At 54.8% G+C, this 140,040-nt stretch overlaps 5 protein-coding genes and 1 pseudogene across 7 annotated transcripts; 4 read left to right on the forward strand and 2 right to left on the reverse strand.

Annotated features, from left to right (window-relative positions):
* Window positions 1-19,375: 19,375 nt before the first annotated feature.
* ZNF185 (zinc finger protein 185 with LIM domain) lies at window positions 19,376-64,578 on the forward strand. Of its 2 annotated transcripts, XM_082680628.1 has the most exons (21): window positions 19,376-19,495; window positions 19,736-19,801; window positions 21,963-22,001; window positions 22,105-22,182; window positions 22,700-22,765; window positions 23,518-23,604; window positions 24,323-24,406; window positions 24,660-24,701; window positions 26,029-26,112; window positions 30,483-30,569; window positions 33,654-33,758; window positions 34,606-34,692; window positions 36,744-36,839; window positions 37,570-37,659; window positions 42,206-42,403; window positions 44,372-44,482; window positions 45,598-45,678; window positions 47,574-47,645; window positions 48,706-48,808; window positions 61,355-61,453; window positions 62,359-64,578. In XM_082680628.1, exons 1-20 carry the CDS (start codon window positions 19,422-19,424, stop codon window positions 61,451-61,453), a joined length of 1,749 nt encoding a protein of 582 aa, XP_082536754.1. In that variant the 5' UTR covers window positions 19,376-19,421; the 3' UTR covers window positions 62,359-64,578. The 2 variants fall into 2 exon arrangements, with proteins under 2 accessions (XP_082536754.1, XP_082536753.1); XM_082680627.1 differs by lacking the exons at window positions 19,376-19,495; window positions 19,736-19,801; window positions 21,963-22,001 and having other exon boundaries at window positions 22,165-22,182; window positions 24,663-24,701.
* On the forward strand, window positions 54,206-54,740 carry LOC309839445 (protein LTO1 homolog; the record flags this gene model as incomplete). The annotated part of the gene is made up of 2 exons (XM_082681194.1): window positions 54,206-54,256; window positions 54,378-54,740. 2 exons carry the CDS (start codon window positions 54,206-54,208, stop codon window positions 54,738-54,740), a joined length of 414 nt encoding a protein of 137 aa, XP_082537320.1.
* Window positions 64,579-76,403: 11,825 nt separating the features above from the next.
* PNMA5 (PNMA family member 5) lies at window positions 76,404-80,857 on the forward strand (the record flags this gene model as incomplete). The annotated part of the gene is made up of 5 exons (XM_082646927.1): window positions 76,404-76,523; window positions 76,624-77,586; window positions 77,856-78,042; window positions 78,138-78,321; window positions 80,737-80,857. The coding sequence occupies 5 exons, from the start codon at window positions 76,404-76,406 to the stop codon at window positions 80,855-80,857; spliced, it is 1,575 nt and encodes a 524-aa protein (XP_082503053.1).
* Window positions 80,858-84,277: 3,420 nt separating this feature from the next.
* LOC309839446 (ADP/ATP translocase 3-like) lies at window positions 84,278-85,740 on the reverse strand (annotated as a pseudogene). Its single transcript has 2 exons — window positions 85,638-85,740; window positions 84,278-85,133 (listed from the first exon to the last, which is right to left on the reverse strand). The product of its transcript is annotated as an ADP/ATP translocase 3-like (transcript).
* An 11,527-nt stretch (window positions 85,741-97,267) lies between these two features.
* On the reverse strand, window positions 97,268-98,041 carry LOC309817665 (melanoma-associated antigen 8-like; the record flags this gene model as incomplete). The annotated part of the gene is made up of 1 exon (XM_082646929.1): window positions 97,268-98,041. One exon carries the CDS (start codon window positions 98,039-98,041, stop codon window positions 97,268-97,270), a length of 774 nt encoding a protein of 257 aa, XP_082503055.1.
* Window positions 98,042-103,441: 5,400 nt separating this feature from the next.
* On the forward strand, window positions 103,442-104,215 carry LOC309817666 (melanoma-associated antigen 8-like; the record flags this gene model as incomplete). Its single annotated transcript, XM_082646930.1, has 1 exon — window positions 103,442-104,215. The coding sequence occupies one exon, from the start codon at window positions 103,442-103,444 to the stop codon at window positions 104,213-104,215; it is 774 nt and encodes a 257-aa protein (XP_082503056.1).
* Window positions 104,216-140,040: the final 35,825 nt, after the last annotated feature.

Consider the following 140,040-nt stretch of genomic DNA (forward strand, 5'->3'; position numbering starts at 1 on the left):
TATTAATTGGCACAGCCAGGATTTGCACCCAGACAGCCCCGTTCCAGAGTTTGTGCTCCTAACCTTCAATACCTTGGGGGAAGTGGAGTGTCAGGGAAGCCAAGAGAAGCATGTTTTTCCAGAACAAAGGAGTGATCAACTGTGGTTTAGAGGTTAAGCGAAGACAGAGGTGTGAGCACCAGGTTTGGCAACATGGAGATCACTGGTAACCTTGACAAGAACGATTTTAAGGGAGCAGTAGAGTTGAAATCCTGATGGGAATGGGTTTATGAGAGAATGAGAAGAAGCAGGGACAGAGAGAAATGGGACACTGGCTGGAGGTGGGAGTGGGGTCAAGTGAGACTCTTCTTTTTTTAACTTTGAAGGGAATGCTCCAAATAAAATGGACCTTCTTATGATGCAGAAGAGAAAGGGATAATTACAAAGACAAAGTCATTGCGGAGGTGAGAAGGGGTGGGATCCAGGAATTTACATTGGCACCACTCTGCATGATTGTGTGAACTTTGCCAGCGCCTTCGTCACCTTGGGACAGGCAGGAGGAAAGCAGATGGTTAGATTTGTCCAGATGTGATGCAGTGTCAGGTGGAGGTGACAGAGGGACAGCAAAGCAAGGGAAATTCAGATGTTAGCAAAAGAGGTGTTGAAGTGATGGGCCATTGACTCTATGCTGGATAGGGAGAGAAAGGAAGGGAAGTAAGGGCTAATGGTGGGAAGAAAGCAGACCAGCGGACAGGAGGTCCCCACAAGCTGGAAAGATAGTTGGTGGTGTCTTTCATCAGGAGGTAGCTGAACAAGCCCAGTAGAAAGAGAGAGCCCCGCATAGAGTGTCCAGAGGTGGCAACAAGATGTAGGCTGCCCCTGTGGGAAGAGGCAGCTGCAGTGGACTCGACAGGGTCTTCAGAGATGTCAGGTTCGAAGAACTGGGAGGCCTGAGGGTTGAGGATCGATGGTCCACAGGCAGGCATGCTGAAGTCTCACACTCACTACTCCTCGTCGCTACTGTCCTGTCCCATTCTCGCAATCCCTTTCTCACATGCAGTGACGTCTGGGTGGAAAAGAAGAATGAGCCCACTGCAAAGACTTGACTGAACGTTGGAGAGTGCGTTAGCCAGTTGGCCTGAGCCTCGAAGGAGGAGAGGTTTTCATCCAAGGACAGACTAGTCTACCCCAAGGTAGGTGGGGTGTGGGAGAAGGAAACGCCTCCTTTGGGTCAGGTTACGGGGGCACCTCGCTTAGTGGAGGGACCCCGGCTTCAGTTAAGGAGGAAGTTGAGAGCTTCCCTCTAAGGAGAAGTGAAGCAGCTAGAGTGGCGATGTCCATGGGGCTAGATGTGGCTATTGTGACTGAAGAACTGAAGGTTCAATTTTATGCCATTGTAATTCATTTAAATTTAAATAGCCACGTGTGGCCAGTGGAGCTCTACAGAGGTGTGCTGGGGAGGGAGTTGCAGTCTTCAAGGTCACAAAGGGGGCAAGCGGGGGAGAAAGGGGAGCGGTAGAGGGCACAATGCCAGGGAGCCTAGAGCCATGTGGTCAAGTTCCTAGTCCCCAAGTACAGGATACTGTCTACGCACACAGGGAGGTTTCTGGAAAAACTAAGGTGAGTCTCAGTAACCTGGCGCTCCCGTGTGAAGGAGTTTCAAGGATCCACTGCATTTCCCCTTCCCAGGTGGGCATTGCCCAAGTGCGAGGTCAATGCTTGACCCAAAGGAACAAATCAGCAACCCTTGGAGCTGGACAGACCTTCAGGTGGCTGTAGCCTCGGCTCCTCCCACGAGTGTTAGCCAGCCCAGGCTTAGCAGGGCCCCTGAGCGAGAGAGTCCTCCCTCTCCAGACAGATCTAGCTGTTCAGAAGTCAGTTTCCCCGTGCACCCTGCATCCTCGGCTAGGTCTCCCAGCCCAGGGCCCCAGTCAGGTCTGGGGGCACCTTCCTGTTTCTTGAGCAGGTGGTTGCTTCCACACCTTTCCTCTTTCTGGCCCGTGATCACAATGCCCAGGGGGCATCGGTCCTGCCAGAGGGGCCTGGGGGCCTGGGCGGCTTCTGGGGCAACAGTGGGGTCCCTGGGGGACAGGGCTCGGGCCCGGCTCGGGGGAGGGCCTCCCAGCAGGACCAGACAGCCTCCAGATTCCCCAGGCCGCTGAGCTCAGGGGACGAGGGGGCGCTGGGCAGCCAGCCCACTTTCTCCTCCTCATGATTTCCCTTCCTCTTCATCCCAGGAGCCTCCTTGCCGGCCAACTGTACTAAAACTCCGGAAAACCATGGCGGGGAGGTTTTCCAATTAGAACATTCTTTTTCCGATCTGTGGATGATTCTTAAAGCAGCAAAAAGCCATTCTTCAGGGCATGTGGGGATTATCCGCCAGCGAGGCCTTGGCTCGGCTCGCGCACTCGTGCTCCGGAGGCCTGGCCTGGGGCTGCTTCAGAGCCAGAGACAAAAGGCAGTCTGCGTTCCGGGGGCATCAGGTCACACAGGCCAAGACTGACGGCTGAGCGTTTCCTGGGCTTCTCCAAAGTAGTAGATTCAAAAGGGAGTGGGGAGTCCAGGCTGCAGGGGTGGGAGATGTCCATGTGGCTGGGGAGGCCTGCCTGTACAGTCTTCCTGCTCCTGGTGGGGCCACTGTCCACAGAGCAAGAGATCCTCGGGTGTGCATTCTGCCCCTTGGAGCTGAACTGGTCTGCCTTCCCTACCAGACTGGGAGCTACTCCAAGCCAAGACTGGGTCTGACTGGTCTCTGGGTGCAGTGGGGCTTGCAGTGCGGTGGGGGACAGGAGGTCCTAAACGGGGCATTTGGTGAGCGAGAGTATGTATGTTTGCCAGGGAGGGGCGGTGCAGGTTGAGGGTAGGGCTGGGGCCCCAAAGGCAAGACTGGGCAGGCGGGGTCTCAGGCCACGCACTGCAGGGTTGGACCACCTCCCAGCAACACAGAGAGCTGCTTACAGACTCAGAGGTCTGGCCTGCAGGTTCGGGGCTCCGCAGGGGCCCCTGTGGTTTACAACCATGCCTGGGGACCCCTGCCCCGAGGGGACCCACCCTGCTTGGAGCCAATGGAGTCACCCAGCAAGTGGAGACTGGTTGAAGAGCTTAGCAGGATGAGGTGTCAGGGCGGGCCCTAGCAGAAGGGAAGGAAGGAGGCGATTAGGGTGCAAACAGAAGCCCGGCCCTCCCTACACGTGAACCTGAGCACCCTAGCTGGGTGAGGGATCCATCCGCAGCAAATGGAGCCCTGGTTTTAGTCCCGGCTCTGCCTCAGACTGGCTGTGTGGCCGCTGCTGCATGCCGTCCCTCTCTGGACCTGTTACCCCCTTTGCACCATGGCAGGGTTTGGGTCAGCTGTTGGTCTCCAGTGCCCTCCAATGTGGGGACACTCTGCCTGTGTTGGCTTTGGGGCCTGACAGTCTTCAGGGCCCCACCCACGGTCCTCCTCCCTAACCTGGGAACTCTTCGGCTAGACTGGCTTGCCTACATTCTGTTCCCAGCCCTGGAGATCTGAATGGGGCCATCCTGGGGCTGAGGAGCACTGGTGGCCGCTTCTTTCCAGACAGTCACCTGTCCCCATGTCATCTGCTTGCTTCCCGAAGAATCTGCCTCCATTGCCGGCTCAAGGCTCGTGGCTCCCCTCAGCATATAGGGGGTCAACACCTGCCCGTTCCTGCCTCTACCTTCCAGGCAGCCCAGCCTGACCCTACCCTCCAGCCCACCCTACTTAGAGGCAGCACTTGTAGCCTCAGAGCAGGGCCTTGCTGAGGGCCTGCCTGTCGTGGGGAGACTGCTCGAGCTGGGGGCCTTCGGGAGGACTCCACCAGAGCCTGGGCGGCTGGCCAGCCTTGGAGCTAGAGATGGGTGTCGAGGCACAAGAGGAGCTGAGAGTAGAAAAGGACAGGGCCAAGCTCAAGCCAGTCAGGGGTAGAGCCCAGTCTGGGGGCAGCCAGCAGCCACAAGGGTCTTGGCCCTCGAGCTCTGGGAGAAGGGGAAGTTCATGGCGGAGCCAGTGTTATGGGTGGGAGGTCATCACCAAGGGGACATCTCGTGCAGGGGCCTGCTAGGACGAGAGCACTTGCTGTGTCTGGGTCCACGTGCCCGAGGGCAAGGAGTCAAAGAGGAGGCTGACGGACTCTGGCTGACGTGACTTCGGGTGGCCCTGGCAGGGGCGGTGGGGGCTGTGTTGGGGCAGTGAACAGGTGCGCAGGGCAGGGCAGGGCAGGGCAAGGCGCTTACCATTCGAGTCAAACCCGTTTGCAGGCAAGATCAGATGCAGGGCCTGGAAGCCTGGCAGGGAGGGAAGAGTTAAGGAAAGGCTGACTGGCACTGTCATGGCAGATCTGACCTGGCAGGGGCTGAATCACCCGGTATATGGGAAGAGCTTGAGACCCCAGAGCAGCCCAGCCCAGGGCAGCCCTCGCTCACTGGCCGTTGGCGGCTTTGAACAGCACACTTGCTTGTAGTCTCCAGCTGGCGAACCCAGACTCAGGGCTCGGGGGTGAGCTTGCCATTTCCTACTGGTGGCCTTAGAGAGAAGGGCCACCCTCTGTCTCGTCCTTCCCTTTACCCCTTCACCTCTTGTCCTCTCCATTCTACCTCTCTAAGCTAGGGGCTCTGGAAGGGTAAGGGGGCCCAGAGAGGGGGAAACACCCGCTAGGTCATATGGTGAGTATGTTTCGGAGCGAGGATGGCAAGCCAAGTCCATGGCCACCAGCAGCCTGGGGTCGGGGGCTGGAAGGCGTTAGACACTGGCCGCCAGACTGGAAGCAGAGAAACGTTTGCTGGCAAGAGACACAGATGAACTGAGGTGACGTTATACTTTATATACGATCCCCACCCTCACACCGCACACACGTATTCACACAGACCCAGGGCAGTCTCCTCCCTACGTGATAAAGCCCGAGAATAACAAGGACAGCTTCCTGAGTTTCAATCGCCTCTCAATCCCCTCCAACCTGCCATGTTGGTTTCCACGTCCCAGTGATGACTCAGACAGGGCCCTACCCTCCCCAAGCTCATCATCTAGAACAATAAAAGGTGACAGCCGCTATGCTAGATTGATGTAATCAGAGGGAACTGGGGGAGCACACAGAAGGAAGTGATCTTCCCCCCCACCCCGAAACCCGGGTGGCCTGTAGAGTCAGGAGAGGATTTACAGACACTTGAGTAAAGTTTTGAAGAATGACTATGAGTTCACTAACCAGACAAGGGGACAAAGGACATTCTAGGGAGTCTGCCTCAGGGAGACAGGATGTATTCGGAAGGCGGAAGGAGCTGAGTGCGGCTGGAGTGCACTGAACCGAGGGAGAGCGTGGCTGGGTCTGCAGAGAGAGGTCGGCACAGCTGAATCCTTGAGCCCCTTAGAGAGTTTCGTTTCATCTCGAGAGCAGTGGGCATCAAAGAGCTGCAGGCAGTGGAGCCACGTGTAAAGTCTTCAAGTGACTTCCGTGTGGAGACTGGACGGGGACAAGGCAAGACCGGAGGCAGGGAAACCACCGAGGAAGCTGATCCTGGAGCCCAGGCCTGGACCAGGGTGATGGCAGTGGGCATGGAGGGAAGTGGATGGATTGGAGGGCCCTCTAGGACATCGATTTGGCAGGGATCGATGAAGAACCTGTTGCTCCATCGTTTTGATCCTGTCATCCCCATAGGCCAACTCTGTGCGGTCTCTTGGACAAGCCCCACGGGTAGGATTAGGGGCTTCTTCTGACGCTCCCTCCATCCTAGCCCCCAGCCCAGTGCCTTAACCATCACAAGTACTCCGCAAGCATGACACTGACACAAGTACTCCAAAAGCAGGACTGAATGACACTTATCAAACTGCACTGGCCCTCGGGGTCTGCCTGTGTCTCCCCACCCGGCTTGTGGGGGTGGCCTGGCTGGCTGACAGGGTGTTCACTGCAGTGTCTTGGGAACCCCAAGTCCCCCCAGGATGGTTTTCCAGGGTGAGAGCTTCTCAGGCGCGGCCGGGGAGCAGGCTTTTCCACTTTTTTCTCCTTCCCGGCCTCCGGGACTTCCTGCATGATCTCAGCCGACAGCCCCCAGCCCCCCCTCCCCGCCCCTGTCTGGGATCTCCATCTGTAAAATGGATCTAGGAACAGTAGTTCTCGACAGAATTAACCCGCAGCATCTGTGCAAGTCATCGCCCCGAGCGGGGGCCAGATCGCGTCGGGCGCGGGCAGGGGCGCAACTGGGCAGCCCGGGCTCTTCACGTGGCGGAGGCCTCCCAGCCCGGGGCCGCGAGCCCGGAGGAATTTGCCTGGAAGTTTTCCACCGCGGCAGAGCCTTCCGGAGCTCGCTTTGGGCTCGGTGCGGGGAACTCGGGCCTTGATTTCTCCAGCAGCCCCGCGGGGCGGGGCCGGGAAGGGGCGGGCGGGCCGAGGACACTGGCGGGAGAATGCGCGGAATGTGCCAGGCGCATCTACCTACCCCGGGAGAGGGCAGAGGAAGGGGGCCGGCCGAGGGGAGGGGCGAGGGGCGAGGCTCGGGCGCAGGAGAAAACCTGTTTGTTCTCCTGCGGGCGGAGTCCAGTCCGCTCCTCCTCGCCGCCCTGCGCGCTCCACGCCGCGCCTCGCACCCCGCGTCCGCTGCCCGGCCCGGCCGGCGCTGCCCACCTGAGGGAGCCCGCGCCCCGCGCCCGCCCGACCCTCCGCCCGCCCCGCGAGCTGGGCACCTGTGCCAGGTAGGACTGTCGAGTCGCCGTTGGCGCGGCCGGCGGAGTCAGCGCGGGGAACCCGGCCAGTGTTGAGCCGGGTGACAGGGACAACTCAGGACCTCAGTTTCCCCATCCATAACCTTCACCCTCTCTAAGCATCCCTCCCGGGCTTCCGCCGGCTGAGGCAGGGTACTTAGTTTTCTGGTTTTCACTTTGAGCAAAGAGACTAAGGAGAGAGGCACCTAAGGCTGGCCTGGTCCCGGCGTCCTCACTCTTTCTGGAAGAGAGGGTTTGATGGTTAGTAAATGGCCTGGACCCAGGGTGCTGTCTCACATCAGCTAGTTCTCCCTGTGTCCATTTTGTAGATGAGAAAACTGAGACCCAGAGTCCAGCTCACCCTGGAGCCCAGAGCAGGAGGCTCACCGGTTGCTTGTGATGAGCATGTGCTGGGCACAGGGCAGTCCCTGAAGGGCCACTGGGAAGGTAGCTTCTCAGACAGAAGGCGCCGAATCAAGCGCCGCTGGGTGTTATCGACGGGATCTGCAGTGAGCAGGCTCTGTGGCTGGATTGTTTCATGGGGGCAGGGGAGCCAAGAGCCTTGTCCTCTTTGGAAAGGCAGAGTGATACCTCTGCCTTGGAAAGAGACTGAAAGCTCAGCTGCTCTGTCCACTCTGCTGCTTCTGAGCCGGGGGCACCCAGGCAGCAGCTCCACGGTCCAAGGGGGTAAGACACTAGGTCGCTTCCCACCGGGGGCTGCTGGGGTCTCAGATGAGGTCGGTGGTGGTTGTGCCTGGGGTTTGGGACATCTGAGGCGCGATAGGAATTGTGTTCGCACTGAGCCGTTTGCACTTAGTCTTGACATCGTGGAAGGCCGCATCTCAGGACCACTCAGCGAACCCTGAGAGAGAGCCCCTCACAACCCACCTAGCGGTGGTTCAGGCCTCTGGCACCTGGACCCAGTCGTGCCTGGGCCTCATGGCCTTTTGGACTTCTGATCGTGGTACCTGGCTGGGGACAGGGGGCAGGGCCCCACGGGCCAATAGGCCTGGACAGTGGGGAGGGGCTCTGGGTTCCCACTCCCTCCTCACCAGGTCACTTAGAGCTGTGGTGGAAGGCGGCAGGGGGCGGCGGAGGAGTGTCCTACCTTCCCAGGGCCTCCACTACCTCACCCATAAAACCAGGGGCAGCTCAGAGGCCCTGCTCAGCACTTAGAAGCAAGTGGCCGGGAGGTGGATGCACAGACCAGGAGCCAGCTTGCGGGTAGGCCTGGGTACTTGGCCTGTTCACCTCATCACCCCGGGCCACCCCAGGATGAGAAGGAGAGGATCCACCTCACCTGCCCTCCCCCCACTTTCCATCAATGCCCAGCCCCAGCCCGTGTGCCTTCCCGGCCTGGCCTTGAGAAGCCGGGGCCGGGCTGGGGGCTCTGTGCTCAAGTGTGGGGATCTGATGAGAGGCACCCAGCACAGGGCCAGGCACACAGTAGGCGCTCTGGATCTGTTCATCTCCACCCTCTGGACACGCACAAGTCAGCGACAGAGGAGGCATAAGCACGAGGGGCTGTGGGAGTCTGGGGTAGGGGAGGATCACCCGGAGCTAGGCAGCGGGGCGCTGGAGAGAAAGCAGGGGCAAGCCTTGCCCCAAGGAGACAGGCCGCTCAGTAAAGAAATTGTCCAACCTCCTTTCCTCGCCAACTCGAGTCCAGATTCCAGACGGAGTGCAGTGACCCCAGGAGCAGCCAGTGCTTCACCTCAGCCTCCTTCAGCCTGCCTTGCGTTTCTGCTTAGCGCCCCTGTGGCCTTCTAAGACCAAGCAGGACAGAGACTCTGGGCCCCCAGCAGCGGGCCTGGGACCTGGCTACATAGACATTGGCACCCGGTCCCCAAACTGCCCTCAGCTGCATGCCCAAAAAAGTTTCAGATCTGGCCCAGTGCACTCTGGGAGCCTGCCGTCTCCCGTCCCCGCTCAGCCTCCACGGCTGACTGATCCCTTTGGTCTGGATCTTGCTTCAAGCCACAGCTCATAAGGTGCCAGCTCATGCGTAACACCAGCTTGCTTTCTGCTTGCTGAAAGCCAGGCCCCCTGGCATTGGACAGGACCGTGAGCAGCAACCCGGGTGTTCGGGCCCCTAAGGTTGGGGTCCATCAGGCCTTCTGCGTCCATTCCTGCTGCGCCCACAGAGAGCTGGCCGATGCCAGGACAAGAGCAGCCATGCAGGGACCCATGCGCCTGAAGTGACACTCAGGAGAGGCTGGCATCTTTGCTGCTGAGGGTTGTGAAGTGGCGACGGGAGATGGCTGGTCGTAGGGTGTGTGATGGGACACAGAGGCGCCTTTACAGCCTAGCGGTAAGAACGTGGCTCGGAGGTCAGACCGCGTTAAGACACCAGCTCGGCCACTGTCTAGTTGTGCAAACCTGAGTGCGTCACAAAAGCTCTGGAGGCCCCAGGTTGTCACCCGTATGCTGTCAGAGCTGTCCTCCTGCAGGAGCCGTGGTCGCCAGGAGTGGGGTTGAGGCCGGATTGGGAGGGTTGTGGCCTCCCCACCTGAGGAGAAACTGTTTTAAAATCCCTGCTAGTCTATGCCGACGATGCATATTGTGTCTACCCACAGTTCAGTGATTTGCTACAGAACACTTAATTCTTGGGTCATTTCTGGATGCCTACTAACATCTGTTTTGCTTTCTTTGACAATTTTCAATGTTTTTCTTTTTAACTTTTATCTTGGATTAATCAAAAGCTCACAGAAAAGTGGTAAAAATGGTACCAAGAACTCCCTTATCTGCATCCCCCAGTGTGAACATTTCTGATCGTTTTCTTCAGGAAGGGGGAAGTTGACGTGGGAGTACTTGTGTGACTGTCACCTTCCAGTGGTCATGGCAGGGTCAGGAGGTGGGCAGGGCTGGTGTCAGTTCATTTTTCCAAAGGGAAACTGAGGCACAGGGAGGAACTCAATACTCATTTGAGGATTAGGAACAGAGCCAGGCTACCTTAGCTCACAGATACGCATGTCCGTATTTGGCGCTGGGGCCCAGGGCGGACTGAGGGCTGAGGAGGACAGGGGTAGGGAAGCAGGAGGGGCAGGGCTGCGTGGAGAAGGGACTGGAAAATGAAAGGACGAGAGGCCCTGTGGGTGTCATTCTCAAAGTCTAATGGGGGTTGGGAGAACAGGAATTTGCAACTTAAGCCCACGTCCCCGGTGACCTGGATGCCAGAGGGACCCAGAGGCCACTTTCAGAAACACTGCCTAAGCTTTTCCTGTGGGGAGGGTGCTCACTTCCCATTTCAAGAGGGAGCCGGGCACTGGGGCTGCTGGTGGTGGCAGCCGAGGTGGCTGTGGGGCTGTGTGGCACACCCTGGGTCCAAGAGGAGGCCTGGCCTCCAGGGCCACCGGTGCGCAGGCCCCACGCTGCTGCTGTTGTCTCTGGCAGCCCCTGGCCCTGGCCACATCTGTGGGCACACCTCGGGTGCTCGGTCCAGCAGCCTTGATCTGGTCCCCGTGATCACTGGCTCAGCTCGCCACTTTCTGATGACTAGGTCAGTTTCCCACGGAGCTTGATGGTGCAGAGAGCAGGCCCGAGGATTCCCAGCAGCAGAACGGGTATCCCTGGTGTAAATGCTTACCTCAGGCAGCGCCCGCTTTAAGACTGAAAGAAGCAAAACAAAACAAAACAAAAAACCAGGACTTGCCTTATCGCTTCTGCCCAGTGAGCTCCTACTCATTCTTTCATTCCTTCAGATGGCCCGAGCCAAGGGCACCTTCCTGGGAAACGCGGTGCCGCTCTAGGCTCCTGTCTACCTGTCTGCCCAGCATGTAGCCTGGCTTCCACTTTCTCTAAAGGCTTATGGAATCAATGAATATGTGGCCTTGGGCAAACACTTTCTCCTCCCCGGGTCTCCATATTCTCACCCAGAAGTGCGGACAGTGATAAGAGGTCGGGGTGGAGCTCAGGGGACTCTGGGTCTGGGCTGGACAGGAAGGTGGGAAGGGAGAGGGCAGCGCCACTCGTGATCACCTGTGACTAGGACAGAAGGCATCAGCCTTGGCCAGTGTCAGTCAGGGGAAAATGGAAGGGACTTCCCTGTCACCAGGCCTGCTCTGGCAAAGGCTGAATGGGTGGCAGTAGAGAGGGTGCAGGGGTATTCCGGGGGTGGGAAGAGTTGTGTGGGGTGGAAGTGGGCTCCAATGACCCCTGGGTCCCTTTCAACCCCCTTGACTGTCTGTGTGCAGATGTGGATAGCATCTCTGCCCCACTGGGATGAGCTTAAGACCACCTTGGTTCCGGGCTGCAGAGACAACTGGGGTGTGTGGTGGGAGGGACAGAGCTGGCCCAGGCCCCACAAGACGGCTCCTGGGCTTTGTCTGGGCCCCTTCTCCTGGCACGGCAGGGGAGGTCGCGGCCCCGGGAATAGCTCATGTGCGTGGCTCCGGCAAAGGGTCCTGCGCGGGGTGAGGCCCATGCATGGGCCCTGCTGTCCCCAGCACGTCGGCCCCGCCCAGCCCCCTGGCCTCCACAGAGACATCTCAGAGGGTCCTGCCGGAAACCCTTGCTGGCCCTCGTATCTGGCCGGCTGAGCGCTAGCAAATGGGCGCAGGAGTGGCGTGTGGCTGGGTGGCCGTGGCTCCTTTTGTCCTCTTGGGGCTCCAGCTCCCCACCGCCCGGAGGGAGCTGACCAGCCTCAGGTGCCTGCCTCCCAGGGCCCCTCTGGTGCTGACGCCGAGAAGTCTAGATTCTGGGGTGTTGGGGGTGGGATGAGGGGAGGTGAAATTCCAGACTTTCATTTACCTGTAAAGCACATTTACAAATACTCCCCCCCGGTCAACGCATTTTTTTTCCATATTACATTTTCCCTCTCTGGAACCCAAGTCTCCTCCAGCTCTTTTTTCCATGCGGTACGCCTCCTTCCTGCCACCCCTTGGCTTCCGGGCAGGAGGCCTGGGACTGGAGCATCACAGGCCGGCGAGATGCTCCACTCTGTCGCTCGCACAGGCCAGAGAGGCCAGCCAGGGCTCCCGGGAGCTGTGTGCTGTGCAGCCAGCTGAGGGGCTTGGACATAACCCAGCTGCTCAGCCATCGATCTGGAAGGCCTCTGAAGGGCCCCTTCCCCCTGGACCGCTGCTGAGCATCTCCGGATCCCAGGAACCCCTGGAGGAAAGCAGCCCGTCTGCTGGCTGTCCTCTTGCCGGCTGCTGCGACTGGGAACCAGGATGTCCTCATTCATGAGACGTGCTCTCAGGAGACTCCTCATAAAATGGGACGTTTGATCGTTCCAGCCCTTTTGGCCTGGGGAATCAGGTCAGCTGACCCAGTGCTGGCGTAAGTCAGCCTGGGTCCAGACTTTGACACCCAGCCAAGTGTGTGCCTTGAGAAAGGACTGGACGAGGACACCCAAACAGGGGTCCCCAGCCCCCTCATACGTCCTGCCTGGGGCCTCAGCGTCGCTCATCTGGGTCCAGGCCTTCCTTAGCCCAGCGCAACCTGGGCCCTCCCTACAGCGCTAGACCTTTGACCTCCGGGGATGTTGCAGAGGAAGGACAGGAGGCTGTGGCCCTGGTGATGAGCCGCACTGAAGCCTGTGCCTTACCCCCACGGCCAGGGGCAGGGGTCAGGGAGCGCTTTGAAGCTGGGGCTTCATCTTCAGCCAGAGGGGGTAAGTGACATGTCCGGTGACCTTTTCTGACAGAACAGGACTGGGACTCCGTGTCTCTTGCTCTTTCCTTTGCACCTGAGTTGGAAGAAACACCATGTGTGCCCCTCCTGTGAAGGGACAGATGATGGGCCTGGCCAGCTCATCTCTGAGCAGGCAGTGTCCCCACTGCCCCGTCAGCTTTTGTTTCTGCTGCCCCCTTCAGGCTCAAGGGGCTGCCAGGCCAACTGTAGAGGGAAGCTCTCTAAGGACGGACAGGGTGGGTGAAGGCACCTGCTGCCCGTTGGGTAGAGCCAGGGCTCTCCAGCGGGTGGGCTTTGACTACCTTGGTGTCACCCGTCCCCTGGTGATGCAGACTGCCCCAATTCTGGGACACCTCATTACCCTGAAGGACCGTGAGAGGGGCCTCTCACGGGCACTTACACACTAGGGGGACCCTTATGTTGAAGCTTCAAGGCATTTGCTTGAAACACACCCAAAGAGGGCCCAGGTGTCTCTTCCGGGAGGTAGCCACCGTCAGCGGGGCAAGTCTTCCGGTGGGTAGAGCTGTTGGACAGGTGAGGAGGGGCACGGCCTGGGAGGTCATGCACAGGTGTCCTCACTCCCTCCCTCCCACCCCCTTCTCGCTGCCGGTGGCAGCCCCCAGGTTGAATCGGGCCAGGAGGGAGGCGTGGAGGGACTCTGGCCAGGCTGTTTGTCATAGAGGGCCAGAGGGGACAGGTGTGACAGCTGAGGTCCCCCTGGCAGGTTTTGTTTCTTCATGGTTTAGTCATGACACCCCATCCGGAGCCAAGGCCCCATGGAAGGAAGGAGTCTCCTTCCTCCCAGGCCAGCTGTCTTCTCTGAGACCCCCCAACAGCACCCAGCTGAAGGCATCAGAACTGCCTGGAACAAGCTGCTGGGAAACAAGGGACTTTTCGCCACTTTACCTCTTCCCTCCCGCCCCAGATAGGAGCGCTGTGTCTCTGCTGAAGTGACGGGGGAGGCCATATTCGGGGCCCTGCGGCTGTTAGCAGTCCCTGCCCCCGAGCCGCATAAAAATGCTCGCAGACAGAGCTTCACTGAAATACGGCCTAAAGTTGGCCCAGCAACCAGCCCCCGGGGGGCCCGAAGCCTCAATGACATCTTCCAGATGTCCTCGTCACATCTGTATTTGGTCACTGGCTTGGCTGCGTGGGTCACACTGTGACCACACCTAACGAGTCTGCCCGGAGCTGAGCCGTGGGCTCTGGTGCCAAGAAACAGAATCGCGTCTGATCCCTGGCAGCCAGAGATGGGGTCCCGCAGAAGGTCGATACATGTGAGGAAACACAGCCGGGCTTCCTGTCAGCTCCCTGGGTGCAGAGCGTCACAGCTCACCTCTGGGGAAGAAGCCCTGCCCCTCGCTCTTCTGCCAGTGGCGCACCCACACCTGCCTGTTCACAGTGGCCAGCGCCCAGCATACGCACCTGCAGACAAGCCCCAACAGCCGCGCCCTCTGGCTGCAGCTCCTGTGTGTGAAACGGTGTCCTGTGCTCCTGGAAAGCAGGACTAAAGGTGTTTTGTTCCTCTTCCGTCGCAGTTTACCTAGGAGGTCCCTGCCTGGCATCCAGCGCTGCCCCCCACTCATCTCACTGCCATCCAGGGTGGGGCAAGAGCAGTCACTCAGCCGCCATCTCCTTTCACACAAGGATCCTGGGCAGGGACCGGGGGGCGGGGCTGCCTGCGATCTCAGGCCCGTCCTTGGTGTCCTTCCTGTTGTCCGGAAGAAGCCAGCCCGTCCCAGCTGTGCCGCGGGGAGCCGGGAAAGGTGTGGGGAGAGCAGCCCCAGGGGAACTTGAGGGCGCCTCTGGGAGATGCCTCCTGGGCTGAAGCTCGGGGCCATTTGTCAAGTTGGTAGCTGCGAGGGGAGACGCACAGAGGCCTGCTTGGGAAAGTGGATGTGCACGACATGGGGTGTCAGGCAGGCCGGCGATTCTAGAAAACTTTCTCTGAGTTAGTTTTCTCATTTTGGAGGCACAGCACGTCCTTGTGGGGTGACAGGGTGACCCCTCCTCGCTGTCTCTCTCTCCATCTCTGTCTCCTCACACATCAGCCAAGCTAGTCTGCCTGCATCAGCTCTGTTGGCCTCTGATGCCACCAGGCTCGCTGTGACCGGGACCACAGGCTCCGTGCACGCCCCTCATCGGCTCCTTGCTTCTGTCTATCCAATCAGGGCTGGAAGCCCTTTCCCTGGGAGTTAGCACGGGAAGGGGTCCTGCCGAGTGAGGCTACATCTAGTGAGGATCCAGGGCTGTGCCATGAGGGATAGCTGTGGTAGAAGGTGGCACATAAGCCACCCGTTCCTTTGGTGGCCCAGGCCGGGCCCTTGGGCAAGGCGACGTGAGAGTTCCTAAAGAGTCAGAAGACTTCTCCCTCTCAAGGTAGACGTGGGGCCATCGTCCTGAAACGGCGCACAGAGTGGCTGCCCTGACTAGACCGGTGCTCACATGGGCCGTTTGGGAGGTTAGGACACCCACCAGCATCCAGACACCAAGCCATGGCATGGGGCAGAACTGGCACCAAATTCCAGCGAGTGGCACATGCTCTGGCTTGGAGGCGTCCTGCCAAGAGGAGAGCCGGCGAGTAGGTTCACGGGCTTGGCGGCTCCGCACCACTTCACAGATGGGGCTCAGAGAGTGGGACAACATTGCAGCCCTGTGAGGCCCCTTAGGGACGAGGAACAGAGCCGTGAGCCTGCTGGGCGGGGCTTGCTGTCAGGCTGGGGGGCCCTTCCTGATGAGGCCTCGTGCGCCAGGAGGGCTTAGGACGGTTTGGGAGAAGCCCAAGTGTCCAGACGAAGAGGAAGACTGGAAGGCCTGGGCAGCTGGGAGGACTCCTGCCCCACTTTATTTTTTTTTTTTTTGCGGTACGCGGGCCTCTCACTGCTGTGGCCTCTCCCGTTGCGGAGCACAGGCTCCGGACGCGCAGGCTCAGCGGCCATGGCTCACGGGCCCAGCTGCTCCGCGGCATGTGGGATCTTCCCAGACCGGGGCATGAACCCGCGTCCCCTGCATCAGCAGGCGGACCCTCAACCACTGCGCCACCAGGGAAGCCCTCCTGCCCCACTTTTGAAGGCAGCTGGAGATGGAACATTCCAGTGATGTAGCGTCCATCTTGCCTCTTTCTCCACCTTCTGCGTGGGGTGAGTGGGGAGGTGCAGCACAGTTTCTCTCTTCCCATGTCTTCTTGAATTTTGCATCCTGCGTCTCAGGTGCAAGCCCTGGGCATAAGAGACCTTGGCACGTTGGACGTGGAGAGGGTAGAGTCTGGGGCTGCAGGGCAAGGGCTGCCCAGCTCAGAGAGGATGCTGGAGTCAGGAGCTCGGAGTTGGTAGTGAGGCTGAGAGTCCAGGCAGGCACCGTGTGCATGGCTGGCCTGAGTCCAAGAGTCTCCTCCCTGCCGCAGGTGTGAGCCAGCTGCTGGGGCCATGTGCCGTGCTTTGCAGGAATCATACTGGTGGTGAGCTGCCTGGACCCCAGGATTTTGCTCCAAGGAGCACTCCGTGATGTCGTGTGTGGGGTCAGCAGGGCTACTGTGCAGCCACAGCTGGGGCCCAGATTCTAGCTGGGCCCACCACCCTCTGAAAGTGTTGGAAGTGTGGCCTGGGGCCACTTGCCCAACCTCCCCGATCCCAGTTTGCTCACAGTGAAGCAGGACGATGGTATGCTTACTGCTGGCGGGTTGCCCTGATGCCTGGACTAGATGCTGGGACCCCACATCCCAAGGCCCCATGGACGGGCAGGACCAAGGCTCCAGTCAGCCAGGCTGGAGGGGGTGGTGTGGGTCCTCGATGCTTGGTCAGTTCTCCCCAAGTGAGGGAGGGAGCAGAGAGCCTCTGCACGTGCAAAGTGCCTTCATTCTCTGCTACTGTGTCTCTTGTGTTTTTGAGCCTGCTCCCAAGGGTGCTTCTGCAAACTATTTTTGTGTATGTCCTTTCAGTTGTTTCTTTTCCTGGGCATTTTTATGTAACTGTATTTTTAAGGAAATGGAAGCATCCCAGTAGTGGGATTGCCGGGTCGTGCGGTAGTTCTATCTGTAGGATATCGCATATATCAATATCATTTGTGATGGGCACGTATCATCTGCTTGAACAGTAGATCATAATATGTTTAAATACAACTATTGGGAATTTAGATTATTGCCAAATTTTCACCATCATATCCTACACTGGAATGACACCCTCCTGTATACTGTGTTGTACTTATGCACTTGAATCCTTAGGAGACATTACTGTGAGGGGAACTGTTGGATCAATGGGCTTGCCCTCTCCAAAGCTTTTGACACACGCGGAGACCTGTCCTCCAAAAAGATGCCCTGACTGACCTGCCCGCCAGCAGTGTTTGAGAGCCGCCCAGAAAATGCCCTCCTGAGTGGTCCACCCCCCATCCTCCAAAGCTGCTCGTGTCTGCAGTGAGGGTTTTCTGGTTGCCCGTGGTTTGGGCGGCTACTTTGCCCTGCTTTCTGAGAAGGGTCAGAGGAGGGGAGTGGATGGTGGGTCTGAGAGGAGACCTGGCTCAAAGGAGCGGTGGCGCTATCGGATAAGTTAGGAGCACGGCCCCCGCCAGCCTCCAGCCCAGCGGCATAAGCAAAGGCGCGGGGATTGACTGGCAGGGCCACGTTCCAGGGATGCTGAGGCATGTGGTCCGCTTGGAGCGCACTGTTGACATTGAGGTGTGAGAAGTGGCTGGGTCAGAGGACTGGGGAGTTTGCCCCCAGTCTTGGAGACAGTGGGGGACCAGCAGGAGGGATCAGGGGCCGATGAGTGCTGCCAGAAGGAGGCACAGATGGAAACCAGTGGACCAAGGAGGAAGGCAGAAGTCACTGCAGCCTGAACCAGCGCTGTTGTGGGGAGGGAAGGCAGGCAGTGAGGTGGAGGGAGAAGCCAGCTGTCCAGCCGGGACATAGGTTCAAATGTCATGTGTGCGTCCGTCTGGCTGGGACTCATCACCTTAAAGTCTCCTTGTCCTGAAGCGCTGCGTTCTTCTTCAGTCCCATGAGGACACTCTACTTCCTGACTCAGATTTCTTGTTCCATGAAAAAAGACACTTGACTTCTGAGATGAGGCGTCGGTCCTGGTCTTTGTCTGGTGAGGTGGGACAGGAAGCTGTAAAGCCAGCCCTTGCTGTGGGCTCTCGGGCGCGTCCCTGCCCCTTTGGCTTGGGAGTCCCCAGTGGCCCCTCTGCCTCTGTCATTCTGCATGTTCATGCATCTGCCCTGATTTTGGAAGTAAGTGGCTTATTTGCTTCTGATTTGACAGAAAATTTCTAGGCAACGTGGCCAACAGGCTTGTTGAGGGGAAACTGATGAGCTAAGGTCCAGAGGAGGTGAGGGACTCCCCCAAGGCCACGCGGTCAGTCAGCAGCCCCAGGAGACGGAGGGGCCGAGATCTCAGGCGGCCCAGTGGGGCCATTCCAGGGGCTGCTGGGATGGGGCAGCTGGGCAGCGTGGTCTGGCGGTCACCTATGGAGTGAGCTCTGCTCAACAGAACTCTGACGTGGCAGCCTTGGTGCAGGGCTAGGCACGCGGGGCTCCCGTTCGCGGTGATGAGGTGCCGTTCCTGGCACTCAGAGGGCTCGGGCCTGCTGGGCTGCTCGTTCGGTGCAGTTTATGAGAAATCCAGCTCTTGCTGACGGGGCAAATTTGGTTTCCTCTTGGCCCTCTGCCCTGCCCGTTTTAGTATGCCCGTGACCTCCGTGAAAACATTCCCGGGACTCTGCCAGCTGGCAGCATGGCCCGGCTGCTCAGGGCCTGGCCCTGGAGGGGCCCAGAGGGCGGCAGGCCCCTAAGAGGGAGGTCGCTGTGCCTTAGGACTGTGTGGGCAGAGCCAGGGCCCCTGCTTCCTGTCACGCCCACTCGCTTAAGCCTCCAGCCCCTCTCCTGAGGCCCAAGGGTCACTGCCTTGACTAAACCCGTGCTGGGCCAGTCCCATTCTGGAGAGCCAACTTCCTCACCCCAGCGCCTCCTGGAGCTGGAAGGTGTCGGGGACCATGACGGCCCCCCCTTCACGGGCCACAGAAGGGCAGCGCCTGGCTCAAGGGCAGAGAGGAGACAATGGGGGAGGGCAGGGCGAAAAGACAGAGAGAGGAAGGGAAAGCAGAGCACAGGACGTTCCCTTCTTCCCCAACATGACCTCGTGCCCGAGGGTCACTAGGAGTTGGCAGTGGGGCCCCAGGCTTTCCCCACCGGAGATGGACCCAACCCCCGAACCACACGGGGTTGACACCTCCAGGCTGTGCTTGTGCTGATTAAGGACCCGCGAGGGTCTCTCCCAACAAGGATAGGTTGAGAGTCACGGCGATCTTTGCTGTCCTGGGGAGTGTTGGGCAGTTGCAAGAACAGTGGTGCCTTCTGTCCTCCCAGCAGTCCTGAAGGGTAGACACTGGGTCAGGCTGGAGAGGTTAGATGGCCCGTTCAAGGTCTGTCAGATGACGACTAAGGAGTGAGAGAGACGGTCCCCCAAAGCGACCGTCCCCCAGCCTGTACCCTTCCTTCCCCCATCCCTCCTCCTGGGTCCACCAGTGTCGGCCACTGCTTCCACCCCTCCCCTACACTCGCTGGGCGGGAGTCTGGCCATCAGAGGTCTCTAAGAGAGTTGGTGGTCTGCCTGTCTCAGCCATCTCTTCAACAGAGAGCCCCTGGCAGGCCATGCCATGCTTCCCAGTGTGCAGCCCAGCGGCGGCCTCTGGCCAGACTCCACCCAAAGGACAGTCTGCGTGGTCTCAATTTGCCAAGGACCGTACGGTGACCCATGAGCCATTATAAATGCATGAAGTGACAAGCCATGTGCTTGCCTTTGCCCCCAGGAGCCCTGTTGAATCCACCGAGAAGGGACGTTCAGAGCAAACACCATGAGTATCTCAGCTCTCGGAGGAGGCAGCAAAGGTGAGGCCTGGGTGCCCTCTTGTCCGGGGCTTGGTACGTGGCTGCCTCCTTCCAGGCCTGCCCTGCAGGGCCACAGCACTGCCTGGGCAGCCGAGTGACAGCAACGTGTTGGGAGGGCTGGAAAGGAGGCCTCGGGGTCCTGGGGCTGGGCTCCACTTCTGATGCTGGCTGGCCTTGCCGCCACCAGGGAAGCCTCTCCCACCAGGCGAGGAGGAACGCAATAATGTCCTCAAGCAGATGAAGGTTCGGACCACGCTGAAGGGGGACAAGAGCTGGATCACCAAGCAGGATGAATCGGAGAGCCACACCCTGTAAGTCCAGGAGGGCAGGAGGGCCGGCAGCGACAGGCTGGGCGTGGGGTGGCACTCCATGGGCCACACTCAGTCTAAGTCACAGGGTGAGAAAGGCGCGGCTGCCAGGGCGTGCGTGGACACACACGCCTCCGCAGTGTGGACGCAGGCCAGGGAAGGAGAAGGTGAGACGGGAACGGTGGGCCAAGTTCCTGGGGTACATGTAGTGGCCGCCCTCTTTTGTGTCCCCTCTTTCCTCAGCGAGCTGCCCTCGGGCCGGAGTCGTGCCATATCTTTTTCTTCAGCTGGGGAGGTCCCGAAGGCCAGGTAAGAAGTGGTGCCCAGGTGGCCGGTGGGTGGGCCCTGCGCTGCAGCCTTTGGCGGACGCTGAGTCATTTGAACTCCACAGGAAGGATGGCTTTTCCACTCTGCTCCTTCCTGGGAAAAGGAGTGCAGGAGTCACTGGGTCCAGGTCCACGGCTTCAGCTGTCAACTGGGATCAAAACTGTCACTGAGCATAATAATAAAGTCTTAGCTCCAAAATGCGAAGTTCTGCCAGAGCGTATGGGATTATAAAAGCAAATGCGCATTCTGCATAATACACGTTATCAGGCGCAGGGCCTCTCACTGCTGTGGCCTCTCCCGTTGCGGAGCACAGGCTCCGGACGCGCAGGCTCAGCGGCCATGGCTCACGGGCCCAGCCGCTCCGCGGCACGTGGGATCCTCCCGGACCGGGGCACAAACCCGCGTCCCCCGCATCGGCAGGCAGACCCCCCAACCACTGCGCCACCAGGGAAGCCCAGGCACATTTTTAAAAAGGCAATACCCACAGGTCTGGACAACTTCAGTTTTATGCAAATTCTGCAAGCTCTAAGACGTGCTTACTTGTCACTTTTTTGTTGTATCAGCACAGCGTCCCAAGTGCCAGGGGAGACTCACACACTTGCCCCAACTGTCTCCCAAGTTCAAGATGACATATCTTGACAGCTGGCCGAGGGGAACCAGCTCTTCTCTCTGTTTCAAGGACTTTTGCATAATGGCATCCAGGGAGGCTCTGAAGGGTGGGCACATCCTGCCCGTATGGGGAGGAACTACTCCTGAGAAGTGCGGGGTTAGGGTTAGGGGGACCCCTCAATTCAGGCTTGATCCTTGCTTCAAAGAGCCAGCAGTTAGCAGTTGAGTGCAGGGCCAGTGCCTTCCTGGGGTGGTGGTACAGGCAGTGGCAGCAGCTGGAAGGCAGGCGTCCAAGTTCACTGCTAGCCACAGGGGCTCCCTCCAGCAACTATGCGCTTGCCCGTAATCTCTCAATGACTCAGCACCTGTTACCTGCCAGGTCCTGTGTTGGGCACAGAGTACACAACCCTCTCCTCAGGGAACTGACATCCTCACCAGGAACACGGGCACGTCCTGAGTAGAGAGATGAGCGGGAAAGAGAGAATTGCGGACTGTGATAGCGGCAGTTGGCCAGAGCCTGAGCACAGTTCAAAGATAATCCATTCGTTGGAGAGTATGTTTACTTTGGGGGTGCAGTTCTCAGCCTGGGCTTTGGTTTGGGAGTATATTTGGAAAACACGTGGGATGAGTGACCTTTCTTTCTCGGGTTCCACTCCAAGCGTTCCTGTAACTTGGTCACCTCCAGGAGGCCATGCCCTGTTAAGGACAGGGTCCATGGGGATGGAGAACACTGGGGCTCTGCACTGCCCTCCCAGCTGCTCCAGCCCCAAGCTCCCCTATTCCTGGACAGAAGAGCCATCTGCCTCTGATCCCAGAACTCACAGCCCTGCTTCCCCAGCACCACCAGCTCTTGCCTGCCCACACCCCTCACCCGAGTCCTCTGAGCCCCCGCCCAGGCGGAAGGTGCCCAGCACATGGAGGCTAATGTTTTCCAGGCACTGACCAAGCCCTGGCCGTGCCTTCCGGTCCCAAACTTCCATCAAGACTTGTGACGTGGGCATCGCACGGGCTGGGGGAGGGGGGCTCAAGCAGAGCGGGAAGGAAAGGGCGGCTGGCTCCTGCCTGGCTCTGCCCCTTGGGCCCTCATGAGTCTTCCTGGAGGGGGCTGGGCAGAGTAGGGGGTCAGATCAGGTTGGGGGCTCTGCCTGACGTCGCCTCAGCCCCGGACCTCTGAGCACAGAGCCTCCAGCCTGAGCTGGGTCAGCTCTGAGAGGGGAGGGGAGGAGGGCTGTCAGAACAGGGAGAAACTGGACTTTGGAGGGGACACCTCTGTATAAATGCCCTTCCTGGGCACGTGCTGTGAGCCAGGGCCCCGAAGAATCGGCCTGGGGTACCTTTCTTGGGGGGCATGAGGGAGACAGGCAGAGCAGGACAGGTAGCCCAGCTAGGGGTGCAGGCGTGGCTGGATTTCTTGGGAAGCAGCTGGCCACTGTCGCTCCCCTCGTTCTGCCTGCACTGGGACACCCAGCAGCCAACCCACTTTGCCGTCACTGGGCAGCCTGGCTTCACACCATCCCTTCTTCTCCCTTGGCAGGCCGCCGAGCGCGAGGGCTCCCACCGGCTATATCATCCGGTAGGTGACCACAGGACCCTGCCCACCTCCCCATGCCCGCCCGCACTGCCCCCAGCTTCTCCAGGGGGGCTCACGGTGCTGCTTCTCCCGGGCTCTCTTTCAGGGGAGTGTTCACCAAGCCTGTAGACAGCTCGTCTCAGCCCCAGCAGCACTTACCCAAGGCCAACGGAGCTCCAAAACGGTGTGTTCACAGGGTGCTGGCCAGTTGGCCCGTGAGAGGTGTGAGGGCCCAGGCCACGCTCAGGCCAGAGAGAGTCCTCTGCCTGTCACTGAGGGGGTGGGGGGGTGGGTGGCAGGTGTCTTCCTGTGTAAGGCAAGGCCCTGGACCACTACCAGTGCCCTTGTCCTTGAGACAAGGTCACTGAGACAGAGGCACCGGGAGGAGGCTGGGTGGGAGCCCTGACTCGCTGATACCTGCACTGAGCTGTGTGCTTTAGGCCACCTTCTTCCCGACGGGCTGAGCTGGCACCGGGCTGAACCTGGGCTTCATCAGAAAAGCAGGACCAAGGTGGCTGAGGGGTCTGTGGCAAGAGGGCTGCTCTGCACAGCTGTTCTGGGTATCTGGCAGGGCTGAGAGCAGAGAGGAAAGGGCGCCAGCACCCCCTGTCCACCTGCCACATGCCCGCTGGGCCACGTAGGCAAATCTGGAAGCAAGAGGGCCCTGCGGGTGGACTCACAGAAATTCCTTGCCTCTGCAGCGCTGCCGGGCCTCCCCGCCCCTCCTCCTCTGGCTACAGGATGACCACAGAGGATTACAAGAAGCTGTGAGTATGCAATCACAGACTCAGCTTGGTTCCCTCCTCCAAGGACGAGCCCGAACCCTGGGCCCGCTGAGGGCAGCTGGCTGCTTGCCTCTGGGCACAGCCAGGTCTGAGCACAGCCCAGGAGCGCAAGTCCTGTCGGCCTGACATCCCTGCCAGCTGCCACTGTGGCCTGGAACCCACCAGAGGTTGACAAGCTCCAGAAAATTGGACAGTGTGCACATTGTACTTCTGATCTGAAGCAAAGCAGGGGCTGTAGGAAGCTTGTAGAAGGAGCTAGTGGGTCTGGAGAAAGTGTCATGGGTCATGGCCCTAGCTGTTTCCTGGGCTGGGCCGAACTGGGCGGGCACCTGGTGAGCCCAAGCATTCTGCTGGCCCTGGCAGCCAGTCACCTATGGGCACTTGGTGCCTAACTCTGGCCTGCTTCTTGGATATAAATCTTTGGGATTCCCTCTGGAGCTCCCCTTGTGGCCCCCGTCCAAGCCCCTCTCCTGTGTGCCCAGGGCCCGCATTCCCAGGGCCCCACGTCTTTATACTGTTTGTCCCTTGTCACCATCATCCAGTGACACAGAGCAGCTAGGGAATCTTTCTGGAGAACAGATGAGGCTTGAACTGGGTCCTGGGGTACAGCAAGGGTTGGAACAGGGACAGATAGCAAGTGTAGCTTTCGAAGAGGGTGGCGGCCTGTGACAGGGAGCAGGGGCAGACGTAGAGGGAGGAGCGGCCATAACTGCCAGCTTCTTCACCCCCCCCAGGGCACCCTACAACGTCAGGCGCAGCTCAGCGTCAGGGGCTGCTGAAGACGAGGAGGTGCCCTTCTCTTCTGATGAGCAGAAACGGAGGTAACGGTGCCTGCTGGGCGTCCCGTGGGCCGGGCGGGGCTCAAGTCTCTGAAGCCTGGTGCACCACATGCGGAGCATCGGTGCTGGTCTGTTGGCTGGAGGGTCGCTGCCAGCACAGGTGGCACTCCTGGAACCCCAGAACTACCCACTCAGTGCTGGGCCAGCCCAGGGGACCCTCTTATGAACCTTCTAAGAGGGCAGAACCTAGGTAATGAGGAATTTCTATAGTTTGTTAAAAAGGTTCCTAAGCAAATTGGACCAAAATAGGCAGTGCGTGGTGCCCTGGTAGAAGTCTCCTGTATGTGCCTGGGGGCAGGGCCAGGCTCCAGAGGTGCCCACGCCCCTTGTCCCAAAGTGAGGGTTGGATGCTTGGGCAGCAGCTCGGCTCCGAGCTCAGCCTGCCCTCACTCCCAACATCTGCTGGCCCCTCCGTGACTTAGGAAACACACCAAAGCCCCCCACGCTGAAGGCCCAGCAGACAGGCGTCCTAAGGGCAGAGTCAACAGTAGCAGGTCCCAGGCCTCGGAGGTACCGGGGAAGAGCCGAGAGCTCCAGAGCCAGGCTGCCGGGCATCGACGGCCCACTCTGCCGCCCTCTAGGTGTGGGGTCTCGGGCAGCTCCCTAAAGCTCCCCCTGCCTCCCGAGTAGCTGCCTGGCTAGGCTGGCAGAGCAAGCCCCTCCTCATGCCATCAGATGCCCCCTCCCCGTGCCACCCCAGGTCAGAGGCTGCCAGCAGTGTGGTGAGGAAGACAGCTCCCCGGGAGCATTCCTACGTCCTGTCGGCGGCCAAGAAGAGTGCCAGGTGAGCTGTGGCTCAGCTACCAACCCGCTCCCTGCTCCGGGCCACTTCCCTTCCCTTCAGGGCTCTGGTCTTCCTCTGGCTGGTGACGGGCGGGTTGAGAGGGCCCTCCTAACCAGACCTTCTGGGACTCTCAGATCTACTTTCTGGAAACCTGAGAGGTCTGGCTGCCGCCATCAGGGTAGGCAAGGTGCTGGGAGTGATGTCACCTGGCTGTGGGTTCTGCCCAACTTGTCACCTCTCTGCCTTCTTCCAGCAGCCTCGCCCAGGAGACACAGGCCCCGTTCATCGCAAAGAGGTAAGTGTCGGCAAAGGGAAGGTCTTCCATTGGCGGGGGTGGAGTGTGGGGAGAGCAGGCGCAGGGTGGGATGCGGTCACTGTCCCTGAGTAGAGGGAGCTGTGAGGGGCTGGTGGCTTCTGTTTGGAAGCCAAGGAAGCACGTGGGTGGCAGCCAACGCTGCGCAGGCAGGAGCTTGGCTGAGAGAACCCGGCCCCCGACCCAAGATGGAGCTTTAGGTGTTTCCAAGGCCTCTGGGGTTCTGCAGCAAAAGTAGCTACTGGGCTACAGAAAAGTCGTCCCTTTGCCCTGTTGCCCACCCTACCAGGGGTGGGCCGGACAGTGCCTTGGTGGGACGGATCATTGGGCTGGAGTCCAGAGGCTTGTCATTGGGGGCGCCTGCCTGACCAGGCCCTCGGAAGTGACCATGACACTGGAGATGGACCCTAAAGGGTGAACAGGGTTCAATGGGCCATGATTGGGATATCAAGACACTCCAGCTGAATGAGGGAGGGATGGTACCATCCGTTGACAGGACATCTTCTGGGAAAGGGGAGTATTTGGGGAGGAGAGGGAAGAAACTTCTGGCCAGTTGAAATTTAGGGGTATTCTACTGGGTAGAGAGGGAAGATATCCATGACGAGCTGAGGACTGAAAAACAAGGAGGACTCGGCATACCAGGTGTTCCAGGCAGAGAGTGGTGGCAGCATGACGGGAGTGACAGATAATGCTGTCCTCCTCCTGGCTGCATGAGGTTCCTGGGACTGTGATATCAGAGTACCACAAACCAGCACTTTGCGGGAACTGGCACAAGGTCCAGGAACAGATTGTCTCCCAGTTCTGGAGGCTACAAGTCCGAGATCAATGTGTGGGCAGGCTTGGTTCCTTCTGGGAGCTGTGAGGGAGAAGCCATCTCAGGCCTCTCTCTCGGCATCTGCTGTTGCCGGCAGTCCTTGACTTGTAGACACATCACTCCTATCTCTGCCCCCATCATCACATGACCTTCTTTTCTCTGTGTGTCTGTGTCCAAATTTCCCTCTTATAAGGACAACAGTCATGGATTTAGGGCTCACCCTACCCCAGTGTGACCTCATTGTAACTTGATGACAAATTGATTGCAAAGACTCTATTTCCAAATAAGATCACATTCCCAGGTTCCAGAAAGACATGAATTCTGGTGGGATGCTATTCAACCCAGTGTTCTGCCCTTATCCCAAGCTGGAGTTGCTAAGCCATAAACACCACTGAAAGAAAGCATGTCCTTCTGGGTCTGCAAGCTCCGGGGCAGCTTCGCAGGCCAAGAGTGCCCTGAGGATAGCAGCGCATCTGTTTCTCTTCTTGCCCAAAGGATTGAGGTGGTGGATGAGGACGGGCCTTCCAAGAAAAGCCAGGACCCACCTGCTCTGGCGCGATCCCCTCCCGGCTCGAGCAGGTAATCAATTGCTCATCTCCGCCCAGGGCTGGTGACTGCCAGGTCATCTCCCTACAGGACCTCAGGGTCAGTGTCCCTGTATGCCCAGTGACAGGATGGGGCCCAGAAACCAGTAAGGGCCTCTCTGGCTGGATGTCCTGGGGTTGAAAGGCGCAAAACAGCCTGGTCTCCTGGGAGACAGTGCTTCGGTCTTGTCTGTTTCGTGCTTATCTGTGTCAACTTAACCCTTCCACCACTGAGTCCAGTGGCATCCCGAGGAAAAGTACCAGCTGTGGGATGTGAGGGGGTCTGTGGCCAGGGCACTAGCCCTGCTATTCTCAGGTGGGTGCCAAGAACTGGCTCTGGCCTCTGAGGCCATCAGGTGGGAGGGTCTGGCAACAGGGTGACAGGGCAGGGACAGGCTGAGCGTGGGTAATCTCACTCCACGTGGGGCTCTGATTTGCCCTGATTTCTGAGCCCCAGAGTCTCCGGGCAGATAATGGCTCTCTCTTGTCTGCAGGCCAAAGGCAATCAATACCTCCTTGTACTTTGAGCTGAATCATGCTAAGTCCTGCCGACAGTGCCACTGCCTCTGGGGCTGTTACAGGTCTTGGAATTGCCACTGCATGTCCCACACGCCCCTCCCCGACTCAAGCCCCACAACCATTTGTATGTGACCTCGGTCCTCGGGGCCGCCTCTTCTGTGCCGGGAGGGAGACAGGACACCCTAAGAACTTTTGAACAAGTAGGAAAATTTGAGAGCTCTTTGCGAGGTAGCATTGATGGGACATGGTGATTGATGGAACATGGGGGCTTAGTTTGCCAGAGCTTTTGTAACAAAGTACCACAAACTGGGTGACTCAAATAACCCAGTTATTGTCTCCCAGTTATGGAGGCTGCAAGTCCAAGGTCAAGGTGTTGTCAGGGTTTCTCCTTAAGACCTCTCTCCTTGGCGTGTAGACGCCTGTCTTCTCCCTGCGTCTCTTATAAGGTCTTCCTCTGTGTGTCTGTGTTCTGACCTCCTCTTCTTATGAGGATATTAGTCGTATTAGATTAGGGGCCACCCTACTCAAGTATGACGTCATCTTTATTATATCTGCAACGACCTTATTCCAAATAAGCTCACGTTCTGAGGCACTGGGGATTAGGACTTAAATATACAAATTTTGGAGGGGACACAGTTCAGCAAAAACAATGCACATCTCTGAATTCTCCTTAATTTCTCTTTTGAATAAAAGAAAGCGATTAATGTTGGTTTCAGATGCCTTCTGAAAGAACATAGGAGGAGGAAGTAGGTTGTGCTATATTCTCATTTGAGAGGCATTTTAACATTTATTCCAGAATATTCCTTTGGATGTTCACTACCCGTCACCTGCTGTCATAGCAAGATGGCTGTCTGTCATGCTCAGGCTGCCATAACGAAGTCCCCCAAACTGGTGGCTCAGACGATGGAAATGTATTGTCTCACAGTTCTGGAGGGTGGTTTATGGCAAAGTAGGAAAGGAGAGTTTCACAGCCTGGTCCCCAGGCCCCTCCGCAAGCGTGTCCCTGCCCCATCCCCCTTGGCTTGGGTCTGAAGGTCAGCTTCTCAGCCACCTAGGAGGGGCTCCCCTGTCTAGGCACCAAACCCTTCAGGGACTTCAGAGGGGAGCAGAAGGAGTGCCGCACAAGGATGCCCTGTCTTCCTCCGGACCCCTGACCTGCCTGGGTGCCTCAAAGGCTTCTCAGCACCAAGTGTACAAATCTGAGCTCCTGTCTCCACCATCAGCCCCCTCCCCTCCCCCCTCCACCACTCACCTGTGGCAATGGCCCTCCCTCCAGGCACCATGGGGCTGGTTTCTTGGGTTCAGCTCATTTCCCCACCTTCCAAACTGAGCTCACTCAGATACCTTCTGTCAGCGAAACTGGCCTGTGTGAGAGCCCCAGGCCTGGCTGCTGCCCCATCACAGCGCCGCTCAGGCTTTCTTGGCTCTCTGCCCCACCTGATCAAGGTGGGGCCTGGAGGCTGGGCCCCAACATGCTGCCTGGCAGAGGGGCTGGGGAGCAGTGAGTAAGAGCACAGCTTCTGGCACAAGGCAAAACCCTGGCATTGCCCTGTACTGGCTGTGTGACCTTGAGTAAGTCACTTTACCTCTCTGTGCCCCAGTGTCCTCATGTGTGAAATAGGGAGCAGTGATACGTACCTCCAGAGGCCGTCCCAAATCCCATATGAGATAGTACACATAAAGCCCTTTGCACATTGCCTGGGTGCTGGTGTGGTTGGGCGCTTCCTGATTTGCTGGGCCCTTCAACAAATGGAGAGACCAACATCGGCACCTGCTGGTCTCAGAGGGAAATGCCGCTGTGGGTGCCTGAGAAGGAGCTACTGCCTCTGTATGAATTTGCTGGGGCTTCCGTGACAAGGTACCAGAAACCGGGTGGATTAAGCAACAGAAAGTTGTCCTTCCACAGCTCTAGAGGCCAGAAGTTAAATGAAGGAAGGTGTCAGCAGGGCTGTGTGCTCCTCCGAAGGCTCTGGGGTAGAATCTGTTCCAGGCCTTTCTCTCAGCTTCTGGTAGTGCAGTCAACCCTTGGCGCCTCTTAGCTTGTAGGTGCATCCCTCCACCCTCTGCTTCTATCATCACGTGGCTGTCTTCCCTCTGTGTGTCTGTGTTCAAATGTCCCCTTTCTGTAAGGACGCCAGTCATATTGGATTAGGATGCATCCTACTGCAGTACAACCTTATCTTAACTAATTACCTCCGCAGAGACCCTATTTCCAAATAGGGTCACGTTCACGCAGATACCTGGGTTAGGACTTCAGTATACCTTTTAGCGGGGACACAATGCAACCTGTAACAGGACCCCTGGAAGAGGTACCATTTGAGCTGGGCCTTTGAGAAGAAATCGCTCAGGAGCAGGGTGCTGAGGGACAGGCGCCAGCCGGGGTCCCCATTTCCCCTCTGACATAGCTAGAAACGCCAGGGAGAAGGTATGCTTTACTTGCCTGTGACGTCCCCAAGTGGGACGTGTCCTTGTTCCCTGGCACCATGTGCTTTAAATGGGACAGAGTAGCGACAGCAGCCCGGGGCTTTACGCTGTCTTCGTGGCTATCATGGAGACAGGCGCAGGTCAGAGCTACCTGCGTGCACCAGGCCCTCGCTGGTCTTTCATGTGCAGAGAGGCCCTGTCTCTGGCAGCCCTTCCATTTCCTCTGGTCATCTGCAGTGTCCAGGAGGGGCAGAGATGAGCATCCCACCGACCTGGCCTCCACGAGCTCCTAGTCTAGGTTGGAGCCAGATGCCACGGTCAACTCCAGGGGGACTACTCGGACGACTCAAGTCCCTGTCTCCACCCTGTACCCCCCACCCCTCCTCCTCTTGGGACCCCGGAGTGTCCTTTCTAACGTGCCAGGTTGATCATCTCAAGACCCACCCCGAATCCCCACTTCAAGCCCATCTTGTGGCTTCCCTTCGCCGCACTCAATCTGGTCTCTGCTTTTAAGTCCCCCACCAGCCTCCACCTCCTACCCGTATATGCCCACAGTTGGCCTGGGCTGGCCTACTCCTCCGTGGAGCTTTTCGGGTGCACAGCCCATGCCACTCAGCCCTCATCTTGCCCCCTGCTGGGCTGGGGCTTCACCAAGGCAGACCTGGGGCTCACCCCCATCTGTAGCCCAGTGGCCAGGTGCAACCAAAGGAAAGAGCGAGTGTCTGTGATGTGGACCTGGGTAGGTGTGGTTTGGAGTGAGGGGGAACCCCAGAAAGCCAGGGAGTTCTAGATTCTCTCCAGCCCTAGCCATCACCACGGCCCGGTCCTGCTGGGCGTCAGGAGCTGCAGTGGGGGCCCAAAAACACTGGAACTGGAGGGCTGTGTGCAGTCACCCTCGGACCAGCCTCTGAGGGCTGAGACTGTCTGATCCTCCCTGGTCTCAAGCTCACCGGCACCTTCTCTCTGACCTTCATCCCCTGAGTCTCCCACATGCCCCTTCCACCGGCTCTCACTCCAAATTCGGTCTGTAGGTTTCCTGGGTATTTTGTTCATCACCCGTTCCCGTCAGCCCCTGAACTCACAGATAGCCACTTTGGATGCTGCAGTGCGGCCACGGGCAGGGCGCACCTCTGCAACTGATCAGCAGCACGGTCTGAAGGGGGCTGGGGTCGAGGATGGGAGACTGGTGAAGGGGTCCTCCAATGCCTTTCCTCTGGGACCTGGAGGTCAGTGGCCCGAGCTCAGCCCAAAGAGGAGACGAGAGAGAAAAAACAAGGGGGAGGGGCGAAGGCAATGGGTCTGGGTGTCCCACTGCACTAGCCAGGAGGCTCCTCAGAGAGGACACCCTTGGATCCCCAGCACAGATGGAGAAGCGGAGGCCTTTCTTACCACCGACTCTCTGACGCTCTCCTTTGGTCACAGCGCAAGAGGTGAGGAGACTGTCCGCCTGCAGATCACAACACCCGGGGCGGGACTCCGCCTGGTGGCCCCAGACCTGGAAGAAATGAGGTACAGGGGCCCTGCTGCTGCCTGGGCTCCTTACACACGATTCTAGAGTTGGGGGCAGCAGGGTCAGGGTGCAAGCGATGAGGCCTGGGGGCTGGTTGGTGAGAGACATGAGCCACCTGGGTTCTCTGCCCCCATCCCATTTCACTCCACAAGTCCTGGGGAGCGAGCACTTGGTCCATGGGAGACCAGACCCGGCCCTGGGGACCCGCTGAAGTTGCTGACTGTCTGCCTGTTGGGGGGGGGGCAGATGCAGACACAAGTGAGATGCTGAGCGTGTGCCAGGAGCCCCTGGAAGTGATGGTTCACCCTCTGGGCCCTGTGGATGGGAGCAGCCAGCCGTGCTGGGTGGGGATCTGGGCTTTGCAGAGCCCCATGAAGCCACTGAAGCAGCTGTGGCGGGGGGAGGCACCAGGAACAGGGCAGGGTCACTAGGTCAGCCTTGACAGTTCAAGGGACAGGGGAGGGGGTCGGGGGGGCACAACCAGCAGGGAGCACGGCAGGCCCAGCCGCTGCCCCAAGGTAGGGGGCAGACAGTCAGGTAACATGCAGGCAGGGTTCGGGGGGCTGGGAGCTGGGCCCCAGGGAAGCTTGGGTGGGGGCAAAGGGAGATGCGAGCAGGGAGGGGCCGCTTGTTCCCGGAGGGGCTCTGACTCCTGATCATTTAGCTACTCACCCAGCTCACAGCAGTGAAGCCGACAGACTGGGACCCCACCTTGTGAAGCCAGCGTCTGGGGAAGGAGGCCAGAGCATAAGCCCAGGCTAATCCTTGGGGCGGTGGGAGCTCCGATCTCTGGGGCCGTTGACTGTCTTCACTGGCCCCTCCCTCTCTACACCCTCGCCGCAGTCGGACACTGAGTCCTGTCCATTCTATTTTAGAGATATTTCTGTCCCTAGTGCCTTTCCCCTGGGGCCAGGCCTCCTTCATCACTCGCTCCATCCCAGAATCTCCTTCCTATTTCTACCTGGGTGCCATTTCTAAAGGGCACCAGTAGTCCTATGCCAGCCCCTGGGGAAAAACCCTGCAATGCCCCCTCCCCTTTAGGCTCCGCAGCCTGAACTCTCTACCTTGCCCGGCGGGGCTCATCCACCCGCTCCCCAGGTTCCCCTCGTACACCCTTCCTCCCTGGGCCCTCCCCACCAGCCTCCCCCAGCGCCATTCGTCTGCGCAGGCTGTAGGATGCCCTTTCCCGTCTGCACTTTTCAGTCTCAGCTCAGATGTCTCCCCTTGTAGCACCTCCTTTGCTTGTGTTTCTTTCTGAGGCAGCGCCTGTGAGGGGCTTTCCGCGCTGAGCTCACACAGCGCTGTGTTCATCCCTCCACCAGAGAGTGTTCCACACGGAGTCACAGTTGTCCACTCACAGATGGCTCTGCCCCAAGGACTCCAAGCTCCTGGAGAGCTCAAGGCCTGGCTGGCCCAGAACAGGACTGCAGGAGCATTTATTGCTGGAATGATTGAGAATCACCCAGTGTGACAACGTCTTTAATAAGGCAACACTGGAAGCTGCTTCACTGGTTTCCCTAAGGTGACCAGTCCCTGAGAAACAGGGGCAAAGTGACCCTGAGAGATGCAGCAGGAAGCCAGGCTGTCTCTCAGGAAGGTCTGTGCTGTGCGCCCCATAAGGCCTCCACAACCCATAAGGCCTCTGGCATTTTGTCTGGGAGTGACAAAGCTATAACAGCCCTTGGAGATCCTCTGAGCACCCCTCCCCCACTTTCCAACAGGAAAGTCATGTTGGAGAAAAGGAAGAAAGAGGGAAAGCTAGAATTCACTAAGCCCTGCCCTGTCCCAAACAGCCTAACACGTGTCCCCATGCAGGATGTAGATGCAATCACTATGCCCATTTTACAGATGAGGAAACTGAGACCATGAATGCTTAAGTAACTTCCTCAAAGCCACACGGCCAAGAGTAGGCAGATCCATGACTCCCACCCCACTGCCTGACTCCCTCCCTGCGCTTTTTGCTCCATAAGTCACTACAGTAGTGGGAACTAAGGGGAGGGGGCAGGAAGGGGTGCTATAAATACTTAGTGCTTTCAAATGACTATACGATGAGTTTATTTGTAGGCATCCAAATGCAAATTACCAGGAGGCTTTTGAGGGTTTCTGGTGGAGCTTTGGCAGAGAGATCAGGGCTCAGGAGATTTCCATGTTCTGTGCAGAGGGATGAGAGCAGAAATAATGGGGTTCAACGTCGATATTTACATGGGGTACAAAGTCAAGGGACTCGAGGAGAGAGGAGCCGGCAAACTGAGCACAGATAGTATCGTGGAGGTGGCAGCTGCCTGGTCATTCCCCTGAGGGCAGCTGGTGAGGGTGGTCAGTTCTGGCCATGTTGAGGGTGAGGTGCCTGAGGGCCAGTCCCGGAAGCAGTGAGGGTACGGGTCGGAGCACAGAGGAGAGGTGGGAACAGGCAGACGTCATTGGCTGAAGAATGACAGTTGACGCCATGGGAGCAGAGGAGGTGACCAAGGTAGGTGGCAGAGCATGCAGATGGAGAGGGGTGCCAGGAACACCATTTAAGCCAGTGACACAGAGTCATGATGGACGGATGGGGGACAGAAGGCGGGAGTGGCCCACTGGGTCAGTGGTCCTGAATGGTGAGAATGATGGGAGTGTCTCTGTTGGGTTTGACGCCATGAGGCTCCCTGATGACCTCAGAGAGAATAGAGGGAGGTTGAATCAGGAGTTAGGATCAGTCTTACACCATAGAAGATTATAGTCTGGAACTCTGAAGTCAGACTGCTTGGGTTCAAATCTCAGCTTTTCCCCTTGTTACTTGTGGAACTCGGGGCAAGTCACTCCAGGCTCTCTGTGCCTCAGTTTGCTCATCTGGAAAGTGGGCATGGATAAGAACAGTGACCATGTTGTGGGGTTGATGCGGAGAGCTAATGCATTCAGAGTCATGAGAATGGGGTCTGACCCTCAGTCAACAGCAGCTGTTGGTAGATTTTGATAATTAGCCAATCCTGCAATGTCAGGCTTTGCGCTCTTTGGAGAAAGCTGGCATTTGGGGATGAGGTAACTGCCCCCACCTAAGTATGGTTGGCTGATGGGTAGTTAACTTATGTTTCTTTCCACCATAGGTCTTCCCCAGGCTCCAAGGACAACGAAGCCTCCAACCCCAGAGAGCCCAAGAGAGACTTGACTGGTGAAAGGGCCTTCAAGGGCCTTGGTGCAGACTCTGAAAGGTAACTCAGTGCAGGGACACGGAGCCCATGTGGCCCCCCCATCCAAGGTCAGTGGATGGAGCTGGGACCAGGACTGTCCCATTCTTCACTGTGTCCCCAGTGTCGGGGGCAGTGCAGGTCCTCAATGAATATCTGCTGAAAGAATGAATGAAGGAATGCATGAGGCCTGGAGAAGGGCAGGCCCCTGCCAAGATTCCTCAGGGAGCCAGCTGCAGAGGAGGACAAAACTCTAGGCCAGCAAGGCCGCCAAGCTGGAGGTTTCAGGAAGTCAGTGACCAAAGGATTCGTGGACCCCAGCAGAGCATCTAACAGGGCCTTCCAGGGTGGCCTGTAGGCGAAGGGAGACGCGGAGGGGGTGCAGGGATAGGAGGCAGAATGATAGCAGGGGATGCTGAGTCCAGAGGGGCTGCTTGTGCGCCAGCCACCCCACAGCCATCCCACTGACCTGTCCTTCAAGCCAGACCAGGGGAGCCTGGGGATGGTGACCAGTCGCTCACAGTTGGGCACTTCCTGAACAGGAAGTAATGGATAAGAGCCTACAGCCTTGTCTGCTGGCCACTGTCTTCTTAGTGCGCAGCCCTGGGCCCCGTGGAGCCCCAGCACTGGAATGGGGGAAGGGGACCCAGGATTGTTCGGGGAGCCTGTCTCAGCCCTGGGCTCTGTTTCTTGGCTCCACTTTTGCTCCCAGCCCATCAAGTTAGGAAAAAAGGCAGAAATATTGCTGATATCAGCTTGGCTTCAGTTGGAGCGGTGCAGGGTGGCCGCTGAAGGCGCCCACTCTCAGGACATATGAGTTACATCCAATGGAAACCCAATCAGCCAGCAAATGTTTCTCTTCCCATAACAGATCAAGTGATGGCAACGTGGGATCCGGAGCCACGGGCTCCACACCTGAAGGCTTGGCTGGAGCAGACATCAGCTCTGGGAGAGGAGGGTGAGCTACCTGAGGGAGGCCCGTGGCCCCAAGTTGTTGATTCTCTCCTGTTCCTGGTCAAGTCGCCACAGCTGCTTGGGCTGCTGGGGGCGGGGCACTGGTCATTTCCCATAGTCCCGTCTACTGCTTCTCCCATCTCCGGCACTCCCGCCGCCAGCACATCCTTTGTCCCCAGACTTTCCACTTCTGAGATTTACCTCTGCTTCAATCTCGCTCCTTCTCCTACCCTCTTCCACTGGCTCTCAAGCTCCTCCCAGGTAGGCACGAGGGCGGGCCTGGGCGGGCAGGATGCACACGTGGGGAAGGAGGGAATGATGGATGAATCGCTGCCTTCCTGCTTCTTGGCTGAGCTGTGAGGGCAAGCTGGAAGGCGGTCCGTCATCCCTTCCAGAAGCCCCAGAGCCTCCTCCACCTTCCTCCTCTGGCCAGCTCTGCTCTCAAGTTCAGTGAGCGGAAAAGCAGTGGCCCCAGTGAGACAAAGTAGGAGGCAAGCGTGTCTAGCTGGGCTCTGACTTCTTGGACCTGGGTAGAGTCAGGGGCCATTTTCTCAGGTGATATGCGGAGTGGCAAGGTCCCACTTGTCCCCAAGTGGTTCCAAACCAAGCATGACTTATCCCTGGGGACAAAGGTTAGGTGTACAGATGTTGGCACAGATAGTTCAGCTGCAAGCTGTGCTAGAGCCCTTATGGTTCAGAACAGATGGCCAGGGAGGAATGGTGAAGCCGGTGTCTACAGAGAGCCACCAAGGCACGCTGCCAGCCGGCACGCCTGCCCTACAGCAGTCTGGCCGAGGAGAGAATCTCCGCTTTCCCAACTGGCCCTCTCAGCTGCCCCTACTCGCCCAAGCCCACCGGGAGCCCCTTGCCCTGACTAACTTTACTAGTTTGCAACTGATGCCTGGACCCCCAAGGCCCTACTTCCAAATCGGTAGCACAAGCCAACACGGGAAGAGGATGACAGGCCCCAGCGTCTGCCCACTGTGCCTCAGCCAGTGCCGGGAAACGCCACGGGGCCGGGGCCTCGGTTCTCTGAGCTCCCGCTAGTGGGGAGGACTGTGGAAGAGCCCAACACCCGCGGCCTGCATCACGGTGCCGGCCAGCACGGTCCTGCAGGTTGACTCCATTCTCCGGTCCAACATGACTGGGCCAGAACATCCTTCTTGCCTCTACCCCCTCGCAAAAATGAAGTCTTTGCTTTCTGCATTGTTTCCTTAAAATGAAGCCAAAGCTCATATTAACTTGCAAAATTATCTTAATATCTTCTAGACTTTTATGACTTTTAACAGTCTTTTACATTGTCTCTTCTGTAGACAATGATTTTCAAGAGACTTGCTTTTATGGTCTTTGCAAAAAAAAGGTTGTTTGTCATGAAAAAAAATACCCACTCTCCTTTTCCATTCATTTTTATGAGTTTCCTTAATAATTGAACTCAGTGATTATGGTTGCAAGTGCAACTGGTGTAAGTGGGTGTGGAAACAAACACGAGGAACTCTTAGTACGCATGCTATTCAAGTGGAGGGTGCAGGCTCGCACAGGTAACTGCTCGGCATGCTGTGAGTCACAGAGAGACATGGAGCTCAGCCGATACCTGGGAAGGCTGCATAACACAGCACCCACCGAATCTGTGTCAAGTTGACGGGCACAGACGGACTGCAAAGGGTTGCTGCTTCTACAAATGGCCACAGGGCCCAGTGATAATCTTCTCAGAAAATGTGTGAGGCAGACACAGTTGTCACCCCATTTCACTGATGATCCAACTGAGGCCCAGAGAGGTCACTTGATGTGCCCAAGGTCACATAGCCAGAAGCTTAATAAAGCTGTGATTTGAATCAGAGGAATGTGCCCCCCCAGGGAGTGTGCACTTCACCACGAGGCCACGCTGTCCTGGTGTCAGTCAGCTGTAGGATGTGAGTGAGTACCGTACTCCAAGCAACCACTTGAGGAACTCCTTAGTGCCCAGCATGTGTTGGGAACAGAAGCCACCCTCTCGGGGGGTGTAGACATAAGGACACAAAGTCCTGAACCAAGACCGGGCTTGGCCTCCTTCCACAGGCTGTGCTCACCTGCTGTCTTTACCCCTCTGCTGGATGATCAGGAGGTGCCCAGTGCCAACTCGCAGCCTCATAAGCCTGGACCAGCAGCCACCAGGTAAGAGTGGGGCAACTGCTCAATGACCAATCCCATTGCCAGACAGCCTTAGGCTTCATCCTCACGTCCAGCACCCCAGGGTCCCCCTTGAACCTCTCAGCTCCATGGCATCTTCACATCAGGTGATCACTGCAGGACAGAGAAGGCTGGGAGGCGAACCCACCCACCAGGGGCAGTGGAGGAGTGGGTACAGGTGATAAGTCAGGGGACCCAGACAACTCAGCACCTACCCAGAGGGACCCAAGCTGAGGAGGCAGAGAAGAGGGCATTGAGAAGTGTAGCTTGGGAAGAGACCCTGCTAGGAGAAGTCGGTGGGAAGAATCCCACGGACAGCCAGCCGGCAGCAGAGGGGCCAGCCCCAGGGAGCATGTGGAGGTGGCTGGGGAGGTGCAAAGGTGCAATGGGAGGAGGTTGTGCATTCCCGGGCTGCAGGCTTCTGCCCTATTTCCTCTACCAATCCACCAGTGGGAAGTGGCCATTTTGCTGTGGGTGTGTGCAACATTTAGTAAGGAACGATCGTTCTAGATTCCCACAGAGCCCCGGGAGGTGTAGGTCATGCAAGGACACTGGAACCGCAAACTAGGAGGACACTTCCCCAGGAATTCCAAGCTGGTCACGGCCAGATGTAGGTCCGCCTTTCCTGTGAGAATGCAGCTGGGAAGGGGAAGACCTGGGCTCCAAGTCTCCTTTGGTCTGAGGCTTCAGAAGGTCTGTGTGCTTCCTCCTTCAGCTCTGGTGCCACTTCTCCCTCTGCTGTCCTGGCTGGCAGGAAGAGCAACAGCCCGGCACACCTGGAGGACATGGAGACGGACCCAAAGGGGTAAGGCATCAGCTAACAGTGCTGAGCTCGTGCGGTGGAGAGAGGCGGCTCAAGTGCACATTAGCCTTTGGCTGGGAAGGTGAGGCCAGTGAGGCCCAAGGAACGTGGCGAGGGCTGAAGCCCCAGCTGGAAACCTCTGGCCTCTGCCAGGAAGTCCTCCATAGTCAGGAAGTCAACCACTCTGTCAGTCAGCAACTACTTGGAAGGCACCTGCTCTGTGCTGGAGACGAGTACACAGACAAATCGGACAGGGCTAATGGGGGCAAAACCTGGTCCAGACTGGAACAGGGGAAGGGGGCCCCAGGACAGCCTCATGGGAGAGGTGACTTTTGAGCTGAATCTTGAAAGGTGAATAGGAGTTCTCCAAGCAAAGGGTACGGGATGTACAAAGGACTCCAAATAACCTGGTGTTTACTGGGCACTGTAAGTAGCTAAGCGTGGAACATGAGGTTTCTCAAGGTAGGCGGGGGCTATGCCAAAGCATAAAGTAGCCTACCCGGTGAGGGGGACCATAGATGGAACCGTGCCCTGGTAAAAGCCATGAGAGGGAGATTGGATCTTCTTTCAAGTTTTAAGCCAGAGAGGAACACAGTCTGATTTAGGTGTTTAAGAAGTGAGTGAATGTTTGCAATTTCACACCACATTACAGCTACGTTTTTACATTTGTCACCCCTACATAAACCGTGATGCTGGGGGTGGGGTGGGTAATGGATCTCTAAGGTATGAGGCCCTATTATGTGACTTTTTTGTTTCAAATTGCCCTGACAATTAACAGAGTGAAAACAAAAACTGACACCTATAGTGCACTCTGCCAGGTGCTTTACTCTTGCCAGCAACACTGTGAAATTGATAAGATGGGGAAACTGAGGCATAGAAATGTTAACTGACTTGTCAAGGGATTCCAAATGGCAGAGCTGAGTCGCAACTGAAGAGGTTCTAAGAAAAACCCCAGGAAAAACTTTGAAAAGCTAGTTTATGAACTCTGTTCTTTGGAGCCTATTCTCAAGACCCAGAACCAGTAACTGTCAGATGGTTAATGTGTACAGCATGCCATCTGCACAATCGCGTGTAACATTCCCCAAACCTGGGGAAGGATCTGGCTTCTTATTACGCAGTTTGACAGTGGAGGAAACGGTGGGCTCCTATGAAGAGCAAAGCTAGGAATAGAGCTCAGATCTGGCTAACTGTAGAGCCCAGGCTTAGAACTAATTTTCTCTGATTAAAAGTTCACAAAATCAAAACAAACTTTCTTGATCAGTGTTTCACAACTCTGGCTGCACTTGATAATCACCTGAGAAGTGGTTTGTTCTTTTTTTAAGTATCCTGTGACCCACACGGAGAGATTTAGATTCAATTGTTCTAGGGTAGTGGTTCTGAAACAGGGGCATCTCCCCCACCTCCAACCCCCCAGGAGTCACTTGGCAATGTCTGAAGACACTGTTGATTGCCACAACTGGGAAGAGGGTACTACTGGCAAATAGTGGGTGGAGACCAGGGATGCTGCCCAGCGTCCTACAGTGCAGAGGACAGCTCCCACCAGTTATCGAGTCCAAAATGTCAATAATGGTGAGGCTGACAAACTCTGTCCTAGAGCTGTCACGATGTCATGGGACGCCAGGAGATTCTGAAATGGGAAGAAAAAAAGGTGGACAGAGTCCCCACCTGCTCTGCATGGAACTGCGCAGGCGGCACAGAACGTGTGCGCTTGCGCACGAGCGCCTGCACGAACTTGTACGCCTGAGCACGCGCGCCGGCACGCAATGTGAGCGCCTGCGCACGAGCGCCGGCACGCACCGCACGCGCGCCAGCACGCAATGTGATTGTCCACGCGCGCCGGCACACACTGTACGCCTGTGCACGCGCACCGGCACAGAAGTGTGCGCCTGCGCACGCGCGCCGTCACAGAACGTGTGCGTCTGTGCGTGCGTCCCCGACTCGCGCATGCCTGCACGCTTTTGGGTCTAGACCAGCGTGAGATCGTCCTGTGTGCGCCTGCGCGTGCGTGCTCCGGGAGGGTGCGCGTTTGCGTTCAGCGAGTGTGCGCCTGCGCTCGCCGCCATTTCCTGCAGCCGCGAGCTTGGTCCGGTGTGCGTCGGGAAACGGGACCGTCAACACAGCGAAATGGCTACCATGGGCGTGAGCGGCCTCGGCGGCGCTTCTCCCGCGGTCGTGCCCGCGCCTGCCGCTAGATGGCGCGCGAGGATCACAATTGGGCCGGGCCGCCCGTCTCGCGCACCCTGGGCTCTCCCTGCCCTTCCCCCGTTGGCCTGGAGGACGTGGGTGGTCTCGCCGGCCTTGCGGCTGAAGCAGTCCCCCCCCCCGACCACGTGTGCACCCTCGCCGCAGTGCCGGCAGAGGCGGGAGAGAGGAAGGGAGCTGGGTGCCCGGAAGGAGCCAAGGGGGCTGTTTGGCGGGGTGCCCTGGTGTCGGTGGTCTCTGGGCGCTGGCCTTCAGAGCTGGCCGGGGCCAGGAGCTGTGGACACGCGGGGAGGGCGGCTCGACCCTCCAACCACGAGGGAGCTCGGGCGGAGATGCTGCTCTGGGCGCTGGGGCTCCGTGGGGAAGGGGCTTGTTCCTAAGAGGTGGGGGAAGGAGGGGAATGGGGTGGGCAGGGACCTCCTGCAGAGCAGTGGCGCTGTCCCAAAGTTGAGGAAGTCTACCCTAGTCTAACTTGGTTTGCTTCATCACGGTACAGGTACAGGAAGAGGTGGTATAGTATAGTGAGCACGGACTCCTGTGCCTGGGCTCAAACCTAAGCTCTGTCAGTTACTTGCTACGTGGTTTTGGGTGTCGTACTCAGCTATGTGCTTCAGTTTCCTTACTTGTAGAATAGTGGCCGTAATGGATCCTACCACGCAGGGTTGTTGTGAGGGTTAAATGCGTTTGCATGTAGGACATTTCCTGGCACAAAGTACTACATAAATGTTGGATTCTCCTTTTATAAGAAGTTACAGCCAAATAAAGCAGTCCCAGAGGACTGTCTCTTTCCGCCAGAACTATTTAAGGACACTCAGAAAGCTGGCCTCTGGTCCCCTTTACCAGCCGTATTGGCCTGACTTCATTTAATAAGATAGATTAGCTCACCTTCTTCCCACTAAATTTGTGTTATTAGACTTTACATCTAAAGCATCTGCTGTTTTCCTCTGTGTTGCAAGTCTGGGATTTTCAGGTTTCTATTCTCTCTGCATCAGGAACAGGTGAACTTTAACCACATTTGTTTACCGCGGACAACTGTCAACCATTGGAGGAGTGTGATGGAGGTAGCACAAGAGTCAGAGAGTGTGATTGTGTCCAGAATTGTCAGTGGCTGTGTTAGGTTTCTGGATCTTTGGTCTGGTCACAGCCACAAGTATTACCTTCCCTATCTCTAATTGACTTCCAGGCAATTCATTAGGGGCCTGGAAGACCTCTGGGTTGCTACACTGCTCAGCAAGACTTCCTGTGACTGTTCTACTAAGATTTCCTTGTTATGGGTTAGGTGGGTTATACCGCCTAGAATTGTAGTGAGTCTGCTCTGAGGCCTAGGGTGAAGGAGCCTTATTCATCCACTTGTCCATGTGTCGCAGTGGACATCCAAATTGCTCTTTGCTGAGAATCTTGGCTTTATTCACAGACTTGGTGAGGATAACTTCTGTTACCGTAATTCTGTAGGGGATATGGGTTGATACAGGACTCCGATTAAGTCCATGGTAAAGCTAGCTCAGGGCTTCCAGAATTGGGAAGCAAACTCTTAAGGCCTTCTTGGTTTGCCTTTAGCTCCAGCCTGTATGTCCCAGGCAGGGTGGGGTGGGTGTGTCCGGGCACTCTGGGGTAAGGGGCTGGCACTATCTGAGGAGAGCGTACCCTCCGAAAGGTGTGAGCTCCACTCCCCTTGTTATTCCAGCTTGAAGGCAGCGAGCCTGCCTGCCTACTAGGGGATTCACTTCCATGAATAGAGCCCCGGGGCTGGAGGTGGCTGGTGGTGTGATCTTGTCCTAAGATGCTGTTAGGAGGGTTGAGTTCGGGATGGGCCAGGATCGAGGTGATGGTGAACTAGATCCTCATCATGTTCTCGATAATCTCAGTCTTGGCCCCGGCCAGTGGGCATATGACATCTAGGGTGCTTGAGGCCACCAGGCAGCAGCGCCGTCCCACGGGACGTGGAGAAGGCGGCAGCACTGAGAACAAGGCCCTCCAAAGCACCTCAGGGTGGGGATGGTGATGGCAGGTATGTGCAGGGGTAGCTGTGATGTGAGGCCAGGAAGGAAGGAAGAGCTCCCAAAGAGCTTGATGCCAAGGACAGCAGGGAAGGCGCTCCCCGCTTGCTGGACTGAGGGGGTGACAAATGCATCTGGGCTCAGGCTTCGTGTAATACACGTGGGGACAGCCGTTGTTGGTGGGAGGGGAGCAGCGGCGCTGGGGTCCCCCTGAGGAAGACACGAGCTCTCCCCGAGGTGGGGGCCATGCCGGGCTCCTGTCTGCCCCACCTCCTGGGAGAGGAGCCTGCTATGGCCATGGGAGGGGATATCGGTGTGTAGTCGGTAACCAAAGGCTTATTCTCCCTCAGTACCTCGGCTGATTTTGAGGAGGAGAATGTGGTCACCCAGGTGGGAGACGCCTGGCAGGGGAGGCCTGGAGCCCAGCAAGATGACCGGGGAGACCCAGCTGCACCCACCCATAAGCCGGCAGACCCCAGCAGCCCCGAGCAGCAGAGCAGCCCCAGGAATCCTGACCAGCACCTGGAAGTGGACAACCAGGCCAGCAGGTAAGGGCCACTCTGTGCTGGACTCCTAGCTGCCTGAACCTGACTTTTGTCAGGGCCCGTAGGCTAGACCAAACCCTAACACGCCAGGCATGCCAGCTACCTTCTGCAGGTGTGATGGGCTAGGAGCCCGTGGGAGGCTGACAGCACCAAATCTGTTACACCAAACCTGCCAGAGAGAAGGCGCCCAGAGAACCCTGCTATCTGGTAGCCACAAGGAGCGTGAAGACTTGGCTTGGCAGAAGGATACGGGGTGCTTTGCCGTTCGTGGGGCTGGAGGATTTCTAAGCTGTGCCTTGTATGGTACCATTTCAGTGTTCTCTTAGCTCTACAGAGATCTTTGCCCAAAGTGGTCATGAGTTTGGGAATAACCCAGAGACGATATACAAGTACTTCGTATGAACCAGTTGTAGGTAGCGGCCATACACACACTGAACACGATGGCCAGGCCCCCAAGCACGCCCTCAGGAAGCAGACAAATACCACAGCAGTAACACCACGGAAGGAACCATTAGTATTTGCTGCGTGCTGAGAACGTGCAGGCCTCCTTCTCATGCCTTATGTGTCCTCACTCATTTAGTTCTCACACCAACCCTATGAGAGAGGTGCTGTTATTATATCTGTTCTATGGTTGGGAGGCTGAGGCGGAGGGACGTTGAATAACTGGCCAGTAGTCACCCAGCCAGGCAGTGGCCTAACAGGGATTAGAACCCCGGCAGTCAGCCTAGAGCCTGTATTGCTAATCACTGTGCTATATCCGCTGCCTCTCCATTTTTTTTTCTTTTTATTTTATTTTTTTGCGGTACGCGGGCCTCTCACTGTTGTGGCCTCTCCCGTTGCGGAGCACAGGCTCCGGACGCTCAGGCTCAGTGGCCATGGCTCACGGGCCCAGCCGCTCCTCGGCATGTGGGATCTTCCTGGACCGGGGCACGAACCCGCGCCCCCTGCATCGGCAGGCGGCCTCTCAACCACTGCGCCACCAGGGAAGCCCATCCGCTGCCCCTCCAGTTTTGATAAGCCGGCTTCTCCTTGTGCTTCAGGCCTCCTTGGCCCCTCAGCTCTTCTGTCCCCTCGACCATCATGCTGTGTATGGGTCAGAGGATGCCAGACACTTGCTATAGCTGTTCAGTCAGAAGTGGATGCTGTTTCCTTCCCCTTGTACTCAGTCGTCTTCTGACTCTCTGGTCCTGTACTTTATCCCCCGTCTGTCTCTCCACGTTCCCATTGGGCCTCCCCTCCCAGCCCGTCCACCTCCTTCAGTCTGCATGGTGCATTCCTGTGTCCTAGAGTGACATAGGACTAGGCACAGGGTGACTGGGCACATTGAGGCAGGGCACCTCACCCAGCCTGGGGTGACAGGGCAGGCACTCTGGGAATGGCTTCCCCGAGGAGAAAGTAGTGTCACGTGCAAAGGTCCGAGAGCGATCAGGTCCGCGTGACGTGGTCTGGGAAGATGAGGCTGGGAAGCTGGGCAGGTGCTGTCATGATTGTTCTCTACCCTCCCTCAGCCTGTGCTCTCCAGAAACTTCACTGGAGGTTGGGGGCAGGGAGCTCATTCCAGGAAGGGGCTGCCCCACCCACTGAGGAGGTGAGCGGGGCTGTGTCTGTCAAGCCCTTGCTAGCCCCATAGCTCTGCTGTAACCAAGTGAGTCATGGGCCAAGGCCCTTGGCTGCAGGGATAGTTCTGGGCACACACTGGAAGGCTGGGGTTTTGCCACCAACTTACAATGTAACCTGGGTCACATAGCCTGGATTTTCTCATCTATAAAATGAGTACTTCTACCCATTGATCTCAGGAGCCTCAAGGAACAAACAGCTGAGTGATTTTCAAGGGTTGTTTAAAAAGCGTCAGTGTTCTTTTAAACTCTTTGAAGTGGCAGTCTCGGCATTAGCCCCTGATAACCCTGCTGGACCCTGGAAGGCACCAGCTCTCAGTGTCGACACCCTTGCTGCTCCCTCCACTTCTTTCAGGGCGAGGAACCCCTCAAGCTGTATGGTCACTGTTACTGTCACTGCCACCTCTGAGCAGCCTCAGGTTTACGTGCCAGGCTCCCCAAGTGAATTGGAGTCTAACTCAACCAGGTAAGAAGGGACAATCTGGGAGATGTTCTGTGGGCTATTTCCTCCCTGGAGCTAAAGGACTCGGCTTTTGTCCCACGTTACTTCCCTGATATTAGCTCTAGTACCTACTCCGATTCTCAGCAGCCCATTGGTCGAGGGGCCACAGAGCGTAGCCCAAGTTCCCCTAATATAAACTCCTGTGTGTGGGCCTGAACAGTCTCCCAATGAGAAGCTGAGGTAGCACTTCCTAGGGCTCTGCCATCCTTTGGACCTTGCTAATGTTTCTTGGGGAACATGCTTGTGAAGTCCAAAGAAATCCCTTTGAGGTCAGGGCCTATGTCTGTCTCTCTCACGTTATCTGTTGTGAGAAGAGGCGCATAACCACTGCCTCACCTGAGCTTCTGTCCTCACCTGCCATCTTAGAGTGCAGGAAGGGAGCCATTACAAGGAGGCTGAGTGAACTCTGTGTGTGTGTGTGTGTGTGTGTGTGTGTGTAGGAGAGATCAGAGGAGCGCCTACTGCCATCAAGCCAGCAGGCTGGAGTGCAGAGCATGAAAATGGGGCCAAATTTGGTGTCATGGTGAGGCCATCGAGAGGTAGACCTTGTTCCCAAAGTTGCCAAGGGCTTGTCCAGGGTGAGGCAACTTCCTGAGCTCACCCTGGAGCTCCAAGAGTGGGAAGGGAGAGGTTGGACTGCTGCTGGAGATTTGACAGTGTAAGATGAGGCTTAGAGGTGATCTCGGTCCCAGGCAGAAGGGAAACAAAATGAGGTCAGAGAGGAGAATGGAAAGTCCACTGGACTGAGGTCTCAGGAGGGTAGCGTCCCACCACTGGCTGCGGGGAGCGTCTTTCTAGCGCTCTCACATCCACACACAGCAGGCTGTAGTCATGGGCTTTGAGTTCAGCCCGAGTCCACAGTGGGCTCAGCAGCCTAGCAGCTCCTGTTCCCTGCTTCTGCTGCCCGCCGGGGGCTACAGCACCAGCGCCTCTGCGCCCAGGCATTCCCATGAGCTCCTGCACTTCCTTCAAACAAAATGGGGGTCCTTCCTGTCCTGGACCCCTGCTTTGGGTCAGGCCCAGTCCCCTGGAATCTTCCAGTATACCTCTTTCAGTTCTGCTGTGGTTTTTTTCTACAGCAAAGGGATTCTCTTTATGAAGGAGTACGTGAATGCTGGTGAGGTATCTTCCGGGAAGCCACTGTCTTCATTCTACAGCAGGTGAGAAGTCCCAGATCTTTCCATGTCACGGCCTTCTCCTGCCAGGCCCTGTGCTGTCCTCATTCCTGCATCCCCAGTACCTCATTAAGTACTTCACCCAGAGTACCTTCTGTGTAATCATTTATTGAATAGGTAGATGATTTAATTGCTCACGGACAAGATTTATGCGTTTCCAGACGTTCTGCCTGACTCGGTGCCTTTGCACTCCCCTTTTGTCATTAACTCATCCTACACTCCACCTCCAGCAGCAGCCGTTTCTGCCTGTATTTGTTTCTCGGTAGACTACAGGCTTTCTTTTGTGAAATCCTGAGAGCATCACTCATGACAGAGCTGGTGAGGCCCCTAAGAACCATCTAGTTAATTCCATCCTGTTCCAGAACTCAGGGCTCCTCTCTTCAGCTCGCACGCTCCTTCCAGCATGCCAGGTTGCCTCATCTGAACACACATTGCTTGCTTCCGGATGCCACCTCAGCTGAAAACTAACCCACACTGAGACAGTGTATTCCTGGGATTTTTTTTTTATGACACGTCCATCACCCCACTGCTAGGGCGAGGATTTTAGTAACAGAGAGGTGCATCCTGGCCTTATTTCAGGATTGGGCCTCTGGGGACTCCAGACCAGCTTTCACTGCTGCTGCGGAATGATGATCATGGGCATAGGGGTCAAATTCAAGTGTCTGCTCAGCCCCCATTTGTTGGGTCATTTTGGAGAAGACACTCAACCTTTATAATTAATATATCATAAAATTCACTCTTTAAAGTGTACAGTCCAGTGGTTTTTGGTATATTTACAATGTTGTGCAATCATCACCACCATCCAATTCCAGGACGTTTTTATCACACAAAAAGGGAACCCCAGACCCATTAGCAGCGCCCCCAGCACCACAAGCCACAGCCCCTGGCCACCACTATTTTCTGTCTCTGTAGCTTTTTTCAGGGAGGTGGTTTTTTGGTTTTGTTTGTTTGTTTGGGGTTTTTTTTTGACATGCCACGCAGCATGTGGGATCTTATTAGTTCCCTAGCCAAGGATCGAACCTGTGCCCCCTGCAGTGGAAGCTCGGAGTCTTAACCACTGGACCGCCAGGGAAGTCCCCTTGCTGTGGCGCCATCTAGCGTTTGCCCCTATGAACTCTGTCCATCTCCTGGTTTTTCTTCTTCCAGTCCCACCAGTATTTTGTTTAATGGGGCACTTAGAGTTGTGTAGTCCAGCGTGTTTTCGCCTTTTGCTTTACCTTCCAGGAGGCTTAGAGGTAAGCTTAAATCTCAAAAGAAATCAGAAGCTGGGCTGAAATTCTGGCTCACCCCTTACTCCAAGCATGACCTTAGGCAGGTCACTTAACCTCAGAAGGTCATCACACAGCTCCTGTTAGCATGACAGCTTCACTAAGCCATATCCCAGAGCTTGTAGCTAGTTGCCCTTCCCTGGAAATAGTTTTTTTGATCATTATTTTTTATTATAAAAAGTCGTATTATTGAAAAATGAAGATGCGAAAAGGAAAAAAACAAATTAAAAATCACCCCTAATTCCACTGTGTAACCCAGCACAGTATTGTGTTGGAATGTTTCCTTGTTTTTTTTGTTCCCATTCTTAGTTGATTCCTGCAGTGAGTGGGCCCCTGGCGATTGTCACATTATAACCGAGGGCCGTATGTGGGGAGAAAAGCCATGGTCCTTTCCCACTGGTCCGTGAAACTGACAGTTCTCCAGAACCCTAGCCACCCCCTTCTCATCTCCTCACCACAGCAGGTCTTCTTTGCCCCCAGAGAATTATGCCTCGTTGGCACCAAGTTCATTTGGCATAACAGATGATGGCTGGTCATGCAGAGTCATGTGTTAATCAGAAAAGCATTCTCCACTCATGACTGCTCTCCTCTCTCCCATCACACTCCCTGCAGCGTCAGCAGCATTGAGGACTCACACAACATGGAGAAGAAACTCCCACATGACAGTACTCCATACTCTGAGAGGTAAGTCTGCTGTGTTACCAGGGAGCTCACAGGTCTCCAGAAGGAGAAGCAGGTGAGGGAGATTTACACGCTGAAAGTCCATTTGCTTTTGTCTGCCGCTTTGCTACTTCTGGTCCATTTCCAGATGGGATGTGTCACACCACAGCATAGGGCACTGCTTCCCTCATCAGGCTGTCACACTTGTGGCAATGAAAGCCTTTGAATCCAGCTAAGACCAAAGGGCAAAAACAGTGAGTTAGTGGCAGAGCTAGGGCTAAACCCCAGGGCCCTGAGTACTCCCAGGTAAGGGGTGTTTCCACTCTGCCATCTGACTAACTGTGGGCTGGGACTGGTGGTCGCAAAATAGGAGGGAGGAACAGGGCTGTGACGAGGGCAACACTGTCAAGAGCCCGAGCCCTGGACCAGCAGCAAGGCAGGCAGGGACTTTTGACAGGTTCTGTCTGAGGAGGAAAACCAGGGGGTGACTTGAGGAACAAAGGCAGGGATCCTGGAACTGGGGAGATACTCAATCTACAAGTCGGTGTCTAGGACTTCAGTATGAGGTCCCAGCAGGCTCTACAGCCACACTGATTTTGTGATAGTCCTTGGACCCATGCTGCCTCTGTGGTACTCCAGGTAGGACTCAGTGCTCCCAGGCATGAAGAGAAGGGCCATCAAGACAAGGGGCCAGGTGGAGCATACAGAGACGTGTCTCCTGTAGGAGAAGACGTATGTCTTCCTATTCTAGGTGGGAACAGCCCCCCAAGCAGATATGCTAGGCAGAGGGACAGAGGCAAGCAAGCTGCCTGGAATAAGCATCAGATCGTGGTGTCCAAACATACGATAGAGAGTAGCGTGAAGACACAGGACTGGTTTCTGGAAACAGTGTGACGGTCTACAGTGGGCTGCGGTCCAGTCTGGCCCAAGGCTATGTGGCCAGTTCACAGCACAGGAAAAGATGGCAGGCTGGGAATTCTGGCAGCAGCCTAAGCCTGACTACGTCAGACCACAGGACCTGGCTGCGTCACAGCAATAGTCTGCGTACCAGCCTGACCGCGGATTCTTGTTTTTCATTTCCCAGAACAAGTGGAGGGGTCTGTACTTACTGCAACCAGGAGATCGGAGACTGTCCAAAGATTACCTTGGAACATCTCGGCCTTTGCTGCCATGACTATTGCTTTAAGGTAAGGAAGACAGGTGGTGTTGCTGAGAACGTCATCCAGAGCTGGGGAGCCTTTATGGGTGCAGAGAGTGTGGAGAAGGCTTTATCTCTGTATGAATGTGCTCCATCTCAAAGGCTGTGCAGAACTGGGAGCTGAATGGACTCCCAAGTCAAAAGGAGTACTATGTGCTTAATACTTTGAGGGAAACAAAAGCATTCTTCTGGGGAAAGACTATTCCCAGCAGACAGCCAACAAGTGCATAGGCCCTGGGGCAGCAGCATGGAATAGTTTAGCTCACGTGACTGGAATGACATGAGTGAGGGGTGAGTGGTAGGAGATAAAGTCTAAAGGATGGCTAAGAACTGGATCATGCAGGCCTTTCAGGACACAGAGAGACTTTAGGTTTTATTCTGAACGCAGTTGGAACCTACTGGATGGTTTGGGTCGTGGAGAGACAGGGTCTGACTCATGCTTTTCAAAGGATCCCTCTGACTGCTAGGTGAAGGAGCGAATGTAGAGGGGCAGGAATGGGAAAAGGGAGATCAGTTAGGAAACTGCTGCAGTAGATCAAGCTAGAGAAAGCAGTCACTTGATTAGGGAGTTGGCAGGGGACATGTCAAGATGGTGCCTGGATCGGGGATACTGTTTGAAAATAGAGCTGGTAGGTTGTGGCTATGAGAAAATGAGAGGAGTCAAAGGAGATTACAAAGTTTGGGGCCCAGGCCATTAGCTGAAAGGATGGTGGCACCTTTTACCGAGAAGGGAAGGACTAGAGGGGAGCAGGTTTGAGCCAGAGGGAAGGCAGAGATGAGTGAAATTGAAGATGCCTCAGTGAGAGCTATGTGAGGAGCTCACATGGTCGTTTGGATATGTGAGTTTGTGTTCCAGGGTAAGGCTGGAGCTGGGAGTCCGCAGGGCATGCTTTTTCCCTGAGCCGTCCCTGACCTGATGAAATCACCTAAGGTGTGAGTGGGTGGAGAGGGGGGCTGACGCTGAGCCTTGTGGCTTTCTAGCATTTAGAGGTTGGGAAGAGGAGGGGGTCCACAGAGGAGGGTGAGAAGTAACACAGAGTGCAATGCCCCAAGTGACACAGTTTCTCCGAAGACTGCATTGGTCACCCTGTCAGTGGTTGCTGAGAGATCAAATGGGATGAAGCCTGAGAACTGACCTTGAATTTTGCAGCATGGTGGTCATCTGTGACCTCAGTTGGAGCAGTTTTGCTGGAGTGAGGGGGATAGAAGGTTGACTGGAGTGGGCTCATGTGGAAATGGACAGAGTGAGCCTGGAAGACTCTCCTGATGGGTTGGCTTTGTAAGGGAGCAGTGCAAGCAGACAGTGGGGCAGAGGTGCCAGGCATGGGTTGGTGCAGATGGGAGCGATACAGTAGTGAGCAGACACTGATGACACAGGAGAAAGAGATGTTGATGGTGATCATGATGCACGTCTGTAGGAGAGAAAGATGGGTACCAGTTGACACATGGCAGGAATAGGAAAGGCCAAATCTCTGCGTCACATACAGAGAGGTTCCCAAGTTGGCTGGTGGAAGAATGAAGAACTTCAGTACTTGCTTCTGTTTTCTCAGTCGATTAGAAAACATGATCATCTATGAGTGAGGGTGGGCAAGGGGTGTTGGACACTCGAGAAGAAAGGGGAGTCTGTGAAATGTTGTCTCAGAGACAGGGAGGGTGGATGGGCTGTGCAGAGCCCGCTTGAAGGGAGGGCTCGTTCGTTCCTATGGAGACCGGTCAGCATGTACTGTGTTGTTCCCTAGCCAGGCTCAGCCACAAGGGTGAAGCAGGGGCAGTTGCATTTACTGGGGCGGAGATTATGCCAGGTGAGTTGGCAGGGTTTGGTCTGTGTGCAACGGAACAGTAACAGTGAGGCGGCGAGCTGGTCCAGTAATGGAGGTTCCAGCGGTGGCAGAGGCCAGCCAAATAAGCTGGAGGACATGGAAGTCAAGCAGTGGCGTGTATGACTTGTTGGTTGTAACGAGATCTAGAGCAGCAGTTCTCACTCTGGAGTGTGCATCTCACACTTGACCAGCCCCTGAAGGGCTTGTTGAGACACAGAGTGCTGGGCCCCAGCCCAGTATCTAACTCAGTACGTCTGGGTGGGACCTGAGAATTGGCCTCTCTAACAAGTTTCCAGGCAATGCTGAGGCTGCTTGTCCACATAGAGTCTGGCCAGAGCAGTGGCCGAGGTAGAGAGGGGCCCAGAACATTGGAGGAAGGGAACAAGAGGCCACGTGGTGGGAAGCTCTTCCATCTGCGTGGATCCAGAATTGACTCAGGAGTGCTGCAGGGAGAGACTGTGACATGTCATTTGGCAAAGGACATTCTGTTTCCCCGATTCCTGGACTTACATGAAAACTTATTAGAAACTATTATGAACAATTACATACCAATAAATTGGACACCCTAGAAGAGGTGGATAAATCCTTAGAAACATACAACCTACCAAGACAGAACCAAGAAGAAATTGGAAGCTTGAACAGACGAATAATAAATAAGAAGATTGACTCAGTAACCAAACACCTCTCAACAAAGAAGAACTCAAGGCTGGGTCTTCACAGGCAAGTCTACCAAACATTTAAAGAAAAATTAATACCAATCCTTTTTATACCCTTCCAGAAATGGAAGAAAGAACACTTCCAAACTCATTTTATGAAGTTAGCATTATCCTGACACCAAAGCCAGGCAAAAAATTAGAAATAGAGCTACCAGATGATCCAGCAATCCCACTTCTGTGTATATACACAAAGGAATTGAAATCAGGATCTCAAAGAGGTGTCTGTATTCTCTGTTCATTGCAGCATTGTTAACAATAGCCAAAACATGGAAGCAACCTGATTGTGCGTTCCCTGATGAATGGCTGAAGAAGATGTGGTATATAGGGACTTCCCTGGTGGCACAGTGGTTAAGAATCCGCCTGCCAATGCAGGGGACACGGGTTTGAGCCCTGGTGCGGGAAGGTCCCACATGCCACGGAACCACTAAGCCCGTGCACCACAACTACTGAGCCTGTGCCCTAGAGCCCCACGAGCCACAACTACTGAGCCCACGTGCCACAACTACTGAAGCCCGTGCACCTAGAGCCTGTGCTCCGCGACAAGATAAGCCACCGCAGTGAGAAGCCCATGCACTGCAATGAAGAGCAGCCCCCACCTACACAACTAGAGAAAAGCCCGCGTGCAGCAACGAAGACCCGACACAGCCAAAAATACATTAAAAAAATAAAATGTGGTATATACACAAAATGGGATATTATTCAGCCTTTAAAAAAAGAAGGAAATCCTGCCATTTGCAACAACATGGATGAACACGTAGGACGTTGTGCTAAGTGAAGTAAGCCAGACACAGAAGGACAAATACTACCTAGTACCACTTATGTGAGGAATCTAAAACAGCCAAACCCATAGAAGAGAGTAGAAGGGTGGTTGCCAGGGGCTGGGGAGGGGGAAATGGGGAGGTGATGGTCAAAGGGTACAACGTGTCAGGTACCCAAGATAAGTAAGTTCTAGAGATCTAGAATATTTTGTCAATTTTTGGTTATATACTTTAATTACAGGGCACCCCGTTAAACAGAGAGCAAAATTACGGGAGTCTCAGACCTAAGCAACTCTGGGCACATTTGGTCTCACAGAGCCAAGTGTTGGGTTAAGGGTGCAGTTGGAGTGGGTTGGGGTCCCAGGAAGGCTTTGTGAGGGAGGTGGGTCCAGAGTCAGAGGTGAAGAGGTGTCCAAGGGTATTTTCCAGGTGGCTAAACAGGTCTCCATCGTGCGTACAGAGGGAATAGGGATGAAGAGGCAGGCAGGAGGCTGGCAGGCCTGGGAGGAGGAGGCACAGAACGGCAGGGATTTTAAACTTGCCTGATTGGAGCTCACACAGGGCTGGGGAACTTGGAGTTGTGGCAAAATAGGCCTGATATTCTTGGGGAATTCTTGGAATGTGGGCAGGGTGCCTGAGAGCCACCCCTGGGGTCCATGAGCACAGAGGTGAAGAGGATATTATTTTCGTAAGATCACACAGCTGCTCAGAACCGAGGGTGGAAATCCCGGTTCCGATACCAGAGCCAGTGTTGTCTCAGCTACGCCCTGCAGCCTCCCAGGATATGCCGTTCCATTGCTCAAGTTCATTTGTACAAACTAATCTGTCACTATCCTCAACTGTAGGTTTATCTTACCTTTGTTAGATTGACATAACATTTTAAAATACTAGTTTGTAGGGGACTTCCCTGCTGGTCCAGTGGGTAAGCCTCCGCGCTCCCAATGCAGGGGGCCCAGGTTCAATCCCTGGTCAGGGAACTAGATCCCTCATGCATGCCTTAGCTAAGAGTCCGCATGCCACAACTAAGAGTCCGCATGCCGCAACTAAAGATCCTGCGTGCCGCAACTAAGACCTGGTGCAGCCGAAATAAATAAATAAATGAACATTAAAATAAATAAATACTAAAATAAATAAATAAAATGGAATACTAGTTTGTTTTGTTATATTTAGGAAGAAAGAGCAGACATTTATGGCCACAGCATCACAACAACCTTTTAGGGTCCCTGTTCTCCGCAGTGTGAGGAATGTTGCAAGCCCAGATTGTTGATTTTTTTCCTGTGTTCCCAGAGGTGACCCCCTAAATGGATCAGCACCATTAGCTGGCTAAGTTGAGGTTCAAGTCCTGGTCTACAGTAACTAGAATCACAGAGGGCTGATAAATTTACAGTGAAAAAATGGCCAGGAGGATAGCCTCATCCACCAGAGGGCAGACAGCAGAAGCAAGAAGAACTACAGTCCTGCAGCCTGTGGGACAGAAACCACATTCACAGAAAGACAGACAAGATGAAAAGGCTGAGGGCTATGTACCAGATGAAGGAACAAGATAAAACCCCAGAAAAGCAACTGAATGAAGTGGAGATAGGCAACCTTCCAGAAAAAGAATTCAGAATAATGATAGGGAAGATGATCCAGGACCTCGGAAAAAGAATGGAGGCAAAGATCAAGAAGATGCAAGAAATGTTTAACAAAGACCTAGAAGAATTAAAGGACAAACAAACAGAGATGAACATTACAGTAACGGAAATGAAAACTACACTAGAAGGAATCAATAGCAGAATAACTGAGGCAGAAGAATGGATAAGTGACCTGGAAGACAGAATGGTGGAATTCACTGCCACGGAAGAAAATAAAGAAAAAAGAATGAAAAGAAATGAAGACAGCCTAAGAGACCTCTGGGACATTAAACGCAACAACATTCGCATTATAGGGGTCCCAAAAGGACAAGAGAGAGAGAAAGGACCGGAGAAAATACTTGAAGAAATTATAGTCAAAAACTTCCCGGCGTCCGTGCCCGAGGCTCGTGGGTCTGCGGCCGCAGTGCGTGGCGCCGGAGCTTGAGGGGGTGGGGGTTGGGGGTGGGCTGGCTGCCACCATGGCCGGGAGTCAGGACATGTTCGACGCCATCGTGATGGCGGATGAGAGGTTATGATGGTGCCAATTACACAGCTGGGCCTTCAAAGTTAGAGCCACAATCACGGTACATTTTGTGATCATCTGATGACGTTTCTCCTTGCTAGTCTCCTGAGATGTGATGGAAAGCCCAGTTTCATGGGGAAGGTTATCAGGAAGGCTATGAAGAAGGAAGTATTTTGGGTATGATTGAAGGAAGACAGTATGGCATGTTACATGGAGCTAAAATCGGATCTGAGATCGGGTGCTACCAAGGTTTTGCTTTTGCGTGGAGATGTCTCCTAAACGGCTGGGCCACTGAGAAAGACAGCAAAGAGATGAAGGTCTTAGAATCGTTGATTGGAATGATTCAGAAATTCCCTTATGATGACCCTACTTATGATAAACTTCATGAAGACTTAGACAGAATTAGAGGGAAATTTAAGCAGCTTTGTTCATTACTAAACATCCAGCCCGACTTTAAAATTAGTGCAGAAGGTTCCAGACTTTCATCTTGAGGATGACAGACGCACAAAGATGAAACGTCAGGGAACAGATGTTCATATGTTAAGTGTTTAAAAATGTGATTAAGGGCAAAACAATGATGGAGGATTCATTGTTTTGCAGGGAGGGTTCCAGCTTGGCCGCTGAAAGGGCTTCCTTCCCCCGAGGTCTGCCGGGTGGCCTCGATGCCCCCCACGGGGCCCCTCCGCATAGGCCCGTCCTTTGTGGGGCCCTGTCTGCTCTGCAGCATGAACGTGGCCCTGGCAGAGTCCTCACCGGGCTGCTCTTCTCTGGTCCAGGGTCCAGGCCCCAGGCTCACGGGTTCTCGTCATCTGGCAGGCCTGGCTGGATCTAGACTTGGGTTGGCTCTGGATATGATAAACCTCGCCTTTACCCCCCCGGGCTTTGGTCAGCGCTCAGAGGGACGGTTTTTTAAAAAATGAGAGCCACAGGATTGACACAAAGCAGGTTAATGGGAAGGAGTGATGGGTACTGGACATTTATTGACCCTTGAGATGTACCAGTGCTGTGACCTGCTTCTCATGTTTTATTTAGTCCCTTCAGGAGCCCATGAGGTAGGCGTTATTCCCATTTTATAGACAAGGAAACTGAGGCCCAAGAGACTGCCTGGTCCAAGGGCAGTGGGCGGCAGAACTGGGACTCCAGCCCTGTCTCCTGGTGCCCGCTCTGGAATGCACAGTCGCACCCACAGTCTCGGGGTCCCTACCCGCAGGTCCTCCCTATGCCCCGTGGAGCCCTGGGGCATCTCATGTCACCATGGACATGGGCGTCTGGCTGAGAGGAGCAGAGGCCAGCCTTGTCCCCAGGAAGCCGGGACGAGCTCTTCCTGTGTCCCCAGGTGGGTGGGGCTCTGCAGCATCAAAAATGGTCAAGGGGAGGAGACTTTAAGGCCACCATTCTACGTGCAGAAACTTTGGAGCCTTACTGCATGCAGCTTCCTTCTAGTGTGAGTTCTTCTGTCTTCTGCCCGGACTTAAAAGGCATCATCTGTACACGGTGCACGGCCTCAGGTGCGCCTTCGTCACAGACACCAGCAGCGCTTATCTCGGGCTGGTGGGATGGAGGGGCTTTTGTTGTCGTTTACCTGGGTGGATTTTTGTGCTTCCTAAGCTATCTGTTTAGATAATGTATTATTTTTATAATTGAAAAAAAAGAGTATAAAGAGTATATATTAAAGCAGAGAAAAAGAGTATATTTTAAAGAGTATATTTTAAAGAGTATATTTTAAAGCAGAAAAAAAAAATTCCCTAACATGGGAAAGGAAATAGCCACCCAAGTCCAGGAAATGCAGAGAGTCCCATACAGGATAAACCCAATGAGAAACATGCCGAGAAAAAGACAAAGAAGAATTATTGAAAGCAGCAAGGGAAAAACGACAAATAACATACAGAGGAACTCCCATAAGGTTAACACCTGATTTCTCAGCAGAAACTCTACAAGCCAGAAGGGAGTGGCATGATATACTTAAAGTGATGAAAGGGAAGAATCTACAACCAAGATTACTCTGCCCGGCAAGGATATCATCAGATTCGATGGAGAAATCAAAAGCTTTACAGACAAGCAAAAGCTAAGAGAATTCAGCACCACCAAACCAGCTCTACAACAAAGGCTAAAGGAACTTCTCTAAGTGGGAAACACAAGAGAAGAAAGGGACCTATAAAAACACACCCAAAACAATTAAGAAAATGGTAATAGGAACATACATATCGATAATTACCTTAAATGTGAATGGATTAAATGTTCCAGCCAAAAGACACAGGCTTGCTGAATGGATACAAAAACAAGACCCAGATATATGCTGTCTACAAGAGACCCACTTCAGACCTAGGGACACATTCAGACTGAAAGTGAGGGGATGGAAAAAGATATTCTATGCAAATGGAAATCAAAAGAAAGCTGGAGTAGCAATACTCATATCAGATAAAATAGACTTTAAAATAAAGAATGTTACAAGAGACAAGGAAGGACACGGCATAATGATCAAGGGATCAATCCAAGAAGAAGATATAACAATTATAAATATATATGCACCCAACATAGCACCTCCGTACATAAGGCAACTGCTAACAGCTCTAAAAGAGGAAATCGACAGTAACACCATAATAGTGGGGGCTTTAACACCTCACTTAACATCAGTGGACAGATCATCCAAACAGAAAATTAATAAGGAAACACAAGCTTTAAATGACACAACAGACCAGATAGATTTAATTGATATTTATAGGACATTCCATCCAAAAACCGCAGATTACACTTTCTTCTCAAGTGCACATGGAACATTCTCCAGGGTAGATCACATGTTGGGTCACAAATCAAGCCTCAGTAAATTTAAGAAAACTGAAATCATATCAAGCATGTTTTCTGACCACAACGCTATGTGATTAGAAATCAGTTACAGGGAAAACAACGTAAAAAGCACAAACACATGGAGGCTAAACAATACATTACTAAATAACCAAGAGATCACTAAAGAAGTCAAAGAGGAAATCAAAAAATACCTAGAGACAAATGACAATGAAAACACGATGGTCCAAAACCTATGGGATGCAGCAAAAGCAGTTCTAAGAGGGAAGTTTATAGCTATACAAGCCTCCCTCAAGAAACAAGAAAAATCTCAAATAAACAATCTAATGTTACACCTAAAGGAACTAGGGAAAGGAGAACAAACAAAACCCAAAGTTGGTAGAAAGAGAGAAATCATAAAGATCAGAGCAGAAATAAATGAAATAGAAACAAAGAAAACATTAGCAAAGATTGATAAAAGTAAAAGCTGGTTCTTTGAGAAGATAAAATTATTAAACCATTAGCCAGACTCATCAAGAAAAAGAGGGAGAGGACTCAAATCAATAAAATTAGAAATGAAGAAGGAGAAATCACAACCAACACTGCAGAAATACAAAGGATTATAAGAGATTACTACAGACAACTATATGCCAATAAAATGGACAACCTGGAAGAAATGGACAAATTCTTAGAAAGGTATAACCTTCCAAGGCTGAACCAGGAAGAAATAGGAAATATGAACAGACCACTCACAAGTAACGAAACTGTGATTAAAAATCTTCCAACAAACAAAAGCCCAGGACCAGATGGCTTCACAGGTGAATTCTATCAAACAATTAGAGAAGAGCTGACACCCATCTTTCTCAAACTCTTCCAAAAAATTGCAGGTGAAAGAAAACTCCCAAACTCATTCTATGAGGCCACCATCACCCTGATACCAAAACAAGACAAAGATACTCCAAAAAAAAATTACAGACCAATATCACTGATGAATATAGATGCAAAAATCCTCAACAAAATACTAGCAAACAGAATCCAACAACAGACTAAAAGGATCATACACCATGATCAAGTGGGATTTATCCCAGGGATGCAAGGATTGTTCAGTATACACAAATCAACCAAAGTGATACACCATATCAACAAATTGAAGAAGAAAAACCATATGATCATCTCAATAGATGCAGAAAAAGCTTTTGACAAAATTCAACACCCATTTATGATAAGAAACTCTCCAGAAAGTGAGCATAGAGGGGGAACCTACCTCAACATAATAAAGGCCGTATATGACAAACCCACAGCAAACATTTTTCTCAATGGTGAAAAACTGAAAGCATTTCCTCTTGAGATCAGGAACAAGACAAGGATGTCCACTCTCGCCACTATTATTCAACATAGTTTTGGAAGTCCTAGCCATGGCAGTCAGAGAAGAAAAAGAAATAAAAGGAATCCAAATTGGAAAAGAAGAAGTAAAACTGTCACTGTTCACAGATGACATGATACTATACATAGAGAATCCTAAAGATGCCACCAGAAAACTGCTAGAGCTAATCAATGAATTTGGTAAAGTTGCAGGAGCCAAAATTAATGCACAGAAATCTCTTGCATTCCTATATACTAATGATGAAAAATCTGAAAGAGAAATGAAGGAAACACTCCCATTTACCATTGCAACAAAAAGAATAAAATACCTAGGAATATACCTTCCTAGGGAGACAAAAGACCTGTATGCAGAAAACTGTAAGACACTGATGAAAGAAACCAAAGATGACACAAACAAATGGAGAAATATACCGTGTCCTTGGATTGGAAGAATTAATATTGTGAAGATGACTCTACTACCCAAAGCAATCTACAGATTCAATGCAATCCCTATCAAATTACCAATGGCATTTTTCACAGAACTAGAACAAAAAATCTTAAAATTTGTATGGAGACACAAAAGACCCCGAATAGCCAAAGCAGTCTTGAGGGAAAAAAACGGAGCTGGAGGAATCAGACTCCCTGACTTCCTACTGTACTACAAAGCTACAGTAATCAAGACAATATGGTGCTGGCACAGAAACAGAAATATAGATCAATGGAACAGGATAGAAAGCCCAGAGATAAACCTATGCACCTATGGTCAGCTAATCTATGACAAAGGAGGCAAGGATATACAATGGAGAAAAGACAGTCTCTTAAGTAAGTGGTGCTGGGAAAACTGGACAGCTACATGTAAAAGAATGAAATTAGAACACTCCCTAACACCATACACAAAAATAGACTCAAAATGGATTAGAGACCTAAATGTAAGACCAGACACTATAAAACTCTTAGAGGAAAACATAGGAAGAACACTCTTTGACATAAATCACAGCAAGATCTTTTTTGAGCCGCCTCCTAGAGAAATGGAAGTAAAAACAAAAATAAACAAATGGGACCTAATGAAACTTAAAAGCTTTTGCAAAGCAAAGGAAACTACAAACAAGACGAAAAGACAACCCTCAGAATGGGAGAAAATATTTGCAAACGAATCAACGGACGAAGGATTAATCTCCAAAATATATAAACAGCTCATGCAGCTCAATATTGAGAAAAACAAACAACCCAATACAAAAATGGGCAGAAGACCTAAATAGACATTTCTCCAAAGAAGACATACAGATGGCCAAGAAGCCCATGAAAAGCTGCTCAACATCACTAATTATTACAGAAATGCAAATCAAAACTACAATGAGGTATCATCTCACACCAGTCAGAATGGCCATCATAAAAAATCTATAAACAGGGCTTCCCTGGTGGCGCAGTGGTTGAGAGTCCGCCTGCCAGTGCAGGGGACACGGGTTCGTGCCCCAGTCCGGGAAGATCCCACATGCCGCGGAGCGGCTGGGCCCGTGAGCCATGGCCGCTGAGCCTGCACGTCCGGAGCCTGTGCTCTGCAGCGGGAGAGGCCACAGCAGTGAGAGGCCCGCGTACCGAGAAAAAAAAAATCTATAAACAATAAATGCTGGAGAGGGTGTGGAGAAAAGGGAACCCTCTTCCACTATTGGTGACGATGTAAATTGATAGAGCCACTATGGAGACCAGTATGGAGGTTCCTTAAAAAACTAAAAATAGAATTACCATATGACCCAGCAATCCCACTACTGGGCATATACCCAGAGAAAACCATAATTCAAAAAGACACATGCACCCCTGTGTTCATTGCAGCTCTATTTAGAATAGCCAGGTCATGGAAGCAACCTAAATGCCCATTGACAGACGAATGGATAAAGAAAAAGTGGTACATAGATACAATGGAATATTACTCAGCCGTCAAAAGGAACGAAATTGGGTCATTTGTAGAGATGTGGATGGATCTAGAGACTGTCATACAGAGTGAAGGAAGTCAGAAAGAGAAAAACAAATATCGTGTATTAACGCATATATGTGGAACCTAGAAAAATGGTACAGATGAACCGGCGTGCAGGGCAGAAATCCAGACACAGACGTAGAGCACAAACATATGGATCCCAAGCGGGGAAAGCAGTGGGGGGTGGTCGTGTGATGAATTGGGAGATGGGGATTGACATGTATACACCGAAGTGTATAAAATGGATGACTAATAAGAGCCTGTTGTATAAAAATGTACATAAAATAAAATTCAAAAAATAAATGGCCAGGAGACAGGAACTGAAAAACGGAAGAGCGAGCCACTAGAGAGGTGCTTGGTGAGAACCCGCAGAGGGACTTGGGGACCCTTGCGGCCGCCCTCCGCTGCTCTCAGCTGGAAGCCAGCAGCCTTAGCCAGGCTGGGCCTGGAGACAGCTGGAGTCTCAGAAACATGGGGACTCTTGGTCTCCTCTTAGTTGAGACTGTCTGCAGGCCACCCTGCTCTGACTCCTCGTACCAGGAGGGTCTGCTGCAGATGACTGACTGTTCTCATCCTTTAGACGTTCGCTGGAGAGACGCCGGAGCGGCTGGACTGCTGAAATAGCTTTACCTTTCAGTGGGCCTTCATGTCACCTTCTTTTGGACTTTCAATGTCACAATTAAAGCCCTCCTGTAGCTGAGGAAATGGAGGCTCAGGGAGCCTCCGTAACTTACCCAAGCCCACCTGGCTAATAAGTAGTGGATTTAGGGCTCAAACCCAGGCCCAATTCTGAAACGTGGGCTCCTAACCGCTGTGTGATCATTCTGCCTGTTAGGTTCTTTTTGTTTGGGTTTGGGTTTTGTCTCTGTTAGCCATTTTTAAATCGTCTGCTTCGAAGTCCAGGATGTGCGATCAGCTTGGAGCCTGCCCGCTCCACTCGCTTACGTTGCTTCGCTTGTGTGCCGACCTCTAGCTTGTTCTCTCTTCCAGTGTGGGATCTGCAGTAAACCGATGGGTGAGCTTCTGGATCAGATCTTCATTCACCGCGACACCATCCACTGTGGGAAATGCTATGAGAAGCTCTTCTAGGTGGGTGCTGGGAACTTACTAGAGGGCAGAGATGGGCTCTGGTCTCTCCCTGAGTCTTGACCTGGGACAATGCTATCTCTCTTAGCCTTTATGTTCAGGGGACCCCGAGTCCTTGTGTCCCTATGCCTTGTGATACTTTGAAGTCTTAGGTGGCGCAGATAAAGACCCTCCCCGTGGACATTTCCAAGTTGCAGGAGTCATTGTCTCTTCCTGTCAAGAAGCACCTTCCATGCAGCACCTCAGCTAAGCCCCCTAGCTGCCCTGAAATGCTGGCCAGGCCTATGTTGTTAGCCTCATTTGGGAACAAGGAAGTAAAGACCTAGAAAGGAAAAGGACACGGGGAAACGCCTGGCTTGTAGATGGCAGAGTCAGGACCTCAACCCAGGACTTCAGATTCAGGTCCGGGGCTCTCTACCACATTCCCTCGAGTCGCCTCCAGCATTGCTCATATAGCATCAGATCAGGCCTCAGCCGAGGTATTCAGTGAAACAGATGCACAGCTGGGTAGCAGCAGCAGGTAAAGGCCAGGATACGCAGGCGTGTGTGGGAGATGATGGTGCTGTCCCGGCGCCTGGGCGGCCTCTGGGCCACATTGTGAACTCTGCCTGAAGTCAGGTTTGCATGCTGAAAGCCCGTGGGATCGACCCCGGTGTCTGAGCTTCACGGGGCCCAGTGACCCTCCTCAGCCAGAAGCACAGAGCAGAATATCTCCCTTGAAGGCAGTGGGGATCGGTACCAACCGGGCCCTCCACCAGCCACAAGCTGTTCCGCCTTTTCTCCAGAAGACATTGACCTGGCCTGTCCCTCCCGGTGCCTGGAGCAGTCCCCCTCGCCAGGGGCTTCTGACTGCTCACTGGATCGGCTGTGTGTTTTCCAGTCTCATGGATACTTCTATTTCCTTTTAGCTCCTCCAGGCTAAGAAGAAGCTGATAACTCCTGGACAAGTTTGACTGTCCCCACGAGCCCCAAGTTGCTGACTCCTCTTCCCTCACTTCCTCTCTCCTCCATGTGATTGCTTCACGTTTTTGCTCTTCTTAAGTTGAACTTGCTTACATCCAGTAGCATATCTTAATGATGTTATGATAATTACTTGTGTGTGTAGCTTTTTAGAGCTTAGAAAGCACTTCCCATCCATTATGTTACTTCCGGCTCAAGCAAAGAGGATTGAACAGTAATTCCATTTTGGCTTCCCTCAGACTGATCGGCTTCCTGATGCGTTTAGGTGGCCTGGTACGATAGTCACGGACAAGAGCGTGGGGTGCGGTGCATCCTGACTCTTGGGACAGAGAGCAAATCACATTCTGGTTCACAGCTCTGAGTGTACCTTTGGAACTTGACAGAAGAAGCAGACCTCCTGAAGCTTCTGAGGGGTTAAAGACTGTTGACGATCCCTGGTGGGTAAATTGCAGACGCTGAATGCTAGGGATTGACATAGGCTAAAGTTCAGCTTGTCTATTTGCCATATATATTTTTTAAACTTTCCGTATACTTTTACAACTAGTTAGTTGCTTTTGATTGAGTTATATAGCAGATTTTAATGACCTCCTACCTACCTACCTTTCAGTGTAGTTGCGGTTTGTGCTGCAGGCATGTGGACGTGTATTAGAAAGTTTACACGTTAGGTTTAAATTCTATAGGATGTGATTCTTAAGAGGCTACTGACCAAAGGGGCATCTGTGTCTGAACCTTGCTGATTAATACCTTTGCCCTCAGTGTCCGATCCCTAAACTTTACACAGAAATCCCCTAAGGCAAGTTCTAGGGTCTATAGACTGCAGCAGGATTATGAAGGGAGAAAATCAGCTAACATCTCTTGAGGCCTTACTGCGTACCAGGCATTATCACAAGGTGGTGGCATTAATCCCCATGCTAATCGTGTACAGAGGGTGTTCTTCTCCGCAGTTCGCAAGTGAGGACGTTGAGGCTCGGGGAGGCGGTCATTGCGTTGTGCACAGCGCACCCATGTAACGCTCTCTAGCACCCATGCCCTCTCCAGTAACAGTAATGCTGAGTATATGTGAAGCACTGTGTGGAGGTGACACCCGGACGCACACTTTTACAAAGAGGGGAAGGTGGGGAATTGCACCCCTCCTCTGGGCATCCTGGGTCCCCATAAAATACCAGAAGGGCCAAACTGGCCCTCTCACCTCCCTTTTCCATGAAAACACTTCTGAACTGAAATACTCTCAGCTGGGAACAGATCTGACTCACAGACCTTCCCAAAGACGAGCTTGTCAACCCAGGGGAAGCTCCAGTAGGCTAGCGGATCTGGGCACAGGGCCCTCAGTGACCTCCCATTTTCCAGTCCAGACTCTGTCCCATGCTAGTGGCAACTACTGAGACCCCAGGTACTTGGAACAGGGATACCTGTCGGCCAGCTGGACAGATGCAGGCCCATTCATGCAGTCAGCTGATGCTCTGCTCAGGTTCGACTGGGCCCCTCTGCCTTTGGGACCAGCATCGCTGTGTAAGTTCCTCGAAAGGACAACCTGACAGTTTTTATGATGAAAAATGAGGGCGTTTTCTCTTGGTTTAATTAGAAAGTGCCTCTCCATCTCTCTCCAGTTTCTGAGCCCTGTGCACGTTGGCTGGTGGACTTCTTCTTCCTGCCAAATGAGCAGAGAGGAATGTTGCATTTATTTCCATAGATGTGCGTCAGATTTGCTGTGGAGTGGAAAACTGGCCATGTACTCGCACAAAACATGAGCTGGTTTTCCTCAGGACGGTAGGGACTGACACGTAGGTGCTGAATGAATGAGTGAAAGGGAAAGAAAGGTCGTGCCTTTGGGTGGGAGGCAGCACCCCTGAGTCTTGGCAGGATCAAGAGGTGCAAGATAGGCTGGCTTCCCTGCCTTCTAGATACACTCTGCCTTTAAGAGAGTTTTAGAACCAACATGCAAGATATTGACTCCAATCTGAAAAAGTCTCTTTCATGTTTAAATGGCACAGAATTCTTTCGCTTCTTTTTATTTGCCTAGAATTTTTAATCATACTTGCTTAACTCATTAATGTACACAATTATAATAAATGGTAAGATATTTCATGTGTAAATGTTAAGGTTTCCTTTTATAGGTGTAATAGCTTGGTGTATTTGGCTGTGTGATTTATTTTCTCCTATTACCTGAAGCCACTCTCTTTACAAAAGCAAATAAATACTTTAAGGAGTATCAAAGTTTTCTCTACAGAAGCAAATACTTTTAAGAAGTATCAAATCTAAAGAGAAAACAACAGCATTATCTAGAAACTATGCCTGCACAGCGAGTGTGCAATTCTAGGCCTGTCAGATCGAATGAAGGAGATTTTATTCTTTCGGGCCCATCCTTCCTTTCATTGTCGACAGTCCTTATTGAACTCTTGCAGTGACCAAGAGCTCAGTCCCTTAAAAGCCCATTCTGTCTGGGGAAATGCATTCCTCAGCTGACTTACAACCTGTTCCCTTTAACTATCACCCACTGGTAATCTGTAATCCCTCTTTTATATGCCAGCCCCTAAAATCAGTAAATACACTTGTTGGGTTCTTCCTCTGTCAACTCTTCTCCCATTTAAACACCCCTGATCCCATCAACTCTGACAGGAATTCTGCGTATGCATCTCTTAACCCTCAGAGGTGCCCCCAACCGCACGTCCGAACCCATTCCTCCAGATGTGTACCGACAGGCAGGACTTTCACCTTGCTCATTAAGGCTGGTGCCCGAGCGGTCAGAATCCTGACCCACATTCTGCCTATCACGTGATCCATGCTTCCAGGTTTTGTTTCCGAAAATATAATTTGCATGTCATCGATGTCTTGATCCAGCCTGGGGCCAAAAAGGGTGGTCAGGAAGTCAGTCCAAAGATAGAAGACATGGCAGAGAAATCCCTCTACAACGGAGCAGGGGCGTTGGGACCCAGTATTCAGTAGGTATTGAACTAGTGTCCCTCTAGCTACTTTCTCACCCCAACCTCAGCCACCATCTTGGCTACGAGTACATTTGGGAAAGGAAGAAGAGGTTTTACCACTTCAAAGGCAAGAACTATAACAGTAGCTCCTAACCAGGACCTGGAGTCTCTGTTGGTGACAGCATGTGACACAAAGACCTAGAAAAAAAATAGGGTAGAGTTATTTTGAAAAATGGCTTAGCAGACCAGGTTCCCACCAAGCCGGTCGATCCCCAGTACCCAGCCTCCCCTATTCCTCCTTCCCCTTTATAGGTCCACACCTGTGAGGGCCCCCAACCCATACACCCCCACGTGGGGTCCTCTGGGGGACTCTGCTTATGAATGTATTCCGCCTGTGAATTTCCACACGCTCCATTTCTCTTGTGATGTTTCTCTGCACAATATCCTTTTCCCATGAACTTCCCAAGGGAGGAAAGCTTCCACCAGGGGACCCAACACTGGTTACATTGAATTCAAAGTTGAGATCACTACGTGGCCATTTGGGGCCCCTCTTGCCACTGAATCAACAAGAAGGGTGTTATTTACCTGCCGGCTGAGCGCTCCTGACAATCGAGGGGAAAAGGGTCGCTGCAAGGACCACATAGCAAACCCCAGAGGAGAGTCTTCTGGGGGTGTCTCTTAGTGTTCCCACGTCCAATAACGTAAGATAACGGATGACTGTGATGACTCATGCAGGCAGGACCACTAAGGGATCAGATTGGTTAGGAATAAAGGTTTGTATCTTACTGCCTGGTAGACGACCACAGCCAGCTAGACGAGGTCATAGGGAACTGAAATGCTAGTGGGAAAGGAAGTTACAAATACTATGACCTCATGGCCAGTTGCAAAAATAACAGCTACAGAAGCTATGCATACTTCGTCTTGCTTTGCTATTATACATTTAAATCTGCCCCATTACTTTTCTTTCTCCCGTTTCCAAATCTCGCGTTTAAATTGTGTGGGTGGTGCTTAATCATATAATTTAACCTGTAGATCACAGTATGTCAAAGTGGAATTATGACAGAACTAGAGAAGGAACAGACATCCCCCAGAGAATGAGAGTGTATCTACTGGGACTTTTGACGTCCCCCCTTCTTGAAGAAGGCAAAGGCATATTCGTGTATATGAGGTATGGTTGCATCATGCTAAGCAGAAGCATAGTGTCACTGTTGTTATCATTTGTAAGAAAAATATGGGGTGTCAAAAAGAGGGTACACCTGGCTTTTTTCCCGGCGCCTTCTGGGAAACCTCCTGTGAATTATCCATGACAGTCCTGCGGGTGGAATTGCTGGGGGCTTTTTCCTCGCGTACCAGCAGCAGAGTTTCCCTGACCTTCACTGCTCCAGCCTTCTACCGCTTGTGTAAGCCACTGATTCCTTGTTCTCAACCCTTCCTGCTAGGGAAGGAGTGGCACTGCTTTCCTGATGGGCTTCCCTGTTAATGCTGTCTCCACCCAACCTTCTTCTGTACCGCATGTCCTGCCTGTGAATGGCTTCCGGAGCATGCACTCTACCTGTGTTTGCCACCATGCCATCTGTCCCATGAAGAATCCCTGCTCCAGCCCTTCCTCACTGTACACTCTGTCTCTGAACACCTTCTGCACAGTGCTGTCGCCCAAGGAGCACTTTGTGTGCCAGGCCCGTTATCTAATGCCATCTGCAGGATTCCTTTCCTTTTGAACATCCTCTGAACACTGAGCCCTGCTCATGAATGCTGCCCGTGTTCCCTCCCCATCCCACCCCCCACTGCCCAGGAACTCCTGTCTGCTGCACTCTTCATAATGTAATCAGCGTGACCTCCTCCTCTGGGTGCTTTCTGCGTCTAACTCTCTGCTTGGGAATGTGTGGGTCTCTTCCTAAAGTCCTCTGGCTGTGAGACATTGCTACAGGCCATTCTAGTGAAGATTGTCTGCACACTCATATTTTTAACAGCTTTATTGAGATATATTTAACACATAAGAAACTGCACACATTAAAATTGTTCACTGGGCTTCCCTGGTGGTGCAGTGACTGAGAGTCCGCCTGCCGATGCAGGGGACACGGGTTCGTGCCCCAGTCCGGGAGGATCCCACATGCCACGGAGCGGCTGGGCCTGTGAGCCATGGCCACTGAGCCCGCGCGTCCAGAGCCTGTGCTCCACAGCGGGAGAGGCCACAGCAGTGAGAGGCCCGCGTACCACAAAAAAAAAAAAAAGTGTTCACTTTTTTAAATTAGTTTTGACACATGTATGTATCTGTGGACTCATCACCCCATTAAAATAGTGAATATATACATCACTCTCAAGACTTTCCTCCTGCTTCTTTGTAATCCTTCTATCCTGCAGCCACCTATCTGCTTTCTGCTACTGTGCATTACTTTGTATTTTAAAGCATTTTACGTAAAAAGTTTTATATAAAGAGTTTTACATAAATGGAATCATACAGTGTGCACCCTTCGATGGAGGGATGGAAACATTCTAAACCTTGATTGGGATGGTGAGTATATACGAATGTATACATTTGTCAAAACTCATCATATGTACACTTAAAATGGATGTGTTTTATTGTCTGTTAAGTATTGTCAAATAAAAAACAAATACAGACTCATTAAGGAGAGACTTTTATTCAGAAGAATCGTTGAAAGAGGGGAAAGGGACTTTTGCAACAGAGGGAGGGGGACTTTTGCAATAGGGAGAATGCTGTGCTAGTAAATTCTGCGAGCATCTGAAAAGTTAGGAAAAAAGTTTTTCTTTTTTAAAGAGTAAGCAAGGTTAGAAAGAATTGGATGTGGGGAAGTGGGATGAAATGGTGGCCAGTCTATTCTCAGGAGGGGCTGTCTGCTGACTCAGGCTGGGGGTGGGCCAAAGTTCAGGGGCCTGGAGGAAGGAGAGGAGCTGAACCAAACTTTGATTAACAAGCATTTTTTTTTCAATTCATCTATGCTTAAAGACAACTTAGAGTCTTCATAAGGATCTAGGCAGTCAGCTTTTAGGTCTGTGGGGCCAAATCAGGAGGGAGAGAGGAAAATGAGAAATGTTAGTTTGGAGGGTTGTAGGCAGATATTGAAAGAAATTGGAATAACTGAAAATTTCTTAAGTGTGGACAGTGTGCGCAAGATTGCAGGATTCAGTCCAATTTACAAATTCTTACATGGTAACAAAACCATGACGTTCTACAAAGAGGGGCAAAATAGCTCAGAGACAATGAACAGGACCAGAATGTCACAACCCACATCTCATAGTATTTTCTAATGAAATGCAAAATTTCTCTCAATGGTCGCCCTCCTTTTGATCAAAGATCATCTCAAATAAGGTTATTCTCGATTGCAAACTAACTCTGGTCTTACTAGATTTGACCTGATTATTTGCACAGGTGCAGCAAGGATGGTCATTGGCCATACAGGCCTTTTAAAGTTCGCTTTGCTGAAGTTTTTATAAAGAATTTCAGATTGGACTGTTAAAGCCTCTCGAGGCTAGTAGGCCAAGCCAAGAACTCACCACCAGATATCACCCGTGCTTCCTATATATACATATTGGTGAATTCCTCTCTTCTCAAGGTACCCAAAGCCACCTGAGTTTCCTGGACTTGCCAAGGAGAGACGTTCCTTACTCACCTATAAGGCTGGGAACTCTGTAAGCCAGGTACCAGGTTCCCAAGGGAGTTTTATGAGACTTGGCTTCATAAACTCAACCCGAGTTCCTTAAAATTGTCAGGTCACATGTGATTCTATGAACATCATTTACAAATATGACATTCCAGTCAAAGCCTTGGTTATATAACCAGTGTTTCCAATTATGTCCTGTTAATAAGAAAGGCAGGTTCTTATTGAACCTATAGGCATATAACTGTATGACCATGAAAATAAGAGTGCTCAAAAATAATTTCCAAATTCTAGAGGGATTGGGCAGGGAGGAAAAAATAAATGGTTTGTGTCCATTTATGAAAGTATAGTCTACTAAATTGTTATCAGTTATGGATAGCTTAAGAGAAATGAGAAAGGGTTCCTTATATCCAGAATATAGAGCATGAAAGCATTGGCAACATTCCAAACAAAACCCGTAATCATCTTTCATGAGTTCATTAAGTCCTATGTCATCAATTCTTGTTCCGCTCAGTCTCATGAACCCATCAGCTTCTTCACTAGAGTTCTGGGAATTCTGGCTTAGTCCAGTGACAGGATTTCAAAGTTATTTAAGTAATGGCATCAGAAGCTTGTGCCTCAGAGCATGTGGCGTAGTCCTTTCCATGGGGGTCTGAGACAGTCCCTTTTTCTTGAAGGTGAAGCATTCTGGCCTGCAGCTGATTGCAAGCTCTTTCAGCGAAGCCTTAGTGCATGACAAAAGATTTTAAATGCTCATGGTTAAAGATCTGATGAGGGTTCATCGCAAAAATAATGCAATTGACAAGGAAATTTTGTTGTTTCTGTGGCATGCAACATTTTAAAAGATAACTACAATTATGATTGATAACACTACACTCTTTAATATCAGGCAAAGCAATACCAGGACGTATCATGAACACTGAGGGCATTAACAAACCGCCAGGAAATTAATACGGTTTCTGAAACATTTATATTAATGACATTTCGCTCACACAAACGTAACCTAGAGAAGGTTAGGCATCTCTTATGATATGACAAAGCCTCCCATGAAACTCAATATATCAAATAAACCTAATTATTTCTGGCACCTCTGTTTTTACAAGGGAAGAGATACTTTGTGATTTTCCAGGCTCTATCTGGGAAAACTCAAATAAGCTTTGAGATCAGGAATATACCACTCAGGGGAATTCGCTGCCGTTCCAGTGGTTAGGACTCAGCACTTTCCCTGCCGAGGGCCAGGGTTCAATCCCTGGTCAGGGAAATAAGATCTCACAAGCCACCGGGTGCAGCGAAAAATAAAGAAGAGGAAAAAAAAAGAATATATCGCTTAGGATTTGAGCGTGGGGAAAGTAAGATAAAAAAGTTGTCAGAAGGTTTGAACACTTGGTTAAATAAGATCATGTGTCAGTAAGAAACACTACTTGTCTATTTAACCAAAGTGACAAAATATTTTAAAAGTAAATCTTTGGCAGTAATGCAATTATAAAGAACCTTAGTTCTTTCAAAAGTGACAAGACTTGGTTGAAGGCCATGATAAAGTCAACATAAAGCAAAGAAAATTATTCTGATAAGAAAGACTCTTTGGCCAGAGGTGCGCCCCGGGGCCGCGGGACAAGCGGGCGCAGAGGTCGCCTGTGTTGGGGGGCGGGGCTGCGGCGAGGTTCCAGCGGTTCTGCCGGAGCATCGGAGCATCGTGGGTCCGGGGCTGGGGGCGTCCGGGCTTGCGATGCTCTCTGCACTCTCCCGGCTCTGCAGCCTCGAGAACACGGCTAGGCAGCGGCAGTTTAGTGGGGAGTTGGCCTGCTGGGAACTAGGGGCCTGCTGGGGTCTCAGTTCTTGGCTGGCCCCGGAACATGAGGTTGCCAGGCGTGTGACGGCAGCAGGTAGGAGTGAGCCGCTGGTGCGGTGATGAGCAGGAAAAAAAGGACACTGGCTGTTGGCCTGTGAACCTAGGCAAGAACGAGCAGCCAACACAATCCAGACCCGGGTCCGAGGGCCCAGCTCGGTCCTGTGCGGCTGGTCGGTGGAATAGACCTGCAGGTGTGGCTCTTGTCACTCTAGGACTGGCTTCTGGACAGATCCTGCCGATGAGCCCAGGGCACTGTCCTCAGCTCTCCAGGAGAGTGCGCCGGAGTGGAGCCAAGGGGGGGGTGCCTGACTCAGCACCGGCGACCACGCACGTCCAGTCTGCTGGCAAGGGCAGTGGGGAGCCGGGGGAAGTCATGGCCTTGGGAGTGTCCTCTGATGAAAAAGAACCTGCAGGCTTATCAAATAACTTTTGTGTGGAACGTTGGTGTGCTGAAAGCAGTTCTGTGTGCTTTTCCCCCTTGGTGTGGATCAGCAGTGCTGAGGCAGCAGGCGTGATGCAGAAGTGTGAGCAGAGACTGTCTGGAACCCCCAGACTCCAGGGAAACTAAAGGTCACAGCCAGCCTAGTGAAGAGGACGGGGGGCGGGGGCGGGGGCGGCGGGGCAAGAAGGCGCCCAACGGCAGCAGGGCCCATCTGTGGTGGCAGCAGCCCAGCAGGCGCCCCTCGTCTCAGGGCCCTAATCCTGGCTCCAGCTGGGTGGTCAGGGGAGCTGCAAGGTCTTCTGGGCGAGCAGAGCCCGCGGTCCTGAGCTGTTCTTCTCTGTGTTTGGGTCATCTCCCCCCATCCAAGGGGAGAAATCTAGATGAGGTTTAAGAATCAGTGCTTTAAGAATGGGGATCTCGTAGTTGAAACCTTGGAACACGTGTTTTCAGCACAAGGTGTTAAAGTGAATGGAAGGATTTAGCGCCTTTTCAAGGAGGCTGTCTCCATGTGGGCAGAACTAGAGAATAAATGGGTCTTGAATAAAAAAAAAAAGAAGAAAGAAAGAATCTTTGCTTTCTAGGCAGATTACTCAAAAAGTAAAGAAAAATCTTCTACTACCTCTTATGAAGAGCAGACCAATAATCTAAGGAAATGTTTCCATTTTAACAGAGAACATCAAATTCTAGTTTTGCATCAGTGTACTATTTGATATTATAGTTCATTTTTTTAAATCTTATAAACAAACCCACTGAACCTTAGCCAGCTTTGACCACAAGAGATAAAATCTCCTCTGAGAACCATATCCATTCAGGTTTTGTCCTACACTTCCATCTTTTTCATTCTGGAACAACTAGTCATTTTACTTTAGTCTTTTATTTAACAAAAACACATCCTGCATAGTTAATTTAGTATAAGTGTAAGGTTTTAAGTGAGCAAAAGATCTTGGAAACTATCTTTAAGACTGACATACTACATATGAAACAATTACTGCTAAAATAAAGTTTTGTGAGAACAAATTCACTGTCACTAATTCCTGAGAATTTTGAGGATTCAATTTATAAAAGCACTTAAGTATCTCTAAACCAATAATAATGGAGCTCCTTGAAAGACTTTTATAATCTAATTTGGTAATACCATCAGGGTAGGAAACACTATATACACATACATACACACAAAAACATAAAATAGATAAGCCCTGGGGATGTAATGCACGGCCTGGAGACTGTAGTTAATACTGTGCTGTATATTTGAAATTGGCTGAGAGAGTAGATGTTTAAAATTCTCCTGATAAGAAAAAAAAAACTATGTGTGGTGATAAATGTTTGCTAGACTTATCATGGTGATCATTTTGCAACATATACAAACACACCTGAAACTAATATAATGTTATATGTTTTCAAACATATTTCTTAACCTCCACTGTTTTCCAGCATGATGGTCAGAACCCCGCTTCCCATGGTATCACCCTTTATGACACCTTCTCATACCTGTAATGCTACGTGTCTGAGTGGGGGATTCATGGAGCCACAGTGGGCTAGTGTTATGAGATCCCTCAAGTAAAATGTCCCACTTGGAGTCCATTACTTTCTGACACCAGCAGGCAACCCCTTTTTCTTGGCATGGAAGGAGAATGATTTAACAGCCTCTCAATAGTACGTTCTAATTAAGTAAGGCATGTTCAGGTCTGTGTTCTCCTTCTCTGATATAGGAAATATCTGGACTTAAAGGTAATCTTTAATTTAACGTTTTTGTCTGCTTTTAATATTTTATTAAAACGTTATCGAAAAGCCTCTTCTTCTGTGTCCCGAATAAAGCAAAAGAAATCTATTCTGTCACCAGACGACCACAACTTCTGGTCCGAAAAGTGACTACAGGCTTCAGAGCCTTGGTACTCCAAGCGTAGTCAGGGATCTACAGCATGGAGTCACCTAGCTTTCGAGAAACGCAGAACCTCAGTCCCACCCCAGTCCTCCTGAATCAGAACTTTCATTTTTACCAAGATCTACCAGATTTGCAGACTTCCAGTGCGATAACCTGAGCTCCCCCCACGCCGTTCTCTGGAACAGCGAGTTAAGAGTCCCGCGGGCCCCAGGGAAAATGTTCCAGTCTTCCTTCTGTGGAAGAAATTTTCTTTGGAAAAGGGCGGGAAGCAGTTTGGGTACTAGGTGGGCAGTACTAGGTGGGTAGTACTAGGCTGTGAAGTCACGGGAATAATGGGAGAATGTAATAATCCTTTCAAAGTTTTCGGTCTCTTGGTGAATACGAAAATTTTTCCTGCCCTTGCATTTTTCCCGGAAGCAGCTGTATTTCTGCTGTCCGCCTCTAGAAAACAACAATTAAAAAAAAAAAACGATCAGGATTTCATTTAGTAAGCACCCACCGGGCTTTTACTTTTGCACCCGGCCCTGCGCTGACCTCTTGGAATATTCAAATAGGGAGAGCGACTGGTGACTGTCACGCCACAGCTCCCGTTCAATGGGGAACAGACATGCTAAACAAGAGCCAAGATGGCTGCTGGGCCTGGCGTGGCACGTGGTGGGTCTGGCGGTCTCCTTCCAGGGACCAGCCTAGGAATTGCAGGGGACCCTATTGCACACCTAACCCCGCTCACAGTCCAAGGCTGGATTCTGTCCAGCTCTGCAGTTTAAGGTGCCCCGATTTAATTCGAACTCCGTCCGCCTAGTTGCGCACACTGACGCAGGGCGGGGCGAAGTCTCCCCCTTCCGAGGGGAAATGGTGGGCGCCACGCTGCTAGGGCGCAGCCGCGAGTGGGCCGTGTGCAGCTCTGCGGGGCGGGAAGCGGGGGGAGCGGGGGCGGGGGCGGGGGGGGCGGGGAGCAGGGGCGGGGGGGCGGGGAGTTTGTAGCCCGACAGCCCCTTTCCAGGGCTCCCGGCCCAGTGTGCACCGCGCGAGCCGTGGTTCCGGACGCGTGGTGGTCGTGGTGTACAGGCGCTTCGGCCTGTAGGCACCTCCAGCAGGTACAGAGAGCCATCCAAACCGCGTGGGGTTCTGCACAATGACCCTTGCCATCTCCCTTGGCGTCCCAGGGGTTGGTGGCTACAGGTTTCCCCTGGAAATGGGATCCCACTACACCAGGCACTGGCACCGCATCCATTCCGTGCCATTTCCAGGCACCGCGACCAGCCTAGGAATTGCAGGGGAACCTATTCCACACCTAACCCTGCTCACAGCCATTGCGGTCAGGACTAGTGGCTCTGGGCCTTATCCTAGAGGGAAAGTGGCTTCAGCCCTTCCTCCCCTGGCCTCCACCAACTTCCACTGACCACGTGTATTCCTGCTCTGGAATGAGGGACGTTTGAGGTAGCGGGTGTGTGAGGGGTCGTGGGGACTTAGGGAGGAGGGCTTAGGTGTGGGTGGGGGCAACAGGGGAATGAGGGCGGGAGGCTTGGGGACAGTAGTTGGACTTGAGTGAGGCCAGGGCTTGGGACGGGGATGATGCTTGGGAAGGGGGGGGACATGCCTTGAGTGGGGGCAGGGATTTGGCTTGGGTGGGGGCAGGGCTTTGTTAGGGATCGAACTTGAGTGGGGGATGGGACATGGGAAGGGGTGGGGCTCGGTGGGGACAGGGATCGGACTTCCGTGAGGGGAGGCTTGGCGTCAGGGGTGGGGCTTAAGTCCTCCGTCGTGCGTCAGTGGGGGCAGAGTTTGAGGGAGGGGGTGGATTGGAGGGCGGGGCAATAATCATACTGTAGGAACCCTCCCGTACTAGCACTGTATACCAGTTGAGAAGTTTCTTTTCTTTTTTTTTTGAATTTTTGAATTTTATTTATTTTTTTTACAGCAGGTTCTTATTAGTCATCCATTTTACACACATCAGTGTATACATGTCAATCCCAATGGCCCAGTTCATCACACCACCACCCCCCGCCCCCTGAGCAGTTTCCTGTATCCCTGTACCAGAGTGCCTCTGTAGGCTCAGAATGGGCACAACCTGAGCAGGGCCGTGTGGGGTGGAACCGTAGCACAGCACCTCTGCCTCGCCTTGGACAGATGCAGTGAGGCAGTACCACCTCCCAGCACCGCGAGCTGCCTCTGGGCAGAGCTAGAGGGCAGGCCTAGTGTTGCGTGTGGGTGGAATCCCCGTATCTGCACTGCCGGTGGGTCCCTAGTCAGCATGGTGAACAGCTGTGACGTAGACCTATGTTGGGAGAGGCTTCTGTAACTTCCTGGCAAAAAGCCGGAGGGGTGGGGTTGCCTGCCAGGGTTTCCAGGGTCTACAGGGTGGGGTCACACCTAGGGTGAGGGTTGTCTGTTTCAGCAGTGTGGCACTGTAGACCCTTTTTGGGTCCCTTTTCTGTCCCTGATTCTAGCTTCCACACAGTTTGAAACGGTAGGCTACTGTTTTTCAGCACGTGATCCTTGCCGCCCACCCCCCATGTCCCCTCCCCTCCAGCAACAACAGGACACTTCTTTGGTTGGAGGCCAGTGACATCCCCTATTGCTCCTTAACCTTTACCACATAGCACCCCTCTGCGATGGAAACCCATGGTCCCCGCCCTTCTCAGTATCCACGGCAACACTGCAGCTTGTCACACGTTCTCCACACCCACCAGTTTCATTGCCTTGTGCAGAGAGAGCTCCAACCATCTTTCTCATTTGTCAGACATTCTCTGAGAAAGGAGGGAACTCACATCTCCGTCCTCCAACCTTTGCCCCAGAGAAGTGGGTACCGGGTGCCCTGGGCCTGAACAGCCCTGAGGCAGGGAGTGGGACAGCCTGCTGTCCTCTCCCGTTTGGCGGGCTTTGTCAGGCCCCTCCTCCTGACGCTGACCTTTTCACCACAGGCACCTGCAGTACACACAGAGGAGTCCTTGGACTTTGAGGAGGAGTGCACGGCAAGCCGAGGTCAGCAGGGAGGGGAGCTTGGCCTAAAGACACCTCTCCAGCAAATGACTGGGGAAGCCCTGAAAAGCAGGGCCTGAATCTCTGTGACCAGAAGTGGGGGTAGTGCGTGGACTTTTAGTCGGGGTGGGAGGGTGCACGTGAATGATGCTCTCACCCCATTTGCATTATAGGCTGTGCAAACCCGGAACGATTCTGCCTCCATACTTGGCGTTGACTCCGGATTCCCTGAGTCCCGGTCCAACTCTGTGAGCTGACTACTGCCCCTAGTGTTAGATCAGTCCATAGATAGTGGGAGCAATGCCTGTGAATCTGTTGGAGGATTGGTGCAAGGGCATGGACCTGGACCCCAGGAAGGCCCTGCTGATCGTGGGCATCCCTGTGGAGTGTAGTGAAGAGGAAATTAAAGAGACCCTGAGGGCGGGCTTACAGCCCCTGTGTGCCTGCCTACAGGGTGCTGGGCAGAATGTTCAGAAGGGAAGACAGCTCTAAGGCAGTTCTCATTGGATTGGCCGCCCAGGTCAATTATGCTATGGTGCCGAGTCAGATCCCAGGAAAGGGAGGTGCCTGGGAAGTGGTGGTGAAGCCCCGTAGCCCAGATGATGAACTTATCAACAGACTGAACCACTTCCTGAAAGCTGAGGGCCGGAGAATGGTAGATGTGGTCAAAACCCTGGGGTATAGCACTCGCCCCGAGGAGGGACAGCCAAAAGGCTTGGCCCAAGTCAGGCCACCAGACCCGCAGCCTCTGCGAGAAAGCATGTGGTACCGAAAACTGAAGGTGTTTTCGGGAAGCACTTCCCCAGGCCCGGGCGAAGAGAACTTTGAAGGCTGGCTGGAGCAGGTGACGCAGATGATGCAGATGTGGCGGGTGTCTGAGGTAGAGAAGCAGCGGCGTTTGCTGGAGAGCTTGCGCGGCCCCGCCCTGTCCATCGTGCGGATGCTCCGGGCCAACAGTGGCTCCATGACCGTGGCGCAGTGCCTGGACGCCCTGAAGCAGATCTTTGGGAGTAAAGAGAACTATAGAACCGCACGCTTTCAGTTGCTCCAGACCTTGCAGAAGCCCGGAGGGAAAGTCTCTGCCTTCTTGCTGCGGCTAGAGCCCGTGCTGCAGAACGCTGTGCGGCACAGCCCCTTGCCAGTGAGAAGCGCAGACATGATTCGCCTGAAATACATCCTAGCCCAGGCTCACGTGAGCACCGGCCTCCGGGACAAGCTCATGGTCTTGGATCAGCGAGGCTGTGCACCCCCCTTCCTGGAGTTGATGCAGCTCGTTCGAGACGTGGAGGAGTGGCAGACCGCCGCGGCAGTGACCAGGGAGAAGCAGAGGCAGGTAGGAGGGGGCCACAGGGCCTCTGGCACCCAGGTAGTGGCAGAAACCAGTGTCCCGGTCCGTCCGGTCATGGTGCGGGCAGGGCAGTTCCATGACAGCAGCACTCAGACCGTCCAGGAAGGGGCTACCCTGTCACTGAAGCGCAAGCAGGTGCCACGCTGCTGCGAGACTGGGGAGGAAGGCCACAGCCAGGCCGCGTGTCCTAGGGCCGAGGACCAGTCCCCGGCAAAGCAGGCGCCTCAGCCTGCAGCAGAAGAGTCGGGAAACGAGATGCGGGCTGGGGCCGGGAGCCACCCCAGGCCCCAGGAAGCATAGGCTCAAGGTATCCAGGTACCCCCTCCCCTAGCAGGCAACACAGATATTTCAACGAGGGGAAGGGGCAGCCCACAGAAACAGTGGGGGCCTTGACTGGGGCACAGGGGCAGGGCAGCCAGGCCGAGGCCCCGCCCCAGCCCCCGCAGCGTCCACCAGCTGTTAGGGACTCCACCAAGCAAGCCGAAATCAGCTCAGGGAGGCACCGGCGGCACAAGCGGGAAGCCGCCATACGCAGCACGAGGCGTACCCGAGCCTCAGACACAGACCCCAGCACAGCAGAGGCTGAAAAAGGTATAGTCGGGGGCTCTGGCGTCAGCCCTGTCTTCTGGCCACCCTCAAACGCCCACCCTGGGGGCTCTGAGCTAAGGGTGTTGACGGGCCCCCAGGCCACGCGGGGCCTAGAGGCGCCTCCCCCGGGGCCGCCCCTGCCAGAAGGAGCCGGCCTGGCGAGGAAGGGCTGTGGGGCAGAGAGGAGATGCCCCGGAGGGACACCGCAGGGTCCAACTTCAAGATCATCTACAGCGCTCGAGGGGAGCCCCGGGAAGGCAGCACCCTGGAGCCTCTGCGCAGGTGAGGGCAGGAGCAAGTCTCCTCCCCCTGCAGCCTGAAAGGGCAGTAGGGGCAAGGACAGCAGACACTGAGGAGACGATCCCACGCGAGAGCGTCAGGTCAGCTTGGCAGGCAGGGCGCTGAGTCCCTGGTTGCCCAGTACCCCACAACTGGCTTTGGTGTGAGTGGGGGTGCAGGGAAGCGTTTGTTCCAAAGGAGGAGGAGGAGGAGGAGGAGACGGAGGAGGGAGACTTGGAGAGGTGGGGGAGGAGGAGGGGCGGGAGGGGGAGGGCGTCCGGGCAGGGTCCAAGAGAATTAGTTGGCGGGAGGAAGGAGTGTTTAGTTCTCCCTGGGTTTGTGCGTGGCCACTGGAGACGTGGGACTGGCCTGGAGAACCACAGCTCACAGCTGCCAATGCCAAGGCCAGCCCCAAAGCCTGCCACTTGGGAGCAGCCCTGAGTGGCCAGCCCCGGCCTGGGTGAGGGGCACCTGCAGATGGCTGCCACCCACACTGGCCTGGGAGTCGTTAGGGGCCACTCCAGGTGCCTGGGCCTCCCTCCTGAGAGGGGACCCCTATTCATCATCCCCTGGGGCAGGTTGCTCCCTGTACTGGCAAGCCCAAATGTGTCCCTGTAGGCCCCAGAGGGACCCAGGTGTCAAGGAAACCCCCAGCCCCCGCTCCCCTTCCCCCAACACACACACCCTAGCCATCGTCCCCCCCGCAGAGCCCTGAGGTGCGCCACGTGCCAGCCAAGGCTCTGGTCTCTGTGGGCCAGTGTCGTGAGCTCAACGTGTGCTTTCTGGGCATAGATTCAGGCCCAGCGCTGCCTGTTGTTGTGGAAATGTGCATGTGTTCTCCTCTGAGCAGTTTCCCCAAGCCCTGCGCGGCGTGGAGACCCCGAGCCCAGTCCCAGGAGCCGGCGGGAAGGACGGGATGGACGAGGTCACAGCCAGTGCCCACCCCAGGACCTGGGAGCCCACCTGCGACCTTCGAAGGAAGACCTTGACCAGGGCTGCAGGAGGTCTGCGGGAGGCCCCCCAGGGCTTGTGTTCTGCTGGGCCACCCCGTTGTTCCTCGGGACTCCACGTCCCCGGCTCGGTGGCGTGCGCCCTGCTGTGGCACTGTCCTGTGCCCGCCATAGGGCAGGGCCAGGCCCCGGGCATGTGGGCCAGAAATGGAGGGTCTGCCCTGGGGGGAGCGGGCATGGCCGGCGCCCATCTTCCTGGCGAGAGGCCACCCGCGGGGCCCTCAGGAAGGGAGACTGTGGGGAGATGGAGGGCCGCCGGGTGGGGTGTAGCGGAGGCACCTTTTCGAGGACCCTGGGGTGGGGCGGGACCCGTGAGCTCCGGTGGCCGTTAGAAGATCCTCTGTGTGTTGTTATGCCCTGTGTTCAATGGTTTCAGTTAATGTTTCTGTTTAATAAATTTCCCTGAACGTTTCATCTGAGTTTGGCCTCTGCTGTGGGCAATGGCGTGAAGGGGCTGCTGTGGTGGGGTCAGGGTTGGGGGCAGCAGCAGTGGCCTGGCACCCCGAGTCGGCACGGAGGTACGGTCCGGGCAGGGTCCAAGAGGGTCCATGTGGTCTCCTCGGCTGGATGGAGCCGGGCGGCAGGGCCTTGTGGGCACGGGCCATGGCTGGTTGGGTCCCCGGGAAACTCGGGGGGTCCCCGGGAACCAGTGGGTTCGGTGTCAGGGGGAGGGGGAGGGACGGCAGGCAGGACCGGAAGCTCCAGGATCCCTGGCAGCTCTGTGGGGGCTCGGGGCACCCAGAGAGTTCAGAGACGTCACGTGTGCCCTCCCAAGGACCAGCCGGCCACAGAAGGGTCCAGGCGTGAGGTCAGAGGCCCCTGCCAGGAACGCAGTGCAGGATTCCGGGGTGGGGCTTGTTTGCCCACCTGCCTGAGATCCGTCTACCCCTGCCGTCCCGCAGCAGCCTGCCCTGGTCTAGGCGCTGAGGGACGTTTGGGGACCTGGGGCTATGGGGTGGCCGAGGGAAGGAGGGCCGTCCAGCAGGAGTTGCAGAGCCCTCAGGCCCTGGGTGGGGGCACAGAAAGGCAGGGAGAGCTGTCCTCCACTTTAAGTCCCGGGCGGGGCGGTCCCCCGAGGGGCAGGGGCGCCCCCTCCCTGTCCCACTCCCTGCATCACTCCTGTGTCCTGGGAGCAGGCAGGAGGCGGGGAGGGGGGGTTGGGGTCCTGTGAGTGGGAGGCTGTAGATGGGGCCCGGGGGTGACCCCTTCCTGCCCAGAGGCTGGCTCTGGATCCCCGGGGCCCTCCGTGCCACCTGAGGGCATCGGCCAGGGGTGGGGGCCCTAGTGATCCAGGAGAAGCCTCCCTGACCCTGAGACCGTGCCCTGTGGTCCTGCGCATGCGTGCCCCGGGAGGGTGCGCGTTTGCGTTCGGCGAGTGTGCGCCTGCGCGCGCCGCCATTTCCTGCAGCCCCGAGCTTGTGTCCGGTGCCTATCGGGAAACAGGACCGTCCACACAGCGAAATGGCTACCGGGGGCGCGAGAGGCCTCGGCGTCGCTTCTCCCGCCGTCGTGCCCGATCCTGCCGCTAGATGGCGCGCGAGGATCACAATTGGGCCGGGCCGCCCGTCTCGGGCATCCTGGCCTCCTGCTGCCCTTCCCCCGTTGGCCTGGAGGACGTGGGTGGTCTCGCCGGCCTTGCGGCTGAAGCAGCCCCCCCCCGACCACGTGTGCACCCTCGCCGCAGTGCCGGCGGAGGCGGGAGAGAGGAAGGGAGCTGGGTGCCCGCAAGGAGCCAAAGGGGCTGTTTGGCGGGGTGCCCTGGTGTCGGTGGTCTCTGGGCGCTGGCCTTCAGAGCTGGCCGGGGCCAGGAGCTGTGGACACGCGGGGAGGGCGTCTCGACCCTCCAACCACGAGGGAGCTCGGGCGGAGATGCTGCTCTGGGCGCTGGGGCTCCGTGGGGAAGGGGCTTGTTCCTAAGAGGTGGGGGAAGGAGGGGAATGGGGTGGGCAGGGACCTCCTGCAGAGCAGTGGAGCCTTTTTCTAGCTCAGAGTTCATGGAGCCTTTCCTTGTTCTGCGGTCGAAAGTGAGTAGAAGAGGACTGAGGGGATTGTCCAGGTTACCGAGTTGCAGAGCTATAGGCTTCTTAAGTCTGGGACCTGTGCTGCTTTCATCACATTACGTATTGCTCCCAGTTCGTGGGTAGTTATTACCCCTAAGGCCTTGGTGAGCCTGGTGGACCCATACTGACAGCTCTGGCAGTCTGTCCAAACGTGAGGGAGGGGTGCCTCTTAACCTGTCCTATTTGTCATCTAACCTCCTGCCTCCCAGATGCTAATGATGGTTCGCCAACACCGCTATTCTATGTAGACATCTAGCATTACTATTCATGCCTGACAGACCCTCTGTGTCATTTAACTAAAACTCAACTGTTACACTCTGGGTGACATGATTGTGGCTCTCGTTGTCTCCCTTTCCACAGTCAGGTTCTGCCTTTCAGCCTTATTTGATTTTTATTCTTTCTAGCAAAACCTCTCCCTGAATTAAGGCCAGGCACAGCACAGGTAATTTTGAGGTTTATATTTCAAGTCCTAAGAGCCCCCATTTCCCATAGCACCAGCAGTTCAGGGAAGAGTACCGCCCCCATCCCTTATTCTCGGTAGAATCGGGCCTTTCCTTTTCAGCTAGCCCTCAGTCTTCCCCTTGTCCCCGATATCTGGGCAAGCTGGTAAGAAAGCCTGGGTGCTCCTTCCTTTGGCACCAGAGGGAGATTAGAACCATGTATGCCCCTGACCACATGTGAGAACTCTCCCCTCGGCCCCGCCCCCTCACATGGTAAAATCCCAGGCCACTCTCTATCCTTTGCTCGCACAAGTCACTTTACAACTGCTCTCTTGAGAACCCTTGATTCTGTAAGTAATGAACCATTTCTTGACTTCTTGGTGTGTGTGTGTGTGTGTGTGTGTGTGTGTGTGTGTGTGGTGTCACTGGTCTCCACATCCAAAGCAAATTTTGGGTGGGGGTCTGTCTGTCAGGTTACGTTGGTGGAAATTATGTGCAAGTCTATGGAACTGCCCCCCCACCCCCCACACACAACCAAGAGAGTCAATTACAGACAATATCACAGGAAGCATGGCAGAGATAGAGCTGCTCTGAAAGATGTAGGGGTGGTGGTCCCCATCATATCTCCATTTACTTTGCCAATCTGTTCACTGCAGAAATTGGATGAATTCCATAGAGTGACTGTATACCCCAGGCTTCACCAACTATCAATTCCAGTTGTGGATGCTGTGTGCTGGACGTGGTAGAATCGCTCAAGCAGATGAATAAGGCCTTAGGTCCATGTTACGTGGCCGTTGATTTGATGAGTGCATTCCTTTCTATTCCAACCAATCAAAGAAAGAGGATAAGAAGCAGTTCACAATTATGTGGACATCTTTATTTACAGTTTGGTCCACTACCATGTTAACTCTCCTGCCCTATGTCATATCTGTACTCTCCTATAACATAGTACAAAGAGATGTGGATCATCTAGGCAGCCCATAGAACATCAGTCAGATCAGTTACACTGACACCGTCATACTGATTGGACAGGAAGAGTAAGAGGCCTCTCTAAGACACATGGCCTCTCGAGAGCATGGGAGATAAACCCATGAAGATTCGGGGACCTGCCATTTCAGTGAAGTGTTTAGGAGTCCAGTAATCAGAGGCATGCCAGGATGCCCCCTCCAAAGCACAAGACAAATCATTGCGTCTTGGATCCTCCAGCACAAAGAAGAAAGGAGCACACCTGGCAGGCCCCAGGATCGTTGCTGCGGTCCATATATCAGGCGACACAGAAGGCTGAGAGCTGGGCTGCAGGAGAGGAAGCTTCAGCAGAGCTGGGGTGCAGGAGAGGCGCCTGCGGCAGAGGTGGCGTGCGGGAGAGGAACCTGCAGCAGGTCCAGGCTGTGGTGCAAGTAGCCGCGTGGACCATCTTATACGACAGACCCCGTGGTGTCAGAGGTATCAGTAATGGGCAAGGATGCAGTGTCAAGTTCAAGGCCAGCCCCTGTAAGAGAATTGCCACTCAGTCCCCTGGGGTTCTGGAGGAGGGTCATGCCATCAGCATCAGAGATTCTATGTCTTTCTAGAAATAGCCTCTGGTGTGTTTCTGGGCCCCGGTAGAGACAGATGCTTGACTATGGGACACCAACTGACTCTGTGTCTGGAACTTCTCATCATGAGCTGGGTCCTGCCAAGTCAAAATCAGATGGCAACTCACTGTAGGATGGCAGTGGTGCATCTGGAATGCAGGCTGGGCAGGGACAGAGGTGTGAGTAAGGTTTGTGAGCAGTAGCACAGGCCCTCATGTTACGCATCACAGTCATACCAGAGCTCCTCCCTCAGCTCACACTATGGCCACATGATCCCATACAGCCAGATGAAGGAGGAGGAAAAGGTCTAAGCTTGGCTTTTGGACGGATTTGCTTGGTCTTTGGATACAAGTTGAAAATGGATGGCAGTTACATTCTAGCCACACCTAGGGATGTCCCTGAAAGACAAGGGGGAGGGAAGATCTAAACCCCTACGTGGGTTAGGGTGGAGGGACAAAGGGTGTTTTCTGTTTTTCTTTTGTCTGTGTCCTGGTTTTATCGTTTTGCACAGAATGCCCAACATTGAACATAACTGCAAATATGTGGTCGTGCCAAAGCTAATAACGCTTAAGTACAAATGGGAGACGTGGTTTTTTAAGATAAATACTTAAATAGAAGTTGGTCCTGTGACCACCTGAAGTCTAGGTCTGGTAGGAGCGGCCTCACCTGTGGACCCATGAAGACATCACGATTCCACTCCCTCCCTAACCAATACATGGACACAGGGTGCCAGTGGTCGTGATCACAATGAGCCTTTCGCCAGAGCCACCTCCAGCTCTCCACAAACATGGTGAAATTTCTCGAAGGTCAGTGGTCCATAAAAGTTAAGTATTCTATGTGGTTCTCTTGGGTCTGTGTGTCCAGCGGGGTGGGGCCTAGATGACCTCCTTCAGGTCATCGTACGGGACCAGCATGAAGGCACCACCCATGAGGCAGAGGACGTTGGACAGGCGCCCTTGAAGAAGGCTTTGCCCCTTTCGTCTTTGAAGATCTGCTAGCAGTTAAGAGGCCCCCTGTACATGATGTTGGCTCCTTTGTGCCCTGACTGCATCATCATCTGCTGCCACTTGGTGTTGAGGGGGCAGGAGACCATGCTGGCCACCACTGTCACGTTCTTGGAGTCAAGGAGCATGACTGGCGCTGTCGTACATGCCGGAGTAGGTGGGCTGGTAGATGACGATGCTCCGCACGGAGAGGCTGAAGCCCTGGCATAGGCCCCGGATGCCATCAGACCTGGTGATCTTCACCAGTCTCCTAGTCCTCTGAACTCGATGTCAGATTTCCCGAAGTCAGCCGCCAGGTGGCTTCTGGTGAAATCCAGGGGGTAGACGAAGGAAGAGGGAGGTGGCTCTGGCCACCCCACCAGAGGCCAGATTGCCAGCAAAATACTTCCAGAACTGCGTGTGCTTGTCCAAGGCCCCCAGGAAGGTCTGCTTGTACTTAGCCTTGAAGGCGGAGTTGAGGACTTGAGTGGGAAGTAGTGTATGACGCAGGCTGTCCGTCCAGAAGGACAGCACACCCTGCTCCTTGGGGCTGCGCACGGTGCAGTCCACGATGCCCTTGTCCTGCTCGTCGGCTGTGATCTGCTTGCTGGTGTATTGTACCCGCACAGCAGTTTTGCCCACTCCATCGGGGCCACAGCCACCTTGGAGATGGTGGCGGCAATGCCTCTGGCCAGGAAGTCCTTGGCAAAGGAGAGGGCCTGTTTCGTTGTGGTGGCAGAACGGGCAGCTCAGTGAGCGGAAAACAGAGTGGAGGCACAGAGAGCTGGAGGGTGGGCACTGCTGGTCAGCCCTGCTGCCGCTGGGACCGAAAATGCAGGCCTGGCATCCCATGCAAGATGGTATACTGTCAGGGGATATACTTCAGACTGAAGGATGTGTCTGGGCGGGCGCATGAGCATGGGATCCTCTGGTATCACACGTTCCATCACCCAGAAGCTGCTAGCTTTGTAGCATGCCACAGTGTCCTGCTGAAGGTGCAGCTGAAGCACTGCAGTGATGGGGTGCCGTCCTCCAGAATGCAGTATATGCACTGCATCTGAGGCCTCCATGTGGCACTGTGTCCCCAATAGGAAGAATACGTGGGACTGGGATCCGAGGGGTGGAAGCCAGAGTGGCCCCCCTTTCCATCTTCCCTAGTGACCTACTCAGGTGGACATTGTGTGTCACACCTCCTTAGCTCTGGACTTTGCAGGAGAGGATATTCTGGTCCCTAAAGACAGTGCACTCTCACCAGGAGACACAGCCAGGGTCCTGTGGTGCTTATAGATATGACTGCTGCCCGGCATTTTTTTGTCCCCTGTGTCCAGAGACCAGCAGGCAGGAAGAGTCGCCATTTCAGCAGTAACCAACACTTAATCAAGGAAGAGGGAGAACTGGTCTTACAGCTGGAATATGTGCGGAACACAGATGATGTGCTTAGGTGACTCGTGGTACTCATTTGCCCAGTTGTGCCTGTGAATGGCCAAGTGCAGCGATTCTGCCCTGAGAAGGGTATGGATACCAGGGACTCAGACCTCAGGGATGAAGGAAAGTGGCCAAGACTGCGGAGGTGATAGCAGAGGGTGAGGGAGACCTAGAATGGGCAGTGGAGGAGGGAGGTAATGAGTAGCTGTCACAGCTGCAAGACCAACTGCATCAATGGCGTTGTACTGTGTCCCACCAATTTCTCTCTTCTAAGTGGACACTCAAGAAGACAGGCACATGGGAACCACAGAGAAACTGCTCCCTGAACATATGTATATGGAATAGTGGATCTGTGTGGCACAAGGGGTGGACCGGGGCACCTATGGAAGTTCACCACTTAGATGTCACTTTAAGACAGGAGTGCAGTCAGCTGACAGCACCCAGATGCAATGCTTTCAGGATCCACTGCAGCATTTGCACAGAGGTCATGCTATTCCCAGGCAGTGCCCAGTCTATGACTTAGCACAGCAGGGCTACTAGAATTATTTCTGCTCAGTGTGGGACTCCTCAATGGGCCGTCTTTGCACCAGAGCTCCCAGTGGGCTGGCCAAGACTTTCTCAAAGCTGCACCATCGTCTAAGGCGCTCCCTTCCAGCCCTTCTTCCATCTCCCTCCTTCCACAGGTGTCTTACATTCACTGTGGTCTGAAGGCTCTTCCTGCCTACCCCCCTTTATCTTTCTCAATAAATCTTTTGCACTTTCTAACTCCATATTGGCTTCCTGGCGGACCTGAACTGACACATCTCATTTGAGGCTAGAGAGTACTCCTCTTCTTTCATGGTGAAGGTAGGAGAAAAGCCAAAACACTCTTTCCTCCTAAAAATTTCCTTCGAAATATTTTATCTTCTCTTAACTAGCGTTGATGGGGTGGTGCTTGCTGAAGTGGCTTTGCCATGTTTTAGTTTGAGGGATTTGGGAGCTGCTCACACGCAACAAGCTTTACTGGGTTGCGTGTGCTCCGTAGCGTGAGACCATCCAGAGGCTTATGGGTGGGCTAAGGAAGCGCCACCCAGAAGGAGAGGAGGGTAGGGTAACTGTTACGGCACTCAGCAGCACGGCGGGGGGTCTCCAGGCCAGAGAGTTCTGAAGGGCAGCAGTGGCTTGGCGTCTTATCAATGACCAGCGGATGTGGGGTAAGGTGTCCTGGGAATTGCAAGGCAGGCAGGCCCTAATTGACTAATAATCTGCTGGCTTGGGCTATTTTAAAAATAATTTAATGTGTAAAAACTGGAGTTTGGCACCAGTGGGATTTTGAGCTAATGAATCTCAGCCCGCAATGAAGAAATAGAAAAGTGAGGGGCCAATACACAGAGGCCATCTGAGGCTGATTTATATAACAAGCATTTCGATGTATTTCTGTTGAGAACGGAGACCGTGCAGGGACTTGGCACCTCCTGTCCTCAGGTTTGGGCTAAAGCCCTGAGGAGATGGGCAACATTCCATTTAACATCCTGTTATGCATTTAATAAATATGTATTCAATAAGTATGTATATAGCTGTGCTCCGCCCCAGGTGCTGGAGGTGCAATGGACAGCGACACCACTCATGGTTCCTGTCACCATGGAGCTTTGAACTGCGGGAGGAATTGCACAAATACACATGTAATCATTATGTTAAGTGCTTGAGAAAGGCAAGTACTACGAGACTGCTACAGAGTGTGTTAGGAACTTAAGTTAGATGGAGGCAGGAGCGCCACTTGAGCTGCCCTTGGTGAAGGGACATGGATGCTGAGACCTGAAGGATGAGTAGGAGTTGGCCAGGCAAAGAGTGAGGGAGGTTGTGCTCAGGCAAAAAGAACAGAGTATGCAGTGGGCACAAAAGTGACCTCTACCTCAGCCACCCACTTCTGCTGTCACTTTCCAGGCTTTGTCATCTCCTGTAACTGCCCCCACCTTGATAATCAGTGATTCAAGCATCCCCGCTGTGGTCATTTTCCGACCTCTTCAGGGCCTTCAGGCATTGCCTTTCTCTGTCTCTACCTGTCAGCCATCTCCTTTTTCACTTAATCTTTATTTAAATGACTTTACTCAGGTATAATTAAAATGCACATATTTAAAGTGTACAGTTTGATAAAGCTTTCTCATACCCTTTTTTTTTTCTTTCTTGCGGTACGCGGGCCTCTCACTGTTGTGGCCTCTCCCTCTGCGGAGCACAGGCTCCGGACGCGCAGGCTCAGCGGCCACGGCTCACGGGCCCAGCCGCTCCGCGGCATGTGGGAACTTCCCGGACCCGGGCACGAACCCGTGTCCCCTGCATCGGCAGGCGGACTCTCAACCACTGCGCCACCAGGGAAGCCCTTCTCATACCCTTTTGAAGTCCCTCCCTCCTGTATCCTGCAACCTTGCTAAACTCACTTATTACTTCTAGCAGCTTTTTCTTGGTAGATTCTATGAGATTTTTCTACACAGAAAATGTTGTCTTCAGATAACAGCAGTTTTCTTTTCTAATAATGAATACCTTTTATTTCTTTTTCTTAACATGAGACAGAACTCTTCTCTGTCTTAGAAAGGCTTTCTGCTTAGCTCCTTAGCTTCTGACTCAGTCCTCTATCTCTTCTTCGTCATTGCAATCTTGGCTCCTTAAATCTCCAATTTTGTGTCTCCAGACCCGTGAGACCACTGAAAGCTGTGCTGGTTTTTTGGTCCCCAGATATATCCATCTACCTGGATGAAGCCTGAATTCTCAGCCTCCTTCACTGCCCTAGAATTGGCAAATGTCCCCAGAGGAGAAGCAGCTGCAAAATACCAGTGTACCTTCCCATGGTTCTCCTTCTCCTGCACGGTGGCCCTTTAAGTTCTGATCACTTCAGGAGGTCTCCAGTGGTTCAAACTGATCTTTTTCGTCATATTTTTAAAAATTGTTTTTGCTATTTAGAATGTTATTATTATTAAATATTGCATATATACAAAAGAAAGATAATGTATCGTGTACATTAACAGTCCAAGGAATAGTAGAAAACCAAACGCCCATGAATCTGTAACAGAGAAGAACAAACCTAACTCCATATTCGATCTATTCCTTTAGCTCTAATCTCTGTGCTTAGTCATGCTGGCTCTGAACCTTTGTCTCTTCAATCAGTAAAAGAACATTGCCTATAGCCTGAAATATACAATAGTCTTTTCTCAAGGCTCTGCCTCCCAGGCTTAACCTTTAAAGCCATAACACTTTCATTCATATAGACATAAAAACTTATAGAACAGAAAATAAAATTTGTCTTATTGAAGGTTTACAGGAACTTCGTGACCTGACCTACCTGGACACCTGCGAGAACAAGGGACTATCACGTCCTCTCTGAGGTCTGGCCAGCACCGAGAGGTCTGCAACAGCCAGCCACCCCCCCTCCCCTTTTAGTATAAAAGGAGCCTGAATTCTAACCTGGGTAAAATGGTTCTTTGGGATATGAATCTGCGATCTTCTCAGTCTGCTGGCCTTCTGAATAAAGTCGCTGTTCCTTGCCTCAGCGCCTTGTGTCTCCATTTATTGGCCTGTCATGTGCCGAATAGTACGGGCTTGGGCTCGGTAACAAACCCACCATGAAGGTAAGCTTTAGGACAGAGCCCCCGACCCTCCTCACTTATATTCAGTCCCGGTCCACCCTCATGCAACTATTCTACATTATTGTTATTTTTAAAAATTCATTTAAAATGAGATATAATTGATGTATAACTGTGTAAGTTTAAGGCGTACAATGTGTTGACTTCATACATTCATATGTTGCAATGTGTTACCACCTTAGGGTTAGCTAACATGTCTGTCACATCACATAATTTTCATTTATTTTTTGTGGTGGGGACACGTCATGTTTTAATGGGATTTTCCTGTTGTTCTCTATAGGAGCGTTTGTCTGCCAAAAACTACCCTGTCGTACCCATAAGCAGAAGTCAAATCAATCAAATCATGACACCTTCAATGGTTCTCAAATTTTACCACCTGTTCTCATCTCTTCTACCACCATGTAGTCCAAGTTATGACCATATATCCCCTATACTAGTCCAATAGCCTCCTAAATTGATCTTGTATCCACTTTGCCTCCTTCTTATGCATTCCTCATATAGCAGCCAGAATTATTTTTAAAAAACAAATCATATTATGTTACTTCCATGCTCAAAACCCTTCAATTCTTCCTACTGCTTTCTTAGCATAAAATGAAAAACATTTTTAATCACAATAAATGGCATTGGCTGAGTTGTGATAATGCTCAATGTACCAGGCACAGTATCGTTTGATTTTCATAGTAATGCAAATGATTATTTCCCTTGTTTATACCAATGAGTAAGTAGAAATCTATAAAGCTGAATTTAATTGGTTAAGGACACAGTTAGAAGTGGTGAAGCTGGAATTCCAAGCCAGGCCTTTTCAGCTCTAATGTACGTGTTTGAAACAGTTTAGATATATAGATACCTGACTTCTTCAGGGCAGGCAGGTAGACTGGAGACCCAGGGAAGAGTTAATGTTACAGCTTGAGTCCGCACGCAGTCTGCAGGCAGAATTTCTTGCTCTTTGAGGGACTTCAGTCTTTTCTCTTAAGACCTTCAACTCTTTGGATGCAGTGCACTCAGATTATGGAAAATAATCAGCTTTATTTATAGCCACTGATTCAAATGTCAATCACATCTAAAAATACCTTCACAGCAACATCTAGAGACATGTGTAACCAAGCAACTGGGCAGTACAGCCCAGCCAAGTTGGCACATAAAATCGCCCACCATACTACCTGACTGTATTTTCATTGTAAAGAATTCAAACAGTGGGAAGTATAGAGAAGAAACACTGAGAGTCACACTCCCACCTCTGTCCCCTTTACCTCCACAGAGATGAACACTGTCAACCTCTCAGTGAACATCCTTCCGGAGCGCTGCCTATTCCTTTAACATTCATACATATAAATATATAAATATATATATATATATATAAAATTTGGTTTATTTTATTTAAATGGGATCATTCTATAAGTATTGTTTGTGTCTTGTTTTCCCTCTTGATTGGTAAGTCACATATATTTATCTTTTATTTTTTTACTTAGACAAACAAAACATTTAGCGCTTACAATATTAGGTGATACAATTGAGTGAAAAGCAAAAGTCCATCTTTGACCCCCTTCCTGAACCTCGCTCTCTTCCTCAAAGGTAAACGCTGTTATCGTTTGGTGTGTACACATGCAAACTTTGGACACAATATTACACACGGAGCTGAAGATGACAGAGTGTGACCCTGCATCCCCTTCCTGTGCTCTATTCTTCCCCATCTTTACCCCTGCATAACTTATGTCAAGAATGGCATGTTATGACATTGAGATTATGTCATGAGACAAAGTCTATATTAATAAGAGAGAAGGTTGTTTGTCTTGCAAGTGTGACACTATGAAGCATATGAAAAGTTTAAGACTATTCCTATGGAGGACTGTCAGTGGCTGACGGCTGTAAGCATCACCCTTTCCCTTCAAACTTGGGGCCAGGAGCTATTAGGTCCCAGGTTGGGGGATGGGTATATAAAGGTCAAGAATAATTTTTCAACCAGAAAGCCAAGACTTTGTTTTACTGTGTGGATTTTTTACACAATTATCTGCAGGAAGTTTCCAACAGAAGATATCAGGGGAAGGGAGCATTTTGAGATGGGGAGTTTATCCTGGGTTATCAGGATGGACCTTAAATCCAATCACAACTGTCCTTATAAGACAGAAGCAGAGGAGATCTCTCTCTCTCTCTCTCTCTCTCTCTCTCTCTCTCTGTCTCTCTCGCTCTCTCTCTGTCTCTCTCTCTCTCTCTCACACACACACACACACACACATACAGAAGAGGAGAAGGTGATGTGAAGCAGCACAAAGAGATTGGAAGATGCTGACCTTGAAGTGATGCAGACACAAGCCAAGGAATGCTGGCAGCCAACAGAAGCTGGAAGAGGCAAAGAAGAATTCTACTCTAGAGCCTCCAGAGGTAGCTCAGCCCTGTCAACCTTGGATTCAGCTCAGTGATAATAATTTTGAATTTCTGGCCTCCAGAACTGTGATAGAATAAATTTCTGTTGTTTTATACCACCCAGTTTGTGGTAATTTGTTAGAGCAGCCATAGAAAACTCATACAGGACCAAGTCTAACTGTTTGAGTGTCAGCCACAACTTCCACACACACCTAGTGTGCCAGTGCTAAATGTCAGATGGTCACAGAGGAGGCAGGAGCTTTGGAGAGGCAACTGCCAACATGCTTGGATGCCCAGGCTCCAGCGGTAGGAACAAGGCATAAAGATTTTGACCTTGGGGATCTCCCTGTGACTGAGGAATGGACAGAGAAATTAAAGGGGAATCTGAGGACTTGGATCAATGTTTACGCCCCTGTGAGTGGTTTGTGAGGTAGACAAACGCAGGCAGCAGTGAGTAGAGTTACAGGGTCCTCATTCTTTAAGCGAGCACTCTAGGGGAGAGGCTTGGTCAGAGGCCAATGATTCGAGGGACCATATTAATAAATTCTTAATTAATTAGTGGCACTTTGGCAGAATCTTAAAGCTGTAATGAATCTGCCATCACCGTGGTGCACAAGAAATCTAGGGGACATGGGATGGCTATGCATGGCAGGATGCTGGGAAAATGGAGACAGAGACTGACTGGAGATCAGGATGCCCTAGACCACGTCAGAGGCCGCCTATGGTTGTACGTAAGGTTCAGGGGAAAGGGGGAAGACATAGAAATAGTCACTGCTATTTGTACTCTGTTTAATGCCCTTTAAATCAATCTTATGAACTTTAAAGCAACCAGATAATAATAATAACTTTAGAAAGACAAATGGCCAAGATTGCTCTGAATGAATATTCCCTTGTTAGTTCTGGATTTGACAAAGTAACTTTCCCCAAACCTTTAAACACTGGCTACAAAACTAATCAAACACTCCTAAGCATTTAAGGAAAATTACCTGTATATCGGACTGTCTTTACTGTTTCAAATACCCTTAAAAGCCTGGAGGAGAGAAGCTTTAACTGTCAGGCTCACAGAGACAGGGGGCTAGATTCCAAGTCTGTGACCGCACTAGGACCTCCCACCAGCAGAGGGCAGTGGTCCAGACAGCGCGGCCTCTTGACTGGCCGAGGGGGGAAGGCTCTGAGAAGTGATGGGGATGCTGCTAAGCCTGCTGCAGCCCCTCACAAGCCTGAACGGCTCAGGAAGTGCTTTCCCCACAGTATGCTGGGGAACAGAAGGTGTTTCTCCACGATTCCTGCAGGGAACACGTGTGTGCGGTACACATACCGTCCAAATGGGGGCGGATCACAAGCAGTCCGGATGTCCCAACCAGAGTTAACGTGGGCTGGCCGAGGCAGCTCTGGGGAGCTGCTCTGGGCGGCGATGGATTCAGCCAGGTTATAACGCTCTGGAACAGTTTTTTCCCATTGAGAACACTCAAGGAGGAAGGCAAGATCCGATGGAGCACTGCAGCTGGAGAGGCGTGGGGGCGGAAGGAGCGGAGACACGCAGTACAGGGAGCTCTCCACATCCCAAGGGAAGAAGTTGTATTCCTTTTTCCTTTGTTTCTCTTTTGGGAAATCCTGTTAGTGCTCTTTTCCTCACGGTTTCCACTTCTTTGTCTTCCTGGGAGAGTTACTCAGTGTTAACTTTCAGCTATCTAATTTAGTCATCAATGGTATCATTCCTTCTATTGGAATATTTTATTTTATTTTATTTATTTTTGGCTGCATTGGGTCTTCATTGCTGCGCTGCACTTCCTCTAGTTGCCACTAGCGGGGGCTACTCTTCCTTGCGGTGCGCGGGCTTCTCCTTGCAGTGGCTTCTCTTGTTGTGAAGCGCGGGCTCTAGGCGCTCAGGCTTCAGTAGTAGCAACACGCGGGCTCAGTAGTTATGGCACGCGGGCCCTAGAGCATGCAGGCCTCAGTAGTTGTGGTGTGCAGACCCTAGAGTACGCAGGCTTAAGTAGTTGTGGCGTGCAGGCTCAGTAGTTATGGCACACGGTAGCTTAGTTGCTCCGCAGCATGTGGGATCTTCCTGGACCAGGGATTGAACCCGTGTCCCCTGCATTGGGAGGCAGATTATTAACCACTGAGCCACTAGGGAACCAGAATATTTTCTTAATTCAGGCAACAGAAGTTTTAAATTTCAAGAATTCCCATGACTTCTTTTCAAATTAGCCTCTAGTATTCTCCAGGTTAGTTAGATACGTCCCTAGTCTGTGGTTAGTGGCAACAAAGACACTGCACCCAGAAGGCTTCTGGAGTGAGCATTGACATTTGCAACAACCTGTAGGAGACTCCCTGATTTGACATTGCAACCCATGCAGGGATAGGGCACTAAAGCTGTCACTGCACAGAATGGACAGCTAATGGTGTTGGTGCGTTTAAGATTTTAGTTCTTTGACTAGCCTGTCCAGGGCCTAGAAGCTGTCTGGGCTGGCTACCTATTAGCTTCAAGGGCCCAAATACCTGTGGCCATAGAACCTCAATACTTAATTTGCAAAGTGAACAAACATGCTCAAAGTGAAATCTTTTGGAGGCTAACCAGGTCTGGAACTTTCAGACTTGCCTGAGGAAATACTGTTTTGTCCTCCCCCGAGCACACTCAGCGCCAGGGGCTCTCGCTTCTCGTACCCCAGACGCAGAGCCCACCCGTCTTGCCCCCGCCCACCCGGGAGCCGGAGCCCCCTAACTGCCACGAGCGTCCTCCCCCCCACCCCACGCCCCGCCCCGGCGGGAGCTCCCCTAACGCCTACCGCACCCGCGCCCGGGAGTCCTCCCCATCGACCCCCGCCTCAGCCTTCCTCCCGCCACACGCAGCAGCCGCTAGCCCGCCCCTCCCGTCTCGGCCCCGGGGGTGGGGCCCGCCCGTCCCGTCCCGTCCCGTCCTCCCCACCCCCGCAGCCAGTCGTCCTCTCCTCTGGCCCCCAAGGCCGGCCCCACCCGACCAGCAGGAAGCCCTCCGCTCAGGCCCCCCCCACGCTTAGCCATTAGCCCCACCCTCTGCACCCCGACTCCAGAACGCCCCCCACCAGCCACCCCGGAAGCCAGCGGTCCTCCCCTCTGACCCGCTCACTGGGGGACCCTTCCCTCAGCCCCCCTTCAGCCCGCTACCCTCCGCCGCCGCTCCCCCACTCCCAACCGAGCAGCCCGTAGCCCTCCCCCGACCTCCACTCCTTCCCGGGGCCCCCGGTACCTGCGGAGTCCAGCCCCCGGCAAAGCCCCCGCCTGTCTCCTGACTCGCTCTGACTCTGTGGATGGCTCCGGAGTCCCGCTCACGAGGGGCTGAAGAGCTCGTCTCAGCAGAGCAGCCAGGAACTGTGCCGCCGACTGTCCCAGGCACTCTGTGCGAACGCCACGTGGGCTTCCGGGTGCTCCCGGAAGCCCCAGGAAGATGAGGGAGAAAGTTCTAGACGTCTCTTTACCGAGAAACTGGTTGGATCAGAAGAGCACGTGAGGAGGCGCTCTGCTACGGAAGCAGCAGTAGCCATGCGCACTGAGGGCCTGAGGTCCCAAGGCTTGGCGCCTCCGGAAGCAAAAGACACGCCCATTGGCCTTCCACCAATAGGAAGGCCTCCTGCGAGGCTGCGGAGTTGGGGGAGCGAACTTGGCGATGCAGAGCCCGTTGTGGCAAGTACGTCCATTTGTCTTTACAGGTGGTTTTCTACTGTGATTGATAATGTCATAAACCTATTCTTATTTCTTTGGTTTGTTTTAACTTTTGAATTTTATTTTATGTATTTTTTTATACAGCAGGTTCTTATGAGTTACCCATTTTATACCTATTAGCGTACATATGTCAATCCCAATCTCCCAATTCATCACACCCCCCGCCCGCCCCCACCATTTTCTCACCTTGGTGCCCATATGTTTGTGCTCTACGTCTGTGTCTCTATTTCTGCCCTGCAAACCGGTTCATCTGTACCATTTATCTAGGTTCCACATATGTGCATTAATACACGATATTTGTTTCTCTCTTTCTGACTTCCTTCACTCTGTATGACAGTCTCTAGATCCATCCACATCTCTACAAATGACCCAATTTCGTTCCTTTGTACGGCTGAGTAATAAATAATAGTAATAAAGCTCTTCTTCACATGGACTGGTTTCTTGTCTAGCTGTATCAACTAGCCATCTTCTCACATGGCACAAGAGGATGAGGCAGCCGTCTGGGGCCTCTTTTATAAGGGAGGTAATCTCATTCATGAGGGCTCCCCCCTCATGGGCTAATCACTTCCCAGGGCCCCACCTCCAAATGCCATCGCTTTGGGGGTTAGAATTTAACAGGTGAATGAGGGGGAGAGGTTTACAAATATTCAGTCCATAGCAGTGTCTGTCCAACTATTGTTGCTCCTATGTTCCCTTTTTCCTGCTGAGATAATCAAGGTTTTCATTTACATTTTAACTTCTCTACTGCCTTTTTAGGCAATTATCAGTTTTTGCTAAAACTTTACAATTCACCTATGAAATGGAAAAAAGCGCTCACCATCTCTGGGTCTGCAAAGTGCCTACCTTACCCTCTCCCTGGAGAGGTGTCCCATGGGTGCTGAGCAGGAATCGGACTCTGGACCCCCGCCCTCACCCGCAGCAGTCCTTTCCCTCCATTGCCCACAGCAGAGGCCAGACTCAGATGAAACGTTCAGGGAAATTTACTAAGAGAAACATTGACTGAAACCATTGAACAGAGGGCATGATAACACAGAGAGGAACGTGTAACAGCCACCAGAGTCCGGGGGTCACGGCCCCCCCCAGGGTCCTCAAAAAGGTGCCTCCGCTACACCCCACCCGGCGGCCCTCCATCCCCCCACTGCCTCCCTTCCTGAGGGCCCTGCGGGTGGTGTCTCGCCAGGAAGGTGGGTGCCGGCAATGCCCGCTCCCCCAGGTCAGCCACTCCCCCTCTGGCCCACATGCTTGGGGCCTGGCCCTGCCCTATGGCTGGAACAGGAAAGTCCCACAGCAGGGTACCCACCACTGAGCGGACGACGGGGTGTCCCGAGAAACAACGTGGTGGCCTTCAGTTGTACTGCTAATTACTTTCACATTTCCAAGTAAACTCCTATTCCAATGCCATGTTATCTTGTTCACCATCACAAAATAATATGGGAATCTTACAATTTGTTTTACACAATTGCAAAACTCTTGTCATTGAACTGAAATAGTGCAAATACATGTGTGATTAATGTCATTTGCAAACTTAGATACTGAAGCTTATTAAGCCTTCTCTTAAATGGAACAATATTTGAAAAATTCCTAAAGAAAACACAGATGATATTCCATGTCATCTTACACAAGAGGAACCCAAAGATGCTACACACCATGTTCCCCCCACTCGCAGGGGCCCTCGCTACTTGGAAACTCGACCGCTCTCTCTTCAAACTCAGAGTGAAGGACCAGCCTCACTTGCTACCAGTGAACTTGGGCCTGGAAGGAGCCTGGCTGCTGCTCTGGCTCAGGCTCCCTCTTCCTCGTCGCTCACACCCCCTGCACACAGGGATGGGAAGGACCTGGGATCCAAGCTACTGACTCTGAGCAGATGCTCCAGGACCTGCCACTTGCTGGTCTCCGCGTAGGCCCGGGGACCCCACAGGAACTCGTAGCGGGCAGGGTCGCTGTGGGGCACCTGCCAGTACTTCAGGTAGCCCGTCTGCACCCACACTTCGGTGAGCAGCTCCCTCCCGCCACAAAACCCCAGGGTGTCTAGCTTTCCCCACACCTCCTCCTCAGGGACGCGGTCACCGAACAGGGTGACCATGGTCAGGACCAGCAAAGGGAGGCTGGCCTCGGGCGTGCACTGCCAGTCGCTCAGCACTGCATCCCAGGTGAGGCCCAGGGTGGGGACCAGGACGTAGGTGCGCTCGCGGGGGTCCACCTCCTTCACGGCCAAGCCAAACGCCAGCTGCAGGCACTCGCAAACGAGGCGGAGGACCACGGGGAAGTGGTCCCGATGCTCCCGGAGGACCGTACTCAGCATCTCCGCCTCGGAGGTCGGCTCCCCGGTACGAAACTTGACGAGCAGGAACCCCACCAGGTCAGCCATCAGCGCAACAAGTGCCTCGCGGGACAAGGGCTCGGCATAGGCGGAGAAGGAGGGGGCGCCAGGGGAGGCGGAGGACGAGGGGGATGCGGCCTCCTCCCCCGCAGCCCCCAGCAGCGGCGCCTCCACCGGACCCTGGGCCGGGACTGGGGCCTCAAGGTCGGCCTCAGGCTGGCGGAGCTCACTCATCTCGACCGGGGGCCTGATCACTGGGGTCGGGCCGCCCACGGGAGTGTGGGCAGGGGACCTCGTACCTGGGGTAGAGAGGGGGTGTGAGCGGCCTCGGCGGAGAAAGGCACCCTGGGCAGCCCTGACAAAGGCCACTTACAGGTCTCGTCTCAAGGGCTGCCCTCGGGCCTCACAGGGGCGCTCCTCCCGGGTGGCCTGTCCCCTGCCAACCTGAAGAAGGAAGTGAGGGGGCTCCTCAGGGTGCAGCCAGCACGGCCCCAGGTTCTGGGGCTGACAGGGCGGTGGGGTGACTTGGGTGTTGTGGGGTCCCCTCTGTTCTGGGAGGGGGAGCCCCTGGGTACACACTCAGGGCACGCACCTCCCCTTGGCTCCTGGCGCTGCCTGGGCCTCCTCTGCTCTGTGCCCTGAGGACACGGTCCTCAGACCTGGGCCTTCGCCTCCCGGGTCCTGGAGCCCCTGGAAGAGGAATGGAGGGCGCACCTCTTGTGTACACTGTGGCACAGCTCTGGGCCTCGGTGCTGGTAGGAGGATTGGGCCGGACTCTGTGAGGTCCCCCCAGTTCTGAGTTCTGGGGTGGGTGGTCCCCTCGGGGTCGCTCGTCGTGCTCACTGTTCCCCTTAAGGGCCTGGACCCTCCCCTTTGCAGGCCGGAGGGGAAACTCAGAACAGGACCCCGAATCTGAACAGAAAGCAGTGAGGGGGCCCCACAGGTGGCCGCACCTGCCCAGGGCCTCCCGAGGGTCCTAGGATGGGGAGATGCTGGGTCCTCACCTCCTCCTCACATCCTGCCTGGCCTCCCAGCGCTGACCACAGGGGCAGGTTTCTGTTGAGGCCCCTGTTCCAGGGCTGGGGGTCTGCTCAGTCCTCCCTCGGGGTCCTGGGAGTCCACCCTCTGGACCTGAAGGCTCACCCCTCACACCAAACACCTGACCTCCTGAGGACCCCGACCCAGAGGTCAGGAGACATCTCATCTGCTGACCGTGCTCTGGCGCCTCCAAGGCCCCCGCGGAAGGGCAAAGGATCCCTCCCTGTGTTGGGGTCTAACGTCCTCAGTCCTTCCTTCCTCGCGTGCAGGCTGGACTCTGGGCAGGACCTGGGATTGTCCCGTCTGCCAGTGTGAGTCCCTGCTCCTTATACCAGGTCTCCAGTCTCTCCGAGACCCTGACGTCAGGACGTCAGGACAGGCCTACCGTGCTCATCCCGCCCCGGGGCCTTAGTCCACCAGGGACCTGACATTTTACCCTCTGCCCTCATGCGACCCCACCCCTTATCCCAGGTCCCCAGCTTCTCTGAGACCCGGAAGTCAGGAAGTGCTGCACGTGCTCATCCCGTCCTATGACCTCAAGGGGCCAACTCTGTTCTGGGGTCCACGTTTTCCTCAGTCCTCCCTCAGGCCCCTCACCTTGACTCCACGCAGGACCTGGGATTCTAGCCATAGCACACCTGAGAGCGGACGCTTATACCTGTTCCGAAGCCTCTCTGAGACCTGGATACGTAAGTGAGGACTCGCTGCCAAGTGCTCATTCTGCCCCAGGGCCTCCCAGGGCTGAAGGCAGGGAAGGGTATAAGGGTGAGGATCTGACAGAGACTGTGGAGCGGGTATAAGGGGCGGGGTCTCAGGCGGCCACAGGAGAGAATCCAGGTCCTGCACAGAGTCAAGGTGAGGGCCCTGAGGGAGGACTGAGGGGAGCCTGGACCCCAGAACAGAGTTGGCCCTGGGAGGCCATAGGGCGGAATGAGCACGTGCACTTCCTGACATCCGGGTCTCAGAGACGCTGGGGAGGGGAGTATGGGGCGGGGTCTCAGAGAGGCTAGGGAGGGGGTATAAGGGTCGGGGTGTCTGGTGGGCACGGGAGAGAATCCCAGGTCCTCCGTGGAGTCAAGGTGAGGGCCCTGAGGGAGGACTGAGGGGAACCTGGACCCCAGAACACAGTTGGCCCTGGGAGGCCAAAGGGCGGGATGAGCACATGCACTTCCTGACATCCGGGTCTCAGAGACGCTGGGGAGGGGAGTACGGGGCGGGGTCTCAGAGAGGCTAGGGAGGGGGTATAAGGGTCGGGGTGTCTCGTGGGCACGGGAGAGAATCCCAGGTCCTTCGTTGAGTCAAGGTGAGTGCCCTGAGGGAGGACTGAGGGGAGCTGGACCCCAGAACAGAGTTGGCCCTGGGAGGCCATAGGGCAGAATGAGCAGGTACAGAACTTCCTGACATCCGGGTCTCAGAGACGGTGGCGAGGGGAGCACGGGGCGGGGTCTCAGAGAGGCTAGGGAGGGGGTATAAGGGTCGGGGTGTCTGTTGGGCACGGGAGAGAATCCCAGGTCCTCTGTGGAGTCAAGGTGAGGGCCCTGAGGGAGGACTGAGGGGAGCCTGGACCCCAGAACAGAGTTGGCCCTGGGAGGCCAAAGGGCGGGATGAGCACGTGCACCACTTCCTGACATCCGGGTCTCAGAGACGCTGGGGAGGGGAGTACGGGGCGGGGTCTCAGAGAGGCTGGGGTGGCGGTATAAGGGTCGGGGTGTCTGGTAGGCACGGGAGAGAATCCCAGGTCCTCCGTGGAGTCAAGGTGAGTGCCCTGTGGGAGGACTGAGGAGATCCTGGACCCCACAACAGAGTTGGCCCTGGGAGGCCATAGGGCGGGATGAGCACGTGCAGCACTTCCTGACATCCGGGTCTCAGAGACGCTGGGGAGGGGAGTACTGGGCGGGGTCTCAGAGAGGCTAGGGAGGGGGTATAAGGGTTGGGGTGTCTGGTGGGCACGGAAGAGAATCCCAGGTCCTCCGTGGAGTCAAGGTGAGGGCCCTGAGGGAGGACTGAGGAGAGCCCGGACCGCAGAACAGAGTTGGCCTTGGGAGGCCATAGGGCGGGATGAGCACGCGCAGCACTTCCTGACATCCGGGTCTCAGAGACGCTGGGGAGGGGGAGCACGGGGCGGAGTCTCAGAGAGGCTAGGGAGGGGGTATAAGGGTCGGGGTGTCTGGTAGGCACGGGAGAGAATCCCAGGTCCTCCGTGGAGTCAAGGTGAGGGCCCTGAGGGAAGACTTAACAGAGCCTGGACCGCAGAACAGAGTTGGTCCTGGGAGGCCATAGGGCAGAATGAGCACGTGCAGCACTTCCTGACATCCGGGTCTCAGACACGCTGGGGAGGGGAGTACGGGGCGGGGTCTCAGAGAGGCTGGGAAGGGGGTATAAGGGGCGGGGTGTCTCGTGGGCACGGGAGAGAATTCCAGCTCTTTCGTTGAGTGAAGGTGAGTGCCCTGAGGGAGTACTGAGGGGAGCCTGGAGCCCAGAACAGAGTTGGCCCTGGGAGGCCATAGGGCGGAATGAGCACGTGCAACACTTCCTGACATCCTGGTCTCAGAGACGCTGCGTAGGGGGAGCATGGGGCGGGGTATCAGAGAGGCTAGGGAGGGGATATAAGGGTCGGGGTGTCTGTTGGGCACGGGAGAGAATCCCAGGTCCTCCGTGGAGTCAAGGTGAGGGCCCTGAGGGAGGACTGAGGGGAACCTGGATCCCAGGACCGAGTTGGCCCTTCCAGCCATAGGGCGGGATGAACAGGTGCAGCACTTCCTGACATCCGGGTCTCAGACACCCTGGAGAGGGGGAGCACGGGGCGGGGTATCAGAGAGGCTGCAGAGGGGGTATAAGGGTCGGGGTGTCTCGTGGGCACGGGAGAGAATTCCAGCTCTTTCGTTGAGTGAAGGTGAGTGCCCTGAGGGAGGACTGAGGGGAGCCTGGAGCCCAGAACAGAGTTGGCCCTGGGAGGCCATAGGGCGGGATGAGCACGTGCACTTCCTGACATCCGGGTCTCAGAGACGCTGGGGAGGGGGAGCACGGGGCGGGGTCTCAGACAGGCTGGGGAGGCAGTTTAAGGGTCGGGGTGTCTGGTGGGCACTGCGGAGAATCCCAGGTCCTGTGTGGAGTCAAGGTGAGGGCCCTGAGGGAGTACTGAGGGCAGCCTGCAACCCAGAACTGAGTTGGCCCTGGGAGGCCGCCACGTGCAGCACTTCCTGACATCCGGGTCTCAGAGAAGCTGGGGACCTGGGATAAGGGGCGGGGTCTCATGAGGGCAGAGGGTAAAATGTCAGGTCCCTGGTGGACTAAGGTTAGGGCCCTTAGGCAGGACTGAGGGGACCCTGAGGGAGGACAAAAGGGACCCACCATATCACCGCCCTTGCAGGTGGCCGTGGGAGGCCCCGGGGTGGGATGAGCACGGTAGGCCTGTCCTGACGTCCTGACGTCAGGGTCTCGGAGAGACTGGAGACCTGGTATAAGGAGCAGGGACTCACACTGGCAGACGGGACAATCCCAGGTCCTGCCCAGAGTCCAGCCTGCACGCGAGGAAGGAAGGACTGAGGACGTTAGACCCCGACACAGGGAGGGATCCTTTGCCCATCCACGGGGGCCTTGGAGGCGCCAGAGCACGGTCAGCAGATGAGATGTTTCCTGACCTCTGGGTCGGGGTCCTCAGGACGTCAGGTGTTTGGTGTGAGGGGTGAGCCTTCAAGTCCGCAGAGGGTGGACTCCCAGGACCCCGAGGGAGGACTGAGCAGACCCCCAGCCCTGGAACAGGGGCCTCAACAGAAACCTGCCCCTGTGGTCAGCGCTGGGAGGCCAGGCAGGATGTGAGGAGGAGGTGAGGACCCAGCATCTCCCCATCCTAGGACCCTCGGGAGGCCCTGGGCAGGTGCGGCCACCTGTGGGGCCCCCTCACTGCTTTCTGTTCAGATTCGGGGTCCTGTTCTGAGTTTCCCCTCCGGCCTGCAAAGGGGAGGGTCCAGGCCCTTAAGGGGAACAGTGAGCACGACGAGCGACCCCGAGGGGACCACCCACCCCAGAACTCAGAACTGGGGGGACCTCACAGAGTCCGGCCCAATCCTCCTACCAGCACCGAGGCCCAGAGCTGTGCCACAGTGTACACAAGAGGTGCGCCCTCCATTCCTCTTCCAGGGGCTCCAGGACCCGGGAGGCGAAGGCCCAGGTCTGAGGACCGTGTCCTCAGGGCACAGAGCAGAGGAGGCCCAGGCAGCGCCAGGAGCCAAGGGGAGGTGCGTGCCCTGAGTGTGTACCCAGGGGCTCCCCCTCCCAGAACAGAGGGGACCCCACAACACCCAAGTCACCCCACCGCCCTGTCAGCCCCAGAACCTGGGGCCGTGCTGGCTGCACCCTGAGGAGCCCCCTCACTTCCTTCTTCAGGTTGGCAGGGGACAGGCCACCCGGGAGGAGCGCCCCTGTGAGGCCCGAGGGCAGCCCTTGAGACGAGACCTGTAAGTGGCCTTTGTCAGGGCTGCCCAGGGTGCCTTTCTCCGCCGAGGCCGCTCACACCCCCTCTCTACCCCAGGTACGAGGTCCCCTGCCCACACTCCCGTGGGCGGCCCGACCCCAGTGATCAGGCCCCCGGTCGAGATGAGTGAGCTCCGCCAGCCTGAGGCCGACCTTGAGGCCCCAGTCCCGGCCCAGGGTCCGGTGGAGGCGCCGCTGCTGGGGGCTGCGGGGGAGGAGGCCGCATCCCCCTCGTCCTCCGCCTCCCCTGGCGCCCCCTCCTTCTCCGCCTATGCCGAGCCCTTGTCCCGCGAGGCACTTGTTGCGCTGATGGCTGACCTGGTGGGGTTCCTGCTCGTCAAGTTTCGTACCGGGGAGCCGACCTCCGAGGCGGAGATGCTGAGTACGGTCGTCCGGGAGCATCGGGACCACTTCCCCGTGGTCTTCCGCCTCGTTTGCGAGTGCCTGCAGCTGCTGTTTGGCGTGGACGTGAAGGTCGTGGACCCCCGCCAGCGCACCTACGTCCTGGTCCCCACCCTGGGCCTCACCTGGGATGCAGTGCTGAGCGACTGGCAGTGCACGCCCGAGGCCAGCCTCCCTTTGCTGGTCCTGACCATGGTCACCCTGTTCGGTGACCGCGTCCCTGAGGAGGAGGTGTGGGGAAAGCTAGACACCCTGGGGTTTTGTGGCGGGAGGGAGCTGCTCACCGAAGTGTGGGTGCAGACGGGCTACCTGAAGTACCGGCAGGTGCCCCACAGCGACCCTGCCCGCTACGAGTTCCTGTGGGGTCCCCGGGCCTACGCGGAGGCCAGCAAGTGGCAGGTCCTGCAGCATCTGCTCAGGAGCAATAGCATGGCTCCCAGGTTCTTCCCATCCGTGTCTGCAGGGAGTGTGAGCGATGAGGAAGAGGGAGCCTGAGCCAGTGCAGCAGCCAGTCCCACGTCCAGCAGCTTCTCCCGTGGGGCAGGAAGGGGGGCTGCTCCTTCACTCTGAGTTTGAAGAGGGAGCGGTCAGCCTTCTAAGCAGTGAGAGCCGGGCGAGTTGGGGGAAGCCGGTGTGCAGCATTTTGGGTTCCTGTTGTGTATGTTGACATGGACTTCCATGTCGTTTTCTTTAGGAATTTTTCAAATGTTGGTTCTTTGAATAGAAGACTAAACAAGCTTCAGTGTCTAACTTTGTGTATGACGTTAATCCCACAGGTATTTGCACTAATTTAGTTCAAGAACAAGAGTTTTGCTGTTTTGTAAGAGAGGTTGGGAAATCTCCCAGTTCGTTTTGTGACCGTGTACAAGATAACAGGGAATTGGAATCAGAACTGCTCTGGAAATGTGGAAGTCCTTAGCAGTGATATAGATGGGGGAAGAAATAGAAAAATAAAAGCCATTGTTGTTCCAATTCTTGCTTCCCTGTCTTGTCTGTCATTCTGTAAATAAAACGAACTATCTCTGTTGAGTTGGATTTGCACGGGTATTTTAAGAAAGTAGGAGAAGGTTCATCTGCGTCAATAAGCCCCCTGCCCACCGGCTTGTTTATTCCGCAGACCTCCACGGAGCCTCTGCTCTCCGGAAGGGCCTGTGTTAGTAGCGGGAACGCTAGGAAAAGCAGGACACACCCACACCTAGAGTGATGGTCTAGGAGCCACTGTCACATGAGGAAGGTGGTGAGACGTCCCCTAAGTCCCACAGAATAAGACAACATGGGACGAGGCGGTGGGGCTCCAGGAGCGAGCCCTGGAGTGTTAAGTGCCCCGAGCCAGGGCACTTCGGGCCTTTGGGAAGTGGGGGTTCCTTCTGTGGGAGGTGATGGTGATGAAGCTGGGTGGTGGCAGCAGCCAGACATGCAGAGGGTGTGTCTTGGGTTGCAGGGGAAAGTCTGAAATGGGACATTGCTGTGAGATGTCCTTCTGGGTCGTGGATAAAGCCGAGAGAAATCTCGCCCTGGGGCAGGAAGGAAGGGGTGCTGGCTCTTGTTGCATTGCAGTGGGCCACAGTGAAGAGGTAGGTGTTTCATAGCCGCCATCTGCAAGGATTTCCAGAGAAATGAGGGTCTTGCTCTTTGAAGCCCTGCTCGGTATTCCCGGGGCTGGCCCTCCTCTCCCTGCCCTGGGGGAGCCAATTACCAACTGTATGGAAACGACCATTTTAGTCACCTGGAGTTTACTTTGGCCACTTGTGAGCAAGGTCTAGATTTCAGTGGGATGAAATGAATGAAAATAGGGGGTTGGAAAGAAGAGAGGCTGCCGAAGTGGAAAGGAGTGGCCGTGCGACTGGAATCCTGGGAGCTTTGCGTGAGCTGCACCCAGCTGGGGAAATCACCACCCTTCCCTCCATGCCGACAGACACACACACACACATCCAAATTGAATAATATATCCTCCAGGAGTAAAACACACAGAACAGCAATTTTGACTGGTTTTCTATTCCGTTTCCTATGGAGCTGCAAATTCTCTGAGATGTCATGAAAAGAAAGCAATTTCCAGAGGGGAGAAGGACAGAGTCTGGGATCAGAATAAGACTAGAAATAAGTCCTAGCCACTAAGAAGCAACGTCCGCCAGTGTCCCCGCGTTCAGGCAGGTGCAGAAATACGGCGGCATCAGAGACCCACAGGTTTGGGCTGTGACCTGGCATCGAAAGGAAGGGGCAACTTCTGGGCCTAATGGGATTGGGAGGTCACTGCAGTGGGAGGTGCAGACGGCGCCGGGGGCTAAAGAGGCAGCCCTCCCTGCTGAGCGCCGTACGACAACGTGAACATTACGTGGGATCCTGGATTTGAAGCACCTGCCATATAGCAGGTGGGCACTTGGAAAAGGTGGAGAATTTCAGGGCCAATGGAACCTGCTCAGACACTCCTGCCGGAAAAGAAGGGGATTTTGTCATCACAAATGGTAAGCGCTGCTTTTGTTGAGCCTCTACTAGGCAGTGTGGCATTGGAGAGCCGTCAGGTGCTCGTCCCCATCTTGTCTTCCTCTCTTCCCCGCACAAGTGGGGACACAGCACTGCCAGAGTCCTCTTCACTTAGGAGGGGTCATGTGATGACCCTTTGCCACTGAATTCTGAGCAGAAGCATTTTTGTCACGGCCATCTGTATCGAAGGCACACCGGGGTCGGGGGTTAGTCCTCAAACCTCAGACACAGACCACTGTGTTTCCTCCCCCAGGGTCTTAAGTCCTGCACCTTTGACCCTTAGATGTGAGATGCCAGACTCTGTGCCTTTAAGGCCCTGGGCAGGGTTGGAGGTGTTCCAGAGAGAGGCTGCCCCACAGGGAGCTGGCGGAGGGCATTTCCCTCAAGCAACCCGCACCCTTCGGTCCCTGAGCTGCACCCATCCGTCCCCGCGGGGCTGTGCTGAGTCTCTGTCAGGAGGGCAGCCGCCAGCTGCCGAACGGCCCCGTTGGGGTTGGGGGCGTCCTCGTGGGGCCCAGCCCCGAGTCCCCCTCAGGGGTGACCGTGCTGCCCACAGCGCCCACTCTCTCCGGAACCTGGCCTCGGTCTGCACAGCCTGGCTTTTGCCCTGCCTGTCCCCCGACTAGGAGCCGCTTAGGCCCCGGTCCTGATGACCTCGTGCATGTATGTTTATCTGAAAGTCCCAGAGAAGCATCCCCCCTCGAACAATATCACGGTTCGGGTGGAGCTGGCAGGACGTGATGTAGGCACTCGGCGAGTCTCCTCGTGGCTGGTAAGTGATAATCATTGCCGCGTGGATGTGGGGCGAATCTCTGTGCTTCCGACTTACTTTGAAATCATTCCCTACGTAATGCCCAAATGTTTGAGTACGCTGATGGCCTTCTGAATGTGACCGTGAGGTTTTGGTTTTTGAGCCTGAGTGCGAGAGGCACAGGCGTGTCCTGTCAGCCACCCGCAGAGCCGGCTAGGACTCTGGTGTCCCCGCTCAGGGTGTTTGAGCAGAGGGACAGGCTGTAGCAGATGGCAGGGGTGGTCCCCAGGACGCTCCCCCAGGCCCCAGCCACCTGCAGACCCGCATGAGGGTTTGGAAAGGAGCCAGGCAGGAGAGGGCTTTGGGGTCCCGGTGATGCAGGCTGTGAAGAGGGTCAGCCGCCCCAGAGAGGTGGAAGGAACAGCACCCACCAGATCCCATCTGACCTGCCCTGGGCTGGCCGGGGGAGGCAGGTGGGAGCAGATGCCGCTGCCGGTGAGCTGCAGCCCTGGACCCCAGCAGGAAATGGGTGCTCTTGGGACAACGGGTGCTCCAGGACCAGAGCACCGTGGGGACCTCCCGGGGGAAAGCAGGGATTCCTAGTGCCCGTTCGTGCAGTGAACTGACTGATGGGGGACAGTGCTAGCCCAGGGACGGCCGTGGCAGGCAGCGCAGCAGCGCAGCAGCGGCCGGGACACGCCAAGAGCGCCCCAGGGACATTCAGGGAGACACTTTTCAGGGGGACAGCAGCGCCCTCCCCAGTAGACTCTGGACGAGCACACACCACCCCGGCACACAGCCAGTCCTGACCAGGGCGGGGCAGGGCACACGGGAGCTGCTGCCCATCAGCGGGAAGCTCTGACGTTCTCTACGTGCGCTGAGCCTGCCCCCTGAGGGGCTGGTGTGAGTTGTCTCAGCCGTGGCCCTGTTTCCCGAGAAGCCCCCATTCCCCAGCCCCAGCTAAAGTCTGCTCTGAGCTCCAGCCTCCTTGGCAAAGGGCTGACCTCCCGCCTGGCTCTCGCCTACCCTCCTCTGTGGCAAATATCGCCGGCTGCTGCTTTAGGGGCCTTTGTGAGCAAGTGCGGGGGCCCGGGCCTGGGCCTGTGCCTGTCCGTGGTCCCTGAGCTGGGGCTGGGCACAGGGATAGGGCTGGGTTGGTGGCGGGATGCAGGGTGTGAAGCCAAGTGACATTCACAAGACAGCAGCAGGGTGTAAAGCCACGTGTGAGCAAGCATCCAGGAGGAGGGGCATCCGCAGGGCCCTGAAGGGCACAGACACTCACGCCCCGTGGGGATGCGGAGAGTCCTCCAGCCCGGCGGTCCCCGTGCTTTGCATGCAGGCTTGCCGCCTGCCTGACAGCCAGTGTGCCCAGGGAAGTGAGCCTGCAGGAGAACGTGGGGCCACCACGCCGCTGGGACAGAAGGGAGCAGAGTGGGCAGTGGAAGGAGAGAGCAGGGCCCAAGCCTGAGCATAGGAGCCGCCTTCAGAGGGCCGTGCCTCGGACCCCCACGTCCGGGACCCTTCTCCATCCTCACGCCCTCAGTCCTAGACCCTCACCCTCCTCCCTGGCCCTCGTGTCCCTTTCACGAGAGATGGTGACCTGATGGGGCTGGGGAGGCCACGTGGGCAGAATCCAGTGTCAGGCTCTCATGGGCACTAATGCCTGGCTTCCCTGTGTTTTCTCCATTATGTGGCCTGAGGCGTCAGGTAGTAGGACCCCGTGGAGGACAGCTGAATCCCCCTTGACTGTTGGGGAGACAGGTCAGGCCAGTGCGGGGATGGGTCTTTGCACGCATATGATGCTTAGCTTGAATAAGAGTCCTTCTAGTGACAAGCTGATCAAATCATGGAGACTCCCTATGCCTCGATTTCTCCATCTGTAAAATGGGCCTCCTAACAGTACCAGGCAAAAGCATTGGTGTGGGTTTCCCCATGATGTGACCTGCTTGTAAAAAGCCTGTGCAAATGAAGTGGTCGGTGGCTGTAGCTCTTGTTACTGAGTGTGTAAGAAGGATGCGCCCTCCCCCATGTTGTGAGGATTCCCGACCAGTGCACGTCTTGGGATCCCCGCGTACGTGGATTAGCGCAGTTTTTCTTTTCTCGTGAACATTTGTTGTCAGAATGCTTGGGCTCGCCTTCCTCGTCTTCTCGCTTGTCCCCGTTCAAGATGAGGCGGTTGATCTGAGGTGTCGCCTCCATTGGAACACGGGTGTTTGCAGCTTTAGGTCCCAAGTGCCTCTTTGGCCGCGTGCCATAAGTCCTGGGGGCTTTGGTATGTGTTTTCTTCATTTCAAAGTATTTTCTAGTTTCCCTTGTGATGTCTTGTACGTTCCCTGGGCTATTGTTATGGACTGAACTGCGTCCCCCCAAAATTTGCATGTTGAAGCCCCAATCCCCTAGAACCTCAGAATGTCACTGTGACTGGAGTTAGTGGTTCTTAGGTTGAAATGAGGCCATTAGGATGAGGTCTAATCCAAGATGGCTGGTGCCCTTGAGGGAAGAGCGGATCAGCACACGCAAGGAGAGAAGGCAGGGGCTGGGGGTGCGTGCACAGAGGGTGACCACGTGAGGGGCGGTAAGAGCACGGCCACCTGCAACCAAGGAGACCGGCCGCAGTACAAGCCACCCCTGCTGGACCCTCCCTCTCGGCCTCCTGGTCGGAACCACCGTGAGAATCTGTGTCTGCTGTTTCAGCCCCTCATCCTGTGCTGTGGGATTTGGCATCGTCCCAGACTAATGCGGTTATTTGGGGACGCACGGCTCAATTTCCCTCTCTTTGCAGATTTCCCACATTTCCTTCTGTTATTGAGGTCTAATTTCACTCTATTTTGGCCAGAGGACATACTTTGTATGATTTCAGCCCTTTTGTTTGTATCCCCTTAAGTTTACTGAGGGATGCTGTGTGGCCTGACGCGTGGAGTACCCTGGAGAACGTTCTAGGTACACTTGACGAGCACGTGTCTACTCTGTTCTTGGGGCTAATAATCTACACATGTCATGAGACCTAGTCTTTGTACAGTGCTGTTCAAATCTGTGATTCCCGTACTGCGGTGCTGTCTGGTCGCTGTACCCATAATGAAAGCAGGCTGTGTTAGTCTGCTTAGAGCTGCCATAGCCAAGTCCCACAGAGGAGGTGGCTAAAACTACAGAAATGTACTGGGTCCCAGTCCTGGTGGCTAGAAGTCCAACCTCAACTTGCTGGAAAGTGCAGTTTCAGGTGAGGGAAGGCGTCTGTTCCTGGCTCGCAGACACCTGGTTTTCTCTTGGTCCCTCACTTGGCTGATTCTCTGAACAGGTTGTGGGGGAGAAGGGAGGCAGGGAGAGAGAGTTGGGGGGGAGAGAAATGGAGGCAGAGAGAGGGTGGGAGGGTGGAAGAGAGGCTGAGGGAGGGAGGGTGGGAGGGAGGAAGAGAGGGCGAGGGAGGGAGAGAGAGAAAGGGAGGGGGGCGAGGGAGGGAAAGAGAGAGGGGGAGAAAGGTAGGGGGAGAGAGAGAGAGAGAGAGGGAGGATGGGAGGGAGAAAGAGAGGGCGAGGGAGGGAGAGAGGGAGGGAGATCTTCGGTGTCTCTTCCTCTTTTCCAAAGGACACCGCTCTTGTCGGACTAGGGTCCCACCCTTGTGACCTCATTTAACCTTACTGACTTCCCCAAGGGTGCTATCTCCAAATACATGCACCTTGGGATTAGCACTGCAACAGGTGGACTTAATGGTTGGGGTGGGAGCTGGGGGATCCATTTGAATCCATCACAGGGGGGACCGAAGTCTCCCACTTCTACTGTAGACCGGTTTCTTCCGTCCCTTCTGTCCATTTTTGCATCGTTCATTTAGGGCGCTGCTGTTGGGCTGCTCAAGAGACCCCCCTGACGTGCACTAGCTGTTGCATTGTGACAGACGGGAGCGGCAGATGGGACCACCCCTCACCCGGGCAGACCCGGGGCTCCTCTGGCTGCTGGTGCTTGGATCATTCCTGGTACCTTGGGTCTACTTCCCCTCCTCCCCCAACCCACCTTTTTTTTTCTTTTCTGTGTTTCTGGCCACCCCACAAGGCTTGGGGGATCTTAGATCCCCGACCAGGGATTGAACCCGGGCCACCGCAGTGAAAGCATAGAGTCCTAACCCCTGGAACTCCAGGCAATTCCCGCTCCCCGCCCCCTCCTTAGCAGTGTTTGGGAGGGGATGTCGCCCTATCGCTGTGACAGCCACAGAGTCCTGGCCAGGTCCCCCGGCCCATACCCCACACGTGGAGGCAGCAACTGTGAGCTGGGGGTGCGCCCTGGCCTTCAGTGCTCTGTACACATCACTGGGCGCTGACCACAAGGACTCGCGGTATAAGCGCGACACCCCAGCGCCCAGAGGGTGGTGGAGCATGGCGCCCTTGAAGTGTTTAGCTCGAAAGGCAAGGAAAAGAGAACCAGGAAAATGTCTCCAGACGCAGGACCCGCAGTGAAAAGCAAACCTCAATCCTGCTGTCCAGACACCACAGAGCACCCCGAAACTGAACACCCGCAGGCCCCTGCCAGGGACCGTCACCTCCACACCTGTGCGTCTCAGGACAGTAAGGGCTCTTTTCAGGCCTCTGACCAGGGGAGGCCTGAGCTCTTCTCATCTGTCAAATCAAGACCCTGCTGGACACGATGCCCCCGCAACTGTGAAGCCGCGGGTGCCAGGGCCTTCCTTGTGCTTGTCCAGACCTTCAAGGGTCTTTCTAGTGGGTGGGCACAGAGCGTCTGAGGGGCTTCACTGGCTAGCTGCTAGGTGCCCGCACTGTGCCGGGGGTGGGCTGTCACCTGTCATCGTTTCCTGCTGAGGGGACTCAACTGCTCAGCCACGCCCAGGACGGAGGCGCCAAACACGTGTTGGGTGGAACATCGCTCTCATGTCCCCGTGCTCTTTACTGCCCTGCAAGGTTCTGGCCGCGTTACCACCTCCGTGTGTCTGCAGGGTCTGCCTGGTCAGGGTCCTCTGTGGGCCTGCCTGGAGGGGTCGGGTATTCCAGGAAACAGCGGGAGCCCATGCAGCAGCAGCAAAGGGGCTCAGGGGCCGACGGATCAAGGTCAGGGAGGCGGCAGGCCTGGCGGCCACCTCGGGCATCCAGGATGCGCAAGAGGCAGCAGCGCGGCCCCCGGGAGCTGCGCAGGGGGGGGAAGGCTGAGGACTTGGGGGGGGTGCGGCGGCCAGGCCCGGCACGGGCCAGGGAGGACTCATCTGGGCGGGAGGCCAGGCGCAGCAGAGCCAGGGGACCTCGGCTGACTGGGCCACCCCTGCCAGGACAGGGACTATGGGGACCAGAACCTGCACGTTGGGATCCGGCGCTGGGGGCTCGGCTGCCGTCTGAGGAGGGGCCGGAGCGACAGAGTCAGTCCTGGCCAGGGCGGAGGCATGGTCGAGTTGCGGGTAGCTCGGGGTCCCCTGGATGTGCTCAGGAGACGGTGGGAGGCCGTCCTGCGGCTCCGCGGCGCTGGGCGCCGGGAGGTGCCCCGGGGCTGCCGGCTCGCCGTCCACCTGCCCGGATGCTGGTTTAGTGTGCACTCTCGGCTTCATCCTCACCAGGAGGTGCGGGCAGTCTCTCTGAAACAGGGGACTGTGGTAGAAGTGTAACTGAGGTCGCGGTTGAGAGAGAAAAGGAAACCCCGAGTCACAAAAGAGTTGCTCGCAAGCAGCAGCCGCCTGGCTGGGCCCCTGGGCGCCCTCCCCCAGCCGACCCAGGGCCTCTTTGGAGAAAGCGGGACCCGGTCCCAGCAGGACGCTGTGCCCCAGCTTTGACATCCCCGAGACTCGCTCACTCACCATCACCTTTCGCCCTTGGAAAATGACTGAAAATGGCCCCTTAGGACGAGTACAAGGCCCACGAAAGGGGACTTGGCGTTTGCAGGTACGAGACTGCAACAAGGTTCGGTAGCTTTCTAAGGAAGTGTCCGAATCGCCCCCTGGCCAGCACCTCCAGGGGCCAGACCGGGGACGCTGACTGCTTCCCAGGAAAGGACCTGCGCCCCCACTCAAGTGATGCTCTGGAGCTATGGGAGTCAAGGGGGCACACAGACCTCCCCCCTCCCCCCGGCGGGCCACTGTCCCCGAGCAGGAGGACGGGAAGGGCCAGCGTTGCAGCAGTGTCCTCTTGTCCCCCGCTGTGACTGCGTGTCAGGCACGAGCGGCACTGCCCACGTGTCAGGAGTACAGGATGACGCCTTGCCCGCGTGTGCTGTGAAATGATCACCACAGGGGGTCCAGTTCACACGCATCACCTCACACAGACACAGCAAAGGGAAAAGGAGGAGGGAGAGAAGTGACGTCCTTGTGCTGAGAACGCTTCGGGTCCCCCCCATAACAACGTCCCAACACAGCTCGCGGCACTGCCAGCTCCGGCCGTCATGCCGGTGCCCAAGTACCACCTTTAAAGGAAGCTCTCCCGACACGCCTGCAGCCGACCCAGGCGGCCCCGGGGTTGACACACGCCCCCCACCCCCGGGCCCAGCGGCTCAGCCCCTGGAGAGGGCTCCTCCCCCGCCGTCCCCCGCCCTCCTTACCTCGCTCAGGACGTGGGCGGGCCGCTCCTTCGTGGACACGTTGGTCACGCAGAGGGACGTGTGCATGTCCTGGTACACTTTGCTGAATCCATAGCGGTTAAGCTGGCGGATGAAGCTCTCCACACGTTCTGTCTTGAACACCTTGTCTAGGCCGTCCCTGTCCAAAACCTCCTTTTGAAACAGCGGCCTGTTGACGCCTATGCAAGTCCCGTCTTCATTCCACCCAATGGATGCAAAGCGACTGCTGTGGACGATCGTCCACAGCTTCCTGGGAAAGGGGTGGAAGAGCAGGCTGCCTTCCCACACGGCCTCGCAGGCGGTGCGAGGCCTTTTCAACAAAGGCTCTTCCGTCAAATCCTGGAAAGCGGCTTCTCCAGGCAGCAGCCCGAGGTCGTGGTGCCCCGCGGGCACGGGCTGGTCCAGGGCGAGGGACTGGGGGGTGCAGCTCCCTGAGCCGAGGGCCGGAGCCGCTGTGTCGGGAGGAAGAGGCGCCTCGCCGAAGCCGGGCGCCCTGCCCGCGGCGGGGCCCTTCTCGTCCGCAGCCATACGGAGCGCGGCGTGCCCCTCCGCCCCGTAAACGGGACAGTGCAGCGCGGCCGGCAGCACCCTGGGCTCACACTCCCGCTCAGCCCCTCACAGAAGTGCTCCGGTTGCTCGGGGGTGACAGCACAGCCCAGCCAGGAAGTGACATCATAAAGGGCAGGCCCGTCAGCATGTCAGCCTCCTGCTTCACGCCCGTCATCGCAGGGGGCACGAAGACACTCGTGCACGGGTGCAGAGCCACAGGCCGAGCGCTCGTGCAAACCGGCCACGGCTTTCTGGTCCCGGAGCCCCCGGGCCAGGCAGACGTGCACGGACCCAGGTGTGACCCACGAGGTCAGAAGTCCTCCTGTGTGTCCCCTGGCCTTCCGGGCCGTGCACAGCACCCATGATTTCAAGCACGAGCATCGCCCGAGACGCGGCCCACGGTCAAGGGCGCTAAAACTTTACAATTCACCCATGAACTGGAAGAAAAACCCTCACGATGTCTGGGTCTGCAAAGTGCCTACCTTACCCTCCCCCCGGAGAGGTGTCCCATGGGTGCTGAGCAGGAATCGGACTCTGGACCCCCGCCCTCACCCGCAGCAGCCCTTTCCCTCCATTGCCCACAGCAGAGGCCAGACTCAGATGAAACGTTCAGGGAAATTTATTAAACAGAAACATTGACTGAAACCATTGAACACAGGGCATAACAACACACAGAGGAACTTCTAACGGCCACCGGAGCTCACGGGTCCCGGCCCCACCCAGGGTCCTCAAAAAGGTGCCTCCGCTACACCCCACCCGGCGGCCCTCCATCTCCCCACAGTCTCCCTTCCTGAGGGCCCCGCGGGTGGCCTCTCGCCAGGAAGATGGGCGCCGGCCATGCCCGCTCCCCCCAGGGGAGACCCTCCATTTCTGGCCCACATGCCCGGGGCCTGGCCCTGCCCTATGGCGGGCACAGGACAGTGCCATAGCAGGGCGCACGCCACCGAGCCGGGGACGTGGAGTCCCGAGGAACAACGGGGTGGCCCAGCAGAACACAAGCCCTGGGGGGCCTCCCGCAGACCTCCTGCAGCCCCGGTCAAGGTCTTCCTTCCCAAGGTTCTGGGAGCCCAGGTCCTGGGGTGGGCGCTGGCTGTGACCTCATCCATCCCGTCCTTCCTGCCGGCTCCTGAGACTGGGCTTCGTGTCTCGGCGCCGGGACCGGGGCGGGGTGGACTGCTCAGAGGAGAACACATGCACATTTCCACAACAACAGGCAGCGCTGGGCCTGAACCTATGCCCAGAAAGCACACGTTGAGCTCACGACACTGGCCCACAGACACCAGAGCCTTGGCTGGCACGTGGCGCACCTCAGGGCTCTGCGGGGGGACGATGGCTAGGGTGTGTGTGTTGGGGGAAGGGGAGCGGGGGCTGGGGGTTTCCTTGACACCTGGGTCCCTCTGGGGCCTACAGGGACACATTTGGGCTTGCCAGTACAGGGAGCAACCTGCCCCAGGGGATGATGAATAGGGGTCCCCTCTCAGGAGGGAGGCCCAGGCACCTGGAGTGGCCCCTAACGACTCCCAGGCCAGTGTGGGTGGCAGCCATCTGCAGGTGCCCCTCACCCAGGCCGGGGCTGGCCACTCAGGGCTGCTCCCAGGTGGCAGGCTTTGGGGCTGGCCTTGGCATTGGCAGCTGTGAGCTGTGGTTCTCCAGGCCAGTCCCACGTCTCCAGTGGCCACGCACAAACCTAGGGAGAACTAAACACTCCTTCCTCCCGCCAACTAATTCTCTTGGACCCTGCCCGGACGCCCTCCCCCTCCCGCCCCTCCTCCTCCCCCACCTCTCCAAGTCTCCCTCCTCCGTCTCCTCCTCCTCCTCCTCCTCCTTTGGAACAAACGCTTCCCTGCACCCCCACTCACACCAAAGCCAGTTGTGGGGTACTGGGCAACCAGGGACTCAGCGCCCTGCCTGCCAAGCTGACCTGACGCTCTCGCGTGGGATCGTCTCCTCAGTGTCTGCTGTCCTTGCCCCTACTGCCCTTTCAGGCTGCAGGGGGAGGAGACTTGCTCCTGCCCTCACCTGCGCAGAGGCTCCAGGGTGCTGCCTTCCCGGGGCTCCCCTCGAGCGCTGTAGATGATCTTGAAGTTGGACCCTGCGGTGTCCCTCCGGGGCATCTCCTCTCTGCCCCACAGCCCTTCCTCGCCAGGCCGGCTCCTTCTGGCAGGGGCGGCCCCGGGGGAGGCGCCTCTAGGCCCCGCGTGGCCTGGGGGCCCGTCAACACCCTTAGCTCAGAGCCCCCAGGGTGGGCGTTTGAGGGTGGCCAGAAGACAGGGCTGACGCCAGAGCCCCCGACTATACCTTTTTCAGCCTCTGCTGTGCTGGGGTCTGTGTCTGAGGCTCGGGTACGCCTCGTGCTGCGTATGGCGGCTTCCCGCTTGTGCCGCCGGTGCCTCCCTGAGCTGATTTCGGCTTGCTTGGTGGAGTCCCTAACAGCTGGTGGACGCTGCGGGGGCTGGGACGGGGCCTCGGCCTGGCTGCCCTGCCCCTGTGCCCCAGTCAAGGCCCCCACTGTTTCTGTGGGCTGCCCCTTCCCCTCGTTGAAATATCTGTGTTGCCTGCTAGGGGAGGGGGTACCTGGATACCTTGAGCCTATGCTTCCTGGGGCCTGGGGTGGCTCCCGGCCCCAGCCCGCATCTCGTTTCCCGACTCTTCTGCTGCAGGCTGAGGCGCCTGCTTTGCCGGGGGCTGGTCCTCGGCCCTAGGACACGCGGCCTGGCTGTGGCCTTCCTCCCCAGTCTCGCAGCAGCGTGGCACCTGCTTGCGCTTCAGTGACAGGGTAGCCCCTTCCTGGACGGTCTGAGTGCTGCTGTCATGGAACTGCCCTGCCCGCACCATGACCGGACGGACCGGGACACTGGTTTCTGCCACTACCTGGGTGCCAGAGGCCCTGTGGCCCCCTCCTACCTGCCTCTGCTTCTCCCTGGTCACTGCCGCGGCGGTCTGCCACTCCTCCACGTCTCGAACGAGCTGCATCAACTCCAGGAAGGGGGGCGCACAGCCTCGCTGATCCAAGACCATGAGCTTGTCCCGGAGGCCGGTGCTCACGTGGGCCTGGGCTAGGATGTATTTCAGGCGAATCATGTCTGCGCTTCTCACTGGCAAGGGGCTGTGCCGCACAGCGTTCTGCAGCACGGGCTCTAGCCGCAGCAAGAAGGCAGAGACTTTCCCTCCGGGCTTCTGCAAGGTCTGGAGCAACTGAAAGCGAGCGGTTCTATAGTTCTCTTTATTCCCGAAGATCTGCTTCAGGGCGTCCAGGCACTGCGCCACGGTCATGGAGCCACTGTTGGCCCGGAGCATCCGCACGATGGACAGGGCGGGGCCGCGCAAGCTCTCCAGCAAACGCCGCTGCTTCTCTACCTCAGACACCCGCCACATCTGCATCATCTGCGTCACCTGCTCCAGCCAGCCTTCAGAGTTCTCTTCGCCCGGGCCTGGGGAAGTGCTTCCCGAAAACACCTTCAGTTTTCGGTACCACATGCTTTCTCGCAGAGGCTGCGGGTCTGGTGGCCTGACTTGGGCCAAGCCTTTTGGCTGTCCCTCCTCGGGGCGAGTGCTATACCCCAGGGTTTTGACCACATCTACCATTCTCCGGCCCTCAGCTTTCAGGAACTGGTTCAGTCTGTTGATAAGTTCATCATCTGGGCTACGGGGCTTCACCACCACTTCCCAGGCACCTCCCTTTCCTGGGATCTGACTCGGCACCATAGCGTAATTGACCTGGGCGGCCAATCCAATGAGAACTGCCTTAGAGCTGTCTTCCCTTCTGAACATTCTGCCCAGCACCCTGTAGGCACACAGGGGCTGTAAGCCCGCCCTCAGGGTCTCTTTAATTTCCTCTTCACTACACTCCACAGGGATGCCCACGATCAGCAGGGCCTTCCTGGGGTCCAGGTCCATGCCCTTGCACCAATCCTCCAACAGATTCACAGGCATTGCTCCCACTGTCTATGGACTGATCTAACACTAGGGGCAGTAGTCAGCTCACAGAGTTTGAGGGGCACTCAGGGAATTCTGAGTCAACGCCGAGTATGGAGGCAGAATCGTTCCGGGTTTGCACAGCCTATAATGCAAATGGGGTGAGAGCGTCGTTCACGCGCACCCTCCCACCCCGACTAAAAGTCCACGCACTACCCCCACTTCTGGTCACAGAGATTCAGGCCCTGCTTTTCAGGGCTTCCCCAGTCATTTGCTGGAGAGGTGTCTTTAGGCCAAGCTCCCCTCCCTGCTGACCTCGGCTTGCCGTGCACTCCTCCTCAAAGTCCAAGGACTCCTCTGTGTGTACTGCAGGTGCCTGTGGTGAAAAGGTCAGCGTCAGGAGGAGGGGACTGACAAAGCCCGCCAAACGGGAGAGGACAGCAGGCTGTCCCACTCCCTGCCTCAGGGCTGTTCAGGCCCAGGGCACCCGGTACCCACTTCTCTGGGGCAAAGGTTGGAGGACGGAGATGTGAGTTCCCTCCTTTCTCAGATAATGTCTGACAAATGAGAAAGATGGTTGGAGCTCTCTCTGCACAAGGCAATGAAACTGGTGGGTGTGGAGAACGTGTGACAAGCTGCAGTGTTGCCGTGGATACTGAGAAGGGCGGGGACCATGGGTTTCCATCGCAGAGGGGTGCTATGTGGTAAAGGTTAAGGAGCAACAGGGGATGTCACTGGCCTCCAACCAAAGAAGTGTCCTGTTGTCGCTGGAGGGGAGGGGACATGGGGGTGGGCGGCAAGGATTACGTGCTGAAAAACAGTAGCCTACCGTTTCAAACTGTGTGGAAGCTAGAATCAGGGACAGAAAAGGGAACCAAAAAGGGTCTACAGTGCCGCACTGCTGAAACAGACAACCCTCACCCTAGGTGTGACCCCACCCTGTAGACCCTGGAAACCCTGGCAGGCAACCCCACCCCTCCGGCTTTTTGCCAGGAAGTTACAGAAGCCTCTCCCGACATAGGTCTACGTCACAGCTGTTCACCATGCTGACTAGGGACCCACCGGCAGTGCAGATACGGGGATTCCACCCACACGCAACACTAGGCCTGCCCTCTAGCTCTGCCCAGAGGCAGCTCGCGGTGCTGGGAGGTGGTACTGCCTCACTGCATCTGTCCAAGGCAAGGCAGAGGTGCTTTGCTACGGTTCCACCCCACACGGCCCTGCTCAGGCTGTGCCCATTCTGAGCCTACAGAGGCACTCTGGTACAGGGATACAGGAAACTGCTCAGGGGGCGGGGGGTGGTGGTGTGATGAACTGGGCCATTGGGATTGACATGTATACGCTCATGTGTATAAAATGGATGACTAATAAGAACCTGCTGTAAAAAAATAAAATAAAATTCAAAAATTCAAAAAAAAAAAGAAAAGAAACTTCTCAACTGGTATACAGTGCTAGTAGGGGAGGGATCCTACAGTATGATTATTGCCCCGCCCTCCAATCCACCCCCTCCCTCAAACTCTGCCCCCACTGACGCACGACGGAGGACTTAAGCCCCACCCCTGACGCCAAGCCTCCCCTCACGGAAGTTTGATCCCTGTCCCCCCTCCAAGTCCCACCCTCACCCAAGTGCCACCCCCACCTAAGCCCAGCCCCTGACGCCAAGCCCCAGGCCTACGGAAGTCCGATCCCTGTCCCCACCGAGCCCCACCCCTTCCCATGTCCCATCCCCCACTCAAGTCCGATCCCTAACAAAGCCCTGCCCCCACCCAAGCCAAATCCCTGCCCCCACTCAAGGCATGTCCCCCCCCTTCCCAAGCATCATCCCCGTCCCAAGCATCATCCCCGTCCCAAGCCCTGGCCTCACTCAAGTCCAACTACTGTCCCCAAGCCTCCCGCCCTCATTCCCCTGTTGTCCCCACCCACACCTAAGCCCTCCTCCCTAAGTCCCCACGACCCCTCACACACCCGCTACCTCAAACGTCCCTCATTCCAGAGCAGGAATACACGTGGTCAGTGGAAGTTGGTGGAGGCCAGGGGAGGAAGGGCTGAAGCCACTTTCCCTCTAGGATAAGGCCCAGAGCCACTAGTCCTGACCGCAATGGCTGTGAGCAGGGTTAGGTGTGGAATAGGTTCCCCTGCAATTCCTAGGCTGGTCGCGGTGCCTGGAAATGGCACGGAATGGATGCGGTGCCAGTGCCTGGTGTAGTGGGATCCCATTTCCAGGGGAAACCTGTAGCCACCAACCCCTGGGACGCCAAGGGAGATGGCAAGGGTCATTGTGCAGAACCCCACGCGGTTTGGATGGCTCTCTGTACCTGCTGGAGGTGCCTACAGGCCGAAGCGCCTGTACACCACGACCACCACGCGTCCGGAACCACGGCTCGCGCGGTGCACACTGGGCCGGGAGCCCGTGGAAAGGGGCTGTCGGGCTACAAACTCCCCGCCCCCCCCGCCCCTGCTCCCCGCCCCCCCGCCCCCGCCCCCGCTCCCCCCGCTTCCCGCCCCGCAGAGCTGCACACGGCCCACTCGCGGCTGCGCCCTAGCAGCGTGGCGCCCACCATTTCCCCTCGGAAGGGGGAGACCTCGCCCCGCCCTGCGCCAGTGTGCGCAACTAGGCGGACGGAGTTCGAATTAAACCGGGGCACATTAAACTGCAGAGCTGGACAGAATCCAGCCTTGGACTGTGAGCGGGGTTAGGTGTGCAATAGGGTCCCCTGCAATTCCTAGGCCGGTCCCTGGAAGGAGGCCGCCAGACCCACCACGTGCCACGCCAGGCCCAGCAGCCATCTTGGCTCTTGTTTAGCATGTCTGTTCCCCATTGAGCGGGAGCTGTGGCGTGACAGTCACCAGTCGCTCTCCCTATTTGAATATTCCAAGAGGTCAGCGCAGGGCCGGGTGCAAAAGTAAAAGCCCAGTGGGTGCTTACTAAATGAAATCCTGATCGTTTTTTTTTTTAATTGTTCTGTTTTCTAGAGGCGGACAGCAGAAATACAGCTGCTTCCGGGAAAAATGCAAGGGCAGGACAATTTTTCGTATTCACCAAGAGACCGAAAACTTTCAAAGGATTACATTCTCCCATTATTCCCTTGACTTCACAGCCTAGTACTACCCACCTAGTACTACCCACCTAGTACCCAAACTGCTTCCCGCCCTTTTCCAAAGAAAATTTCTTCCACAGAAGGAAGACTGGAACATTTTCCCTGGGGCCCGCGGGACTCTTAACTCGCTGTTCCAGAGAACGGCGTGGGGGGAGCTCAGGTTATCGCCCTGGAAGTCTGCAAATCTGGTAGATCTTGGTAAAAATGAAAGTTCTGATTCAGGAGGATTGGGGTGGGACTGAGATTCTGCGTTTCTTGAAAGCTAGGTGACTCCATGCTGTAGATCCCTGACTACGCTTGGAGTACCAAGGCTCTGAAGCCTGTAGTCACTTTTCGGACCAGAAGTTGTGGTCATCTGGTGACAGAATAGATTTCTTTTGCTTTATTCGGGACACAGAAGAAGAGGCTTTTCGATAACGTTTTAATAAAAATATTAAAAGCAGACAAAAATGTTAAATTAAAGATTACCTTTAAGTCCAGATATTTCCTATATCAGAGAAGGAGAACACAGACCTGAACATGCCTTAATTAGAACGTACTATTGAGAGGCTGTTAAATCATTCTCCTTCCATGCCAAGAAAAAGGGGTTACCTGCTGGTGTCAGAAAGTCTCCTGCAGACCTCCTGCCGTCCCGGTCCAGGTCTTCCTTCCGAAGGTCGCAGGTGGGATCCCAGGTCCTGGGGTGGGCGCTGGCTGTGACCTCGTCCATCCCGTCCTTCCCGCCGGCTCCTGGGACTGGGCTCGGGGTCTCCACGCCGCGCAGGGGTTGGGGGAACTGCTCAGAGGAGAACACATGCACATTTCCACAACAACAGGCAGCGCTGGGCCTGAATCTATGCCCAGAAAGCACACGTTGAGCTCACGACACTGGCCCACAGAGACCAGAGCCTTGGCTGGCACGTGGCGCACCTCAGGGCTCTGCGGGGGACGATGGCTAGGGTGTGTGTGTTGGGGGGAGGGGAGCGGGGGCTGGGGGTTTCCTTGACACCTGGGTCCCTCTGGGGCCTACAGGGACACATTTGGGCTTGCCAGTACAGGGAGCAACCTGCCCCAGGGGATGATGAATAGGGGTCCCCTCTCAGGAGGGAGGCCCAGGCACCTTGAGGTTCCCCGTAATGTCTCCCAGGCCAGTGTGGGTGGCAGCCATCTGCAGGTGCCCCTCACCCAGGTGAGAGCTGGTCACTCAGGGCTGCTCCCAGGTCAGCCGCCTGAGCTGGCAGGCTTTGGAGCAGGGGCTGGATGTGGTGCTGCCGTGGCAAAGCAGGGGGGCATCTCTCCCTGCCTAGTTTGGTGTCAAACATGGTCATCTTGGTCACTTGGAAGGACTGATGGTGGTGGCCACGGCCCCTTGGGGGTGGTGGGGGGGACCCAGGGGCTTGGTCTGGGCTGAGCTGGGCTGGGCTGGCCTTTCCCTCCACCCTGCTCCCCGTGTGGGGCTAGGAGGCTGCCTGGCCGGGCCTCCTCCTGCCTCCGGGCCCGGGGGCCCCCCAGGGCCTGCTGAGCCTATTGGCCACATGAGGACTTGGAGTTGCTTCTCTCCGCAGCCCCGTCCTCATTTCCTGGCTCGTCTGGGATGGACTTGAGCCCCTCCTCGGGCTCCCAGCCCGGACCTCCTGGGCCCGCCGGGGAAGCCCTGCCCATCCAGGAAGCAGTGGGGCCTCCGGGGGCCCCTGAGTGTCCCGCCTGACCTGGGCGCGCAGGTGTGGGGTCCTTGTCGTCGACGTGCACCTCCCCCTGTTCCTCCTCCACACTGTCATCCTCTGCCTTAGCTCTGGCTCTGGCATCAGCCTGGGCATTGGCCCGGGCAGCAGCCCCTTCCCCTGCCTGGGCTCTCTTGCTCCTGGCTAGACTGGCCTCCCACGCCGCAGACTCTCAGACGCTCCTCAGCATCTCCATGAGACGTGGAGGCCTCCCAACCACTCTCAGCTTTGCTCAGTGCTTCATCCAGGGGCTCAGTGTGGCTGGCCCCAGTGAGCACCTGCCTCAGGGGCACACGGTCAGCTGAGGCTCTGGTCAGGGTCCCTCTCTTGATGGCTTTGTGCAGCAGGGCTTCCATCCGCAACACAAAAGCAGAGAGGCACTCACCTGACTGCTGTTGAGCAAACACTTCACCCGGATGGTCGCCTGGGACTCGTTGTCTCCAAACACCTGGATCAAAGCCGCCAGGCAGTCCTGTGCGGTCCTGGCAGGGTTCTCCACCAGGATCCTGGGCACAAACTGCTGGGCCATCCCTCGCAGGCCTTCCATTAGCCTCCTCCTCCTCCTCTCCCTTTCCAAAACCCCACGCCGCACACGCAGCATGGCAGAGGTATGGTCTAGCCAGGCCTCACAGGATTCCTCCCCGGGGTCCGCTGGTCCCTCCCGGAAAACACGCCCAGGCGCTGGTACCGCAGGGTCTTCACCCAAGGCTGGACCGCCTGACTGATGGATGGGAGCCAGCACACCCTGCGCAGCCCAAGCCTCAGCCCCAGCCTCAGCCCCAGGGCACCGGCCACACTCTCCACCGTCTGCCCCTGTTGCCACAGGAAGGGGAACGCGCCACCTAGAAACTCCTTTCCTGAGCATCGGGGCACAAAGACCATGTTCCAGGGACCTCTAGTGCTTGGGATTTCCCTGGGGACCAAAGCATAATCGACTTTCCGGTGAAGCTCGACCAGGGCCTCAGTGGCATTCTCCTCCTCTCGAAACACTTTGCCCAGCACGGTAAAGTGGCCCACCGGCCACAGGGCGGCCTCCAGAGACTCTTGGAGTCCGGCTTCATCACGGTGTTCCGGGATGCCCAGGATGAGCAGGGCCCTGTGAGCGCTGACGCGCATCCACCTGCACCGGTCCTGCAGCATCGTCACCGCCACCGCCCGCAGCTTCCTCCGGTGCGGGGCTAATGCTAGGGGTAGGAAACTTTTCCCGGTGCAGACCAGGGTGGCTGGCCCTGGGGGGTGGGGGAACGGGAATGAATTGGGGCTGGGGTCTAGGACTCAGAGAGAACCGCCCAGGTCTCCACAGCCTGTGAACACGAACAGGACAAGAGCGAGGTTAAGGCCGACCCGCCCCCCCACCTCACCCCACCCCAACCACGTGCTGCCCCTCCTCTCCCCCGTGCTGCCTCTGCGGCCCAGGCTTGACCCCCGCCCCGCTCTCCACCTGCCCGCAGGGGCCACAGCCCGCTCCCCACGCCGCCCCCCCCCGCTCCCCCCACCCACCCCCCAACCCCGCCTACGGCCCCGCGGGCTGCCGCTGTCCTGCTGGGGATAGCGGAAGGTGGCAGGGTCTCCCGGAGCCAAACGCACCACCCCGGGTCTGGTACCTTCTTCGGGTCGGGGTCTTTCCTGGCCGAGGTCCCAGCAGGAGGGGCGCGAGGCTGCGCTGAGCGGCGACGGGGTCGGGCGCCCCTCTTTCCCCGGCTCTCTCTCTCCCTGTCCCTGTCCCCTCTCAGCGCTGCACGTGGGCCAACGCGCCACCGCCTGCCTGCCCGCCCGCCACCGCTCTCTGCAGTGCGGACTCACTCGGGGCGGGGGCACAGTGGTAGCCGCGCGCGGACCCTCCGCGGCGCCCCGGTGATGGCCGGGCCATTGGCGCGCGCGGGTCACGCGGCCGGGCTGTCGCCACGGCCGCGAACGCCCCGGGACCGCGGGTGACGTCACCTGTTCCTTCCCCCGCCCCTGACGGGGCGCCGGCACCGGTGGGGACCCTCGGGGTCCGGGGGTCGGCGCCCCCACCCGGGACCCAGCCCAGTCTCCCGCCCCTCCCGGAACGAGCCCTCGGGGCGCCGGCGTGGGGAGGGCTGCACACCCCTGGGTGCCCGCCGGAGAGTGGCTGGATGGCCCTGAGGTGCGCCCGCGGACACTGCGTTCCGACAAGGAATGGGGAGCAGCGGCGTGGGGGTGGCCCTCTGGGGCTCCTTTACCAGTTCTCCCCCTCCCCCTCCCCTCCCAGGACTGGTCCTGTCTCCAGGCTAGGCGAGGAGCACCTCGCCCAGCCCAGGTGTGATTCCTCAGAGTAGATGCCACAGGCGCACACGAGCGTTCACACACACACCGCCCCATCGGAGGGTCTGCGGTCCACACGCTGCCCTCCCCGCTCGCCGGGAGGCCGGGAGCCGCAGGCTTCAGCCGCTGTGGGTGCATGACGGGCCAAGGCACTCCGCCACCCCAGTGCCAGTAGCCAGTTCCCAGGAGGGTGCCACGGTTTTGCTCGCTGCCAAGTTCAAATCCCAATAGTGGGCTTCTGCTACTTAGAGCTCAACTCCTGGCGCCTGTGTCTTACTCTGTTTCCTTGGGCAAGTCATTGCCCCTTCTCCACGCCTTAGCGGAAGGACAGAATTGGGGTCTCCACCCGAGGGTGTGTACCAGAGAGCTGCTGTGCTGGGAGTTGGGTACTCAATATGTGCCTTGCCCTCACCAGCCTAGGGGCTTTGGCCCCTCAGGGCAGCATGGGTGTTGCACCTCCCCAGAGACCTCCGGCTCTCTGGCCCTGAGTCAGCCTTCTTCCCTAGGTCCTTCCCCTTTCCTTTTCCACCTAGGCTAGATGGTGCACCAGGGCAGTCCTGCCTCTGCTGGAAACAAAGGTCAAGTCCCTGTGGGTTTCGCCACCCTGCACCTGTCCCTTCACGGGAGTCTGGGTCCATGCAGACAAGCTCTCCACTGCTCGGGTGGCAGGGAGTTCCTCTAGGGGTCACACCTCCGGATGTCGTTGCTGCCCCTGCCCCCTTCTCTTTTCTTGCCTGGCATCCGGCCAACCATCTTCTTCTGCGATTTGCTTTTCCTACTCAAGGTTTACTGGTCAAGACTTCTCTGAGTGTCCAGCTCCTGGTTGAATCGCAGCCCTGGTTTATTTGTGCATGACCCCAAGGATGGGCATTCAGGCTGTTCCTGGTCTTTAGCTGTTACAGACACTGCTGCCACCAGCACCCTGCACATGCCTGTCTGAGCCGCTGTCAGCTCAGAAGTGGTTTTGCTGGGACTTGGGCTGTGCCCATGACCCGGTGTTGCTAATCCGTTACCTCCCATGAGCGGCTGAACCCATGTTCACTCCTACCAGCAGCGTGGGAGCGGTCCTGTGGACCCCACAGCCTGAGCAGCCTTGGGTCTTGTTCAGCCTTGACCATTTGCCCACCGCACAAGGAAAAGCAGTGCCTCATTACTGTACGCCTTGCCTTTCCCCAGTTGGTTGTGAGAGCGGGTATCTTCTCAGAAGTTTGCCAACCGTGCCCGGGTGCTCTTCTGTGAATCGCCTTTGCTCATTTCCTCCCCACCACGGAGAAGCGTTGTTGGCCTGTTTCTGGGAGAAAGTTCCTGGCATCAAGGTTGAAGGCACTCTCATTTGTTTTACACTCACCCATCACCCAGAAGCAGGCCACCTTGGAGTTGGCCTTATAGCTGGACCTTGGCTTGCCCACGTGGCCTTACTCTCCCAGCTTTCCTATCTCGCAGGTGGTAAGTGCTGGGTAAATGAAGAAACACGGGTGTTCTCTCAGAAACCATCTTTCCCAGTTGGCCTCATGGGTGCGTGCACTCCCCGCCCTCCCACTGCTGAGGGCCGAGACTGTCTGCTCTTAACACTTGCCGTGAGAATTTCTGTCTAGGGAACCTCGGCCCCAGTCCTGTCACAGATTCCACCCCACAGCGTCCTCCTTGGTTTCTGCCATGATTTGTCTGGGGTCCTTCCTCAGAGGAGGTGCTCCCGTGGGAGCAGATGCGGGACCCTTGCTGCCAACTGGCCAGCTGGCCTGCAAGCAGACTGTTGACTCATTTCCCCTCTTTTCAGCCTCCTCCCTTCCTATTCTCCCTCCTTCCATACGTACTGACTCCAGTTGCAGGACTCTCCTCCAGCTCTGCCTCCGGACACCAGCTGCGCGCTCTGCTGGGGCTGGGCTGCGATGCCTTGACTGCCTTCAGTTTGCCACCTCTCAGCCTTCCTTTGACTCCACCTCCTAACACAGCCGACCATCCTACCTTCTCAAAACACTTGCCTTTGTCTCTTGGCTTCTTTCAGCTCCGCCCCCCACCTTCAGGCTGACCGCATCGCTCTCTGCCTTCCTGTTCTCCTTGCAACTCCCTCCTCCTCCTCCTTTGCTTGGAGTTCAGTGTGGTGGAGGTGGGCTCCCAGCCTCAGCTCCGGGCCCCTTGGCACCTCTGACACCACTCTCACCGGAAGGATCTGCCTGCCGATGGCTCCAAACGTTCTGTCTCTGGGCAGGAACTCTTCCCTGAGCTCTGCGTGTGTTCATCAAACTAACTGCCCACTTGGATGCCCAAGGGGAACTTCAGAATGAAGATGTCCAGACTGGAGCACTCTATGCCCCTCAACACGCTTGCTTCTTCCCCAGGCTTCCCCAAGGGCTCTGCCTTCTACCCGGTTGCTCAAGCAGAGGTACCAGAATTCTTCCTCCCCTCTCCTCTGCTCCTCCTCCCCCATCTAACCCATCATCAGATTTTAGTGACTCTAGTCGGCGACTGCTGCCCCCGTCCACATCTCCACGGCCCCTGGCCCTGTCTACTCCTCTCTCTTCTCCCACTCTGGCCCCTTTCTGTACTTCACTCCCACTCACATGGCAGCTGGGGCAAACTCTTTGCAACGCCACCAGACCCCACTCCTCCCCGGTGATGTGTCCTCCCTGTGGCTCCCCATCTCCTTAGAGTAAACTCCAAAGTCCTCTCCCTGGCCAGCAGCTCCCCCACCCCCGCCGGGAGCTGGCCTCCTCTTAGGCTCTCCTTCCCATGCCACCCATCGGCAGCCCCCTCACCAGACTCCTGCTGTGATGGACTTCTCGGCCGGCCCCAGAGCACACCGAACTCATTCCCATCTGTGGCCTTTGCCTTGGTTCCTCCTCTGTGTGGGACAAGCCGCCCCCCCAAAATTCCCATGGTGGCCCCCTCCTCCGCCTTCAAGTCTCAGCAGAACCCCCCTCCCACGCCCTGGCCTTGGAGGCCTCCCCGACTGGCCGCCCACATCAAACATGGACCCTGGAGTACCCTCCGCTCATATTCACATCAGCAGCATTGCCTCGTGTGTCATCATGTAATAGATGCTGGCTGGGGCCTTTGCTGTGGGCATCAGGGTGACAGGGGTGGGGGTGAGTTCCTGTGGCTATGCTCACGTTTAGGAGTCCCCTGTGACGCCCAGGTAGACACACATTTTACTCCCTTCCGTCCTCCTCCTCCCTTCACCACCACCCCCCAACTTGGGGCTCCGAGGGCAGACCGCTGGGCTCCCGGATGCAGGTAAAGGACTTGTCATCATGCCACTGGCTTGGTTCAGCCTCCGGGGTCTTCTGTCTTTGGGCTTGTTCCCCCGATTGCCAGCAGCGGGCCCTGCACAGAGCCAGTGCCCAGCGGATGTTGAGCAAGGGAGGAATAGACACAGATTCACACAGGCTCCGGGCCACTAGGTGACAGGATGCTCCCATAACTTACCCCCTCCACCACACACCTTACTGTTGGGAATGAAGTCCAGGGGACGGCCAGCCTAGCTAAGCTCACAGAAACCCGGCAAGTGTGGCAGCAGAGAGGGTCTCAGTGTTTCTTTCCATTTGGCCGCCTGCCAGCTGGGTGACCTGGGAGATGTCCCTCAGCCTCTGAGGGTTGAGTGGGAGAGTCGTCGGCTCACAGCCCGGGAGGGGCTTCTGTGCCCCACAATTGCCGAGGGCCCAAGCTCTGCGCAGCTCGACGCGCCCCTCTTGTCTCCTCTAGGGAGAGCCTGGAGCTCTCCCCTACCTTCTCACCAGGCAGTGTCCACCCACACTTCCTAAATTTTGGCCTCAGACCAGCTCCCCACCAGCTGCAGCCTGCTCTGACTGCTCAGTGGTCCTCTTCCTCCGCCCCCACCTCTGGGGGCTCCCAGCCCTGCCCCAAACCCTCCACAGGCTCTCGGGCAGCCAAGCAGGCCCCCTTCTTCCCTTTGTGAACCGGCCATTCCCTCACTGGCCACTCCTACCTGGGGGACAGCTTCTTCCTGGCTGCCAGCAGCCTCCGCGTCCACCTGCCCACGGATACCTCGCAGGTGCAGTTGGCTGCTTTCGGGTGGCATGGTCCTTCTGAGCGCCACCCCAACACGGTTCTCGTGCTTCCCCGACTTGAGGCTCCTACTGGGGTGGGACTCAGGCCACGACCTGATAAGCGGCCGGCCTCTCTCTGCCTCGTGTCTGGCTTGGGATGGTCCCCACACCAGGAACTGGTGATGTGAGTGTGAATTGCCACAACCACTTTGGACATTCTGCGTGGAGCCATCTTAAGTAAATCGTTCACTTCCCTCCCTTGTGGCCCAGCCTGTCATTCCTACTTATTTACCCAGGACAATGGAACACACACGTCCACAGAGAGACTCCCTCAAGGACATCCACACCAGCTTTTATCATAATGGCTCCACACCAGAACCAGCCCAAGTGCCCATCAGCAGGAGAAGGGACGAGGGACTTGCTGTGAATCCCCTACCCTGGGGCAATCCTACACAGAAGTGAAAACCAGCGGGCTGCAGACCCTCGCAGCCACACGGGTGTGTCTCACAGAGAGGATGCCGAGCGAGAGAAATTAGACACCAGGCTGTGGCACTGTGTGATTCCACTGGCACGGAATATGCCAAACCAGGCAAAATGGGCCTGTGGTGAAGGAACTTCAGAGGGTGGCAGAGTCTCCAGGGAGGTAGAAGCGACTGGCAAGGAGGGTGTGGCTCCTTTCTGAGAAGATAGAAATGTTCTCTGTTTTGACAGGGCGCTGGCTTAGTCGCGGGGTGGATGCGGTTTTCCAAATGCATTGAACTGTCACTTTGAACACTTTGAACAGAGGTGGTGGTGAAATAAGCCATATTCTCTGAGTCTCTGTTATGGAGCACCTGGTGCCATGGACCATATTTGGTCTCCCCAGTGTCTGTATGTCAAAGCCCTAACCCCCAATGGGACTGGATTTGGAGATAAGGCCTACAAGGGGGTAATTAAGGTTAAATGAGGTCATGAGGCCCTGATCGGATTGGAGTAGGGTCCTTATCAGAAGAGAAGCCAGAGACCTCTCGCTTGCCCTTGTGCTCTCTCTCCCACCATCTCTGCCCCCCACATTGTACAAAGAGGTCATACACAGTGAGATGCCTGCCACCTACCTATGAGTTGGGAAAAGACCTCTCACCAGAAACTGACCCTGCCGCACCTTGATCTCAGACCTCCAGCCTCCAGAACTGGGAGAAAATCAAGGTCTGCGGTTTAAGGCCCCCAGTCTGTGGCTTTTGGTTACGGTGGCCTGAGCTGATGAAGACTCCTGGGTTCCCTCGTATTTGCCTGGGGAAGTTACTCTTCCTTAGCGGCTCCCTACTGCTCATCTGTCGATTGGAGTCATCTGCCCCTCTGTCTTGCTTGGAGGCTGTGAGGATCCCCTGTGAGTGTGTATGTGGTACTGTCTTGAAGAGTCCCTGTTTCTGTATTTTCCTCAGGTGATGCTATGCTCCCTGCCATGATGTCCCATCCAGGCTCTGTCTGCCTCCTGCAGCATGCAGGGTGGGCGGTCGGGGGCAAAGCCCCAGTGAGGGAGGGGCTCGGGGAACTCAGGAGCCTTCAGTCGTGAAGACTCCAGGAATAGCAATTTCCAGGCTGCAGAGCTGGGCTGCTGCAAGGCAGGGCTGGCCCGGTGTTGTCAGGCTTGGTCCTCCTCTCCCGGCACTGTCTCCTCAGAGCCTAGCAGGTCCCACTTCCTAGGACCGAAGTCCGGGAGAGGCGGGCAGGTCTAGTCCCTCTTGACGTGCCACCTCCGTCCATGCCTAGAATAAGGGTGTGTCCTGCCCTATGACACCTGGACCCAGGGTGACTGAGTCCACTTCCTCCCTCAGAAGCCTGATCCAGCCCCACCCAGTGGACCCTCAGGGAGCTCCGAAGGCTCTGCCTGCTTGTCTATGGACCCCTTTCCTAGGGACTCTCTCTCCTGACTGACCTGCAGTCTTCTCCAACTGCAAGCACTCCTTTCGCCTCCAGGGGGGCCAGGTGTGAAGGGGACTGTCTGTCCCTCTCCCTTGGGAAGGGAAGGTAGGCTTTATCCTCACCCTGCCCCTCCCCACAGGGTAGGATATTCCATCCCTGTGAACTCGGGGAGCTCCTGGGGCTTTCCCCAGACAAAATGAGGACCTCCTTTAGTTCACCCAAACAAGGAGTTAAGCTGCCCCACGATGTTCCACCCGTTGTAGTATGTGCTGAGTCTACGCCGACCTGCGGGCCAGAGCAGAAACACACCCTGCCCTAACTCAGTGCATAGTCTAAGGCATGACCAGAGACCTTAAGGAAATGAGCCCCCGAGGAAACGTTGTGGGATAAACTCTTCCATGTCCGTCAAGGGGATGCATCCCAGTGTCCTAGCATCCATCCAGGTGGCAGCAAAAGCTCTTCATGTGCATTTCCTTCCAGGAATGGGTGGTACAGAGATGCAAAGGGTCGACCAACGTTCCCTGAGTGCTTGTTCCAAATCAGGTAGGGCTCTAGAGTTCAGGGATCTGAGCGGTGAACACAATGGGAAATGTCCAAAGACAACAAAGGGTGTGACTCTTGGGTTTTTTTTTTTTTCACACGTCTGTGGAGACTGGCAAAGACAATCCCCTTGAAAGCCATGACTCTTGGTTGTCAGAGCCAGGTGCTTGAGACAGAAAAGTGACCCCTTTCAGCGTCAAGGGTCATCAAGCGTGGAGACCTCAGAGCATGGACAGTTCCCTGTAGACTGCAGCGTGGGGAGGAATGAAGGGAGGCCAAAGAGCTGTTTTCTCACTCGAAAGGAACTGGGAGCTTGTCCTGTGGATGGGACGGGATTACGTGTGGAGGGACTGCAATTTCGGTTGTTTGTAAAGTCACTCCCGAGTCTTTGTGGCTCTGCCTTAAGTATCATGCCCGCTGATATAGAGACATAAAATGGCAAATATGACTAGTGCTATGAGGAAAGGTACACACTGCTCTAGGACAACTCTCTAGAGGGATACGAATCAGTCTGGAAAGTCAAGGAAGTCTTCCCTCGGGCAACGGTGCTGACAACTGAAGGACAGGTAGGAGATGCCCAGGGGAAGAAGGAAGGCAGGAACGTTCAGGCGGAGGGCACAGCAGTGTTCACAAGTCCAGCGGTGGGGACAATATTACCTAAGACAGGCTGAAATATGGCATATGGGACAAGGGTGGGAGGCTGGTTCGAGATCATCAGGACTGGCAGACCGATAACACACCTCTCAGGCTGTGTAAACCAGGCGAAGGACTCTAGCCCTAATTCAAAGCACAGTGGGAAGTCGTTGAAGGATTGCTAAGCAAGGGACTAATGTGATCAGATTTGCATTTTAAGAGGTCACTCCTGCTGCAACGTGGAGAAAGTTTTGGCGGGGACGAGGTGGTCTTTCAGAACACCACTGAATGGGCTGCTGCAGAACCCTAGCCGGCAGAGGACAGTTTAGATGGGAAGCAGTCAGTGTTTGCTCACAAACCCCCTAAAAAAAATCTCTGAGAAACTATGCATCCCCTCACACATGGCAGTTGGCATCTAAAGCTCTCACTCTCAGTTTAAATACTTGTAAATACATCAGTTCTGCTACACTGTAAATGTTGACATTTGAAAATGAAACTTTAACACCACAATTTTGATGGCATCCAGTGAAATCTAAATACAGGTTTTCCCTGCTATCCAAAAGCAGGGTGTTCCTCTGAAACCTTTCCTGTGCTGAAATGGCAGCAAAGAAGCAATGACCCCAGGGCACATCTTGTTCACGGATGCACAAAATAAATCTGAGATCAAGCACAGATGCTCACAGACACATTTCAAAGCTCTGAAGGCTCGATGCTGAGATGCTGACTGTAGTTCCTGAGGAAGGAGCTTGGAGGTGCCACCCTTGCTGCAGCTCAGGGGCGCGCACTGCCTCTGTCGTGGCCCCCGGCAAAACACACGCTGAACACGTTGCAATTTTCATTTTTCATAAATTCCCTTTGGATTTCTTTGGTTAGCGAAAAGAGGTACTGATGTAGGTCTATAAAACGGAAGTGGCAGCATAAAACTTTCGAAAGCAGAGCACACCTGTATAGCAACGCTAACGTATTTCTTCTTGTAGAAGAAAAAGGAACTGTTCATAACTCTATTACTCAACAAAACTGATTTCAAATTTGTGTATTTTCTTTTGTTTTTGTGCATTTTCATGTCTATTTTTGTTATCTCCTTTTTCACCTAACCTTGTAATTATGAGTGTCTAGATGTTTTAAATCCCTGAGGAGATAGTGTGGGGGTGTTTTTAGGATCAGATGGTAATTGCTTTTGAACTTGAATGTGTTCAAAAGCATGTACAAAAGCATTGGAGACATAAAGGAGCATAATGTACGCAGGGAACAGTGAAAAGGACAGTTCTGCTGGAGCAGGGTGTCTCTGTGGGCAAGAGTAGGTGGAGATAAGGCCAGGTTGATAAAGGTCTAGAGTATCACTTGAAGGAGTTTGGTTTCATCCTAGAAGGAGTGCTTGGAGAGGATTTTAAAAAGAAGCCTGCCATGCCTAGGATTGCATTTCAGAACGGCCACCCTCGTGTAGACAATGGAAGGTAGAGCATGAGATCGGAGGTGGCAAGAAGATCAGTTATGAGACAAGTGCAGTAATCCCGCAAAAGGCCCTGGCGGGGGGGATGCGTCCCTGCAAAGCAATGGAAGTTGAAGGGGCTTGAACCTCTGCTGTAAGGACTCTTGATGATGTGGGTCAAAGGTATGAAGTGTCCCCTCTAAGTCTCAGCTTCCCTTATAAAGCCATTCTCACTCATCCAGCATCACTGCCCCAACCCCACCTCCCTCCCTTCTTTGTCGCTCCAGCAGTCCATATACTCTCTACAATAAAACTAATCATTTGACTTCGTACTCAGGGCTTTCATCCTCAAATTGTTGTAATCATTCCCCCAACAAACATTTATTGAGCAGGCCGAGAGCTGGGACTGGAGGGGATTGGAACTGGGAGTGCTCGGCCTGTACGGAGGGACAAGTCAAGCCAGTTCCTTGTTGCTGAGAGAATTTCCCATCCCCACCATGTCCAGCATGTGAGGGCTCATTGGAATGTGCTTTAATTATTTTCTTCCTAATAAATTGGTTTTCTTCGTGAGAGAAGAGGTGTGTCTGCTCCTTTTTGTAGCTTCCACAGAGTAAAGCACTCAGCCAGACCCATAGTACGGGCTCAGCTGGCACGGTCTTGGAGCAGAGGAGATCTTGAACACTGTTGGACCCCTTCCCGTCCATCTTCTCTTTCTACAGTGCTGCCAACTCCAGCCCTCCCCGAGGAGGCTCAAGGTAAGTAGGAATGGACTGGGTCTTTTAGGAGTCTGTGGTATTCCCAGATGTGTCTTCGAGGCTTCTACCAGGAGGGTGGGGGGTGGCTGGGCCCTGCTCGGAGGGATCTGTTTCTCTTTCCTGTCGAAAGCCCAGTGGCAGATGGAGCTGTCGATAAACTTCCTTAAGCTCCTTCAGAGGCGTTGAGCGCTCTGTCCTCTGACCTTCTAGGCCAGGGGTCTTCCTCTCAGGCTCCAATGGAGATGACTTGAGATTCCCATTTTATCTGGGGGGGTAAAGCCAGCTGTTCCTTGCAGCTGAGAGTTTCCCACCACTGTTCCTAGGCCTACCGCCTTTCCCTTCCTCCAGCCCTCCTTGGAAATCACATTGGGCTCTGTGGAGATAGATATTCTTGGTACCACTCTGTGGGGTCTCCCATAATGCCTCTTCCCCCAAAGGCCAAATGATTGGAATGGAACTCTGGGACTCCATTGTGTCCGCAGCACAAATCACTAGGTCCCCTTTCTTTTTCAAAAACTAGGGATTCCAATTTCCAGACCGGACATGATCTCCCAGTTAGAGCCAGCAGAGGGACCATGGATGCTGGAAAGAGAAGCGCCAGGAGTCTCCTGTCCAGGCGAGTGAGTGAAAGCCAGGCGAGTTGGTGTCCTCTGAGCAGTGACGGAAGGCATGCACGGCCTCTTTCAATTTCTCGTAGTAAGAGCGGTTTTCTATTTATTTAGTATCTCCCACGGGAGGCACTCTTATGTGATCCGTTCACAGAAAGAGTGGGAACTGACCACCTGGAGGTCCTGGATTGAACTGGGTTTTGCAACTCCAGTTCTGAGCAGGAAAAAAAATGAACATTTTAAGAATTCTAAATGTTGTGTGGGCTTTTTGTTGGCCTCTGGCGCTTACCCACATTCAGCATTCATAACAATGTGTGAGATATTCCCAATTGCCTTCTCCCTCATGGGACATTGACATTTCATTCAAAGGAATACCATGTTTAATAATAACAGCTTACCCCAGAGAAAGGGGCGGGAGAAGGGCAAGAAAGGAAACTATTTGTTGTGTTTCATGGTTTTATTTGAAAGACATTCATTCATTTAAGAAATAGATTTTTTTTACCGAGATTTGCTTTATTACAAAGATAATATGTGCTAATTCTAGAAATTTAAAAAATAGAGACATAAAGAAGAAAGTATAAATATCTTGAAATCCTTCCTCCCAAAGACAACCACTACCAACTTTTGTATGAGCATTCTTCTGAGCATGTCTCTCTGCACAATTATGTGTGGAGATATGGGTACTTGGAGGTGTATACTGTGATTCTCTACCTGCCATTTTGCCCTCAATAATGTGTTGTGGACAGCTTTCCATGTCAGTGAATATACAGGCATAGACAAATATTCACCCCTTTTCATGGCTGCATAGCATTCCACTTTACCAACATACCATAATCTATTTAAAGCAATTCACTATTGATAGCTATTGTGGTTTTTTTCAGGTTTCCATTATTGTAAGCAACAGCAAAATTAAACAGCCTTATGCAACATCTTTGCAAACTTGTCAGGCTATCTACTATGGAGTGGGATTGATGGGGCAAATGGTGAAGTGCAAGATATCTAATATGCATTATTGCTTTGAAACTTACAACACTCCTGGGTCATTTTTAACTAAATGCAAAATAAAGTTGAATTGGTCTTTAAAAAGTAACTGACAACATTTTCTTAGAAATTCTCCAAGTCTTTAATTTATTGTTCCTACTTCTTCTGGGCCTCCCTGGCAGGTTGAAGTTTTCCAGAATTTCAGAATTGAGCCCCTCAGCATCCACTAATTGGATTTCAGGTCATCCGGAATCGGTATGCAGGTAGTGAGAACAGGTAATAACAACAGCAAACACTTGTATCGTATTTACAGTCTGCCAGGCACACAGAATTACGGGTGCTTTTCGAATATAACTCAGTTCATCTTCCAAAAAGCTTTAGGTCGCAGGTAGCATCGTCTTCATTTTATTGATGAAGAAACTGAGGACCCAAGAGAGCAAGTGGTTTGTCCAAGTGGACACAGCAAGTATGGGGACAAGTCAGGAATCGAACCCACTCAGTTTGGCTCCAGAGGCTCACAGGTACACGTAGGCCAACGTACCTTCCCTTGCCAGTTCACACAGGTGATAGACACAGGTGCTTCCTGCTCTAGCCAGTCGGCTTCAGTGAGCAGCCAGTTGAATTAAGATGCAGCAGTTACCTGTGTTCCTTTGGTAGGATGGACCCTGTCCTTGGAGGCCCTCAACCTTGTCGGGCACAGCCCCCAGGGCAGCTCCCCCCAGCCTCTCATCTGCATCCCTGGCTGCTCCGGGACAACTCCTCCCTCTGTGGGGCTCCAGGGGTGCAGCTCCAAGCTGTGCAGGGTCGGGCCCTCTCTCTAAGGCCACAGAGAAGAGAGCTGGGCACAGGGGCCTCCTCCAGGCAGCCCCTGCCACTCCTGGGAAGGGTCCTCCCTCCTTCCCCATGCGGACCCAGGTTTCTCTTCCTTCTCTTCTTTCTCTCCAGCCCTGTTGGGCTCACTCCTCCCTCCAGGACCCCTGTTCTACAAGCTGGACCCAGTCCTCTCCCTTCTCCCCACACTGTCTGCCTTTGCTGTAGCCCTCAGCCCAGTGACTCCCTCCCGTGACTGGTGACTCAGGGCTGCAGTGGGGCTGGAGAAGGAGACGCTCCAAAGGGAAGGCAGAGGATTTTGCAGGGGGGACAGAGAAACACTCAGATTTTATTCTACGTGAACTTGCCCCATCTTCTCCCAGCCACATACACAAAGGCACCATGGTCTGCTCGCTAGTAAGTATGTACATCAAGCACTTTCCACCCTATCACAGATCCCACCTGGCCCTTTCATTCAGAGCCGTTTCTGGAAGGTCTCTTTTGGACCAGGCCTTGCATCAATGCTGGGGATTCCACAGTGAATGCCATCGTGAGGCCTGCTCCAGTGGTCCTTACAGTCTGGGGCAATAACTCAAGGAAGGAAAAAAATCTATATAATTACAAATCCTCATCAATGTTAAGACAAAAACATTAAGAGTAAGTGCTGGGGGCTTCCCTGGTGGCTCAGTTGTTAAGAATCTGTCTGCTGGGCTTCCCTGGAGGTGCAGTGGTTGAGAGTCCGCCTGCCGACGCAGGGAACACGGGTTCGTGCCCCGGTCCGGGAAGATCCCACGTGCCGCGGAGCGGCTGGGCCCGTGAGCCATGGCCGCTGAGCCTGCGCGTCCGGAGCCTGTGCTCCGCAACGGGAGAGGCCACAACAGTGAGAGGCCCGCGTACAGGAAAAAAAAAAAAAAAAGTAAGCATTGGTGGGGATACTTACTGTAGACAGAGTGGTTACAAAAGCCACTTTGTGAAGATGGGAAAAGGATAAGGAGGAGCCCGAGTTCAGGGATTCTGGGCAAGTGAAGGAAGCAGGAAGAGTACAGCCTCTGAGACACGGGTTTTCGGAACGGGGAAAGGCCCATCTGTGGCCCCTGCCTGGAGTAGAACCAGTGAAAGGCAGACAAGCGGGACCTGCTCCGGCAGAGCTAGGAAGGGGCCTTGCAGGCCACGGACAGGGGTCTGCTGGCCACTGGAAGTTCTGAGCCAAGCGCTGATCTGATCAGATGGGCGTTTCAGAATGACCCCCTGACTGCTATGTGGAGAATGAGTGCCGAAGTCCAGGCAAGGGGAGAGTAGGTGGGAGTATAGTGAGTCATCCAGGCTAAATATGGCAGCGGCGTGGAGAGAGGCAGTGGCCATGGGGCAATGCAGGAACACTCCAGAGAGGCATGGCCATTTCGGCCTCTTTCCCAAAAGCAGAGAGCCTCTTTTGATGGACATTCAGGTTTTTTCCTACTTCAAAATGAATATTTTGGTACATTTTTTATTAAAGAAAAAACAATAAGGCCCTTGAAAATGGATTGGAACTAACTGGAAGCTCTGTGTGTATGGGGGTCAGGGAGACCTACTCCCTGGAGGGCATGATTGTTGGGTGACAAGGAAGCAAACTAGCTTTTTACACTTGATCTTAGCCAAAAGGCCGAGAAATGGTGAACTAGCTTTTTAATGATGGATTTTCTCGTGGCCACCTTTTTTCTCCATGGAGAAGTCCTTTTCCATCTTTTGTCTGGAAGATATTCACCTGGCGGCCAGTGGTATGGGAGCTAGGTAGGAAGTGGAGCTGGGTGTCTCACTATTCATCTATCTAGATTTTAACTTCATTCTCTAGTTTTGACTAAATACTTCTCCCCATGAGTGTTTGCTGGAATACTGCTGCACAACGAGAAGTCTCCAGGCCTCAGTGGTTTACAACATTTATTTGTCCTGTATAGGACTTCGGGTCGGTTGTGGTCAGCATGGAGATGGCTTTCGGTCTTTTATTATTCTGGGACCCAGATGAAAAGGTCAGTGGCTACCTGAGTTAGGGAAGGTCTCCTAATGGTCCAGGGCAGGGGTGGAAGAGGGCAAGCTAAACTACATAAGCACATTAAAGCCTCTGGCTGGACATAGTGTAGCTCATATCCATTCACATTTCATGGGCCAATGCACATCACAGACCAAAGCCCAAATGTAGAGGGGCATGGAAGTATGTTCCACCTACAGCGAACCGTGGCAAGGGAAGGGAGGGAAGGCAGACTTGTGACCCAGGAAATCTTCCTACCACATCTGCTGAGGCAGTGGTATTGGATGGACACCTGAGGGATGGGGCGGTGACGGCCATCTGAAGTGGAGGAACACTGCCAGAAGAAGTAATAGCATATCAGAGCTTGCTATGTCTTCAGAACAGGGAGGTCTGAGTGGCTGGAGCAGAGTCAATAGGGGGATTGGCACAAGTTGAGGTCAGATGGGCACTTGGGGCAGTGAGGCAGGATTTTGGAGGCCATAGGAAGGATCTGGGATTTATTTCCAAGGGTGATAGGAAGCCCCTGCCTGCTGTACTTTCAGAGAAGAATGTGATAGGCTTGGATTTACTTTTTAAATAAAGGGGGGAAAAGAGCCTATAGGAGGAGCAGGTAGGAGGTGAATGTAGTCAGTAGTTTAGGCTAGAGAGAGTGCTGGCTTGGACTTGCTATGGAGACAGAGAGAAGTGCGCAGAGTTAGAAGACTGCTGGAAGATGAATGCACAGAACTGGGTGACGGTACTTGTGGGTTAATGAGGGAGAGAAGTGGGTATGAGGGATTAATCCCAGGCATTTAGCTTGGACTACCAAAAGAATACGGTACTATTTATGGAAAGAGAGGGAGTGAGGGAAAGGGAGGGAGAAGGCTATTTGTATCTCTGCCCATGGAGTTCTGAGGGCATGCCAGGAAGCCACTCTGTCTGTTGGCTTCTGTGCCTGTGCCTCAGGCTTCATTAGCAGGCGCCCAGGGAAATGCTTTTAGGCAAGGCAAGAGGCATGACTCCTGACCGCCACTGGCAACCCAGTGTGAATCAGTCTTCAGGAATGAAGCCTGGAGGCACCCCAAAGGAATCCCTTTTTTTTTTTTTTACATTACAAGTGGGGTGTAATGACAATTTTCTCACTGAAAAGGTGAAATAACATTAACGATCACTTTTAATGAACTGAAAACCACCCCTTCATTCCACCACCCTAAACAAAGTGATTTCCTTTTTGTTTTTGCCTTTGTATTGATTTATTGAGGTCGTTATGGGTTAACTTTCTTCTTAAATGAGATAAAACTCACACACCATAAGGTCAATGCTTTTAAAGTGCACAATTCAGTGATTTTTA

The sequence above is a fragment of the Grampus griseus genome (genome assembly GCF_964374135.1).
Source record: "Grampus griseus genome assembly, chromosome: X".
NCBI lineage: Eukaryota > Metazoa > Chordata > Mammalia > Artiodactyla > Delphinidae > Grampus > Grampus griseus.

Excerpts from the sequence above, each read along its gene's own strand:
- ZNF185 (XM_082680628.1), top strand. The coding sequence starts at position 19,422 with ATGAAGGTTCGGACCACGCTGAAGGGGGACAAGAGCTGGATCACCAAG. Across the intron at positions 19,802-21,962 it reads GGGGAGGTCCCGAAGGCCAG|GCCGCCGAGCGCGAGGGCTC; the intron begins GTAAGAAGTGGT and ends CTCCCTTGGCAG. Across the intron at positions 26,113-30,482 it reads TCCCCTCCCGGCTCGAGCAG|CGCAAGAGGTGAGGAGACTG; the intron begins GTAATCAATTGC and ends CTTTGGTCACAG.